The sequence below is a fragment of the Mya arenaria genome, chromosome 15, assembly GCF_026914265.1.
Source record: "Mya arenaria isolate MELC-2E11 chromosome 15, ASM2691426v1".
Taxonomy (NCBI): Eukaryota; Metazoa; Mollusca; class Bivalvia; order Myida; family Myidae; genus Mya; species Mya arenaria.
In genome coordinates this window covers 44,121,311-44,265,489 of record NC_069136.1, presented here as the reverse complement: position 1 = coordinate 44,265,489, position 144,179 = coordinate 44,121,311, and the positions used below count along the sequence as shown (strand labels likewise).

Here is a 144,179-nt window from a genome sequence, read left to right as displayed (position 1 = left end):
TTGTTTGTATTAATTTGTGTATGTCGTGTTTATACGTTTATGGCCTAGTTCCTTGTCGTTTGTGCCATTGACTTGTGCATCTTAACAGGGAGAGACGCATGACTTCAATGGCGTCCGCGTGCATGGCCTGTCTGTGTTGTTTGTATATGTGTATGTCGTGTTATACGTTTGTGTCCCTAGTTCATTTTCGTTTGTGACATTGCCTTGTGCCTCCAAACAGGGAGAGACACATAGCTTGAATAGCGTCCGCGTGCATGTGTGGTCGGTGTTATTTGCATCTGTGTTTGTGGTGTGTACACGTTTGTGTCCCTAGCTCATTGTCGTTTGCGCAATTGCCTTGTGCCTCAGGGAGAGACACATAGCTTGAATGGCGTCCACGTGCATGGCCTGTCTGTGGTGTATGTTTATGTGTATGTGGTGTTATACGTTTGTGTCTCTAGCTAACTGTCGTTTGTGCCATTGTCATGTGCCCCTAAACAGTTTTTATATATGATTTTTTAATAACTGGGCTTGTCCCAGCGGTTTATATTCTATTAGTATATGTATTCAGATAAAACACATGTCTTTCATCGGTAAAGCAAGCGTTTATAATTAAAATTTTGTAGATTTATAATGTTGCCACATAGCCACATAAGTTAAAATAAGCAATGGAATATTTTTTTCCGTTGCTCATATATTACAATCACAGGCATCGGACTGTGTGTTAGGCGGATTTTATTCTCTAGCAAGTAATCGGTCTACCGAGATTAAGGTGCATACACAACGTTGTCTTATATTGCAATGTTGTGGGCAAAAAAACCTAGCGGGTAGGCTAAACTGTTAAGAGTCCTAAAGTGGATTACAGGCGGCAGACATAAGCTGCTTTACTAAGGAAGGCAAAACTTTAAGGCGTTACCTTTAACATCTTCAAGGAGAGCTCTACGTGAGTGGTGTGTAAGGTTCCTATGTAGACGATATCTGAAACACGAGACTAGAAGTCCTTTACTATTGGTTACAATTTTTTTAATTTCAATATTGTCTACAAAAAGATATACTACTATCAAGAGATATTAATGTGCTCTTATATCAAATGATATTTTGTCAGTGTAGTAATATGTTTGGGTAATTCAGAACAGAAACTCGGAACAGGATGCTTACTGTTATGGGACCTTAAGGTACTAAAATGAGATTTTCATTGACTTAATGATGCTGTTCAGTACAATGCATGATTTAAGAGAACGTAATAATATATGGTGACTTTCTTACCGACATCCTTATCGTTGGCAACATCGTCATAAGAGCTGTAATACCGTTTGAATTTGAACCTCTCTGCAAATTCCTTCGCCCGATTCTCATCCCGTGATGCGACGGCAACAAACTGAAAACATGTACAAGATGGGTTTGTGTCTTGTTTAGCGCTCGTGTCTAGTTTAGCGTTCATGACATTCCTGCTTTGTTAAGTGTTTATGTCCAGGTAAGCGTTCGTACCATTCGTGCATATTTTAGCCTTGGTGCCTAGTTTAGCTTTCGTGCCTAGTTTAGCTTTCGCGTCTGGTTTAGCGTTCGTACCATTCGTGCCTAGTTTAGATTTCAAGTCTAGTTCAGCGCTCGTACTGTACACGTCTAGTTTATCGGTCGTGTCTTCAAAAGCGTTCATACCGATCGCGTCTAGTTTATCGGTCGTGTCTCGTAAAGCGTTCGAAACTTGATGCACAATCTACGCCATAACAAACATTTTGAAAACTCACATGGAGGAATAAGTTCATGGTACAACATAAATGTAATGATGTAGTGTAAATCCAGGACGAGTCATTCGTTTAATCAAATGTATGTATTTCGGGTGGAAATATTGCTTTAGAATAAATTTTCCTAAACCTATCCCACGGTCATTAGAACTGCATTTTCTCGCAAAGCTCCAACGTGCAGCATGCTGCGAAAGAAATATGTTCCTGTTTTTCTTATATGTTGATGTCGATACATTCACTGTCAAGCGACGTTGCGTTTGAATTTGATGCAGTTACGGCTTCTTTAATACGTAGCAGAATTGCCGAAATGTTACGATTACCAAATCGGTTTGTTGCCAGACGCACCTCGTGTTCCAGTGCGGGAATGTTGTCCTGGATGGCCAGGAAGAAGTCGCATGAGATCTTTCCCGGACCCAAACATCCCCATCGTGTCGCCGCCATTATTTTACTTTAAATACACTTCAATATATATATTTCAAGGTTTTTGTTTTAACTAATTATGATGAAGAAACAATGTACAACGTAATAAATTCATTTCGCAATGTTTCCGTAATTTGTCAGCATTGCAGAGAAATTTGTCAAAATTCAAATGATTGTGTTTATTGTAATTGAATCTAAGTTATGTAATGCGAATAAAACGTTACCTGTTTAAAATTAGGTATCCTACGGTTTCACCTTAAAGTTTGTTCAACTACTTCTTTTATCAGTTATGTACACAGCCTGACGAGCACTAAATACTACTTATCGCTTCTTTCAGTTAAAGGTAAATATCGATAAAACAAAGATAGTTGGGGGGGTGCACTTATATTTTGCTGACTCGCTTTAGTTTCCAAATAGGAGAAAATAGAATAGAAACGGTTACAAAATATATATATATGTAGGAGTATTCTTTTCAAGCTCCGGAAGTTTTCTTAACGCAAAACAAAATCTAGTTGAACAGGCCAACAAGGCAATGCACTTACTATCTAAACGTATTTACAATCTACATTTAGTGACAGGCTAATAGGCCAAATACTATTACATCCAAGGATCTGTTAACCTGCTCAAATATTAAACTAATGACCAAAGTAGCTTTATTTGTGAATCATTTAATACGTAACGTCAGTCAACCAGTGAAAATTTCTCTCATTTTGTTTAATGGACGCAATCATATTGAGCCCACATACCGTTTATAACTTATTGATACGTCATGTTTGTACAAGGCATAGTGTTTTAAATCTGGCTCTCCATTGTACATAAATTATTCTGTATATATATTACAATAACTATCTCCATCTTTTATATGGTAAGAGGCATTTTCAAAGACATTCTTCTTCGCATCAGTATTATTGAAACCGATGACCAACCTTTGTTTGTATTTGGTGTTTGTATTGTGTTTTAATGTATTGTTTTGTGCTGTATCGTATTGTATTTAATTGTATTGTATTGTATTATATTGTATTTTATTATATTGTATTTTATTGTATTTTATTGTATTGTATTGTATTGTATTATATTTTATTATATTTTATTGTATTGTATGGTATTGAATTGAATTGAATTGTATTGTATTGTATTGTATTGTATTGTATTGTATTGTATTGTATTGTATTGTATTGAATTGAATTGAATTGAATTGAATTGAATTGTAATGTATTGTAATGTATTGTATTTTATTGTATTGTATGTTATTGTATTGAACTGTATTGTATTGTATTGTGTTGTATTGTATTGTATTGTATTGTATTGTATTGTATTGTATTGAATTGAATTGTATTGTATTGTATTGTATTGTATTGTATTGTATTGTATTGTATTGTATTGTATTGTATTGTATTGTATTGTATTGCATTGAATTGTATTGAATTGTATTGTATTATATTGTATGCAACATATGGGTAGAAAGCTTCGACCTTTTATGCCTCATGCCTTTTAACTAATGCTATTGTTTATTTTCATGTGTATTGACATTTTAAGGTATTCTATATTCTTCATTGCTGAATCAGAAAACAAAAAAGTTCGTGTCAAAAGAGGGGTTAAAACCCACGCATGGAGAGCATGGAGAGCCAGACTTCGACATGAACGAGGAGTCGGAGACCGCAAGGACATTCTGAAGACTAGGAAATTGATTCAACAGAAATCAAAAGAGTCACAGAATAAATATATTATTGAGATATGACTTACAGTCTTTAAAAGGCAATACATGAACACCACCGCCATTTGTTTTATTGCAAAATGATATATTTTACACGAAATTCGTATGACCTTTAACATTGAACTGTCATCAAAGTAGATTTGTTGACAATAGCTTAACGGAAAATTTAATATGCACATGAAACCCATAGTACATTCCATTTAATTTAAATAAGGAAAGGCTGAAGCGTATGTTGTAACTTGCGCCAAACCCATTTGTTGTTTTTGTGTGTGTGTGGGGGGGGAGGGGGGTTGTAAGTGTATGTATAATGTGTATGACTTGATTAATCTTTAATTCAAATATCTACCTTTAAATGTAATTATAGAAGTAAATTTCGCGTACCTATCTACGAGTCCCCTAATGTGATGTAAGTAAGTTTGTTATACAATGCAAACAAAAGGATCGGGGTAAAACCTGAGGTAACGCCACTGAAAATATAATAAAGCCGTTTAATTACATAAATTAATGTGAAAATGTTTTACACGCCTTTTATTTGGGGAACATTTCTTTGTGAAAAGGCACATTTGAAAATGCAACGGTATAATTTGTCTGCATACCGTTTTGGTAATAACCTTTAAATCTAGACCTGTATTCAGTAAAAAGCGTTAAAGTGACACTCTTACTCAAAATCAATACATACACATGCATAACAAACATACATTTTAAGTGATAAAACTTCACCTACATCCTAAATAATGCATTTATGGAATATATTAATTACTGATTACAAGATTGTAAACATGCATCTGATAGCTGAATACGCAAATATATTAAATGATTGGTGAGTGCAAAAAGATTTACTGCGATCTACTATTGTCTCATTAGGTAGAAATACCATGTTTTCTGCACCTTTTTTCAAACTAAACTCGATATCCATCATAAAAAAACATTACTTTTGACATTTATTAATCCTTTTAGGTATATTAAAACAATTGTATTAATTGTGGTAAATCTTATTTAGGAGTAAGAGTGCATCTTTAAACAATGTTTTTAGTAATAACACCTCGACTTATGTTAATCTTCATCAAAGTTTAATTGCCAACATAACATCTGAGAAGGGTAAGACGCATCGCTATTTAAACTTAACAAATATCTGTACGGTGTCTCACCGGAATATGTTCAGAACCTTGTAACATTTAGGACATTTAATGTTATTCTCAGATATAAAAACTGTGTAGACGTGAGATCAGTAAGAAGAAATTAATACGCTTAACTAGACACGAACTATTTCCGTTTTGATGCCAGTCAGGTATGGAGCAGCCTACCAAAGGAAATAAGGTGTTCTCAAATAACCTAGAATTTAGAAGGCTGATCCGCACCTAAACAGGTCATTCTTGTAAATGCAAATGTGCAAATGACTAATAAAAATGTGGAAATGGAGAATAATGATGTTCCTCACAGGAAACATTTAATCAGATTTCTTTTCTAGCATATTTTAAAACATTTTTACTAAAAGTAACTATACCATGCTGTCATTCCAATGTACATACACTCGGTAATGCTGCAAACAACTTTGCTGTTTACAATGTTTACGATTATCAGCCTTAATTTATACTCTTGAAAGAACTAATCAGTTTACCGTGGTATGTCAACTAGCGAATCCGTGCGCATGTGGACTGGCAGTACAGCCGGTAACCCTTGTTGATGTTATCAATGTGTAAAGTGCTCTAATCCATCTTACTTTTTGTAATTGTCTGCATGAATATAATTAGAAACGGCTTTTGTAAGTACCTTTTCCGATATGTAACCTATTTAAAACTATATGATTTAAAGATCATCAGTTCATTGTTATGTTTTGTTATGGTATCTACGTTTCTTATTCATGGCGAAAAATAGCTCAATGAGCTTATGTTCCTTGTATTCATATATCCGACACTAAACAAAGATTATCGTATATTGTATCTTGTAGCCAACATACGAAAAAGGAAAGTAGCACTTTGTCGTGATTTCGCCGTTGGGGCAAAAAACAAACAATTATATGCTTTAATTCTTAAGCGAAAGCGGGTGCATTATTTGTTGATGTTGTCCATCCCTTCGAATTTGTAGCTCTTCGCCCTTAGTTTTTGCACACTGGTTTTCGAATTTCGCAATATCGCGCTTTTGCATTTTTGCTGACAAAATAAGTAACATAAGATATAGCTTTTTAAAACGAAACGACCTTTATCAATATCTTATAATATGGTAATGCCAATAAAGACTTGGCTCACAATGCAAAGGATAATACAGTTACCGGGAATAAACAAAGACAAACGTTGTGCAACAGTTTACACCCGAATGGCTTGCTGGGTAGTGACTGGGGCCGGATTTCACGAAATACCAAAGTCGCTTAACAAACTGGACCTCCGGCCGTCTGATCGAATGATTATGACTCTAGAATTGATCAATGAAAACATTTTCTTGTCTTTTTTTGGCAACGTACTTCTTTAACAGTGTACTAATATAGAGCTATTTTGGCGGATCCGTGCCGTTTCGTAAAATTGGCTCTGGTGATCATTACGTCCATCGACTATGTCTCGGCCGTATTTGACACTCGGGTCAATTTTCACACAACAACTTGACTCCACTATGGATTAACCTCTAATTTACATCTGCGTAACCAAATTCTAAACAATTTAATATTAACAGTATCATCAATATTCTGCATTTTAAATTCCCTGTAAACTGATTTGGTGATAAATTAACTTCAACACAAATTATTTATTTATGAAACAACGTTTCGGCCATTCGGCCTTCATCAGGTTGTACTGTATGTATATAATGAACAGGAAATGACGTCAACATCAAATGACGTCAACGTTGATAACGTCAAAATATAGCATACATTTTTGCGCACAATAATGTCTTATAGGATCTATAGAGATACAATTTTACTGTTAAATGCAATATAAATGCATAAACAAACATCAATAAACCAGTATAAACTATGCAACATTAAATAGGTTAAATACAGTTATAAACCAGATTAATTTTGTGATTTTTTTAATTCTGCAAGAAGTATTAAAATAATATTTTTGAATTTATTCCATTAGAAATGACTGTGCCAAGAATGTGCATTCATTTACTCTCCTTTAATAATCGTAAACTGATTTAGCATTTTTGTTCAGTGAAAGAACATCCATTAGGAGGCAAAAGAAACATTGTACCCATGGTGACATTTGAGTTAAGCAGGAATTGTATTTAAATAACATCAGGATCCGTATAACAGAAGCATCTTAATAAAATTCTAACATATTTTAACTTAAGTGTAAAATTGGGAATGTTATATATCTGCAAAAAACTAATTCTTTAAAATGATTTTTTCATTTTTAAAAAACCTAAGTGTCCAACAACAAGTATCTGCAATATATCATTGCTATAAAGTACATCACTGGCCGTAACACAGATATTTGTCAACTGACAAGGGGATCATTAACGCGCTTTTATTACGATGACAATGTACTAATAATAAGAGCATCATTTCCCGAATAACAAATACACCTAGTGTTTGATTGGTTCGGGGATTCAATGCAAGTTTATTTACACAACCTAACTTTTATCCATCTTCTTCATGGTTATTTGTAGTGATGTACTGACTAGGAGTTACCCCGAAATTGTGTTCAATGAAAGATTGAATTAGTGTATTCGAAGCCCGAATTATAACATGTGGCTTAGTTATTACCAATTCAGCAATATCCTCTTTCTTAAAAAAAATGAGAGTTATAAGCTCTTGTCATATTTTAGTTAAGATTTTCTCATCCAGCGTTTTTCAATCATTTATTTTGCAACAACTCATGAGCATATAAAATAGAAGTAAAAATAATGGGCAGAAACTTGTAATACAAACGTAATAACGTCTATTAAACGTAAGGGAATTGAACATTTTAATTACTTACCACATCCTTAATTATGTTGAACAGTATACATGGTTATTAAGACTCAAATCCTGGGCCATCGTTGGAATTAACGATACGTTTTATGTTAACACTAGACATTCAAGTACACGATGACACAAAGTGACACAGGAATGTTCGGACCTATTTCAAGCATCTCCAGTCCTCAGTCAAAGTCAGGGTACCTCACTCCAAGCTGACGTCGTATCTCGTCCATTATCGAGTGTACCATGATGCTGTCAGCATGGCTGTATTTCTGGTGCTCTATCTCACCTGGAAATGAGAGAGAGCATATTTTAAGGGGAGGTAATAAACAGTTATCATCAATAGCCAGTTATTGTTTTACTGAACATTGTTTTTGGTTTTCTAAGGGTGTTCTTCTTGGTATTAAACTAGTTTCGGTTTTACATCGGTTTCACGAACTGTGTACTTGTTGTAACAGTTTCAAATAAGATGAGAACTAGTACCATAGTTTGTTTTACGAAAACTGAAACTGTTTTTTTAAAACTATCGAAATCCCCTCCGGACGCGGTTTCGTCGGTTCGTACCATCCAAAAACTAGAAACACCATTTAGTTAAAACAGGCGAACGACCATCTGCGGTATAATTGTTTTGAAGACATTCATAAATAATGGCTACAAGCAGGAACTCCACTTCGAAACAGGTTTCCAAACCGCCGAAACCCAGGGAAACAAAACTGAAACTAGTTTGGTATCAACAAAATGCCCAAAGCGGCGTTCACAGCATGAATGATCTCAATGAACATTGCAATCGAACCAAGTGTTTGCATTGCCACGGGATGTTGCGGCTAAAGGCATAAAACGAATAACACCATTTCGAAAATAATGAACGTCGAAATAAAAGTAAGCTTTATAAGCCTTAGTGTGCAAGGTGCCATTCAAATGTTAAAAATGTTATCCCGACTTATGACAAATAATTCATTTTTTATACAATTGATAATATCAAGGAAAATTAATACTAGGAACATATATTTCACATGTGAACTCACATGGCTTCTTAGGTTTCACAGGGCATCATTATGTACCGGCACTCGGTGTAAATTTATTTGGTAAAAAATAAGATAAACTAAGACTACCTTTGATGAGCGAGTCCCGTGCAGCGGCAGCCTCATACGACAATCCGCTACTGTTGATGAAGTTATAATCGTTGTTCTTCAACGGAAACTCGTGTTCTCCCGAGGGGGTGCGACATCGGGTTGCCCAATGGAAAGGATCGTCCAACTGACAAAAAGATCTTAGTAATACTTAAAATAATGTTGCTTTCACCTATCACAATATCCGTTATATTTATATGTAAAAATTAACAACTTATTTTGGAGTGAATGCGGGTAAAAAACCCATACATATTTTTAACAAGACAATTTCGGTAATCAATTAAAGCGTTGGCTCCGTAGTTTCAACTGAATTTAAAAATAATGTTTCAGAATTGGTATTTTTCACCTGACCTGACCAATAAGTGAATACCAATGACATGGTCAATGCGATCATTGTAAAAGGCTTTCTCTAGTGCGCCCTTTAGATAGTTCACAACTTAATACCAATAGCACAGTCAGTGTCATAACTGGGTTTTTAGGGCCATCTACAGATAGTGCACACTTCATTTTCAATACCATAGAGGTTGCCATGTGTTGTTTTAACGACCAATTCCCCTATACTCCCCATCCCCCCAAACATACCACCATTTGTTTCAATTAAATAAATTAAATCAGATATCATTTAAACATCATACATTACAAAAAAAATCCATCTGCTACTGACATATCCCATCTGTAGAAAGTAGCGTGTGACGACAACATTTTTACTTGATTTAGCAGATCTAATGCACCAGTCAACTGTAACCACGGCGCCCCCCCCCCCCCCCCCAGGTCCGGGGGTATACCGAGGATACCCGGGGAAATGGGCTGTGTTTTTTCTTTACATGTGGCCCCGCAGTGCCGGGTGAATGCGGTGGCTTTGTCTTTGCCTTACCTAGGGTCCCTGGGGTGCAGGGGCATTTGACGGGGATTTTCGGGAAAGTCCCCGCTACTCCCCGGACAATTCACTGGTGCATAAATTAGTCAGTAATAACATTGGCAGGTTAATTAAATTTAGTTTGAAAGATATACAATAACACTATTTATTGTCATACCATTCCAAATAATTTGGGAATATTGTTAGCAAATGTTTAAATAATAGAATGCAATAAGATCCAGTGTTTTACTTTTAACTTTCATTGCATCAGCAATTTAAATGTGGATACTATTGTAAAGAAAGCATTCCAAAGTAACGTGCAATTATTCGAAGACCAAAAAGAACAACTATTGTATTCATTCCGTACTAATCTAAGTTACTATCACAAAAAACATTTAAGACAAGTAAGAGTAATTTATCATTTGAGCATTCCTAAATATTGGTTCAGGTCTAAATTTGAACCTCTTGAATCACACGATATAATTGTAGTGACATTGACATGGCAGAATATTGAAAATGTAAATAACACAGAACATTTCTGAAACAAAATATACACTGTGAATTGAACTGTGGGAAAATATAATTGAAGCAGTAGCAAACAAATCTGCAAATGTGGCACTGGTCTTTATATTAAGTGCAGGTGTTGGATTAAAGATGTTTCCGTTTCAAGACTTCGCCTTGACCACGAACCTATGGTTTATAGGTCCGTGCCTTGAAAAAGAATAACATGACAGCCCCCATAGCTTCAATGCCTATAAGAAACAGGCCAATAAATCACTAATTGATCAAAGAAAACAAGTGCGATAATGCACAATTCAATTGTAACCACGCCCCCCCCCCCCCCTCAGGCCCGGTGAATAGCGGGGACTTTGACTTACGGTCCAGCCAAGCCTGGGCAAAGTCCACCTGGAAGGTAAAAACACAGCCTATTTCCCCGGTATACCCCTGGACCTGAGGGGGGGACGTGGCTACAATTGAATGGTGCATAAAAACAAAGAATTTAGAAAATTAAAACAGTCATTATACTTATAAAAGGTTGTATTTTCTGCTTTTACTCATGTTATTATAATACTGTATGTGTAAATACAGACTGTTTCTAAAACATTCCTACTTTTTTATCTGTTGATAACACTTGAGTATATGAATACTAAGAAATGCATTTTAGAATTAAAAAAAAATAACTCACGAGAACATGTTCAATGGTTGTAAGTCGTGTGTCCGGCGTGTATTTGAATAAAAGTTTTGCACTCAAAATCAAATTTAGTTATTATTTACCATTATATTTTGAGTACAAAACAATGAATTATTAAAACACACAAAGATAATTATTGCCTTCGACGCTGTGAAACTGCTGTTGTTTACTGAAGACTATGAAGTTTTTAGTTGTTTTGTGGACTATACTTACTAGCGATGTTCTGATGATCGATTAATATGCAAAAATAATTGGTAGTTCCTGAAATCAGTTTTTCCTCTTTCCTCTCTTCAATTATGTTCAGTTGTAATCAAATGGAATACAGACACAAAAATACACGTGTATTTTACATTACGAAAACTGATTTAGTAAACTGAAAATTAATACCGGAAATGAATAACAACTGTGCGTCCTGCAAAATATGCCCAAAAAAAACTGTCAACAAATATCAGCTGTTTTGCGGTTACCCGAACCTGATTTTGTCCTGACACGAGAAAAGTTTGCTCGCGAAGAATGTAAAGCATAGAAATACCTTCAAAAAAGACGAAGTCGACCTTGTAGATTTTTATCAGTAAAAGAAAATCAGAAAATAGGGGACGTTGAGAAGTATACAAAAAACATCCGCGCGGCAAAATAATATTTGCGGGCGCAGAAAAAGATTTTTTTTAATTTTTTTTTCGTTTTTTCGAAATTTAGGTGCGGCAAATCCGACGAACAAATGATCAATTTGTTGTGGCCTAAGATGTTCAATCACGCAATCTGATTAGATGAGTTGTAAAACATGTCTTTACTTGCTTTGATGAGCACATAAAATACACTCTGGCGCGTGCCACTAATATCGCTTAAACCATTTCGCGCCAATCATTTCAGTAGTATATTTTCATAGTAGTTTTAAATAGCCAAGTTTAAATCGCGATAGCTGCGGAGTAAACCAACTTGCTAGATTTGAACTGAATATATTATAGCGTCTAACAGCTCACATCTGATGTAATGCAGTGATTGATGGTTTAAGGTAAGACTGTCTCCTTTTTCTTATGATAATTGGTGTAAATGTGTGACTTCATTTATATGGGTAATGGTGAGATCAGTGACAAAGATATGCCGTTTAAAGAAAGATTAACGGTGTAGATTACTGAAATAGTCGTGGTATCTAGGCAAATATTATAAATAACATTGGATATTCTGTTTATACTTGTTTAAATTTAACCGAGTGTACACGATTAAATTAAGCAGTGACACTGAAAAAGTGAATGTTGTAAAGAGGTCGTCCTCTTGAATAGCTAAAGATTAGTGAAGTAAGCCACGGCCGTGGCAAAGTGATTAGTGTAACCGGGCGATACGGGTTAGATCCCCGGTCTTGGCTGGTCAAACGCTTTCATGCCGATTTACACATACATTTGTAATAACCCAACTATTGAACAAACGCTTTTAAAATAATCCATTGGTTATACATGGTATTTGTTACGATTGCCAACGACTAGAAATACTTCAGCTGGTTTAACCCGATATTGGATGTTTAAATACTACCAATGCCGTGCGTAGTAACTCACAACTATTGCACACCGCTTTAATATAATACCATACCGTTACGCTCGAGCGAACCTGAAAATTCCCTCATTTTCCAAAATGGCCGATTTATATAAAATGAGAAGGGGTCAACCGAGTGCATTTTCCTGAGTAGGCATACCTGACTATTTCTCGTACTCAAAACATAAATAGCAATGTAATTTTCTGTTCCAAATTGTAATATTTGATTTTTTTCCAGTAGCTGATTTTTCCCCCGTTTCGGCTCATATAGAAAATTCTCCAATTGGAGTTTGCCAAAACCCCGCGGGGGACCTAAAATCCAATTGGTTGCCAACGGGAGAAATCAATTTTGGAATTAAATTTGTCATACTTCCTCAAACTTGTTTTTCAATTAAACTTAAAATATTTCTTATTTAATACGCAAACTTTCTATGTGTCGCTTTTGAAATTGATATCTAAGGTAATAAAAACACTAAATTTGCAAGTAAACCGGATTTGCAAACTAATACCAGATGCTATTAGTATTAATATAATTCATACTCATGAATAAATTTTAAAGCATGACCGTGCAAATTAAAAGCTGGCTACAAGGGTATTTGATAGCGCAGTGTACTGATATCCCAAATAAGATTCAAGATGAGCCGCGTAACGAGACTTTGGATCATATGAAAATATTAAATATATTAAATTAAACTTTATGAAGAAATTTTACAACAAACGATGTTTTAAATCCAAAACACCATGTGCTCAACCAAATGTATTACGAGTAGAATAGAATTGTTTGATACATTGCATGCATTCATACCAATTAGTTTTTATATCAACAGATCACTTAAATGCACTATTGTACTTCATACTGTATACCGTAGTCCAATGAAGTTTGTTGTTTTATTTGAAAACAAATATGTATCGAAACATTTCTCAGGTTTTATATAAAGCTGCTTTTAACTCATGAAAGTAAGTTCTGTTGAAACAACGCCAAGTTGATAAGATACTAAAACATTCACTGATTGATCTAGGGCGGAATCAGAATAAACCATTTTATAAAGGTATGTTGATGCATGAGTTGTCTGTTAGTGGTGTGTGTATGTTTGTGTCTCTCCTTCAGCGTTTTTGACTCTTACCTTGTACCTTTAACCAGGTTTACGTCTGAGTATGCCGTTATACGTTTTCTTGTAGTATGTATATGTAGTAGTAATCATGATGCAGCTAGAACGTCGTGTGTATGACGTCACACCAAGTTTCAGTTTTAACATCAGCCTATTATGTTCACTCGCTGTTAAATTTTGTAAACGGTTTTATATCAGTTCAAACTGTTAAGCTAATATTTTATGATGAAATAAATTAAACTAAACTATATCGAAAATTTGAAGATAAGTACGATAAATAGTTGAAAACTTGTACAGAAATCTCGCAATGCGGCCCACATTGTTATTTTGTAAAAAACTTGGCAGGTTTTCAAGTTTCGACAATTGTATTATTTGTATTCATTTATACAAGTATTTGAGTTTAAATTGAAGTCACTTGAGCTTTGGCCACTGCGCAATGATTATATTCTTCGTTATTTAAGCGGAAATAAATATGGCAGAGCCGACGAAGGAAAAACTTATTAATAAAAAAATATGTGATGTTCTAGACGATATAGGAGTTAATCAAATAATAGTTTGGAAAAGACGAAGGGCATGGTTACTACGGGAATTTCTTACTACAGTTGCGATTCATATACTTAATTATATCGTGAAAACAACGGGGAATAGCTTTAGAACAAGAAATTACCAATTCGGAAGTCAAACTGAGGGCACAACTACAGTCGGAATGAAATCAGACATGGATCATATTCGATTAGACCTGGGTTATACAGTATTTATGGAAATCGACAAGTGGCCAAAAGGAACATGTGATTTGTTAGTTATAAGAAACAACCCTATACCTCCACAATGTTGTTATCTCCAGGTTTTCAAACAGGAAACGCCAATAAAAGGTCATTGGGCAAATGAATTTTATGACATAGGTGGAGATGTTATGTTTATGAAAAACAACATATTTGACGATAGTGTAAAGGTTCTGACGGGCAATATAATTCGCCATGGGCCATCTCGCACGTGGAGAGATGATATAGATAACGTCTATGCTTTCCATAGTGATGTTCTTCCGAAACAGTGTCAATATATGTTCAACAGACCAAGACCTGGACACTGGCCGAAACCGAAGACCCTAATGAAGGCACAGTTAGTCGGAACTTTCATAATACCTCAAGGTCATCCGTCAAGCAAACCATCTCGGATATGCCGTGTTTCGGATACAAACCAGCACTTTCTAGAAATTTTTAATGCACCAGATGAACATGATTGCCAATGGAGATTTTCAACCTCGAAGATTGAAAGATTGCTAATGTTTGATCTTAGTATTACACAGATACAAGTGTACGTCTTGCTTAAAATCCTTAGAAAATCATTCATAAAATCAATGGTCCAAGATCGTTTTAGTACATTCCATTGCAAAACAGCGTTATTGTTTACCATTGAATGGTACCCAGAGGACATTTGGACAGCAGATAATCTATTACAGTGCCTGAAATACTGCCTTACGACAATTTTAAGGTGGCTTAAAATCAGATTTTGTCCTCATTACACAATTGAAAACGTCAACCTTTTCGATGGAAAAATTATATCGCATGAATTTGCACAACTTACAGTTTTTGTCGAAGACGTATTATCCAATCCTTTATTGTTTATTTACAAACTGAAAATGGACGACATTGGGGAAAGACTACGATATCGAAATTGTCTTGAGAGGATGGACTCCAACATCATTAAACTTTTACTTCCTGTCGCACTTCAAGTGCCTGTAGAACAAGTTATCCATCATTTAACAATTATCAACAAGATGAAGTCCGAAGAGGCGACTGAAACCTTGCATGCGATGCTAAAAGTCTTGATAAGTTTAAGTAAATCCGAAAGTGATGTTGAGAAAGAGGCGGTATCCATGGTAATTCCGTTTTATTCAGCGTGCATTGGCACAATTCTTGCTTCGTATGCTGTGTTCACGGGATCGCCAAGCTGTGAAAACGCAATAAAATATTTTGAGAAGTCGTTTGAGTCTGATGTGGGTTCCAGTCGGTTAAAATACGCATCGTATTTGTATTGCAGCGGCCAATTTATGCAGGCACTTGACACACTTTTAATTGTGGAGTTAAGTTTGCAAGATCGACCATGGCCATTAATAACTTGTCATGAACGCGTACGAGAAGATCCAAATGATAAAGTAGTATTGGAGGCTACAGTGAACTCGTTTTGCCATGTCATGAGATGTAATGTATTGTGTCCTGTAGTTTTCTGCCATCACGATAAATACGTCGTACCAGTTTTCTTATGGAAGGAGATGGAACGCACCTTTGATGATGACGATAGAGATGAACGAAATCGCAAAGACGAGCACCTTATGAGATGGATGGACTTATTGGTTGTTGACTCCCTTCCATATTTCTTTTATCTGAGGTACTTGGTTTATAACAAGCTGAATGATAAAGAAGGAAAACAAAAAGCACTTAAGATGCTTCAACTGTTCTATTCATATACAAGCATTTATGGCCACGTTGAAACAACTCTGAACATGATCGGACATTGTTTCCAATTGGAAGGTAATGCAAAGAAAGCACTGGAGTTTTACAAAAAATCTTTACAAAAACAGCCAACGAATAACGCTGCCAAACGACATATTGCTGGGATTGTTGGAAAGGTCATTTACCAAAGATGTCCGATATGAAAGATGGACACGAATAGAAAGACGTGTCCATTGAATAAAACATATTTGGATAGTTGTTTTTTTTCATGTATGAACTCAACGGGGCAGAATCATTCAATAATGACGAAAATTTGAGCTGAAAAAGCATATTTGTGTTGTTACATATTACCATAACTAATATTACATGTTAAGTATTCTACAGTCAATGACGTGTACTAAAACCAAATGTATAATATTGCGCTGATTAACTACATGATGCCACTCTCTTGACTATTTCGTCATTTGCCGCTGATTGGAATTTTACTCTAAAGCAAAATTATATACCGATTTATATAGCTTATTATTCTGCATGACGTGTAATTTAATTCTCACGGAGTGAAACTTGATAAGCTATGCTTTCGTTTCAATCCGATTCAATACATTATATGCAAATACTTAAATTGTATTTAATGTGTACTTCGACTAGTAATATATAAGCTTAAAAACCATACTGGGGTTGCTATTGGATTAATTGTATTTGTGATTTGTTATCTGATTTGAATGGAACGTTATTTACTGAATAAACTATTGGTAAACTTTAACTTATCCCTGTGTTGAACCTCTTCATAAGACTGACCAACGTTGTCTGTCAGCAGGGACAAATATAAGGAGGAACAGGGACTCCGAGCATTTCCCTTATCATCCTGAAGTACCTCCTGTGACCTAGTCAGCGGGATTGCGTCCAAGTGTCCAGCTAAGGACTGTGTATGAGTGAAGCCCTCCCCTTCTAGCAAGAGTAGCCGCCAAAAAAACCCAGCTGGCAATATTCACTGTAAACTCGTCAAAAATCCAACATATACTTCCACGAAAAACTTATGGGATATATTCCATAATATTTCACTTTCCACATAGTTATGGATATATTGACACATTTAACTTTGCATACTTGGTAAGGTCATAGCTTATTAAAAAATGTATTGCATAGTATCTTTAAAGCTGTAAAAGCGATCTGCAGGATTCTGGAAGGATCGACGAAGTGGCCGCCTCTAATACTATGCGCGTTCGATTGGATCGTCGAATGTATTGTTGACGTCACAAACGGTTGGATCGTCGACTGTATTGTTGACGTCACATACGGTTGGATCGTCGAATGTATTGTTGACGTCACATACGGTTGGATCGTTGAATGTATTGTTGACGTCACATACGGTTGGATCGTCGAATGGATTGTTGACGTCACATACGGTTGGATCGTCGACTGTATTGTTGACGTCACATACGGTTGGATCGTCGAATGTATTGTTGACGTCACATACGGTTGGATCGTCGACTGTATTGTTGACGTCACATACAGTTGGATCGTCGATTGTATTGTTGACGTTACATCCATATGGATCGTCGAATGTATTGTTGACATCACATGCTGTTGGATCGTCGGATTTACTGGAGGCACAGACCATCGGCTAGTGTTTAATTACGAGTAGGAACCAGACGGTTTTTTGCTTTACCGAATTTATATTTAGGTAGTGTTTCCAGCTACAATGTGGACGTGCGTTTGATGTAACTTTATTTCAATATTTTACTTTCAGTTATTATTCGGAAAAATATTTCTGCCATTGTTTTTTTGTTTTGTTTTTTTTAAATGTATGTGATGTTGAGCCAAATATAATTACATCAGGTCATGAACTTATCATAATATACTTCAGCAGATAGATGATGCCTGTGTGGGGATTCTCCTGCTTCTATAATAATAATAATATCTTTATTTTAAGAAGGTGACATATTAAGATCATGTACAAAACTATAGAATCTTATTTTCGATATGGCCCTCTGAAACAGAATGAAAATATGGCAAATAATCATAAGACAAACATGAAGACGATGCTAACAACGATGACGATGATGATGATGATTATAAGTATGCTGTTGATGCTGACGATAATGATGCATATGATGACATGATGATGATGTTGAATCAATATTAGACAGATACTCTCAGTTAAATATAATTATGAATAAAACATCACAATTTGTATAATCACAAGTTTCCTATGAGGTACTGTTTGACCTTTATTTTATACGTATTAAAGTTTTTTGATTCTCGTATTTCCAAAGGTATATTATTCCAAACAATTCTGCTGTAATATGTAAACGATGCTTTCATATAATTAGTACGAGGTCTAGTTTGTAAAACAATATCTTTGTGTGCCATTGATCTTAGCATATATACATTATTGTCTGAAACTGTTACTAGTTCTGACATATATGATGGAGCCATGCTATTCAACGTCTTGTAAACTAATACTGCTGCGTGGTATTTACATCTATCCGAGAAGTTTAGCCATTTTAGTTCTTTAAATAGATTTGTTGATGAATCTCGTTTAGATTTACCAAGTATGATTTTTGCAATTCGTTTTTGTAAGTTATTTATTTTATTCACATATGAATTGGTTCCCTTGCCCCAGACCAAGCAGCCGTAATCAAAATTTGGCAGAATATATGCATTGTAAAACATTCGTTTTGAATCAGGTGTGAGGAAATATATTATATTTTTTAGAAGTGCAATTTTCTTATTCAGATTTTTACAAACATAATCGATTTGCACATGCCAGTTTAGTGTATTATCTATATACAACCCTAATAACTTTTGCACAACAACATTAACTATTTGAACATCATTAATACAAAGTTCAAGATTCCCAGTGTTTTTTAATTTATTTGCAGACCCTATTAACATGCATTTAGTCATGGAAGGATGCAATGACATATTATTTAGTTGACACCACTTATTAACATAATTTAAATGATGTTGTAATTTATTTTGAATATCCGTCAACTGATATCCAGATTCATAAAGTGTTGAGTCATCTGCATATAGATCTATATTTAATGTTGGATGCATAACTGCAATATCATTTATGTATAAAATAAAAAGCAAGGGTCCCAGTATGGAACCCTGGGGTACCCCAGATGTAACAGTGAGTTTTTGCGATTTAATTTTGCCAATCTTTACAATTTGGTTTCTATTTTCAAGATATGATTTAAACAAATTCAATGCTATTTCAGAAAAATGATACAGTTTCAATTTATAAAGAAGAATTTCATGATCAACTATTTCTAACAGCTAGTGTGGTGCTTACAGTTTTATCTCTGAAAAAGGTTAACATATAGTTTCTAAATATTTATTGAGCTTGTATTTTGGCCGATAATTATATTTGAGCATGTATGTGAATTATGAATATTTTCAAAATTAAGGATTGAATGTCTTGCTGTTGCGGTTCATCGATGTCAAAACATCCTTGGTATGTGCACGGTTTGTGAAATCTGTAGATAATGTATATGCAGAGTTGAAGCGCCATTCTAAATGTCTATGAAATGATTAAACTAGAACGCGTAACATAACGCCGTAAGTAATTCAATGTTTTTAGTCAACATTTAGTACTAAATAATGACTAAATCAGAGTTTGAGGGCAAAACGTATCGTCAAATACACGAACAAACGAGTTACAACAACTTTAAACATGTTTTCGTTATTTTTTTAAATTCTAAAATACACTTCTCAGTATTTATATATCTGTATTTACACAAACTGTATATATTAACATCAGTTAAGGCAAAAAAATAGCTTTTATAAGAAAAATGACTTGTCTCTGGTCGATTAGTATTAAAGTGGTTTGTATGTTAATCGTACATACGGGCATTGAAGTAATGACGGACGTCAAGTTATTATTTGTCAATGCGAAGTCTTGAAGTGAAAACATCGTTATTCCATGAACTGTACTTAATATTATGGCCGGTGCCACATTCGGAGATTTGTTTGATACTACTGCAATCATATTTTCCCACGATTTAATCCAAAGGTTTGTTTTAAAATGTTTGCTGTTTTATTTTAATTGTCCATCTTCTGTCATTGCAAAGTCAAATTAATTTTATCATGGACTTCAAGTGATTTAAATTTAGACCTGACCAAATATTTGGAAAAGCTAAAAAGAATTACTTTTACATGTACTAGCCGTCAAATGCTTATTGTGATAGTAAGTTGAATAAGTATGACATGAAAACACTAGTTGTTCTTTTTGGTGTTTGAAATACTGCACGTTACTGTGAGAAATGCAGTCCTTAAAATGTATCCATGTTTAAATTGCTAAGGAAGTGAAACTTAACCGTGAAGCAATTTTTATAATTATGAGACGGATGTTCATGTTATACAATCAAAACCTTAAAGTTTATAACTGAGAACTTTTTTGCAAAGAAAACGCATTTCTTTACGTAATCGTAGGATATATTTGCTGAGAAATATACATTTCTTTTGCTTTTCACTTTCGCTTAACGCTGATATGTCTTAAATTAAAAACAGTTAATTTTAGCTCGCTAATCATATTTAGCTGGCAAAATTCGAAGAACAATGATCAACAATGTGTGGCCTAATTGTCTTCTAAATTACTCTATCTGAATGTGTTCGTGAAACCGGCCCTAGGCTCATAAATCAATGTCACAGGTAAAGGCCAATGGCAGAAATCACTTGTATCGATCGTACTGTAACTTGGTCATGGCGGATTGTTTAAAGCGCTTGACAGAGTACCATAATGAGACGACGTGCAGAACGAAATACCAAAGACTTGATGTCATCGTTAAAAGTCAAAATAATTTGTATTTTGATATGCTTTACATTCCGTATATAATGTTTAGTATTTTGCAATGCATGCTGCCTCCCAAGTGTGTCTTTGACCCTATGATAAATTTGTTATAAAATGTTATGAGATGGTTTTATTTTATGATCATTTAGGTCAAACATAACAAATGATTGTATACAAATGGTTTTGACTTATATGGGAACCTCAAATGTTGGTAATAAATGCTTTCAACGGTTGAAATGCAAGTATAGGAAAATGTTTTCAAGTAGCAAACTGATTCATGGTGTAAATATAACGAATAATTATTAAGTAGAAGAAAACATACCCGTTATAGATATAACATAAAACATAACCGGTTCTGCAGCATTTAGAAGCTTATGTATACCATGATTAAAAAAGGAAGGTAATCTAGAATCGATATCAACCTATACATATAAAAAAACGGTTTTAATGCTAGAGCTCATTTTAAAAAGGCTAGAAATAAATTTGTTCGTAATAAAAGATGTGCCAACTTGAGACATGAATACATTGAAGCAAAGTCTTGCTACAGTAGGTTGAAAAGAAAACATAAGACTAAATTTAATATAAAAGAAAAAGAAATTTTGGTAAACCTGAGTTAATCAAAACCCAAGGAATTTTGGAATAAAATTAAAAACCAATATTAAAAAAGTCAACCCGAATCTGAGAATTTAAATGCGTCAGACTTATATGACAATTTCAAAACACTATATAGTACTTCAGATTATAATGAACACCAAGAATTAAGAACAAACATTAGCGATGAGTATCTTGACAAAGAAATAACATTCAATTTGGCAGAAATTAAAGAAGCTGATTTTTCCCAAAACAATAATTAAAGAAGCGGTTTAGACGAAATAGTCGCGGATATTTATAAATCTATATTTACAAATATATCACCATTTATATCGAGACTATTCAATCGCATCTTTTCTACAGGAGAATACCCCAGATCCTTGGGGATGGTAAAATAGTACCTTTCTTTAAAGGGGGAAATGTAGACGAGCCAAAGAATTATAGAGGAATAACTCTCATTAATATTCTTTCGAAATTTTATTCTCAAATATTACTTAATAGACTAACAACGTGGAGTAGTATTCAAAATAAAATTATCGAAAAATCAATTTAGATTTCAAAAAGGAAAGTCTACGATTGATTGTGTGTATATTTTACATTCAATTATAGCAGAAACACTTTCCTCAAAGATGAAACTGTATTGTTGTTTTGTTGACTATGAGAAGTGTTTTGATAAAATCACAAGACCACATCTATTCTATAGGTAAATAACTGAAAATATAAGCACCCGTTTCGTAAAGGCCATCAAGGCGATGTATAGTGCCGTCAAGGCATGTGTAAGATATAAAACAAACCTATCTCCATTTTTTACATCAAATATCGGCGTGAAACAGGGAGACCCCAGTTCAAGTTTGATGTTTTTATTCTCCGTTAACAATATTTTATCAAATATTAATCATAATATAGAAGGAATTTGCACCATAAACGATGTTAAATTATATTTGCCGATGACACTGTTATTTTCGCTCAAACTCCTCGGGCCCTACAATCAATGCTTGATGATTTACAAGTCTATTGTGGAATATGGGATCTCAAAGTTAATACATTAAAAACTAAAATTATAATATTCGAAAGAGGCAGAAAATCTAACTTTATCTTTAACATGAATAATACAAATCTTGAAATTGTTGAATCATTTAAATACTTGGGTATAACCTTGTTCAAGAATGGAAAATGGAATAGGACACAGAAATACATTGCACAACATTCTCTTTATGCCTTACATAATGTATTTATCGTTTATAATCAACTAGACATTAACATCAAAGAATAAACTAATCTTTTTGACAGTCTCATTGGATCAATTCTTAATTATTGTTCAGAAATCATTGGATTCCATCCGGCAAAAAAACATTGAACTAATTCATTGCAAATTCATGAGAAAAGTTTTAAACGTCCGGAAAAATACGAATGTCACCGCCTTATATGGTGAGATAGGAAGGCACCCAATGATAACTGAACGAAAAATAAGAATGCTTAAGTATTGAATACGAATTTTAAAATCTAATAATACATCATTTATCAAAAATACATATAGAATGTTAAAAAGTGACGTTGACAACATAATACATACAGTGGAATGAATTGAGCATATCAAATAAAGAAAATATTAGATGAAACTGGAATGTCAGAAATATGGTTAATTCAAAATATACAACCGATTTCGATCGAAATAATACAACAAAGAATGATTGATATTTATAAACAGTCGTGGAATACAGATATTAATGATTCTAACAAACTAGAAACATATCCCTGGTATTCAAATGAACTCAAGCAAGAAAAATATCTAGATAGTATACATATAAATAAATATAGAATTGCCCTTACAAAATTTCGGGTTTCCTCACATGACCTATAAATCGAAACGGGAAGACATCATAACATCCCAAGAACAGATAGAATATGTACCTTTTGTAATATGAATGCCATCGAAAATGAATATCATTTTCTTTTAGTATGTCCAAAATATCATTATCTACGAAAACAATTCTTTAAACCATACTTTTGCCATTGGCCAACAAAACAAAAATGTATTACCCTTTTGTCCTCAGACAGCGGAAAAACTATGCACTGTGTTAGTAAATATTTATATCATGCATTTGTGTTACGATCGAGAACCTAATTATGTTGAGAATTTGATATGGTATATAGTATACTTCTCTATTGACTATGTCTTTGCTCTTCACGATGATTTGTTTCATATGATTTATTTCATATGTTTTGCATTTTGGCTATAGATGATATGTCATTTAATGCTGGATAAATGTTATGTTATGTTATGTACTGCCACATGCTTTCGAGTTTGTTATTTATCAGCAGGTTTCATGTTAAATGACGCTTTGATTATTTGATAGTCGATTGTAATTTTATTTCATTACATTGTTTGATTTAATGCAATACCTACAATGTCTGCGGTGTTTTGAAATGAAGGATATAATTGCGGAAAAGATAAGAAGGCAAAAAGACGATCTGATTTTTCTTTATTTACATGCGTGTAAAGATAAACAAATTTGTTTTTGTATTTATTGTTCAGATAGCAATAATAACTGCATGCATATTCATCAAAAATACTATTGGTCATTAATAGCTTTGATTGCACAACCCTTATCTTGTGATTGGACGATCAATTCCTGCGGATTAATGATCAATCCGTTGAATATCTACTAGTGCCAATTAGTGTCAATTAAGCACATCTGAGATCATAAAACAACACTTGTCATTGTAAACAAGGTCATAGAACTTCACAGGGTGCTACACAAGGACACAATATCACGCCTTGTGCAAACACCCAATTAGCAGACGACTTGTGACACATACCCGCTTCGCGACAAACACTGTTGATCACCTGATATATTTCATCTGAAAAGTTTTATAAAAATTGCTATGTCTCTGCTAAGCTATTTCATTGAATTTTAATTCTTAACGAATATTCGAATACCCATTTTGGTATCCGAATACTTGCGTGATATCCTGATATTCGGATACTCGGATATTCCATCCCTAGTTTTTATTGATGCGTTTTTTATCTAACTAGTGTAAGATATTTCGTATCAAAGCTTTGCTGATTTAGATAACATTAGAGTGAAAAACAATATACGCACACAATTTTGTTCTGTAATAAATGAAACTGACAATAAATGAAAACAAGACGATAATATCTCCAAAAATATGCAAAACTTAATATGGTATTATGGAAATTATCATTTGAAACGGCATAACCACATTTTATTATGAACGCTCACACACTCAAAATTGAGGAAGAGATATTGATTTGAGTTACTTCCTTGTGAACAACACTTGTTTTCAAGTGCTGGTAAATTGTATCAGTAACAAGAAAGACCTTCTTGAACGCAAATCATAAGACAAAGCATTTGATTGTTTTTGCAGTAACCATGAACCGATGAGACGTACACTATCATATATGTAGCAATTAGAGTAAGGAATAGGAGTATACAGTCTACAGTGTATTACACAACATCTTGTTTTCACTCGGATTGATGCACGAGCAAATTTTGTTTTTAATATTTTTACCAATAAATTTGAATATAAAGTTTCAAAAACATGATGTAAACACATAACTAAGTGGTCCATGGAATTAACGGAATATTAAATTTACTACGTTACTTACCATGTGGGATGTACGGTATAATATGCTCATCTTTAAGGGCTGTAAAGAGCTTCTGCTTTACAAAACTTGTATTTTTATAGTGTTTTCTCGTTTACTTCCAAAGCTAAAACGTGGGCTAGAAATACCAAATCTCTTATTTAAGTCTTTTCATTATACAAGTTGTTGTTAGTGTTTGAAAACAAAAGGCAAAAAAACTCATTTTATGTAAAAGTGTGGAAGGCTACTGTTCGGATTTCACGATGAACTACAGATGTGTTTGTGCTTTTATTCTAATTTATCATATAAAAGGTAAAATAGTTCCACATTTTCTATTTACTTTTACTCGTAATGAAGTATAAACAATTGACCTTACGACAGGATTTGATTGACAGGTCCTATCAGCCAATCAGAATGTAGGGCTGATAAGCCGTGTTGCTATCCGCCATTTTGTCCGTCAAACTGACCAGAGTCCGTCATATACATGCGCTGGCAATTCCTCGCCTTTTTAAGTATTATGGTAAAAAGGTGTTGTCATGGCACTTGTAATTCGGATACAAGGTAGCCAGGCCGACTAAAGATGTCTTCCAATTCGTTCCGTATTCGAAACCAGCGAGTTATTTAGAAAAATGCAAGTGCTGTATCAGACTCTGTGGAAGACCTCATCAACAGCTGAACTTGGAAATTTTGAAAGATCGTTCAAAGGCGAAACATCTATACGTCTGTACAAAAGTATTTTTTTGAACAAAACTACGTATTTTAATCCACTCAAAATTTATTTAATACTGAAATTGTCCGTGCATGACCTAAATAAGTGTTACTATTTTTAAACTATAAACATCGTACATTTATGCTTTGGCTTGTGTTGGCAAATCGGCATTAATGGCCATTTAATATCAGGTTCAACATGGACACGATTGATTTCATTCAAGATAGAGGTATTTTTGTTGATACCGTTATGTAGTTTTTATAAACTGCTTTGCTTTCAAAGTAAATCAGGAAATATCGTACAACTAATTTTTTGTCCGAACCATCGCATGCTTCCGAATCTCATCTACTCGTATGGTTCCTATGAAAACAATGGCTTTTGTAGCTGTCATTCCGACACATTTGAGCCACCAAAACAAAACGAGAACAGATCGGTCTGAATCGTTAAGGTATTATTTTCTGTATAAAACAATTTATTTCACTGTACATTTAAATCAATTATTATGTTCATTAGAACTTGATTCTGCCAAACATGTGCTGTAAAGACTTAGACTTATTATGAATAAAGAACAAGTCAAACATGTACATATTTTCATTGTTATTCTTATATTTTGGGCCATTTACGTAAATCTACAATATTTAATGATAGTTCATCCAATGTTCAGAGTCCGGATCACATGCACACTCGATTAACAGTATTCTTAAAGTTGCACTCTCACAGAATTCTAGTTTGACACTTTTTGTCTCAGAATCGGCTTATTTTGGCATTCTTTAAATTAAGACCTAATATATAAATCACAAAGCAAACTTCTCCGAGCCAAAATATGATAAATGCAATCGAATCCTGTGTAAGTTGTCAAAGTGATCAATCTGTGAAAGTGCAGCTTTAACAGTGAAAAATAACTTCTGCTAATGCTATATATTTTAAAATATAGTTGCCATTGCAATAAAGAGATGTTCACCTACAATATCATACATAAACACCAAAGAAATATCAAAGTTTAAGTAATGTTTGCAAAACAACAATGTATTTAATAAATCTGATATTAAATATGCAACAACTGGTGTTATACTTCAGAACTGAAGCTAACATCATAGAGGTACATCCTTCCAAGAATCCATCAAAACAACATGCTGAACAACTTCAAGAACTCTCTTCAAAAGACCACACTTTCCTGAAATAAATAAAAGATGCCAATATTAAAATAAATCAGTTACATGTATTGTTAAATATTTTAATACTAGCTGTAAATGCTACTGCCTTTGATGTTTGATTTCTACATGTATATAATAATGAAATATTGACAAGATAATAGCTAATGTTTTGTGGTTGTTGTTTTTCTCTGGACAATTAGTCCATTACTTTTGTACAGCAAAGTAACACTGAATGTTATAAAAAGCTTTAAAATAGGTCGTACCGATTATTTGTAAAACTTGTCATCACTGGTTTTCTCTTGCGGTTGACATTGCCTGGACTGGCAAATATCATGTGTGGGGGGGGGTCGGAATGTAGTGTGTGTGGGTAAGAACAAGCTGCCCGGTCAGCTTAGTTGGTTAGAGTGCCGGGCTAGTGTTCTGGTGGTTGTGAGTTCGAGCCCCACACCGGGGGCACTTTTCCTCCCAGGTCTACTTTTACAGCCAGAGTGTGTGAACATGTTCCACAATTTCTGTAAGAACAAAAATCAAAGCATGTGAATGTTTGAGCAATGCAAAAGTTACAGATTGGTATCACCCACGATTGTCACTTGTCAACTATTACATTATTATTCATAAGGGAGAGTGTTCAATCGATTAGAACTGAAACTTCTTATGCATAACCCCAATAAACCATTTCTGCTCATACTATAGAATACAAGGTTATACTGTATAGCTGGCATGTAACTGTTATTTAATCATTAAATAACAGTTACATGCCAGCTATACAGTATAACCTTGTATTCTATAGTATGAGCAGAAATGGTTTATTGGGGTTATGCATAAAAAGTTTCAGTTCTAATCGGCACGAATGGGGAACCCGGAAGTGACAATAAATTAATGTCACTTCCGGGTTCCCCATTCGGGCCATTTATGATTTACTCATATTGTGCGATGATTTAATCTTTGCTTCAACAATACTGTAAGAAGGACCGGTGTAATTAAAAGTTAAACTTACCCTTGTTTGCATTTACAGTATGCGTCTCACACACGTTTTTCCTTTGTATCGATGTCAATGTTGACAACATGGCGGCTATCCGATTTTCTCTGACTTGGATAGATTTCATCCCGTAAATGTTAGATATCGTCATTTTCTAAAGATATATCGAGCCTTCCGATGTAGCAGCCAGTTACAAATTCCTTTGACTTCTATTTTCTTCGCATTGTAATGTCACATTTATGATAATTTGTCAAGAATATCGGAAAGCGAAACGACGCGATACGCCATTACTTCCTCGTTTGACATAGACAGAGTTCGCTCCCGTGATATCAGGGGGCGTGGCTTAGAAGCCGCTCTCGTAAGGTCAATTGTGCTTATTGTTTTACGGATTTACTTCTTATAATAAATTTTATTAGATGATGATGATGATGATGATGATGATGATGATGATGATGATGATATCATCATGATGATGATGATGATGATGATGATGATGATGATCACCATGGCGATGATGATGATAATGATTTTAAAATAAATAAAATTATAAACGAATATGGCGGGTTTAAACATATATTTTCCAAAGAACATTCATTTGCAATATTATACATAATACTCAATATAAGGATTGGGCTGGAGGAAGATAAACAACTTTGGAGCTCTTTTTTGCTCAAATTAAGCATATACTCGTATATGTCGCCCGTTGTTTTTTACTATAGAAACGTATTTTTTAATGTTCCCGCAGAAAAACAACAACAATTTCACGAAATCCAACCGTGTCTTCATTGTTTTCAAATTTGATTAAAGTCGCTTTTTTCAATATCCCGTTAACTGTGTACTGGTATAATGTATTAAACCAAACATGTTATTATGCAGATATTGGAGCACTCTGTGGAAAGTTATCGTACCAAGAACCTGCAATACAAGGGAGGAATATTACACTTGTGTTCAGACCGTACCATTTTCAAAGCGACAGGACTCCTATTGTGACATATGACACACCAAATAACCAACGGCAATCACGACACTTTCCATTTAAAACTAGCGACAAAGTGTATTATATACATGTAGATTCCTCGGTTGACGACTTTAATTCTTCAGTTGCCTTTGTGAAATATGGTGCATGCTTCTCAAAAATGATCAAGCTGCAATTAAGAGGTAAGTTGACATAAGTAATTAAAATACTTGAAGGATGTATAGCAAATATTACCAGAAATGTTCTATCAGAAGCAAGGTTCTCATCAAGCAAGAGTCCAAAGCTAATTAAGGTTTAATTTGAAATTTTTTGATCTTATCGCGCGGAGTTAGGTTAATTGCACATGGTTGATCTGTTCAGCGGTGTTCTTTTTTCCGAATGTCAGATAAATGATTTTTCCAACAAAATATTTCTAAACCAAATCTGCAAATAACCTTTTGGACAATGTTGTCAAGTTATGCAATAGACTAACTGAACAATTAACTTTACTAATAAATGTAATGACATGGGCAAACCTGCAACACATTTGTGTATTATATACACAGTCTGTTTATTGTACATAGTATACATGTACAATTATTAAACATTTTGAGATGTTAATTCAAAAGTTGGCACAGCAGTGCACTATTTGTTTCAATTGTCTACGACTGAAAGTGTTCGCTAAGTAACCTGAACTTGACCTTTGTATGTCTGACTCAAAGCCGTAGATCATAGAAGCGAAATGTATTTCAATCGACATAAATTTGTACCTGAACTTGCATTCCAAACTTTATATCGGTTACATTGTCGATTTTGAACTGAGCTGAATGATATGTCCTTGCAGAACTCAAAGATTGTGGATATCTGTATGTTCGAACCATGCCTGTAATCTCTGGGAGGGATTTGGAGCTAGGGTACTTCCCATCTCCTGTGTTAATTGCGTTAACAAATTACTACGTCCGTAAATGGTTTAATGTTACTTCTAAATCGGTCATGCAGTTGACTGATGGCTATTTTCCGACACGGAATTAACCAACAACGAATTGGTTTTGACAATTCACAACATGACTAGTTTTGGCAAATACAGCGTTAAATGTACAAAAGGAAGAGGCAATAACGACAAATATACAGCCATAGTCAAAGTCGATGTCATAGGTTAATATGTTCGCTATTACTACTTTAAGTGTAATTCAATCATTCAACGTGAGAGAGGTTGCAAAACGCGACGTGTCTGTGTACTTGTACGAGTAGCTACAGCAACATATAGATATTTTAAAGTCGTTTGCGATATTTCAACTGAAACTTGTATTTAACGGCTCGCTTATACTCGCATAAATTAACTTCGTATTACTAATTTTCTATCGTTCATATGATTCTAAACGTGAACATTGGACATGTATCCGGATTACGCATTTAACACGAAAAAGCCCACACGTATACCTATCTGGATGACGTAGTACACACAAAATAGCCCTCACGTACACCTATTTGGATGAAGTAATAAGATGTTTTATACCCAATGACTGATAACAATTACTAATTTGGCGATAAGGTAATGGTGAACTCACTGCAAATCGAAACAATTTTTGATTGCCCGACCAGGTTGAGTCTCATAGGTTTCCATGGTGCCGTGATAGTGTTGTAAAGCGTTCCTTGAGTGGAAGTGAATTGTGTGACGGAAATATCTCATAATATCACCTATTGCATATTATTATCATCGCATTCACTTATTACACATTTTGAGGCGCATTCTGAGTTTGCATTTGTATATTACAAACAGCACGTTGATGTCAGTTGTGTTTGATTTTATTTCACAAGCATCCTTAGCTGCAAAAACATCAAATGTACTGTATTAATGATTTTGAACTGACGTAAACACACTTGTTGTGAAAGTAAATACTATTATTGGATGCAGTAATATAGTTATTGGGGTTGCTCATTCAACACATGATTCAACTTGACAAAATTCTTACCTTGTTTAAATCCCATATCATTATGTTGACTAATGCGTTGTTTTATTCAATTTACAGAACACCACGCCTGAAATCCAAACTTACGAGGAAATTGAGATGGAGATACACACATACGAAGCATGTAAGAGTTCGGGAGAAATCGAGCACCCGTATGGACATTAAAATCGCATAAATAAATGGCACTGCTTAATTTTCTGTCAACACAGCAGCATATTCATAAATGTAATAACTCATATTTAATCTACCTATTGAGTGCAAGTACAGCTCCAGCTGTATTACGAGCCATACATGAATGCAATAACCCAAGCTTTGTTTAGTGTTTGTTCCTTAGTAATGAATATGACAAACACAAGTTTAACCTAAGAACTAACCAAACGAACTCTCGACGATGGTGCACAACCGCTTTCCTTGCTGTCAAATCACAAAGCCACAGTCGGATTACTTTTAAATAATACCAAACCAAACAACGGTAAAAGTTCTTTATAGGCATCGCGCATATATTTGATTTGCAAAAGGAACTTGATTTTAGGATTGACTCCATCTTCTATGGGCCAAATTTGAAACTCTTGTCCTTCTCTCAGGTTATTGCTTAAAATCGTACTTTATGAATAGGCAACATCAGGTTATCAATAGAGAATCATCCAGTCCCTCACTCTTTATTGTCGTCGCCTGGAGACGCGAAGTCAGTTTGGGATAGGTCTCAATGTTGTACCATGAAGGATAGCGTGCTCGAAATTGACCAGCCAATATTATTATTGTAAAATAAACCTATAAAATATATTCGTTCAAAAACCTTTCTCTACAAATAATTGTATAAACGTAATAAAGAAAAGGGAAACATCAAGAGACATTAAAACAAAGTTTGTTTTAAACCGTTATTACAAACCTTTGGGCTAATGTTATGGGTTTTTAATAACTTGTTCTCAAACTCCTAGACTACGGATTTGTTATATTTTGGTTTACGAACCTATTCATCAAAGCTAAGGAAAACGTTTCGTATGATGTTTTACATATCTAAAATAATGTTTAATAAATGGGTATACTTGAAAAGTCAATGACAATTCATTACATATAACACTATCAATGATATAATGAAGGCACTGTACGTAACCCAACAATTACATAAGCGTACGCCATAACCTGTAAGCCAATCAAATCGCAGGAATTTTAGTGAAGATTCTCCCGGTTTGAGTTTAACCACAACAAAACTTGAATGGAAAGGGGTCGAAAGGAAAAACGGAAAACACCTTTATGTTCATCAGTATAAACAATAGAGTTTGCGAAGGAGGTTGGTGCGGCTGGGGCTCATACGATATTGTGTAACACTGCTGAAGGGGCGTATAGCATGCACCAAAATATTCACATTCTTACACAGTGGTAGGTGCTGATATTGTGAGAACAGTGGCCGAGCAAAGATCTGGCTGGTTACCTGCGGGTAGGGATTGACCTAATCATGGGAGAAGTCATGCTTTTTTACGCTACAATGTCTGATAATATCAGCAAAATCTATTAGAATTTAAATTACAAGATAAATACAATTACTCCTCTCAGTAGCACCTTGTAATGATTTTTCCTATCGAGCTCGATTTAATATAACATTTTACCAACTATAAATCATCGTACCATGTTGAAATTTCTATGTATATAATACTTACAATTTTGCTATTTAAATGTATACGATTATCCTTTAAATTTTACCATTAAAAATAACCATTCGACAGTGGTATGTCAACTAGCGGAACCATGCGCATGTGGATTGCTCATACAGCCGGGAAAACGTGTTGTTGTTATCAATGTGTTCAGTGCTCAAATCCATCTTACTTTTATAATTGTATGCATGGATATAATAAGGAACAGCTTTTGTAAATACTTGTTCCAATATGTGTACCTATTTTAAACTATATGCTTTGAGTTCCAGGTCACCAGCTCATTGTCTTGTTTTGATATGTTATGACTGCTTCTTGTTCATATCGAAAATAGCTCATTGAGCTAATATTTTATTGTTATCATATACCCAACTTTAAATAAAAATTATTGTATCTTGTATCTTGTATATTTGTGATAAAAGTGAAGGTAAATCTAATTGATTTGAAGTGTTATTTATATGTATAGATATGTAGACATACATGTATGAAGATCTTAGTTTAGTAAAAGTCAATTACATTATCGATGATTTAATTCTTTGATTTTTCTCACATTGGAGTAAAAATATCAACAACACATATAGTTTAACCTTTAATTATAAATATACATTACGATCAAGTGACATGTGGCGTCCCCCCCCCAAGAAAAAAAATGTCGAATTAAAATGTTCATATCATTTGGTCTGGGACCACTCCCGGATAATTAGTTATGGTCGATATATTCAGGGTCAATGTCGTGGTAATCCTAAGATTACCTTCAGCTGAAAATATGTTTCCGATTAATATATGAAAAATACTTAGGCCTAGAGACCTCAAACTTGGTAGGAAATCCCTAAAACAAGAAATGAACCTTTTATTATGTCAGTTGGTCAAAGGTCAAGGTCGTGGTGACCTTAAGCATTAAAAGCATTTTTGTGTTCAGCTATGATTCGATACGAGTACTTTTCAGCCTCATATCAAGACTTGAAATTATGAAATTATGTTGTGAGAACTGGTTGGGTCGTTCTCTTGCTCATCTGCTCTACAAACGGGTGCAATTTGCTACATGTGCATCATCCAACAAACTTCCTGAAAATGCTCTTGTTGTTTTCGTTTTCTGAAGTCTTCACTCGGCAGCTCTACAAATTCAGAGCAAGAATGAATATAACTTGTGCTGGTGTTATTATACAACACCAAGGGAATATTGTTTAAGTTAGAATTATCAGTGTCTTTGTGAATAACCGAAATGTCAAAACCATTATTTTCTTCAATGTTTTCTTCAGTGATTTCATAATTCAAATGTATTTTCTTAGTTATTTGTTTTGGGGTGTTTCAATTATGCTTTCATCATCGAATAAATTATCTCTAGTAACTTGACCTTGACAATTTAGTTGATTATTTATGACAGAGAGTATCATGACAAACGAATTGGTAATCATCTGACTTTTATACGGCACTCTGTTATCGATTAGGTTTATATTAAAGTGACATGATAAAGAATGCTTTAAGCTATGTCATGTTTGACACGATACTTAAAAAATACTCGATTACTGTTACGCTCCTGCATTAAAGATCCGATTTGTCTTCTCCGTTTACTTTTAAGCTAGAATACCACCGTCTTACGTGCCTTCAGTCCCCTAACAAGCCAATTATCTGCAATAAATCATTGCTAAGAACATAATTCTTAAGCCGGGGCACAGCTTTTTGTCAATTGACAGTCTGAAATCTCCCAGGGAAACATTAAGGTGCTTTGTTTTGTAATTTGTAGATATTATCATGCGGTTTGGAAAACAGAGTTGCCAATGAATATATTGAAAATATTATCATTGAAATAATTACAGAGCCAAGGGAGGCGTTAGAATACACATCTGTATTCGTTATTGCATCATTCTGCCGGGTAACAAATGTACTAAGTGATATATTTAGTCAATAATTAAATGGAATTTTTAACACCAAAAAATTGTAATTAAGCCCTCAGTATATGCTGAACTAGTTATATGTTAGAAAGCAAAATTGCAATTATCATAATAGTATATATTAGACACATGCTTTTTGAACTCTCACTTCGTAACGACTCGAGAGAGAAAAACATTGCGTTATTTCAAAAGCTGTTTTAAGTCGAAATGCATTCATCATTTGATAAAAAAAATGGTCGCAATTTTTGTTCGCAGTTAAGTGCGAAAATATTTATATCTGCACTGTATACTCAATATAAGTGTTTTCACTTCAGAAAATTATCTCAATATTAAAATGTACGCCGTAAGCTTTACATATATGTATAAGATATAACATATTACAAATAGAATCGATGCACGAAACCTACATAATTTATCTAGTCGTCAATGGAAAAAGTGAACAAGAATACCCATAAGTATGCGCATTCTATGACTTGCTTTTTGTCAAGCTGTCGAACCTCATTTCACACTAAGTTCTGTATTACGTCAAATAATACACCGTATATCATCAACAGTTTCTTTACTACTAATGAACATACAGAACAAAATGGCTAGCAAAGCACAGATGTAGAGTCTTTTTTCGAAAAGGTTCCGAAAGTGTGCTTTTTATATGTTGAGAAATGAGAGTGTTCCTTAAAACAAAGCATCGCATCCAGATCCCAACATGTGTCCGTAGTTGCACTAGTGCAAACGCGTGCGAAATATGATAAATTAACTTTCTCGTACATATCAAACATTTGAATGACTTTTGTAAAAACAAAAAAAATATTCGTTTGCACACCGTTGACTAAGAAGGAATCATGGAAATATAATACATTGATTTGTGTAATTTTATATTTTTGTATTGTAATATTCCGTGTTGACTAATTAACTGTCAATATTTTACTTTGAATAAATATTATTTACTTTGTTTTGGTAAGGCAGGCATGTCGCGAATACCCAAGTGTTGAATAAGAAAGGTTTCGTTATAATATCGACGAACATGTTGCTTATAGAGATTACTTATGATGTTAACTGTATGTAAGAAATCCACAATATACTACAATTTAAGTATGCTACCATATAATGTTTAGGTTACAATAATAGCAGATTCTTATATCAGCTTAGTGTCGTTAGCTGAGACCAAATATCTTTAAAGCTGACCTCCTTTTCCGAATATCGGATGATAATCTCGTTTGTTATATTTTGCCTTGGGTTAGAACTCTAGCGACATGCGTATGCAAATAATTACAGGGTGCTACAAAGCGGAAATGATCTTAAGGATATCCCCATTTGACGTTTAGCGTCGGCTATCTGCTCCGAAATTCAATTATAATTATTATACAGAATCAAAATATAGCTTAGAAAATCATTATGTAATGTAAAAATAAGCCTGAGAAATGGAGATATAATAAAACAAAATCATGCCATTATTTGCGCCTGAACATGTTGACTTTTGTATTTTGACTTAAAATTGCCGAATGCAGTTGCAATGTTCTTTTAAAAAATTCAAAGTATTTTAACCCACAGGTCTGAGAGAAAAGAGGGCTGGATTTATTCAGCAATATTTTCATATCATGTGCTATAAATGTCATCAGATCCTAATATCTAGAATCGCCTGGCCTTTCGTATTTCCGTTGTGGGCACCGATAACAAAGTTTGCTTCAACAAATCTTATTTTACTGCTTTAAAAAGGTCCGCAATTCCATATTACGACCTCATTCTCAAAGGTTTAAGAAAATAATAACGTAGGTTTGTTGAGCCAAGTATGGTTTAATTTACTTACAAGTGGAAAGATAGCCGTACATGTCTTTGTCTCTACTCGTCCATTTTTCACTGTAGTCACAGCCAGTCATTAGTTTTTCATTTGATGTATATCCGGAAAAAAAGGATACCCTTACATGAGGACGCAAGGTCAACTTATATATTATTAATAGGATTTGTCTTGCCATTTAATGCAAAACAATGATAAAAAACGTTTTTATAAAAGTTAAAAAACTGTATTTAAAAGGAGAGAAAACAAAAGGAAATTATAATCTATTTAAGTAAAATATATTCTGCTTGGTGAGTGCACAAAACTTACGGTCAGTACTTATATTAGCGACTTTGAATGTAACTGTTCGTGACTCATTAAGAACTGACGCTCATATGATATTATATTATATTAACACTTCCTGAATCAAACAGTTCGGTTTTCGTCGAGATAACTTTCATTACAGTTCAACTAATCTTCAAACCATAATTTAAGTTTGATTCAGTGATAATGTGCTCTAGGCAAGAACTATTTTTACTTTACACACGTCCTAGGATTTTGTAAATCTTATCTTTTCATAAAAATGTCCTACTACTTTGCGCGCGTTAACGAACAGTCTCATTTCTGATCATTCTTATCATCAAATATATGGCACTTCCTGTAAAAAGTTGCAGTAGAAAAAATAAACCGTAACTCTTACCACCATTGATCTGCTAGACATAATGTTGTGAAGAATAAAAGATTTGCAGCTCTGACTCAGGACCCAAAATCCCGAAAGTGCTTAAGCTAAACAAATTTTAGTAGCTTATTTTGTTATGTCAAAGTGTTCACTTACTCTTGAGTTTACTCATCATTTTGGGTTATGTTGTGAAAATATGTAATACAAGGATGCACACTGAAATAAATGGCTTATTTTCATTAATATTTAGACGCGCGTTGGGGTATTGACAACATATATACATGGAAATACAAATGATGATTGTCTTTTTCCCAGCATAAGCCCTAAGCAATAACTAATGTGTTAACTGTGGTATGCAGCAATAAAACGGGATTTGCTCAAATATTGTACTAAGCATTTGTTCTTATTCCATAATGTTTCCATAATGTTTTAAATGGACATTCCTTGATATTGAGTTAGAGCCTGCTATTATATTATATGGTATTTATGAAGGATTTTATTTTGCCTATTTGGAGAAAAGGGCTACATAAATTGGCACATGCTCCAAATTGAATGATGCGAGAAGTTATGAAGCCTATATGTCTTAGTTTGATTGAAAGGTTTTCTTATAAGATTATCAAACCACTATTAACATCAAGACATTTAGATATCGCTAACCGCAGACAAGTCTTAATAACAGACAAATGAAATGATAAAAAAGTTTATTCATTTATCAGTTTAATGATATTCATGTAGTTTTAGCTAAATAATCCTACTGGAGTACCTTTATGAGTATGTTCGATATTGTTTCAACGATTCGAGGACAACAATAAAATTATAAAACAATAATTATGTAGACGTTCTACATAGAAAAATCACTATTTTGTTTTGTAAATATTTCCTCATTACTTCATACTGGGTCCAATGCGGTTGATATCAAATGTTCATTATTCGTCTTTTAAGACAAACCAATAAAAAATCAAATGTAAAGGAAATATAAAGAAAATAATTGTTGAAGAGGTATTTTAAAACATTTTTAAGGTTAACTCACGATCGTATACAAGACTTTAAATAAATTATTACATTTCGCTTTGTTTGTATGGCACATTACTAGCAGCACATGGTGTCAGGTTAATAGTTATCAATAGTTTATTATTGCTATTTTACTGATGTAGATCTTTTAGAGTTTTACTAACATGACATATAAAACAGCAATCACGTAAACCCTAATGAGAAGTTCTTCTGGGCTTGATTACTTCGGCAATATGTTCATAATACGTGCTAAACTGTAATCAATTCCTATTATTTGGAATCGCCTGGGCTATCATCGTCCCTCTGTGAGCCACGGTAACAACGTCTGCTCCAACAAATTGAATTGTACTGCTCAGAAATAACCGTCAATTCCAAATAATGACCACATTCTCCTAAGTTCCACCATTCGTATTCAATTGCTAGAATCATCTTGGACCAAGCAAGGCTATTGAAAGTAACACGGGATAGGTAATGAGACAATATTGTTGTATTTGGTATGACATATGGATATAATATCGACATTTACGTGAGAGCTTATATTGCAACTATGATAGAACCATATGACTGAATAATTTTTAAAAGTAGATTCCGCCATTGTTAAAGAACTAAAACACCTGTGCAAAAATAGTATTATATGCTTAAGATCGATTGACAGTAACACGGCATTTTACCCGATGGCCACATGGACACCTCGGAAATAAAGTTTGAAAAGACACATTTTTTGTGAAATGTTTCATAAACAGTTATTCGCAATTAAACGGAAGCTTCCGATTGCGCATGAGCAAACTATATCTCATTTCATATCCTTATCATATCGGTATCGAAATAGAATTACAATTATGCTTCTAATTTAAGGTTAGTTTAAATTATCAACGAGTAATTATTTGAAGGAGAACAATTTGGAACGCGTTAAGAAAAAGAGCTTCATATCCCTTATGTAACAACTTTCTTAATTCATTTATTACACGAAAAACTTTTATAAGTTTGTTAGTAGGGAGAAATGACGTCAATGTCATGTAATATGAATATTGTCATGTAACCAAGATCGTAATGGTAAAAAAGCACTGGAAATAAGAAAAGTTATGTGATCAATTTAAGTTCTATACGAACATATATTGGCAAAAAGGGATTGCGCAAATTAAAAAAAATGATGGAATGGAGTCTCGTATTTGATACAAAGTACATCACACCACTCAGGTTATGTAATGATAATATTGGCGTGTTCAATCCAAGTAGTAGCATGGTTGTAAATGTATTTCCATTTTTAAACTCATATCACATTTCCACATCCTTTTAGTTTTGAGATGGTTAAATCATTCACCTTCTTTCAACAAATACATTTTAAAACATTTAAATTACTTAAGCATCATTTTTTACGCGCTGAAAACAAATAACGTGTTAATTAAGATACAATATTTTATTACGTCTCCTGTGGATCCTAGGAATTTCGTTTAACACAGATGCCTTAATGGAATAATGGATTGATACTGAATTGATACTGATAAAATACTTTGCCCGGATGGTAATTTCAAAGAGTAAATTAATGATTAGTTCCATGGAAGATTAACTCCATTGTTTTGCCTCGTACAAATGTGAAAACACTTGAGTATTTATGTCAAACAAATAGACGCACTAGGAATTTTGTTTCCTCAAACAGGACTAGGGAATATCTCTGTGTGCAAAACATACAAAAATCAAAAATTAGTTCCCATGGAAATTTACCTGCAATGAAATATAAAAGGTTCATTGAGTTAGAAAATAAATATGTTAATACAAACCAGTTCTCTAATATTATTTAAAGTCTTTTATGCTCCTGTAGTCTACTAAAGCCCAAGGAAGCGCAGGCGACTGTAAATATCCTGAATAGGTTTGTTAATGATATTAGCGAATTGACCAAATTTATTTTATTGAAATTGACATGCCCTTTTTAACATTTGTAGAAAATATAGACTTTTTGGTAAAAAAATCAATATCCATTGTTAGAGTATTGGGGAAAGCACTGGAATATGATATATATATTCAAGTGGTGTATGACTATTCGATGTTTTAGCATACTAACGTGTGACAGAATCAATATGACATTGTCTTCAAATGCATGTCATATTTAATTAAACATAAAAGAACGTTTAATATTTTTTAAGTAGTCCTCTTATTAATCTAATTTGATAACATATATTATTTTGTGTTGATATCGATTTAAAGGTATTCCGTCATTCGAAACTCTACCAATAAAGTCTATGCTACAATGGTGATCGTCGTTGATGGTGTTTGAAGAACTTCCAATCCCTTCGTGGGCATAACAAACAGATTCGAATGATTGCATTGTATATCAAGAAGACAGTTTTCAGATAAGAATGTCTACAGCTTTAAACTTTATTGTGATTTGATCCAATAAAATAAAAGGATTCTGCTCTTTTCTATTTTCTAATTTTATAACCTCTACCAGCTTTTGAATATACTACTTGTTCATGTAAAGATGTGTGCGTTTTAAACATGACTTTATTTTATCTTGTAAGCTTCAACTAGGGACAACTGCTGAACGGAAACGAATTCTTGCCTTGTCAAATAGCAAAACAAGACATTCACAAATGGTTGGTATTATCAAAAATTAAACGTCTTAAACGTCTATTAATAAAATTAATTCATTAAGAGTAAATTGGCAAACAGCAAATCAAAAACGAAACACACAATGGCATTGCATCATATCAAGAAATGTCTAAGTCTAACCCAATTCTTAACGCTGCAGATTACATTTAAACAATACAAGGCTTAACAAAGAATGGCAGTATTAAGGTCAGAGCGGATAAAAAGTCAATACATATATACAATCATTTTTCACCATTGACCGATTCTGCCACTGGCACTTACGTTTCCGAGCGAAAACAAAAGGTTGAATTTGTAACTGAATCTAAAAAATTCATACTTAAGTAAATATCTACTACCTTAAGTGATTTTCAGATTAACAAAAAAACGGACTGTAAGTCACATCGTGAATGTCATATAAATTATCTTGAATCTATGAATCTTAAGAAGTAATAAAGTAGTATTACAAATAATTGTCTTCTAGTAAAGTGAAGATAAGTTGGCACTTATTACATGATTATTTTTTAATCAAAACAAAAGAGGGCTGATATTTTAACAAATAAAATATGTCATGTGGTGTTTCTTAACACCATTCAATCCCCAATACCGAAGATTGTCTGAATGTATTTTTATATCGACATGGTAAACACAATATGAATAAATTACACTAGAATTTGTACCATTTCAGATCAATTAAGATAGAGGGCACTAAAATCCCCATACCTCGTCTCAAGTCTAATTCTGTATGTTCCTGGGGAAGGACGCGCATGCCTTCTTACGTTACCAGACACTCGTCTCCTTGGTACATTACTTGCTATGTCCAAGTGTTCATATGATACCTTGAGTTAAGGTAGCATTTTGTTCAACTTCAGCGTACAATCCAAAAGTCGAAATTGCCATGAATTGACCTCAAATTGTCATTTTGAACACTTAGTTGGTTAATTAGACCACAAGGAAACCATCGTCACCAAGACCACTGAGTATATCAAATAGTGTATGACAGTAACTTTATTGGCAAGAACACACTATATGACCTAATCCATTCCTGTAACCACACGTTTCTAACAAGGTCGTCTGACAGAAACACAGTGAAGGTTTAGTGGCGTCTCAACTAATGCCGAACAAAGGGTTTAAGTGATAAAAAATGTTTTTCAATTAGATATAGTGAAACCTAGCTGAAATTTACTAAACTGATATCAGCTTCATGGCTAAACCAATTTTGGATTCAATCATAAATTAAATTTAACTTGAAGGTCGACCTTTTATGGAGAAATGAAACACAAACACCTGTCTGCAGCAAACAGCTGAGAATAGCTTCTTGAAATTTATGATGTCTGGTAACATAAACAGTGATGGAGGAAACAAGTATTATCACATAAATTCTATGTTTTAACCTCCGTGCATGGTTCGCAAAATTTGAAAAAATATGGTCTTATACGACGACATAATGTGTGTTCAAAATGCCATTTTCTCGTCATTAAAGCAGCTGTATATATCGGGTCCTGATATTTTCAAAACTTAACCTAACCTAGTCTATTTACTCTAAGACATACTTCTGTTCATGCATAAACAATTGTTGAATTTGTTTCGGTACGTTCCAAGCATTAAACTGGATGTGGTGAAATTGTCTACAAACACTCTACTGTGCAGATATAAATGTATTTTAGTTACTATTTCAAACATCGGCTATGATTACTAATACCATTTGTACAAAACGGTGCATGAAGTAATGAAACAATTAAAAGTGTGTAACGATTGTTTGAATGATAACTCATATTGCAAAATATTCATATTTCACGTCCAATAAGTGATGTTAAATTAAATATGAAACATTAAAACCATTAGGTTGATATTGCACAAATTAAGCTCATACTATACCGGGTACATTCAAAAAACGATAAATGCGAATCTAATTCAGTCAGCAATCCTGCAACAAAGTGTTTTTGTCTAGTTTGTCTGACCGATAAAGATAAGTATATGGTCAGTATTTACTATGTACACTTCCTTTCAACACTTAACGTGAATGCATAAGACTATATGCTAATGTTCAAAAGAATAATTGAATCTTGCATGTTCAAAAGCAGCCAAACAGTTTCGAGTTTGTTTTTGTTCTAAAACAGGTTAGTATCACGCATTCCATTTTAAAAATACCCTAATGAAATGCATTTACGAGACGAGACAATTCCTTCTGTAAATGACATATGGAATACCAAGGTCATCCAATAATCCTTATAGTGAGTAAATATAGAAAATGGTTAGAATTTTACCACATGCAATGATGCACTAATAGTATATAAATATTTTGCAGACGAATTTGTTTTCAAAGTGACCAAATGAATCTGGGTGAACCCGACCTCTTACCCATCCCCATACACCTTTCTCGTAGGCGTATTCAAGGGTATTTGTACGGAAAACTCGCGACTTCGGTACGCAGAAACTAAAACTAAGACATTATTAGGTAAGCTAATAATAAGGCATTGACTGGTGAACTAGTGAACGTTAGTAACTAGTTGTTATATAAGATTCTGGTAGAAGTTGAAGGAGTATTCTGTGCTCAACGGCGGAGGAAATTTATATCCTTATAATTCATTTTAAATATAGATAAAAGTGGTCGCATTTAGCCTTTTTTGTAAAAAATACCATTTTTAGGAGAAGTTTAAAAGCATCGTAAACTACATAACACCTGGGAGGAATAAAAATGTTTATTTCGTCCGAGATAACACTTTATAATATTACCTAGGGTAATATTTTACAAAGGTTATGAAATGCTCCTTTGTTACATACTTTATGAAAACAGGCAATATGATCTATTTTTAAAAAAAAATATCTGATACGTATTAACTGCCTGGTACCATCTGCATAAAAGTTGTATGTAAGACTTAATGTGTTATTTATCTGACAATAACAACTTGTTTTCCTCTTTTCATAGAAATGTCTGTAGGTTTCGTAAGTAAAATAAAGCAGTTTAAAACGGTAAATGTGGTTGACGGATTATTTTGTGCCAGACGATATAGCCGCAAATCACATCATCTATACAGATCACAGGTTTCATTTCGTTGTTATTCCTATTTGAACATGGCGTATTATGTTTTGTGCATTTTCGCAAACCGTCTGCATCCTGCTGAATAAATGAATGTATACGGTTACACTCAAATATATCCAACATCTAAAAAACCAACCGCTCGATATAGTAAAGTAATATAAGTATTAAGGTGTGTTCTTTAGTACAACAGGTTATTTCTATAAATAACAAAATACGTGTTGCATCGCTGGCCACTAGAGCAACTAATAGTCTCCTTAGAAACTCTAATCGACTCAATCAACCTAGCGATCTCAAAATGAACTTATTCAATAAAACACTTAAACCAATTATTTTTGCCTTTTCCGTACCTTTTTAAGGACTTTGTTCTGGCCCTAAGTGCATCTCTTGTGAGTTGGAATGCATTTGTTTGCTCTGCGATCGGGCGAAATTGATATTTGTGCCTCTTCAGCTTTCTGTTAAAGCTGGAGACAATGTTGCGGGTGGATGTAGGCTCATACTCGCCACCGTCAGCTCTACGAATTTATAAGATGTAGTTTGCCACATACTCATCTAACAGATCCGGCTCAATCTGGTATATTCTTCTCATCTTTATCGAGTAAAAATAGTTTGGACATCTGAAAGTGTTATTTCATTGTGTTTTTGTTTCCCTCATTTTCAATCAGCTTTCTTACATCATCACTGGTCAGTTCGACAAATTCAAGGCAGGGCAGACCTGTTTTACTGCTAGGTTCAGCAGCTTACATGGGAACAATGTTAACATTAGAATTTTCACAGGATGTATCAAATTTAGAAATGTCAAAGCCATTTATTTCGTTAAACTCTTTGTTTGAGATTTCCTTAATTAATAGTTTTTTTTCTTCCATTGGGGCTAATGGTGGGCTAATTTTCAACAAGTCATCCCAAATGACATCGAATGTTTCTTGGCTGATTTCGTCCATTTCGCTGCAACAGCCGCCAGCTGATCGTGATGATGCAACAGCTTGTTTACAAAAAATCATGAATTCTAAGTAATAAATATTGAAACAAAACGGCCCTTTCTTAAAACGGGTATAATACTGAATGATGTATTGATTTATAGAAACAAAACTATAACAAACTCATAATTATATAAAGAAGGTCATGTTTATTATTTAATTTAGTTCATGTATACAACATGTACATGAAATAAAACGTAGTCCGTATTTAGCGGTTACTTGACCACCTGACTGCAGATAAACATCACGTGGTCTACCAGCCGAATAAAGCAATATTTACACGGCTCATTGTTATTGGATCGATTGATATGCTAGTGACGGGATAAATCTTCTCCCCCCATAGTCACAGTGTCAAACAAATATTTATTTATTTGATAATTAAATAAGCCGTTCCAACACTTAAAGCAAATCACGGTGTTTCTTCCTTGTCCTTGTTGGCTCTGCCGGATGTCATGTTCGTAAGTATACAAACATAAATGAGATTCACAAAAGCATTATATTCAAAGAGCAGTAATTTCCTTGTCACGACAACGTTGTTTGATAAATGAATAAATAAACTTTGATTTTAGAATATTAAAAGGCAACGCAGGCTACCATGCGTTTATGATGTATGTTATAAAATGATATTTTACACATTAATTACTATGATACCAATGAAGATCTGAAGCCTTGCAGAAAACACTTTGCATAAAGAAATGCAGAGAAAATGGTATAAGATTAGGCAATTACGTCACAAAGATGGACAACATCGGAGAGATTGAAATTTGTTATGAGGTCGATTTTTAATACGGAGCTTTTTTGGTAAATGATTGTTGCCGGGTCTTCCTGATCTTTCATTTCTTTTAAATAAAAAAGTATATGAAAATAGCGTTCTGGTAAGAATCAGAAAACATTGTTGTAAATTGTTTATGTACATGCTTATTCGGGAGTGTTCCGTTATTCTTTATTGAATTATTAATTAGATATTAAATATGTAACCGACATTTCAAGCTAGAACTACTCTTTCAGCTATTTTATATTGAAAACTTTTCTAAAAAAAGTTCAAATGAGAGAAAAATGTGTATTTTTTTCAAAATAAATTATTATGAACATAAAACATTCGAGTACGTCTGTTAGAATTTAGCCGCGCAATTACAATAAGTCACAATATTAAACAGTGATGTATAGTTTTCTTGCAAGTTATATATGTGAGATGACGCGATGTTAGGATAGAGAAAACGATTTAATCATTATTACCGTCAACTTTTCCAATAGTTTAATATGTTCTTTTCACTGTTAGCACCGTGCTTTCGTTTTTAATTCATATAACATCTTTGTTTTAAAAAAATCAAAACAAAAAATAGATCATAGTATATCGTCAATTTCAATTCACTGTAGACTTAACGTTTATGTTTGGCGAAATAAAATCATAAAATAGACTAAAGTAGTGTGCCGAATGTATCATTTTCGTGTTCATAATTTACAAAGACAATAATAGGTTAGTGCCGTTGATTATCAAGTTTTATCTAGAAAGGCGGAGGAATATATCGGAGGAGCCGAACCGAATATTCTTTTCATCCTGTCATTTTTTCATTTCAGAGTAATTCATCACAGATTGAGTGTTTTTTGTCCTCTAATCTGCATGATATTTATAGGGGCATGCACTGAATCTAGCAGCTTTTGAACGAGATATGTTTGTGTAGAGGGATTAATGAGCCTTTTGTGACAGTCAAGCCCACCATCACTCGCCACTTTCTTGAGAGGCCATCCAAGTTTAATTTCATCAAGTTTCATTTTCATTACCCATTACTCAGACGCATGTTATGAAAATCAAATCAGGATGTGAATGTGTATTGCTGTATTTCTAACATAACGATGTTAAACAATTCAACATTTGATTAACTGGAAAGTTTACGTCTATGTAGTATTTTTATAGTTTTCGTTGCATCATTATAACAATATATTAAATAATTCATTAGGCCGAGAAAAGTTAAACTTCAAATTTGCGGGTATATTTCCGTAAACAATGAGCACGTTTCGTGCTTCGAAATTTCATTAAATTGGTGTAAGTTTAAAATAAAACAACATACTTGAGAATGGTCCTTAAAGTGTATTCGCAAAACACCTCATGTTAAATTAAATTCTTTGGACACAATGAAGTTACGAGTTTCGATTCCTGTGTTCATCTAAATAGCGCTGAGAAGGACGAAGCAATGCTAGAGCCAAGACCTCCATTTTCATTTAGCATGTTTATCACCTACTCGGTAATCGGGCTGGATTTGAAGAACATGTTTCATTTCTTTACCTGTTCAGAACAGCCTGTTTTGAGAAAAATTGAAAGCATTTGTCTGTTCAGCAAAAAATCGATACGAATTATTTTCAGTTCTTTTTCATTTATGAATTGAAATAATTAATGTTCTGAATAATGGTTGGGTCGTACTCTTTCTCATCTGCTTCATAAATAGATGCAATTTTCTACATTTGCATCATCAGAAAAGCTTGTTTAATTGCATTTGCTGTTGTCTTATCACCATTTGTAAGTAAAAAACGCCCCAAATCCCAAAACTCGGAGTTGTTTTTATAGTGTTTTCGTTTTACTGACGTATTCACTCGGCAACTCTACAAATTCAGAGCAAGAATGAATAGAACCTGTGCTGGGGTTATTATACGACAACAAGGGAACACTTTTAACGTTACAATTATCAGTGTCTTGGTGAATACCCGAAATGTAAAAAATAAGATATTGACTGTGTACATATGTGATAGATCAATTCAAGTTGGTTTCTTATTTTTTATAAGGGAACGTTTCAATTATGTTTCCTTATTTTGAATTAGTTTTTCCAAATAACATCAAATGTCCCTTGACCTATACATCCATTAGTGACTCACTTAATGTAAAAGAACTTATTTTTTAGCCTAGATGATTACCAAGCCACTACTTATTTACAAACATGCATGATAATAAGTGAAACACAACGGATTTTTGCTAAAACATCGATGATCAGTGTGAATTGCAAAACATTTATTATTCAGTATTAATGTTTAAAGGTGGAACAATTTAGTTTATGTTTAATAAGAGGCAGTCTCAGGACCAACCAATTGCAGATATCACGTAATAAACTGACATACTAAAGCAAAGTTAGGCGCTATGTTATAGAATAGATTTATATGAAAGTGACAGGATAAAGGGTGAGTTAAAACCGATAACAAAGAGATCAAATAATGCTTTAAGCCTTGTCATGTTTGACACGATACTCAAAAAATACTCGATTACTGTAATGCTCATGCATTAAAAATCCGATTTGTCTTCCCCGTTTACTTCGAAGCTAGAATACCACTGTCTAGCGTGCCTTTGATCTCAAAACAAACCAAGTGTCTGCAAAAAAATAATTGCTAAGAACATAATTCTTAAGCCGGGGCACAGCTATTTGTCAACTGACATTCTGAAATTTCACAGGGAAACATAAAAGCGCTTTGTTTTGTAATTTGTAGATATTAACATGCGGTCTTGAAAATGGAGTTGCCAATGAAAAAAAAGATCATTTAAATAAATAACAGAGCCAAAGGAGGCATAATAATGCACATCGTTATCAGTTGTTGCATTATTCTGCCGGGTAGCACATGTACTGAGTGGTATATTTAGTCATATTTTCTCCTAGTATTTAAGGGTTTAAATGGAATTTTTAACAACATTAATTTGTAATAAAACCCTAAGTATTTGCTGAACTAGCAATTTGTTAGAAAGGCAAATAGCAAATATAGAAGATAATAAACACATGCTGTTTGAGATGTCACTACGAATAAAGAGAAAATAAATAGCATCGGAACATAGTATGTTTATGATATGGACAATGAAATCAAACTTTTACTAAGCTTTTAAGCTGCAATTTACTTTTCTCTCACTGGTATTACATGCAACATCTTGTACTAAGGGCGTTTTTGATGATGATAAACAAGTTTTGGTTTAAACATTTAAAACAATTTGTGTCACCTTATGTCGTTTGATGCCCGTAAAACAAACTACAAAACAGTATCATGCCACCAGACCGCGGATTGGATGTTTGTCTCACACACAGTTCCTGGCACAATGAAATAACAACGTAAATGACTGAGGGTTTTTAGTCGATTGAGAGAACATACTATTTTAAATAGATTAAGTATGAGATATACTGCCTATATTGGTTACTAGAATATGTGTACTTTAGGCGTTTTTTTTTTGGTAAGCAACTAGTTTTTCTTTTACATCGGTTCCACGAACTGTGTATTATGTAGCAAAACTTTCGAACCGCAGAAAACCCTTAAAACCAAAACTAAAACAATTTGGTATAAAACAACACGGCATTATACTCGTAAACGTCGCGCATACTAGATACCTGGCTTACATTATGAGCAAAATGATATTCCAAACATAAGTCATTAATTACCCCCCTCCCCCTTATACAATTTCAGTAACCACATTGTATAAGGGTGCATTTACTAAACCAATGGAGAAAATAAAATGATCCAATCGCTACTATCTGCAATGTTAGCCCTTCTTAGTCTATACGGTTACAACCAATAACAATATTTATACTACAGACGGCAATATTGATCTTATTGTTTAGGGTTGTTTTACTTCATTATTGTTTATTGTAGCTGCATTTACGAAGTTGTCGAGTTTCTTTCTAGTGTTCAGTAAAAATATATTGGCTGGCTAAACTATCAAATTATTTCCTTTTTGACAGGTGATGTTTAAAATTGAACATAACACTATAGTTGTAATATTCTGAGAAACGTTCGCCGTGAATTTTAATAAAACAAATCACATTGCAATCAAATATTTACATATTGTTGAATAATGGTTCTCGGTACAAACAGGTTATTCCGTGCAATGACATTAGCATGTTTCCATTGGCGAGGAACATTTCCTGTACGCAACCAGTAATTCAAAAGACTTACAGACGTTTTGTACCTTTGCAACGCATTTGGTAGAATCTGAACATACCAAAACAAAGACTTGAATATCAACATTCATTTGATTGCTGTGTGATGTAGAAAATAGTGTGTTTCGTCTCTGATGATCATGACAAGAACAGAAAGAATAAGATAAAGTGAAGAAAAGGTAAGAAAAGTATGCATGTGTGGTCGACAGAAAAATGAAAAGAGGTTGTTCCGACAATGGTTAATTTTAAAAAAGGTGGGAATGGTGGGAATGATAATATAAAAACAGAAAACAGTTTTAAAGTCGCTCGTTAAACTAATATATTCCATTTAATAAGAGCTACAATATGCTTATATATCAACACTTCTACAACTCATCCTGAGATAAACATATACACATTCAGTTGCACATTTCGATGAATAAAACATCTTTACAAAGAAACAACAAACCGAAGCATTTGAGTTGTGACGTTTTATTGCGGTGAAATAATGTGACAGCAATTAAACAAACTGGCCTCATTGACCACGGCGTTTCTAAAATAGACGATTTAAACCTCGCATAAATATATTTGGAGAGTTATTGTTCGGTGTGTTCTGTGGACTATTCTACACACACTTTGTGAATAATTACAACAAAAATAGAATGCTTTACAGCTGTGGTTCAGCTGTGTATGAAAAGCATCTGGTAAGTGCATGATTAATCGTGACAAATTACACCGATTAACCACAATACCAAAATATCTCATCTTTAAATAAACTACTAAACTACGTTCACTTGTTTCTCAAAAATGAATATTCGAACGGATGTAGAAATGGTCACCTATACATATACTGTAAACGCAAATCGAATTTATGTTCCAACGTCTAATTATTGCAGTTCAGTCTTAATTAAAAAACACTGCCAGAACTTCAATACACGTCAAAACCAACAGCACGGTAAGTGCAATCACTTGGGAGTCATGTGCGCCTTCCAGGCAGTACACACCTTAAAACTAAAAACACTGTCAAAACACAATCTTATACGGCCCTTCCGGCCAAGAATGACAGCGGTGATATTACCCATCCCGCTTTTCATGTGATATGTATGGTTAACCATTGCTCCATTCCGATATATTCTATATGACGCACGCTTCTTCGTTGACGTCTGAAACATTGAGTAAAAAAAAACAACATATTACAAAGAGGAGTTAGCTACCGCCAACTTCAAAACAACATGACAAGCCAATTATAAATTGTATAGTATTGGGAACCATCAGAGGAAGAAGTATTTAGATGTAAACAATATCTATGAAAAGATTCCGACCTCCCAATAACCCTCCGACTACTGTAATGAACGACTCAGATATTTCCCTGTAGACGAGACAAGCGAACTGAAAATGCCGATATCAAGCACATGAACTCCTTCCATTGATACCTTCTGTTTACATTGTACGTGGGTGGTCTGAAGTTAGACATTACATTAGTGACAATACTGACCCTGCTAAGGCGGGAACACAAATATTTATTTATAGGCATACTATTGTATTTTTTTCATGAAAAGTGTGTTTCTACTGGTCCTAAAAAGAGTTAGCATGTGCTTCGGCTAAAATGAACAGGGTAGTTTGCTTCGAATACCCGTTTGTTAGGTGTAAATCAGCTTAACATGTATTTTGTTTAATTTTTGCTTAGCTTAAAATGATTCATACTATTGTCCTTTATAAAAATAATAAGTAGGCAAAATACTGTTCAACTTATATATGAAATATTAGGTAAATCAAACACTGTATCAGAAAAGACTGTTGGTTGGCTGTTTAATTTGCAATTACCAGATGTAAATCTATATATATTGAAATACATTAAATTTAAATAAAGTACAGCATCCTAATTCAAATAAAGTAAAAGAAAACAAAAACAATTAAAAAAATATAGCTTTTATCTTCAATGTTTTGCCTCTAGGCAGTATGATTCATATATGCATGTCTTACCTGTGAGCAAAGGTCGGGCTGAACCATGCGAATATCATCGCCCAGTGTCGCCGTATCCAGCTCAGATCGTATTAGGTCGTAAATAGTGAAGAAATGGCATTAAACAAGCCTGGGAAGGTAATGAAAGAAGGAATCAAACTAAGCAATTGATACAATAAAATGAGTTCAGAAACTAGCTACATATTTGTTGTTCGTCAAATGATTCGTAAGACTTTTAAATAGTTTTGATCTTGTCGTGCATAAATCTTACATCTCGATGTCTCTAATAAAACGACAAACACATTGGCAAATCCCAAACAGTCACCTTTGGAACTTCGAAAGCCTTAATTATATATATAAAGTAGATACCCAATGAAAACTGAAATAAGTGTTACTGTAGTTAACATCAGTGCCATGAAAAGAAAATAAAGGGTGGGGCTTTAATGGTGTGACCTTTCAATCTCTTTGTTGCAAAATATATGTACATAAACAAGATTATAAAAAACTAACCACTATTCCTAAGGATAATCTGTCAGTTTATAATGATTGTTTCTCGTTAAGTTAAAAAACTAATAATACTTTGAAACAAGAGTAGCAATAAAATGAAAATAGGTGATTTACAAGACTTTTCATTAGGCTTCCGCTATAAAGAAACTTTAATCGATTTTAAGTTTGCAGCGATGTGGTATTTTAAGACTTCATAAAACTATTATCTTCTGTTTCTATATGATGTAAATGTCTGAAATATGAGTTATTTTTCATTAAAATCTATGACAATAGGTAGTTTCACAGTGAGACCTTCTGCTGTGTTTTCTTATTAAACAACATCCTTGACATTCACGAGTCCTTCAGAATTAACAAATTTTGGATATTAAGTTTGGTAGTATACGATAGGATAAGGTTAAATTCGAAACAATGCATATAATCGAACCTCGGTGAAAAGTCGTGGTACAGTTCGACCGTAGCTTACACACAAGCTGTGCTTGTTACCGGTTCATTCCCATTGGCTTATTACAAATTATACCCTTAAGCCTGAATAACCTTGAAGCAAGACACACGTCGACACCCCCCCCCCCCCCCGCCGTTCTCATTTAAAGGAAAACAAGCCTGACAGCCATTGCATAACATACTGTTTTAAGGAAATGTACTGCATTAAAACAAACATTCATTTTTAAAACATCTTGTAAAGGTCTATTTCTAACTGCGGATTATACGTTTATTAAAGGCATCTGCAGGGGGTCCAACGTAAAAACACATGTGGAATTGTAATTGAGGGACATGTTCAGTGCAGGACGAAGTGGCTGATTATTCTTGGGTATTTTTGTACTTTCGACGAATATTTTAGGACGTTGTAAGGAGGTTTATATCACTGCTCATGTAATGTAAAATGCCTACCCAAATGCAAGATGTGTAAACTCCTTTCGGGTGTATAGCCTATGTTTCTAGAATGCTTCAATGCTATGACCAACAAAGTTATCATCTCAAACTTTGATATTATTACTTCTCGGATGGATGGCCCAAAGATTGGTATCATTTGATATAAACTTATCAAGTAAAATGTTTATGTTTATTCAGGTTTAATTAGAGATCGCGGTATGGTTAACTTATTAGGCCAGTGTATATGGGTAGATTATAAGTATCTTCCATGGTCGTGAATGTAAGATAGGTCCATTCCGACCCGAGCGTAGGGTATTTTGCGGAAACGAGGTTTACCGAGGCTCAGGATTAACCTATCGTACATGAGTGGCTAAGGTAGATGCTTTTCTCCCACCTCAGTTAAACAAAACTAATTAAAAAACTGGAACTTTGCTGGAACTATTTTGTGCTTAGTGAAAAAAAATGCGTATGGATATGCGATAATTCGTGGTTGTCATTTGATTTAATGAATTATATATTTCACCAATAATAAGAATTTCGAAAGGCAGACCAATTAATTGAAATTGGGAAGGGCTGAAACTAGAATTGTAATGTATGTGTATTGTAATATTGTAGCCCAACCCATTTGTTCTTGTTGTATGACTTTTTTAAGTGTATGCTTTGTTTGTCTTTACGTTTACACAAGATAACAATAAAGTATTATTAAACTTGAGTTCAAATGTCTATATTTAAAGGTTATTTTAGGTAAATATCGCCTAGTACTTTAACTGTCATTTTGGTAATTTGTTTGTTGATGCGAACAAAAGGATCGATCGGGTGAAAACCTTCAAAAATAATTTGAGAACCAAGCGACGAGTGATTAGAGCTCTGATAATTATTCGGACAGCATGAACACACATTTTCAGTACCCCGAAATCAAAACTCAAAATACTTCCCCTACACCTTCCAGGTAACGCCATTGAAAACTTACACCTTTTCGTGAGTAAAGCGCTTTTTAATTAAATGACTAGTTGCATTTAATACATGTAAAAGTGCACTTTGATTCGTAGGTTCGAAAATGCAGCGGTATGTTTTGATACCATTTTGCGCATGCCTACTAGAACGCGAAAATTCGAAAGCGAAATTAGCCATTTGTCGTGTTTTCGGCTTTTCGCGAATTAAACGGAGACATACATTGTGCAACAATTTACACCCGAAGGGCTAACTGTGTGGTGACATTGGTCTGGTTTCTTTCATGAACACACTTAAGTCGCTTATCAAACTTGACATACACCTTTCAGCCATAGTATCAGTTTCTCATTATTTCCGTCAAACAAGATCATAGGAATTGAGGAGAGAAAATAAGTTCTCGTCTTATCTTTGAGGAAAGATTTGTGAACAGCATCTTTATTTTGCAAAGTTTGCAAAATAAAGCTGCCATGTGTGGAAAAAAAACAAATAAAATATATATCTACTTATTTTCAGCTGTCTTTAAATGATCTATTTTTATTTATAATGGACTGGAAAAAGGTAACATCGTTTTAAGGTGCTATAGGGCATTGAGTCTTTGATAGTTTTGCACTAAATGAACTAAACCAAAACTGCTATTTCATTAATTCAGGCATATCTTATATTCGCCTTACTTGTATTTGTATTTGTATTTCAAATGGCTGAGCGCGGTTCTGTATGTGTTAAAAGCCATAATAGATAATTTCGTATGAACTTATACTTTGAAGACTTCGTGCTATAATACAATTTAAAGGCCACATTGGCAATTGCGAGAACAACATGTCAAACCATACCCATTATGTACTTGAAAGCACAATGGTTACCACATTGTAATTACCTCCCTTGTTGAAGACTGTAGCATCAAGGAAATCTTGTCTTATGGTAATATTTAGAACGCTAATTAATTATTTCTCGCTTCAAATGTCACCATAAACAATTTTCACGCACCTATCAAGAAATAATGCTTCATTCTCTTTCGAACTATTTAAAAAGACCGATTTGACTATTACCATATTGTGAATCAATGCGCTAATATCCATGACAACCACGTGCTATCGCAAATCCATGCGCAATTATTTTCACTAAGCACAAAAGAGTTCCAGCAAAAAATACATTTTTACTTAATTTTGTTTGACTGAGGTGGGAGAAAAAGCATCTACTATAGCCGCTCGTGTAAGATAGGTTCATCCCGACCATCGCGCAGGGTGTTTTGCGGAAACTCGGTAAACCTCGTTTCCGCAAAACACCCTACGCTCAGGTCGGAATGAACCTATCTTACACTCTCGGCCATGGAAGATACTTATAATCTCATAACAGCACACGGACGAGTATTCATTCCGCTAGATAAAGCAACCTACTTTAGATTATATAGATGTAATTTCAAACTCGAATAGTTTCTTAAATGCAGATAGACTTGAAACAAATCACCTTCATTTTTATTAAACACTATATAAGGAGTTTAACTTTCAACGCAAATCAACTTCATATACGGAAATTTAGGTTCCGTATATGTTCATCACTTGACATCAATCATTCGCTTTTTGTTGAAAATATCAATGACGGAAGAAAGAAAAATCATTAAACTTACCTATAACACGATGTAAACTGAAAGACAAAATAAGGCAGTGGATACCAATTGGTCAAATAAAGTTAAAAAGTTGCTAAAAACTATGGGATTTGCTGATGTTTGGATTACCAGGGGGTTAAAAAAAAATTAACACACCTTTAAGATGAGAGCTACAGAATGTTTAGTGCAAAAATGAATTTATAATGACGAGAATCATCAAGGTCAATGACATATATCCTATTTGTAAACTTTGATTATCAGTCATATCTAAACACCATCCAACACAATACAATTAAAATAGCATTAACACGACTAAGAGTAGCTTCACAAAGATTGAAATAGAGAGGGGCAGATGGTATAAGCTTTAAATATTACCAAGAAATGGGCGAAAATGTCAATTTTGTAACACACTCGATGAATATCATTTTCTCGTAGATTATCGATTAAACCATGAATTAGTACTTTTTGCGATATTATTGGCACAGTAAAAACACTCTATAAAAAAACATCGAACTTATCTCATGTGAAAATGCTATTATAGGAAAACTGTTTCGTTTATAAGGGCTTTAAAATGCTTCAGAATAGAATCTAAACACTTTTCTCCATTAACCTTATTTTCCCGAATTATAAGCAAATGCATTATAACTGATATATATATATATATATATATATATATATATATATATATATATATATATATATATATATATATATATATATATATTAGAATGGATACTGAACTTGGGTTACTTTATTTGATAGACCATATTTTTTATGAAGAAGGAATGGTTAATAGTTAATTTTATATATCAATCACATTTAATATGATGTCCCGATAAGTAAAATTATACATTTATTTATCAAATAGCTTACTTTGATATGCTGCAATCAGTTACTTTACAATCAGATAATATATTAACATATATTTCGTTTAGACATACTTACTATTTTGAAAGTTGTTATAACGGAAAAGTTCATGGGTTGTAAACTTTCAGTTAATATAATTCTTATTCATCACATATGTTCTTAACAGTAAGATGTCAGGATTTACCTAATTTGAAAAAGCAAAATCATTAAGTTGTACAGTAGTTTGTTCAGGGTTTTCACGAGTATTTGTATGATTCGGCGATTATCAGTTTTGCGGCCCGGGTCGATAATTGCATATCGTTTTACGACCCGCCTGTGGAACGGTCGCACGTAACATCAATTTTAGTTTTAAAATCAAAATGGCTTACTTCATAACTGCATGCTGTTGTCAGTTCATTCAATAAAATTAATTAACAAAATAAAGGGACGCGAACGCGGTTGGGAAAATAATGATTGTTATAAATAAGGATGATGAGTCATGCAGGTGTCACACTGTCCCGAAATGGACACCAAATAGCCATACAAATATTGAATTTTGAATTTCGCGAGAAGATAGCCACGAACTAAGTCAACAGCCAATCAACAGCCGAAGCAAGTACGATGCCGACATAAGGTCACACGACGGCACAGAACCACAAACGAAGGCAACACGAAGACATAAAGTTTTCCCGCAGTTTGATGAGCAGCTTTATACCAGAAAGGATATACTTTCTGTACCATGTGTCCTTTTTCTCAGCATGTTCTTTGAGGTGCATCAAAAGAAGATATGCTGCTACTTTCTTTTTCCTGGTTGTCTCATCATCCAAGTATTTATTTCTGCAGGAACTGAATTGTGATTGTTTAGAATGGAAGCATTGTGATCTACACACGACTCTGCTCTGTATAGTTGCTATAGGCTAATTGAGGAAGCTGTTCGTTAGTTATTTGAGTTTATTAAGGTCTACCCGTGCCTAATGGCTGCATTATGGCTTGACCTCGTCGGGACGCCATCACAACTTAAATGTGTGTTTTAAATACCATAATTTACATGTATAGAAGTGGCTGCAATTCGCGGTCAGAGTGTTAGATATAAAATAAACCTGGGTGGAAAAACTCTAGCTAATAGACCTCTTGGATCTTTAACGTGCTGGATACAACTCTGCTGGGTTGAACCAGTACTGAGAACGCCATTGCTAGTTAAGTGGTGCGGCAGCGAACCGAACCTGCGACACCTCGTTTGATAGCCAAATGTGGGCCCAGTTGACCACGGTTCTGCCACTCTTCATAAGGAGAACAATCATACTTATTAAATTTGTTAAAAGATGGCGGAGCCGTTCCGTTGCGTGATAATTGGCTATGGTGCTCATAACGCCCTTCGACTATATCTAGGGCCGTATTTGACGCTCGGGTCTATTATCACACAACAACACGGCTCTATTATCTATTATGTATTTACCTCTAATTAACATCTGCATTATCACATTCAAATCATTCAACTGAATCATCAATAATCTACATTTTAAATTCCCTGTAAAATTTACCTAATTGATCCGTGAAAGAACCACCATTAGGAGGCAGTGACATTGTACCCGTGGTGACATTTTCGTTAAGCAGGAGATGCATTTAAAGGATAACAGAGAAATCAAAATATATTTTTACCTCCGTTTTGTTGGACATTACTCTTTAAAAATGATCGATCACTTTAACGTGCATGCTTTTAAAATCCATTTTTTTCCTTTCACTATGAAGCTGAACATGGCACTTATTTTGTTTCCTAAAATCAAAGAAGTGTCTGCAATACGTCATTGCAAAGAACATCACAGTGTGACCGTTGCACAGACATTTGTCAACTGACAAGGGAATCATTAACGCGTTGTGTTTTGTAACAAATTACGCGCAGCTTGCAGTTGTCAATAAAAAGGTCATTGGCACAGTTATAGAGCTCAGAGAGACAATCGAATACAAAAAACTTGAAAACTGCAATAATTACAGAAACATTTACCGAAAAACAAATTTGCCGAGTGTTTGATTGATACACATATTAACTTTTATCTATCTTTTTGATTATATGCTATGTTTTACCGACAAGTTTCCCCGTTATGTGTTCAATAAAAGATTTTCTAATCAAGCATTGTTCGTCCATTTTATTGACACCAATTCATGACCATATAACATAGAAGATAAGATAATGGGAAAAAATAATTGTTATGCACACATAACAGTTCATCTTTTTAACGTAAGACGAATTAGCATTTAAAGTATAAAACACAACCTTGATAATAACTTTATTGACCAGTATAAATGTACATAGTAATTAACACTCCAATTCTGGGTCATCGTTGGAATCAACGATACCTATTATGCTAACACTAAACATTCAAGTGCACGATGACACAAAGTGACACAGGAATGTTCGGAGCTATTTCAAGCATCTCCGGTCCTCAGTCGAAGTCGGGGTACCTCACTCCCAGCTGACGGCGTACCTCGTCCATAATCGAGTGTACCATGATGCTGTCAGCATGACTGTATTTCGGGTGCTCTATCTCATCTGAGAATGAGAAAAAAGGCATACTTCAAGGGGAAGTAATAAACAGTTATCATCGGTTATGCTGATATCAATAGCCAGTTATTTTCAAACACTGCATGGCATTGTAGTTTCTACGTTTAAGCTCGCAATGAACACTTGCAATCAAACTGACACTAACACTGACCTTGTCCTAAATGAAAACACGTTTCCGAATCAAGCTTCCAATCATATCCATTGACACTTTTAATATTTATATTAACTATATATTTAAATGTAATTGGTGTCCGCACAATTTTGTGGGAAAAGGGCAATCGAGGATTTACTCCATATACTGTATAATCACATCATGTAGAGCAAATTTGAGAGTGAATGCAAACATTTATTTTCGTAGAGAGTATTTTGTCGGTCAACATGATTTGATACAATCGTCAATTTTCCATTGTTCGCTGTTCCCTATACATATGCGCGAAGTTACATCGTTATGAATGACGAAAATAACGGTGTCATCCAAGTGCCTGTACTTTGCAAACGTTCCGTTTGTAACTAAATCAATCCAATTACTTACAATTTGTTTATTTTTAATGAAAAGTACTCTAAAAGTTCCTTTTTTGTTATTTTCCCTTTGTTGTTCAACCAACAATTGATTTATATGCTATTATGAAAAAAAACACAAAGCCTCAAAATTGTGCGAGCATTCTTGGCCTCTCTTCACTCGCTGCTCTCGCTCCATTTTCTGTAGCCACCAAAATAAACTTTGACGTATATGAATTTTTTCCCTTTTCACGGGATAGTGTTTTGATAAACTATTAGAATGTATAATACACTCACATATTAACATAGTAATAATAAAGTCTTGGTTTGTAAAATACCGTTTACAAAGTCGGAAATGTCTCCCTGGCTTATTTTGTAAACAATTGATACTAGATATGAACATATACACTAGATACATACAGTTCACATACAACTTCACGTGGCTTGCTAAGTTTCACGTGATATTATGATCTTATTCAAAAATAGCAATCAACGACGCTGTTTATCACAACATTTATATAATGAGGTCGTCTCCATGGAATAAAAAAAAACTGTTAGCTGTTACTGCATATTAAAGTGACTTGAGTTTTTCTACAACAGTTGTCTAATGACACGTTTTAATTAAAAGTGCGTTATTTTGCAGTTCATTTCTTTTCCAGAGGTGAGTTACTAGCTATAAAATGGAATAACTCAGACTTCATTTGAAGAGCGCGTTCCGTTCTGTAGATATAGTTAAAGTTCACTTTATGAACGAATCCCGTGCAGCACATACAGGAAGGCAACATTAAAGGAGCGAGTCCCTTACAGCAGAAACAGTAAGATCCTTTGAGGAGCGAGTCCCGTGTAACAGATACAGTAAGAATGCCTTTGCGAAATACGTCCCCTGCAGAAGATACAGTAAGACTACCGTTAAGGAGCGAGTCCGGTTCAACAGGAACAATAAGCTTACCTTTGAGGAGCTAGTTCCTTAAACCAGATAATGTAAGACTTCCTTTGAGGAGCGGGTCTTGTGCAACAGATATGGTAAGACTACCTTTGAGGAGCGAGTCACATGCAACTGATGTGGTGAGACTGCCTTTGCGTTGCTAGTCCCTAAGAGCATATATGATTAGATTACCTTTGAGGAGCGAGTCCCGTGCAGCGTTAGCCTCATACAACATTCCACTACTGTTGGTGAAGTTGTAGTCATTGTCCTTTAACGGAAACTCGTGTTCTCCCGAGGGTGTGCGACATCGGGTTGGACAATGGAAAGGTTCGTCAACCTGTGCAGAAGTTCTAAGATTAAATAATGCTGCTCGCATCGGTTATAAAGGGTTAGAAATCACCATTGCAATATATTTATAGAATGATTTATGTGTAAAACAAGATTTTGAGCAAATGTATTCAAAGACAACCATACATATTCTTAAAACACAAACCTACTTTAGGAGTCAAAAAATGGGCGATCCTGTTATTCCAATGAAAAAAAAAATTGCCGTTCTAAACTGATTGAAAACATGAACTGCCAAAATAGGGCATTTGACCAGACAGGATCAATACAGCAATACCACTCAGTACATACCTAATATAACAATACCTATTACACTGTCGTTGCAATCACTAGGGCATTCCTGCTCCCCCCCCCCACCTCAATACAGTTCACGACTCAATACGAATGACATGGTCAATGCTATAACCATGGGCATTTCCGAGCGCCCTCCAATACCACTTCAATACAAATAAAACGGTCCGTACAATAACAAGGGGGATTCCTGGCGCCCTCCAGACAGTACACACCTCAATACAGCATTACCAATAACACGGTATGTGCTCTCACTCACTAGGGGGTATTGGCGCCCAGCAAACAGTACACACCTCAATACACCATTACCAATAACACGGTATGTGCTCTCACTAGGGGGTATTGGCGCCCATCAAACAGTACACACCTCAATACAGCATTACCAATAACACGGTATGTGCTCTCACTAGAGGGTATTGGCGCCCATCAAACAGTACACACCTCAATACAGCATTACCAATAACACGGTATGTGCTCTCATAAGGGGCTATTGGCGCCCATCAAACAGTACACACCTCAATACAGCATTACCAATAACACGGTATGTGCTCTCACTAGAGGGTATTGGCGCCTATCAAACAGTACACACCTCAATACAGCATTACCAATAACACGGTATGTGCTCTCATTAGGGGCTATTGGCGCCCATCATACAGTACACACCTCAATACAGCATTACCAATAACACGGTATGTGCTCTCACTAGGGGGTATTGGCGCCCATCAAACAGTACACACCTCAATACAGCATTACCAATAACACGGTATGTGCTCTCATTAGGGGCTATTGGCGCCCATCATACAGTACACACCTCAATACAGCATTACCAATAACACGGTATGTGCTCTCACTCGAGGGTATTGGCGCCCACCAAACAGTACACACCTCAATACAGCATTACCAATAACACGGTATGTGCTCTCACTAGAGGGTATTTGCGCCCACCAAACAGTACAAACCTCAATACAGCATTACCAATAACACGGTATGTGCTCTCATTAGGGGCTATTGGCGCCCATCAAACAGTACACACCTCAATACAGCATTACCAATAACACGGTATGTGCTCTCACTAGGGGGTATTGGCGCCCATCAAACAGTACACACCTCAATACAGCATTACCAATAACACGGTATGTGCTCTCACTAGAGGGTATTGGCGCCCACCAAACAGTACACACCTCAATACAGCATTACCAATAACACGGTATGTGCTCTCACTAGAGGGTATTGGCGCCCACCAAACAGTACACACCTCAATACAGCATTACCAATAACACGGTATGTGCTCTCACTAGAGGGTATTGGCGCCCACCAAACAGTACACACCTCAAAACAGCATTACCAATAACATGGTTTGTGCTCCCACTAGAGGGTATTGGCGCCAACCAAACAGTACACACCTCAATACAGCATTACTAATAACACGGTATGTGCTATCACTAGGGGGTATTGGCGCCCACCAAACAGTACACACCTCAATACAGCATTACCAATAACACGGTATGTGCTCTCACTAGGGGGTATTGGCGCTCACCAAACAGTACACACCTCAATACAGCATTACCAATAACACGGTATGTGCTCTCACTAGAGGGTATTGGCGCCCACCAAACAGTACACACCTCAATACAGCATTACCAATAACACGGTATGTGCTCTCATTAGGGGCTATTGGCGCCCATCAAACAGTACACACCTCAATACAGCATTACCAATAACACGGTATGTGCTCTCACTCGAGGGTATTGGCGCCCACCAAACAGTACACACATCAATACAGCATTACCAATAACACGGTATGTGCTCTCACTAGAGGGTATTGGCGCCCACCAAACAGTACACACCTCAATACGGCCCTTCTGTCCAAGGATGACAGCGGAGTTGTTGCCCATCCCGCTGTTAACGTGATATGTCAGGTTGGCCATCGCTCCACTCCGATACTTTAATATGACGCAGGCTCCTTCGTCAACGTCTGAAACAGTGGTAAAGAGGTGATATACTTTATAGGGAATTAAGTAGCTGTTATTTAACAAAACACGACACAAGCGAAAGGTACACAGTTGAAAACTTGAATCTTAGAGAGTGCTCTTCAGAAAAGGCGCTTTTAATTTTACAAGAGATTTAATAGATATGAAAAAAACTTCCTACCTCCCATTAGCCCTCCGACTACTGTAATGGACTCAGGCATTTCCTTGAAGACGAGACAAGCGAACTGTATACAGTAGATGCCGAGGTCAAGCACACCGCCTCCTCCCATCGATATCTTCTTTATACGGTCGACGTGGGCGATCTGCGGTAAAAGACAACTTAAGTTATACTGACCTTGCTGGAGTTGTTATCCCCATAGTGTAGTAAAAGGCTTATGCATTAGTTATGTTAAAATTAATCTGTGTATGGTATTTTTGTGTATGTATTCCCATTGAACTATAAAGAGTGACATTATTTTTATCTCCTTTGATTGCGCCTTTTTTTCAATTTAGATTATACTTCATAGCAAATAAAAAGTGATATTTACTAGAACCAGTAACAACAATTACACGCTCCGCAATATTAATTAAAGATCTGCATCCTACCTGTACGCAAAAGTTGGCTTGAACCATGCGAACTTCACCAAGGGTTCTCTTGTCCATCTCAGAGCGTATCAGGTCGTAAACCGGAAAGAAACGACTCCAACATCCCTGTGAATGAAAGAAAGCATCTGAAGCATTGATTTATTTACCATTTCCGATTTCCATGTGTAGACATAAATTTAAAAACAAACAAGCTTAAAAATGAACATGAAGAAGATACATACAAAAAACTTATTTAAAATATAATGTTGTCAACATCAGTGCCACAAAGATGAAAACGTCAATTAAAGGCGCTATATTTTATGATCAATTTTATGTTGTTCAATGACCGGACGAAAGGACGTAAAAAACGAACAGACAGACGTTTCATGATATGAGTAAAATAAAACTGTGATACAACGTACGTCTGTCCCCTACATGGTAGCTTTTTACAGCGAAATCTTTGTGTATAACCTCACCTCCATGAAGAGTCGTTTCTCTGTTTTGGCCGTATCTAAAACAAGCTTTGCTTGTTTCAGGTTCATCGCCATTGGCTTCTCGCATACTACACTCTTTCCAGCCTTTAAACGAAACATTATAAGGAATGACTAACAGATAAACGGCCGCATGTAAACAACTATAGACCCGAAATGCAAACTAGCATGTTTCAAATCACTTCAGCAATGTAACAGAAATGCATACATTTGCCCATGATGTGGGAAATGTACAACAATAAGACAAACTTACATTTCCACCACCAGTCCATCTTCGGTATTCACGTTATTTTATTCCGTTACACTTCATACATACCGTGGGAAAATTGACTGACGAAATCTCGTTTATATGAATATGCATGAGGCCGGGGAGACAACTTTTCTTCCAATAAAATGGCATGTTACAATAGATTTTTTAATAACCCTTTAGTGTCAGTTGTCCACGCACGCGACAACTAGTATTAGTACGAATGTCTATGCATATTTCCACAATGGTGGAATCCATAAAATTGCCTCATTAATTTTTCATCATTACGAGATCATCCTAGCCAAATCACCCACGGTACACAACGAAGCTTAGCGCAGTCGTTTTAACGTGTTGTAAAAATGACTTCCGTGCCTTGACCGTGATAGCGAAATTAGAAATACCTGCACGAAAGAGTCTTCCAACGTATTCCAGTCAAAAAGGAAAAAACGCATAAGGTAACTTCATGATACAAAAGTATATCAAGAACAAAAAATCACTATCTCTGACTGATACCACGTATGAAACACGTATACACTAAACCAAATTCCTGACCGGCCACTTGTCAAGTAACCTTCTTGAAAAGTGCATTAAGTATAATCATATACAGTTCAGTATTCGATATCCGCCATCTCGTGGCAATATTCTTTAAAGAAATTCAGCTAAATCGAAGCATAAACGGCAGAGAAAACACAGTTCATATGCGGTTACTCCGAAATCCAAGTGTCACAAGGAAAAGAAATAACTATGCAAATTCCATAGGGGATCAAAATTTTCATTGTTTGTTTCACATAGATGGTAATGATAAAGTTGAACATTCATTTGAACTAATTAAGCCGTTGATGACTGTGTTTCAGTCTCACATATGATGTAATACCATTTTAAAGTGACTAAGGGTGGTATTTTTATTTTTATTCCTATACACGCTATGTTAGATTTTGTGACTTTTATCATTGAGGGTGTTGTCATTTGAGACACTGTAACTTGTTGACAACGCGAAATATGTGAACCAAGTTTTCACACCATGTGTACGATGTAATGGTCTTTTCTTGAAACTAATTTGTAATTAGGCGTATTTCACAGGGAAAGGAATATTAGAAGATTACTTAGGTGGACGGTTGGGAATTTTGTTTAGTGTATATTAGATTTTATCATGGCAATCTTGACCCTCAATAATAGTAATAATGATATATACTGTGATAAATATGTATGTGCGAGAACATTAAATTAATGTTCATTTTGAAATTTTGACACTGGGCTTGACCCTATAGTTTTCCTTGTATAATTATTAATTTATTCAGATATTTGTTTATGTCATTGGCCGATATTTTATCAAGCTTTGATCACCAAGGATTGTTTTGGTCCCGAGAGTACCGGATCCCTTTTTTAGTCGATCGGCCCTATTTTTGCAAAATAAGTCGGGAACCTGCGTGCACTAACGTGCACTAACATATACCTTCGGGGTAAGATCTGGCGCGATCGCATTAGTCCCCCGAGGGTCGGTACCTAAAAAGTGATCGGCTACTGTTTTTAAACAAGTTGAAAAACAGTAGCGGATCAAAAACCGTCGGCCCGTGGTCGCCTTGGTCGTCCTCTGAAGGTCCACTTGTCTCGCCCGCCTTCTGGAGCCCTCTGGAGCCTTCTGGAGCTTTCGTTTAGCCTCTGCCGCTCTCTTCCGAGGGTCATGCGTAGTGTCGTTGGAGTGTAAGCACCCGACCATCACCAGATCCTCGGATGACCAGCCCGCATGGCCTCGTAAATGCTCGTAAGTGTCCGTGAATCGTTTCTCGCCGTGGTTCATTGGTCGGGACTTAATCGGCTTTAAAAATGGGGACGATTGGAGGCGATTCAGGACTACAATCTGGCCGATCAAAAACATAAATCATCGGGGAAAATCTGTTACAGATCGGGCCGATTGTCAAAAAAACAATCCTTGGTGAAATGGGGGTATAAGGTGCATATACAGCGTTGACTTGAATAGTAGTATTATGAGCATACAAAACAGGCTAGTGGGTAGGCAAAACGGTTGAGTGTCTGTAAACGGATAACTGGTGGCAGGCGCAAGCTGCCTAAGTAAGGTAGGCAAAATTATGAGGCGTTACCTTCAACATCTTCAAGGAGAGCTCTACGTGAGCGGTGTGTAAGGTTCCTATATAGACGATATCTGAAACACGAGACTATGAGTTCTAAACTATTTGTTACTCTGTATTTATTTCATTATTGTCTAAAAAAGATTTAATATTAAAGTTATTAATGTGCTCTAATATTAAGTGATATATTATCAGTGTAATTCAGGACAGAAACTCTCTCAAGCTTATTTTTTTGAAACTTAAGTTAAGATTGTATGGAATTACCAAATTAAAATTTCATTTACTTACCGTTCCTATTATGTCCATGATTACGTTATAATATAGTGCGATTTTCTTACCGATATCGTTATCGTTGGCAACATCGTCATAAGAGCTGTAATACCGTTTGAATTTGAACTTTTCTGCAAATTCCTTCGCCCGATTCACATCCCGTGATGCGACAGCAACAAACTGAAAACAGGAACAAGAAGGGTTCGTGTCTTGTAAAGCGTTCGTGTCTAGTTTAGCGTTCTTGAATTCCTGCCCTTTTAAGTGTCTATGTCCAGGTAAGCGTTCGTACCATTCGCGCCTAGTTTAGCTTGTGTGTCTAGTTTAGCGCTCGTACTGATCGTGTCTATTTTAGCGTTCATACCGATCGCGTCTAGTTTATCGGTCATGTATCTTAAAGCGTTCGAAACGTTGGAGTCGAGAGAAGTGTTTGTTTCTAGTTCAGCGTTCGTGTCTTGGAGAGCGTTCGTGTCTTGGTGAGCGTTCGTAGCGTACGTGTCTTGGAGAGCGTTCGTAGCGTTCGTGTCTTGGAGAGCGTTCGTAGCGTTCGTGTCTTGGTGAGCGTTCGTAGCGTTCGTGTCTTGGTGAGCGTTCGTAGCGTTCGTGTCTTGGAGAGTGTTCATAGCGTTCGTGTCTTGGAGAGTGTTCATAGCGTTGGTGTCTTGGAGAGCGTTCGTAGCGTTGGTGTCTTGGAGAGTGTTCATAGCGTTGGTGTCTTGGAGAGCGTTCGTAGCGTTCGTTCCTTGGTAAGCGTTCGTAGCGTTCGTGTCTTGGAGAGCGTTCGTAGAGTTCGTGTCTTAGTGAGCGTTCAAAGCGTTCGTGTCTTGGTGAGCGTTCATAGCGTTCCTGTCTTGGTGAGCGTTCGTAGCGTTCGTGTCTTAGTGAGCGATCGTAGCGTTCGTGTCTTAGTCAGGGTTCTAGCGTTCGTGTCTTGGTGAGCGTTCGTAGCGTTTGTGTCTTAGTGAGCGTTCTAGCGTTCGTGTTTTGGTGAGCGATCGTAGCGTTCGTGTCTTGGTGAGCTGTCGGAGCGTTCGTGTCTTGGTGAGCGTTCGTAGCGTTCGTGTCTTGGTGAGCGTTCGTATCGTTTGTGTCCTGGTGAGCGTTCGTAGCGTTCGTGTCTTAGTGAGTGTTCGTAGCGTTCGTGTCTTAGTGAGCGTTCATAGCGTTCGTGTCTTGGTGAGCGTTCGTAGCGTTCGTGTCTTGGTGAGCGTTCGTAGCGTTCGTGTCCTGGTGAGCGTTCGTAGCGTTCGTGTCTTAGTGAGTGTTCGTAGCGTTCGTGTCTTGGTGAGCGTTCGTATCGTTCGTGTCTTGGAGAGCGTTCGTAGCGGCGTTCGTGTCTTGGTGATCGTTCGTATCTTTCGTGTCTTGGAGAGCGTTCGTAGCTATCGTGTCTTAGTGAGCGTTCATAGCGTTTGTGTCTTGGTGAGCGTTCGTAGCGTTCGTGTCTTGGAGAGCGTTCGTAGCAGCGTTCGTGTCTAGGTGAGCGTTCGTAGCGTTCGAGTCTTGGAGAGCGTTTGTATCGTTCGTGTCTTGGAGAGTGTTCGTAGCGTTCGTGTCTTAGTGAGCGTTCATAGCGTTCGTGTCTTAGTGAGCGTTCGTAGCGTTCGCGTCTTAGTGAGCGTTCGTAGCGTTCGTGTCTTAGTGAGCGTTCATAGCGTTCGTGTCTTAGTGAGCGTTCGTAGCGTTCGTGTCTTAGTGAGCGTTCATAGCGTTCGTGTCTTGGAGAGCGTTCGTAGCGTTCGTGTCTTAGTGAGCGTTCATAGCGTTCGTGTCTTGGTGAGCGTTCGTAGCGTTCGTGTCTTGGTGAGCGTTCGTAGCGTTCGTGTCTTGGTGAGCGTTCGTAGTGTTCGTGTCTTAGTGAGCGTTCTAGCGTTCGTGTCTTGGTGAGCCATAGTAGCGTTCGTGTCTTAGTGAGTGTTCATAGCGTTCGTGTCTTGGTGAGCGTTCGTAGCGTTCGTGTCTTAGTGAGCGTTCTAGCGTTCGTGTCTTGGTGAGCGTTCGTAGCGTTCGTGTCTTTGAGAGTGTCCATAGCGTTCGTGTCTTGGAGAGTGTTCGTAGCGTTCGTGTCTTAGTGAGCGTTCATAGCGTTCGTGTCTTGGAGAGCGTTCGTAGCGTTTATGTCTTGGTGAGCGCTCGTAGCGATCGTGTCTTAGTGAGCGTTCGTAGCGTTTGTGTCTTGGTGAGCGTTCATAGCGTTGGTGTCTAGGAGAGCGTTCGCAGCGTTCGTGTCTAATTAGTGTTCGTTCCGATTGTATTTAGTTCAAATCAACGCTTAACAAAATACAAACGATAGGTAATAAGTACCGTTAATCAAATACCGGCCAAGTTCTCAAATAAAATGTTATAATTTGATTGTAAAAACATACTATTTATAAGATGATATGAAGCGCATTCGAGTATGGATCCTTGGTTATAATTTGACTTGTTATCAGTTATGTGATGTCATGGAGGAATTAATCCCAGGATCTTAAGATCAGACCAATAAATTTCCTTCATTCATTCCGAATCGGAAAGTGTATCATCAAAGACATCTTCCCGTCTTGGGCAATTACCATATACAATGAAACAATCTTCTTATTGACTTTTTCATAAGCCGGTGATTTCTTAACTTAGTGTTGACGTTCATGTCACAGACAATGGGACAACCTGGAGGATTCACATTTAAACATTTTGAAAGTCTCTTACGATAAAGCAATAGTTTCTACAGAGATGGTGCTTTCTGAACTTAGCGCTCATGACATTGCCAATGCGATCACTGGAAGGAATCCCATTTAATTATTCGCAAAGCCTCTGACGATAAATCTTTGGATACTATAGAGGCAGCTCGGCTTACAAGGGACTGTTAAAGATGCACTCTTACTCGCAAAATAAGATTCACCACAATTAATAATAGTGTTTTAAAATTCCAAAAAGGATTATTGAATGTCTAAACCAATGGTTCTTATAAAGAATACCGAGTTTAATTTGAAAGAAATGAGCATAAAACACGGTACTTCTACCTTATGAGATTATAATAAATCACAGTAGATCTTTTAGCATTCACCAATCATTTAATATGTTTGCTCTTTCTGCTATTAAATTCACGGTTACAATCTTGATATCAGTAGTTAATATGTTCCATAAATGCATTATTTAGAACGTAGTTTTAGGTTTATCATTCAAAATTTATGTTTGTTATGCATGTATATGTATTGATTTTGAATAAGAGTGTCATTAAAGTAAGGTATAAGACATATATCTAATATCCTAATGCTGCTTCATTGAATAATTTTAGTATTTTAAATACTAGGCATATTATTGATGACAACATATTGTTGTTTCTTTTTTTTATAACTTTGTTTTCAGCTGTAATGCGGATTATAGTTAATTTAGCAACACAACGAAAATATGACACTAAGATCATTTCAACTCACAAAAAGGAACATTGCTGGTGCCAAATCTGTCCATAACAAACATTTCGAAAACAAATCTGGTAGTAAAAACAAACGCTCTTAGTATAACATCAACAGAAAGGTGGTGGAAATCCTGGATGAGTCATACTTTTAATCAGATGTGTGTATTTCGGGCGGAAATATTGCTTAAGAATGAAAATTTCTAAACCTATCCAACGGTCATTAGAACTGCATTGTCTCGCAAAAGTTCCAACGAGACGCCTGAGGCAAAATATTTTGCTGGCTTTCTTATATGACGAAGGCCGCGTCAATAAATTTACATATTTGCATATTAAAGTGTCTATTGATACAATTTTAGACTGTAAGAAAAGTGAATACTTAACAATTAAACATTTCATTCAACTTTCTTTTCTGTCCAACTGCTCCGCATTCCATATGTTTATTTCTTTTAATTGTATCAATACCGTTTAACTTTGATGCGGGTTTTTAATACATATAAGAATTTCAGTCATTTTTTAACGATAACCAAATCGGTTTGTTGACAGACCCACCTCGTGTTCCTGTGCGGAAAGGTTGTCCTGGATGGCCAGGAAGAAGTCGCATGAGATCTTTCCCGGACCCAAACATCCCCATCGTGTCGCCGCCATTCTGTTACTATAAATACACTTCATAATATATCTTATATTTTAAGGTTTTTACTTTAACTAATTATGATGAGGATGCCATGAACAACGTTATAAATACATTTCGTAATTATTCCGTAATTTGTCAGCATTGCAGAGAGAATTTTCAACATTTTTGTGTGTTTATTGCGATTAAATAAAGGTTATGTAATGAGAATAAAACATTACCTGTATTAGGTATCCTACGGTTTGACCTAAAAGTTTATTCCCCTACTTCTTTTATCAGTTCACAGTCTGACGTGCACTAAATACTACTTTTCGCTTGTTTTCGTTAAAGGTCAATATTGATAAAACAAAGGTAGTTGTTTTTGGCACTAATAGTCCGACTTACTTTAATTTCAAAATAACAAACAATATAAAAGAAATGGTTACAAAATATAAGTAATTAGGAGTATTCTTTTCAAGGTCTGGAAGTTTTTTAACATAAAAAACAGGCCAACAAGGTAGTGCACTTACTATATAAACGTATTTACAATTTAGATAAACCGAAAGACTTACAATTACAATCATTTGACCATACAATCTTGCCAATACTATTATACTCGGCTGAAGTTTGAAGTTGTGAAAAACAAAAAGTATTGAACAAGTTCACCTTAGTTTTCTCAGAAAAATAACAAAAACTAAAATGAGAACCGGGTTATATGCTGTATGGTGAAACTGGAAGATGTCCATTAGAATTTATCATACAAGGTAAAATTCTGGATATCCATTCATCGAGGTAAAGAAGCTAAATTATTACATATTTGTTATAGGTCGTTGCAAAAGGATATTTCTATATCTTTTAAATGGACGGATCACAATAAATCATTTTTAAATAATACGGGGTTTTCCAATATATGGTTATAATAATCTACATATATAAACCTTAATTTACACAATTGTGTTAAACAAGTCCTAACCGATCAGTTTAAACAAGATGGACACTCTGTAATAAAATAACTTTTCTAAAGGCAACAATTACTCTTACTATTGTTCAAGGAAACTCTCCAATAAGAAAAGTACTTAATCACCTAATTTGAAACTCTATTAAAGTAATTCCGTATGGCTAACCACAAATTCCCGATTGAAATAGGAAGGAATAGTAATGTCGACTGTCATATTCGTAGGTCAGACCTTGGTAGTTACTTCAGGTTTGCCATTCAGTATGAGTCCGATCCCTAGCCGCGTCATACCGAAAGACGTTAAAAGTTTATATAAGTAGCTCCCTTTTCTGGCGCTCGCCATTTAAAGGGAAGTGCTTGGAAAAGTGGTGTCCTCAGTACTGGTTTAACCCAGGAAAGATGTGCCCGTGTGTCGGTGCTTAACACCGAGCACGAAATATAACCATGGGGTTTCTTCGAAAAAGAGCAATTGTATCGCACCCAGACTTCCATGTATCCCACCACTGTCTATTTCGCGAGCTGTCCCTTCAGCATAAACAAAGGACCCCATTGGAAATAAGTGCTTGCACTTTCAAGGGTTATCGTTTACCGCAAGGTCTAAAGAAATACATACATTTCTTTTCAATAAAGAAGAAAATACCTTCCAACCTATTATTGTGACTTTACTTATGAAACATTTAATTCACAACGTAAGTCAACCAGTGTAAATTCTTCTCATTCTGTTTAATTAAAGCAATTATATTGAGTTTCCTCATACTGTTTGTAACTCATTTTGTACGTTATCTTCTTCTTTTCCAAGGTAAGAGGCATATTTTAAAGTCATTCTTCTTCGCATTAGTATTATTAAGCTCTTATTGACACTGTTGACCATTCTTTCTTTGTATTTGGTGTTTGTATTGCAATGTACTGTGTTGAAGTGTATTGTAATATTGTATTGCATTGCTACAACGTTATTTGCATACAGAATTCAACAAATTGGTAGATAGTGCATGTTTAAAAAATGCATAGGTTTCATAAAGAAAGCATCGACCTTTTATGACTCATGTATTTAAACCTATACTTTTGTTTAATTATATGTGTATTAATATGTAAAGGTATTCTATATTCTTCATGGCTGGATCAGAAGACCCAAAATCTAATAAAGCCGTTTAATTACATAAATAAATGAGAAATGTTTTACACGCCATTTGTGGAACGTTTCTTTGTGAAAATTTAAAAATGCATCGGTATGATTTGATTGCGTACCATTTTGCACTCCTAGTGGTAAAAACCTATAAATCTGGACATTTATTCAGTACAGGGCTTTAAGAAATGATTTAATGATTACGCCTCGACTTATGTTAATCTTTAGCCAGCATTACATCTGAGCGGGATAAGATACATCGCCATTTAAAATTACAAATATATGTACGGTTTCTCACCGGAATAGGTTGAAAACCATGTAACATTTAGGACATAGTATGTTAATCTCAGATCTCAGATATGAAAACTGTGTATGTCGAGATCAGTAAGAGGAACTCAACACACCAGACACGAACCCTTTCCATTTTGATGCCAGGCAGGTATAGAGCAGCCTACCAAAAGAAATAAGCTGTTCTCAAACTACCTAGAATGAAGAAGGCTGGTCCGCACCTGAACAGGTAACTCTTTTAATGCTCAATGTTCATATAACTAATAAATAATTGGAAATTGAGAATTATAATGTGTTTCACAGAAAACATTTTTATCTGATTTTTTTTTTCAAGCAGATATTTTAACATTTTTACTAACTAAACGTAACTATACCATGCTGTAGTTTCCATGTACATACCCTCGGTAACACCTTTGCAGTTTACAATATTTACGATTATCATCCTTTTCCGATATGCAACTTATTTAAAACTATATGCTTTTATTTCAACGTCACCAGTTCATTGTTATGTTTTGCTATATTATGTTATGTTATTCATGTCGAAAAATAGCTCAATGAGCTAGTGTTATTTGTTCTTCAAATAACCGACATTAAATAAAGATTCTTGTATCTTGTAGCCAACATGCGACCAATAAAGTAGCACTTTGTCGTGTTTTCACCGTTTGGGCGAAAACAAGTAAAATTTATGCGTTAATTCTAACGCGAACGCATTATCTATGTGTTCCATCCCTGCGAATAGGTAGCTCTTCGCTCTCAGTTTTGCACACTGGTTTTCGAATTTCGCCAAAACGCGTTTTTGCATTTTTGTTGACAGAAATAAGTGACATAAGATACAGGTTTTTAAAACGAACCTTTATCAATATCTTATCATTATGTAATAATTGCCGATATACACATTGCTCACAATGCAAAGAATAATACAGTTACCTGACATAAACAAAGGCAAACGTTGTGCAACAGTTTAAACCCGAATGGCTTGCTGTGTAGTCACCGGGGCCGGGTTTCACGAAAAACCTAAGTCGCTAAACAAACTGGACTTTCGGCCATCAGATCGAATTAGTATTACGACTTTCTTAACGGACAATAGGATTTTTTTTTATTTTTTTTATTTTTTATTTTTTTTTTGTGGGGTGGGGGGAAGGATTCGTGTTCAATATGTTTTAAGTACTTTTGGCAACGTACTTCGTTAACATTGTACTAGAGGTATTTTGGTGGATCAGTGCCGTTGCGTGACAATTGTCTTAATTGGCTCTGGTGCTCATTACGTCCTTCGACTATGTCTCGGGCCATATTAGACGCTCGAGTCAATTGACGCTCGAACAACTTGACTCCTCTATGGATTAACCTCTAATTTACATCTGCGTAACCAAATTCTAAATAGAATTAATAGAATCATCAATATTTTGCATTTTAAATTCCCTATAAAACTGAATTTTTGTTTAGTGAAAGAACATTCATTAGGAGGCAAAATAAACATTGTACCCATGGTGACATTTGCGTTAAGCAGGAATAGTATTTAAAGGACATCAGAGATATCAAAAACATTTTTTTATATCTGATTTGTTAGACGTGACTCTTTGAAAATGATCGATCACTGTAACATGCAAGCAAATAAAATCCATCATGTCTTATGATACTGATGGGTGCGCTTCTTCTCTCAAAACCAAACAAGTGTCTGCCATATATCACTGCTAAGAACATCACTTGTGAACCGTAAAACAGATACTTGTCAACTGATAAGGGAATAATTAAGAAAACGCTCCGTGTTTAATAAAAATAAATTACGTGCAGCTTTTGCAATCGCAATTGCAGTTGTCAATGAAAAGGCAATTCACATAATTATGCAGCTCCGAGAGACAGTCGAAAACACAATAGTAATGCACCAGTTAATTGTAACCACGCCCGCCCCCCCCCCCCCCCCAGGTCCAGGGAATAGTGGGGACTTCAGGTTCAGCCAAGCCCGGGTAAAATCCCCGCCCTGAGAGGACAAACTGCTGGTAAAATCCCCACCGAATGCCCCCGTATCCTAAGTTAGGACCATTCCCCGCTATTTTTGGCGCGAAGACAAAACAACCGCATTCATCTGTCACTGCGGGGCCGGCTGGTACGTAAAAAACACCCGGACCTGGGGGCGTGGTTACAATTGCCTGGTGCATAATAATAACAGCACCATTTACCTAATAACAAATTCGCCTAGTGTTTGATTGGTTTGGTGATTCAATGCAAGTTTACTCAAACAACCTAACTTTTATCCATCTCCTTCATGGCTATTTCTAGTGATGTACTGACAAGGAGTTCCCCCGTTATTGTGTTTAATGAAGGATTGAATTAGTGTATTCTCAGCCAAATGAATAAAATAAACCACACAAATAAACTGGAAGATACGTTTTATGTATTCTGAGCCTAAATTATAACAAATTATAACATGGGAGTATTTTTGCTTTTGAACTTCCTTTTAACAAACGTTTTCACCAACAAAGCTCTATCTTTATTTTCCTCCGAGATATTGTGCAATTAATTAACTAATCAAAGTATCAGTTGATTGCTATTAGACGTTTGTTGTAAAAGGAGGATGAAAACAAAATATGTCAACTTGTGTAAATGTATTTACTCTAGAATATTAACAGAACTTATGACAACATCTGAATATAAATACTGTATAACCACATGTGGCTTAGTTATTACGAATGTAACAAAATATCCTAGTAATATATAATTTAGATACAAGTGTATAATATGGGAAACCAACAATACAACCGAGGCAACGACAACTTATATTAGATAGACAATTTTTATGATATGTTGTGTGTTTTGTGTCACTAGTATAGACCATGCATGTATAAATAGCTGACAATTCGTTTTTTTACTACTAGTACTTTTTACAAATGGTAACCGAATGCACTATAAATTACATACATACGTGATTAAATTAATAGTAAAAGTTAACAACAGCAATATACAAAAACAAATATAGACTCTTTTCTTTTAGGAAAGCACTGAGTCGTTAGTTTAGATATTCATTTAAGTTTTTTAAGGTCACCATAGAAGATAAATCATTTTACATAATTAACGGGCAAGTCTCAAGTATTTAAGGTCAATCCATCTATGGCTAAAAGGCAACTTTACCAAAAAATCGCATTGTTTATTTGTATAACATAATGATCTTATTAACGTTATTTTTATGATATAATTGACTTTTAATAAAATGGATAATGTGTCTTACATGTTTTCATACTGAACATTTATTAATCATTGTAGGATATTTTTTATTGTTAATGTATGCTTCAGTGATTGACAGCCGACTGGATACAAATGCACAGTAATGCATAAGTTGTCATGTTAATTACAAAAACGTGTTTGCTTGAGGTTGTTAAGCTCTCATATTTTCCTCAAATTCTTTGTTTTCAAGTTGGATTATTTCTCTGTGTAGGGAGAGTCCGGGAAATCGGGGGGTTCCGGAAGTGTTGGAATCACATGTTATAAAGCTAGAGTAAGGTTTGGATAAAGACATAGAAAACGTTATACCTAGAACTATATTATTACATTGAGAAGGAACATTTTAATAAAGAAATAGCATTTGAACAATTGTTGGTTTAATAAGTTAAAGTTCTGCTGGTAAGACACTTAAGAGTTCTAGAAAGTTCAATGCACTCATTTTCACAGCATTTCGCAAACAATGAAAGTTACAAGACCTAGTCCTATTCTAATGACGATTTTTTTTAATCTAGCATTTTTCATTTAATCGTTTATTTTTTATCAACTCATGAGCGTATAATATAGAAGTAAAACTAATGGGAAGAGACTTGTAATACAAACGAAATAACGTCTATAAGGGAAATTAACATTTTAATTACTAACCACATCTTTGATTATAATTATATTGAACAGTATACATGGTTATTAAAACTCCAATTCCTGGCCATCGATGGCCATACTATACTTATTATGTTAACAATAGACATTCAAGTATACGTTGACACTAAGTGACACAGGAATGTCCGGACCTATTTCAAGCATCTCCGGTCCTCAGTCGAAGTCAGGGTACTTCACTCCCAGCTGACGTCGTACCTCGTCCATTATCGAGTGTACCATGATGCTGTCTGCATGGCTGTATTTCGGGTGCTCTATCTCACCTGGGAATGAGAGAAAGCATACTTCAAGGGGAGGTAATAAACAGTTATCATCAAAAGACAGTTATTGTCTTAATGAGCAGTGTTTGGGGTTTTCAAAGGGCGTTTTTGTTGGTAATGAACTAGTTTCGGTTTAAATCGGTTTCACGAACAGTGTATTTGTTGCCGCAGTTTTAAATAAAACGAGAACATGCTTTATCGTTTGTTTTACGAAAAACTGAAACTGGTTTTTGAAACTATCGAAACCACCTCTGGAGGCAGTTTCGTCGGTTCGGACCATCCAAAAAATAGAAACACCATTTATTAAAAACAGGCGAACGACCATCTGCGGTATAATTGTTTTGAAGACATTTATAAATAATGGCTACATGCAGGAACTCCACTACGAAACATGTTTCCAAACCGCCGAAAGTTATGAAACCAAAACTAGTTTGGTATCAACAACAACGCCTAAAGCGGCGTTCACAGCGTGAATGCTCTCAGTGAGCTTTGCAATCGAACCAAGTGTTTTCCATTGCCACGGGATGTTGCGGTTTAGGTAATAAAATGAATAACACCATTATGAAAGTAATGAGGGTCGAAATAAAAGTAAGCCTTAGTGTGCATATACCATTCAAAAGTTGTAAATGTCACGCCGAATTAGGACAAATAACTCATTCTTTATACAATTGATACTAGTTATGAACATTTATAACAAAAACAAATTTATTTATTTCACGAGCCCACGTGGCTTCTTGGGTTTACATGACATTTTTATGATCCCCATAGCAATATATGACCGTGTTTATCACATCATGTTTATTATATCGTGTCCATGGTTTTAATAATAGCTCGGCACTCGTTGTGGATTTATTAGCTTAAAATAAGATAAACTAAGACTACATTTGAGGAGCGAGTCCCGTGCAGCGGCAGCCTCATACGACAATCCGCTACTGTTGATGAAGTTGTAGTCGTTGTGCTTCAACGGAAATTCGTGTTCTCCCGAGGGGGTGCGACATCGGGTTGCGCAATGGAAAGGATCGTCCAGCTGACAAAAAGATCTTACTTAAAATAGAGTTGCTTTCACATAATAATTATCACATTATCCTTACTTATTATATGTAAAAATTTACAACTCATTTTCCAGCGAATGCGGGCAAAAAACATACATGTTTATAAAAAACTATTTTGGTAGTCAATTAAAGGCATGGTCCCATAGATCCAATTACAAACCATTGAAGATGAGACTGAATTAAGTTCAACTAAATTTAAACATACTGAGTCTGAACTTTTTTTCACCTGATCTGACCAAGAACTAAATACCAATGACATGGTCAATGCGATCACTATAAGGGGCTTTTTGGGCGCCCTCTAGTACAAACCGTAATAACAATATCACAGTCAGTGTCATAACTGGAGTTTTGGGGTCTTCTACCGATAGCGCACACCTCATCTTCAATATCAGTTTCAGAGCACCGTTCAGGTTGTACACTACTCAAAACCAATAACATAATAAGGGTAATAACAAGGCCCTCCAGAAAGTGTTCACCTCATTTCTATTAACACGGTGGTTGCAATAAGCATGGGGTTTCTGAGGACCTACCAGGCAGTACACATCTCAATACAAATATCATGGTGGTTATAAACACCTCAATTTTGCCTTTCTGTCCGAGGATGACAGCGGTGTTTTTGCCCATCCCGCTGTTAACGTGATATGTCAGGTTGGCCATCGCTCCACCCCGATACTTTAATATGACGCAGGCTCCTTCGTCGACGTCTGAAACAGTGATAAAAAAGTGATAAACTTTATAGAGAAGTTAGTAACAGTCATCTTACAAAACACGAAACATGCAACCTGTAAACAACTGATAACTTGGATCCAAGAGAGTGCTTCCTTTAATTTAACAACTTTAAATTTATTCTACCTCCTAATAACCCTCCGACTACTGTAATTGACTCAGGCATTTCCTTGAAGACGAGACAAGCGAACTGTATACAGTAGATGCCGAAGACAAGCACACCGCCTCCTCCCATCGATATATTCTTTACGCGGTCGAAGTGGGCGACCTGCGGTGAAACATAGATTGATTGAAATACTTACCAGGCCAAGGCGGGACATCAAACATGAATCTGTAAACAAAGTATTTATTAAGAGAATGAAAGTTATACTGATCCAGCCGAGATTGTAGTAATAGACATATGTTAGAATTGTGTTTCTGTTAATTTAATGTCCTATATAAGGTAGTTCCTTCTTTCTGTTCCCATTGGTTTGGCGCAATAAAAGGTGTTTGTGACATCTGAATAAAGGTATTATTGTTATCTCATAGGACTGTGCATTTTTCGATTAAGATTATATTACATTACAAATACTAAGCAACAGAAAATGATATTTATCAGAATCATTGACACTTTCCTAGATACGCATCATATTCAAGCAATATGAATTAAAGATTTTTATCGTACCTGTTTGCAAAAGTTGGCTTGAACCATGCGGACTTCACCAAGGGTTCCTTTGCCCAGCTCAGAGCGTATCAGGTCGTAAACTGGGAAGAAACGACTCCAACAAACCTGTGAATGTGGGAAAGTATCTGAAGCATTTATTAAATAACCACTAACAAGTTCCATGTATGATCATACATTCAAAAACAAACACATTTCAAACATGAAAATTAAGCATGTATATAATAAAAACTTATTTACACTCTAATGTTGTCAACATCGGTGCCTTAAAAAGAAAGCAAAAAATGGCGGGTTAATATCTACATGCTTATATATGTGTTGTGCAATAGCTGGACGATCGAACGTAAATCAAATACGAACGAAAAAATATTTCATCCTTAGAGTTTAATGAAAATGTGGAACAACTGTCGCCTGTCCACTAACATGGTAGCTTTTTGCGGAAAATTGAATGGTTTTGAAATGTGTTATACACAATTAACAAGTAATTCCCCCTCAAAAAACATTATAAAATTTTGTCCCTTATATTTACTATGTTATATTCAAAATTATATTTTGATTTTGTGTCCATTTGCTCAAATGAAAGTTTTATAAACGCGACAAAATAATATATGCGTGCTAAGTAAAGTTAAGTATCTTACTGGTAATATGATACTTCATTTCATTAATTTAAGTAATATACAAACTTTTTTGTTAAATCACTTCTACTTTTCTTTTCTTTTACAACTTTTGGAAATAGATGTATGAATTTACTTAAGAAATTTTATAATAACGGCCCCTGGACTTGTTCTACGTATACTGTGGTTGTTAAGTCCTATTTCAGGATAATTCCTTTCATATCGTGCAGATTTTTCAAAATTGACAACTTCTCTAATGTTTAATGTTTCATAATGTCCAGCCCACGTCAACGATTAGTGGCATATACTTAAGTCCACGTACATGAAGGGTCTATGTCGAAGCGCTGTGTATAACCTATAACCTTACCTCGATGAAGAGTCCTTTCTCTGTTTTGGCTGTATCTAAAACGAGCTTGGCTTGTTTTAGGTTCATCGCCATTGACTTCTCGCAAACAACACTCTTCCCAGCCTGAAAGCAAAACATATTAAAGAAGAATAAACATGTGTAGGCCCGCATTAAAATAAATGTACACCAGACAGGCACACAAGCAAGTTTTCAATCATAACGGAAATGTAATAGACATACATACATTTGCCCATGATGGAGGGATATGCCTCGTTTTAATTTTAGTGTACTTTTTCGTTTGAACTCTTTTGTGTGTAGTGAAAACAGTAGTTCCATACGGGTACTTTTATTCGTGGGCAAGATAAGGATTTCCAGCATGGTCATATATTTGGATCTACTTATCTGGGATGGGAGAAACATATTTCCACCCCATTATGGTGCCACAGTATTTATAATTCAATACAATTATACACTGTAAACTACAGGGGTAAGCGCAGTAGCCACATTATAACGAAGCCGTAAGACGCACATAAATTTTCCTTGCATTTACAAGAATGTGATTTGTCCCATGATTTTTATAAAACGTGTTCTAAATGACTTCCACAGCTTGTACTTGATTACAAAATTAGATGTACCTTTTAAAAAACACTTTTTAATAAGCATACCAACGTAATCGAGTCTTCAAGAAAAACCGTATTCTAGGTAACGTAATGATAAAAAAGATCAAACTTCATATGTACTACAAATGGAGGTACACTGAATGCATATTGCAAGGCATAAAGCTATGGGTTTTGTTATATTTTGGTAAGCCGAGCTGCTTTATGAATGTTACTGCGATAAAATTTACATAAAACGTTGGATTTCTCGGAAACTGTTTAGTAGTTCAACCAAAGGTGTGAATTTAAGTTTCTGCATGTTTGTGTCCATTAATTTGGTTTTGTTTCTTGAAAGTTTAAGCTGTATTTGTCAAAAGGGTGGACAGTCGTTGATACTTTTATTTATATAGAAATAGAAACACGTATGTATTAGAATATTGTCATTTAAGTAATGACCCCAATAATAGTAATATTGATATTGTGAGAAAGAACATTAAATCTGATTCATTTTTAAAAAAACAAAACATGTGTATTTAGTACTAGTTACAATTAAAACGTCATGCAGAAAGTCTCGAAACCGGTGCTGTATCTTGGTTTGTGACGTTTGCTAATAATCTTGGCCGAATAAAAAACATCCTACATAATGCATATTGCGTCCAAACGTTTGTGGGTTAGTAATAACTAGACGTATGATATGGACAATGGTATCACCATCAGAGAAATAACAATGTAGGACAACATGATAGCCCATGGAATGAATGGTAAGGAGTAATAGTTCTTAGTACTTAGCTTTTGTGAGCTCATTATAGTTGTCCACTTAATGCATGCCATTCTGTTGTATTCATGCTTGTTGCATATGTGGTCGGTGTGTGTTGTTTGTATTAGTTTGTGTATGTCGTGTTTATACGTTTGTGTGCCTAGTTGTTCCTTGTCGTTTGTGCCATTGACTTGTGCATGTTAAAAGGGAGAGGCACATGACTTGAATGGCGTCCGCGTGCATGGCCTGTCTGTGTTGTTTGTATATGTGTATGTGGTGTTATACGTTTGTGTCCCTAGTTCATTGTCGTTTGTGACATTGCCTTGTGCCTCCAAACAGGGAGAGACACATAGCTTGAATAGCGTCCGCGTGCATGTGTGGTCGGTGTTATTTGCATCTGTGTTTGTGGTGTGTACACGTTTGTGTCCCTAGTTCATTGTCGTTTGCGCAATTGCCTTGTGCCTCAGGGAGAGACACATAGCTTGAATGGCGTCCACGTGCATGGCCTGTCTGTGGTGTATGTTTATGTGTATGTGGTGTTATACGTTTGTGTCTCTAGCTAACTGTCGTTTGTGCCATTGTCATGTGCCCCTAAACAGTTTTTATATATGATTTTTTAATAACTGGGCTTGTCCCAGCGGTTTATATTCTATTAGTATATGTATTCAGATAAAACACATGTCTTTCATCGGTAAAGCAAGCGTTTATAATTAAAATTTTGTAGATTTATAATGTTGCCACATAGCCACATAAGTTAAAATAAGCAATGGAATATTTTTTTCCGTTGGTCATATATTACAATCACAGGCATCGGACTGTGTGTTAGGCGGATTTTATTATCTAGCAAGTAATCGGTCTACCGAGATTAAGGTGCATACACAACGTTGTCTTATATTGCAATGTTGTGGGCAGAAAAACCTAGCGGGTAGGCTAAACTGTTAAGAGTCCTAAAGTGGATTACAGGCGGCAGACATAAGCTGCTTTACTAAGGAAGGCAAAACTTTAAGGCGTTACCTTTAACATCTTCAAGGAGAGCTCTACGTGAGTGGTGTGTAAGGTTCCTATGTAGACGATATCTGAAACACGAGACTAGAAGTCCTTTACTATTGGTTACTATTTTTTTAATTTCATTATTGTCTACAAAAAGATATACTACTATCAAGAGATATTAATGTGCTCTTATATCAAATGATATTTTGTCAGTGTAGTAATATGTTTGGGTAATTCAGAACAGAAACTCGGAACAGGATGCTTACTGTTATGGGACCTTAAGGGCCCTAAAATGAGCTTTTCATTGACTTAATGATGCTGTTCAGTACAATGCATGATTTAAGAGAACGTAATAATATATGGTGACTTTCTTACCGACATCCTTATCGTTGGCAACATCGTCATAAGAGCTGTAATACCGTTTGAATTTGAACCTCTCTGCAAATTCCTTCGCCCGATTCTCATCCCGTGATGCGACGGCAACAAACTGAAAACATGTACAAGATGGGTTTGTGTCTTGTTTAGCGCTCGTGTCTAGTTTAGCGTTTATGACATTCCTGCTTTGTTAAGTGTTTATGTCCAGGTAAGCGTTCGTACCATTCGTGCATATTTTAGCCTTGGTGCCTAGTTTAGCTTTCGTGCCTAGTTTAGCTTTCGCGTCTGGTTTAGCGTTCGTACCATTCGTGCCTAGTTTAGATTTCAAGTCTAGTTCAGCGCTCGTACTGTACACGTCTAGTTTATCGGTCGTGTCTTCAAAAGCGTTCATACCGATCGCGTCTAGTTTATCGGTCGTGTCTCGTAAAGCGTTCGAAACTTGATGCACAATCTACGCCATAACAAACATTTTGAAAACTAACATGGAGGAATAAGTTCATGGTACAACATAAATGTAATGATGTAGTGTAAATCCAGGACGAGTCATTCGTTTAATCAAATGTATGTATTTCGGGTGGAAATATTGCTTTAGAATAAATTTTCCTAAACCTATCCCACGGTCATTAGAACTGCATTTTCTCGCAAAGCTCCAACGTGCAGCATGCTGCGAAAGAAATATGTTCCTGTTTTTCTTATATGTTGATGTCGATACATTCACTGTCAAGCGACGTTGCGTTTGAATTTGATGCAGTTACGGCTTCTTTAATACGTAGCAGAATTGCCGAAATGTTACGATTACCAAATCGGTTTGTTGCCAGACGCACCTCGTGTTCCAGTGCGGGAAGGTTGTCCTGGATGGCCAGGAAGAAGTCGCATGAGATCTTTCCCGGACCCAAACATCCCCATCGTGTCGCCGCCATTATTTTACTTTAAATACACTTCAATATATATATTTCAAGGTTTTTGTTTTAACTAATAATGATGAAGAAACAATGTACAACGTAATAAATTCATTTCGCAATGTTTCCGTAATTTGTCAGCATTGCAGAGAAATTTGTCAAAATTCAAATGATTGTGTTTATTGTAATTGAATCTAAGTTATGTAATGCGAATAAAACGTTACCTGTATAAAATTAGGTATCCTACGGTTTCACCTTAAAGTTTGTTCAACTACTTCTTTTATCAGTTATGTACACAGCCTGGCGAGCACTAAATACTACTTATCGCTTCTTTCAGTTAAAGGTAAATATCGATAAAACAAAGATAGTTGGGGGGGGGGGGGGTGCACTTATATTTTGCTGACTCGCTTTAGTTTCCAAATAGGAGAAAATAGAATAGAAACGGTTACAAAATATATATATATGTAGGAGTATTCTTTTCTAGCTCCGGAAGTTTTCTTAACGCAAAACAAAATCTAGTTGAACAGGCCAACAAGGCAATGCACTTACTATCTAAACGTATTTACAATCTACATTTAGTGACAGGCTAATAGGCCAAATACTATTACATCCAAGGATCTGTTAACCTGCTCAAATATTAAACTAATGACAAAAGTAGCTTTATTTGTGAATCATTTAATACGTAACGTCAGTCAACCAGTGAAAATTTCTCTCATTTTGTTTAATGGACGCAATTATATTGAGCCCACATACCGTTTATAACTTATTGATACGTCATGTTTGTACAAGGCATAGTGTTTTAAATCTGGCTCTCCATTGTACATAAATTATTCTGTATATATATTACAATAACTATCTCCATCTTTTATATGGTAAGAGGCATTTTCAAAGACATTCTTCTTCGCATCAGTATTATTGAAACCGATGACCAACCTTTGTTTGTATTTGGTGTTTGTATTGTGTTTTAATGTATTGTTTTGTGCTGTATCGTATTGTATTTAATTGTATTGTATTGTATTATATTGTATTTTATTATATTGTATTTTATTGTATTTTATTGTATTGTATTGTATTGTATTATATTCTATTTTATTATATTTTATTGTATTGTATTGTATTGTATTGAATTGAATTGTATTGTATTGTATTGTATTGTATTGAATTGAATTGTAATGTATTGTAATGTATTGTATTTTATTGTATTGTATTTTATTGTATTGAACTGTATTGTATTGTATTGTATTGTATTGTATTGTATTGTATTGAATTGTATTGTATTGTATTGTATTGTATTGTATTGTATTGTATTGTATTGTATTGTATTGTATTGTATTGTATTGTATTGTATTGTATTGTATTGAATTGTATTGAATTGTATTGTATTATATTGTATGCAACATATGGGTAGAAGAAAGCTTCGACCTTTTATGCCTCATGCCTTTTAACTTATGCTATTGTTTATTTTCATGTGTATTGACATTTTAAGGTATTCTATATTCTTCATTGCTGAATCCGAAAACAAAAAAGTTCGTGTCAAAAGAGGGGTTAAAACCCACGCATGGAGAGCATGGAGAGCCAGACTTCGACATGAACGAGGAGTCGGAGACCGCAAGGACATTCTGAAGACTAGGAAATTGATTCAACAGAAATCAAAAGAGTCACAGTATAAATATATTATTGAGATATGACTTACGGTCTTTAAAAGGCAATACATGAACACCACCGCCATTTGTATTTATTACGAAATTCGTATGACCTTTAACATTGGACTGCCATCAAAGTAGATTTGTTGACATTAGCTTAACTGAAATTTTAATATGCACATGAAACCCATAGTACATTCCATTTAATTTAAATAAGGAAAGGCTGAAGCGAATGTTGTAACTTGCGCCAAACCCATTTGTTGTTGTTTTTTGTTGTTGTTTTTTTTTTTTGGGGGGGGGGGGTTGTAAGTGTATGTATAATGTGTATGACTTGATTAATCTTTAATTCAAATATCTACCTTTAAATGTAATTATAGAAGTAAATTTCGCGTACCTATCTACGAGTCCCCTAATGTGATGTAAGTAAGTTTGTTATACAATGCAAACAAAAGGATCGGGGTAAAACCTGAGGTAACGCCACTGAAAATATAATAAAGCCGTTTAATTACATAAATTAATGTGAAAATGTTTACACGCCTTTTATTTGGGGAACATTTCTTTGTGAAAAGGCACATTTGAAAATGCAACGGTATAATTTGTTTGCATACCGTTTTGATAATAACCTTTAAATCTAGACCTGTATTCAGTAAAAAGCGTTAAAGTGACACTCTTACTCAAAATCAATACATACACATGCATAACAAACATACATTTTAAGTGATAAATATTCACCTACATCCTAAATAATGCATTTATGGAATATATTAATTACTGATTACAAGATTGTAAACATGCATTTAATAGCTGAATACGCAAATATATTAAATGATAGGTGAGTGCAAAAAGATTTACTGCGATCTACTATTGTCTCATTAGGTAGAAATACCATGTTTTCTGCACCTTTTTTCAAATTAAACTCGATATCCATCATAAAAAACATTGATTTTGACATTTATTAATCCTTTTAGGTATATTAAAACAATTGTATTAATTGTGGTAAATCTTATTTAGGAGTAAGAGTGCATCTTTAAACAATGTTTTTAGTAACAACACCTCGACTTATGTTAATCTTCATCAAAGTTTAATTGCCAACATAACATCTGAGCAGGGTAAGACGCATCGCTATTTAAACTTAAAATATCTGTACGGTGTCTCACCGGAATATGTTCAGAACCTTGTAACATTTAGGACATATAATGTTATTCTCAGATATGAAAAGTGTGTAGACGTGAGATCAGTAAGAAGAAATTAATACGCTTAACTAGACACGAACTATTTCCGTTTTGATGCCAGTCAGGTATGGAGCAGCCTACCAAAGGAAATAAGGTGTTCTCAAATAACCTAGAATTTAGAAGGCTGATCCGCACCTAAACAGGTCATTCTTGTAAATGCAAATGTGCAAATGACTAATAAAAATGTGGAAATGGAGAATAATGATGTTCTTCACAGGAAACATTTAATCAGATTTTTTTCTAGCATATTTTAAAATATTTTTACTAAAAGTAACTATACCATGCTGTCATTCCAATGTACACACCCTCGGTAATGCTGCAAACAACTTTGCTGTTTACAATGTTTACGATTATCAGCCTTAATTTATACTCTTGAAAGAACTAATCAGTTTACCGTGGTATGTCAACTAGCGAATCCGTGTGCATGTGGACTGGCAGTACAGCCGGTAACCCTTGTTGATGTTATCAATGTGTAAAGTGCTCTAATCCATCTTACTTTTTGTAATTGTCTGCATGAATATAATTAGAAACGGCTTTTGTAAGTACCTTTTCCGATATGTAACCTATTTAAAACTATATGATTTAAAGATCATCAGTTCATTGTTATGTTTTGTTATGGTATCTACGTTTCTTATTCATGGCGAAAAATAGCTCAATGAGCTTATGTTCCTTGTATTCATATATCCGACATTAAACAAAGATTATCGTATATTGTATCTTGTAGCCAACATACGAAAAAGGAAAGTAGCACTTTGTCGTGCTTTCGCCGTTGGGGCAAAAAACAAACAATTATATGCTTTAATTCTAAAGCGAAAGCGGGTGCATTATTTGTTTATGTTGTCCATCCCTTCGAATTGGTAGCTCTTCGCCCTTAGTTTTTGCACACTGGTTTTCGAATTTCGCAATATCGCGCTTTTTCATTTTTGCTGACAAAATAAGTAACATAAGATATAGCTTTTTAAAACGAAACGACCTTTATCAATATCTTATAATATGGTAATGCCGATAAAGACTTGGCTCACAATGCAAAGGATAATACAGTTACCGGGAATAAACAAAGACAAACGTTGTGCAACAGTTTACACCCGAATGGCTTGCTGGGTAGTGACTGGGGCCGGGTTTCACGAAATACCAAAGTCGCTAAACAAACTGGACTTCCGGCCGTCTGATCGAATGATTATTACGACTTTTTTTGTTGACTCTAGAATTGATCAATGAAAACATTTTCTTGTCTTTTTTTTGGCAACGTACTTCTTTAACAGTGTACTAATATAGAGCTATTTTGGCGGATCCGTGCCGTTTCGTAAAATTGGCTCTGGTGATCATTACGTCCTTCGACTATGTCTCGGCCGTATTTGACACTCAAGTCAATTTTCACACAACAACTTGACTCCACTATGGATTAACCTCTAATTTACATCTGCGTAACCAAATTCTAAACAATTTAATATTAACAGTAGCATCAATATTCTGCATTTTAAATTCCCTGTAAACTGATTTGGTGATAAATTAACTTCAACACAAATTATTTATTTATGAAACAACGTTTCGGCCATTCGGCCTTCATCAGGATGTATGTATATAATGAACAGGAAATGACGTCAACATTAAATGACGTCAACGTTGATAACGTCAAAAGATAGCATACATTTATGCGCAAAATAATGTCTTATAGGATCTATAGAGATACAATTATACTGGTAAAATGCAATATAAATGCATAAACAAACATCAATAAACCAGTATAAACTATGCAACATTAAATAGGTTAAATACAGTTATAAACCAGATTAATTTTGTGATTTTTTTAATTCTGCAAGAAGAATTAAAATAATATTTTTGAATTCATACCATTAGAAATGACTGTGCCAAGAATGTGCATTCATTTACTCTCCTTTAATAATCGTAAACTGATTTAGCATTTTTGTTCAGTGAAAGAACATCCATTAGGAGGCAAAAGAAACATTGTACCCATGGTGACATTTGCGTTAAGTAGGAATTGTATTTAAATAACATCAGGATCCGTATTACAGAATCATCTTATTAATAATAAAATTCTAACATATTTTAACTTAAGTGTAAAATTGGGAATGTTATATAACTGCAAAAAACTAATTCTTTAAAATGAAGTGTCCATATTTTAATTGCAGAATCAACACTAAGCATAACAGTTCCTACATGTGTAATCAAACAGTTCAGAAATTTTTTGAAGAAAAAGATAAAATTCTAGCTTAAGATGCTTCTGTAATATGGCCCCAGAGTGATCAAAATATATCTTTTGATATCCGATATGTTAGACGTGACTCTTTAAAAATGATCGATCACTACAACGTGCATGCTTTTGAAGTCCATTTTTCGTCTCCGTTCACTATGGAGACGATCGTGGCGCTCCCCCCCCCCCCAAAAAAAAAAACCCACACAAGTATCTGCAATATATCATTGCTATTAAGTACTGGCCGTAACACAGATATTTGTCATCTGACAAGGGGATCATTAACGCGCTGTTTTTTTTGTAAAAATAAATTACGTGCAGATCTTGAAATCGAAATTGCAGTCAATGAAAAGACAATTCACATATGTATGCAGCTCCGAGAGACAGTCGAAAACACAAGACAATGTACTAATAATAAGAGCATCATTTCCCGAATAACAAATACACCTAGTGTTTGATTGGTTCGGGGATTCAATGAAAGTTTATTTACACAACCTAACTTTTATACATCTTCTTCATGGTTATTTGTAGTGATGTACTGACTAGGAGTTACCCCGAAATTGTGTTCAATGAAAGATTGAATTAGTGTATTCTAAGCCCGAATTATAACATGTGGCTTAGTTATTACCAATTCAGCAATATCCTCTTTCTTAAAAAATGAGAGTTATAAGCTCTTGTCATATTTTAGTTAAGATTTTCTCATCCAGTGTTTTTCAATCATTTATTTTGCAACAACTCATGAGCATATAAAATAGAAGTAAAATAATGGGCAGAAACTTGTAATACAAACGTAATAAATTAAATTAAACGTAATGGAAATTAACATTTTAATTACTAACCACATCCTTGATTATAATTATGTTGAACAGTATACATGGTTATTAAAACTCCAATTCTGGGCCATCGTTGGAATCAACGATACGTTTTATGTTAACACTAGACATTCAAGTGCACAATGACACAAAGTGACACAGGAATGTTTGGACCTATTTCAAGCATCTCCGGTCCTCAGTCGAAGTCGGGGTACCTCACTCCCAGCTGACGTCGTACCTCGTCCATTATCGTGTGTACCATTATGCTGTCTGCATGGCTGTATTTCTGGTGATCTAACTCACCTGTGAAAGAGAAAGAGCATACTTCAAGGGGCGTTAATAAACAGTTAATATTAGTAGCCAGTTATTGTCTTACTGAGCAGTGTTTTTGGTTTTTATGGGGCGTTTTTGTTGGTAATAAACTAGTTTCGGTTTAACATCGGTTTCACGAACTGTGTATTTATTGTAACAGTGTCAAATAAAATGAGAACCAGTTGCATCGTTTGTTTTACGAAAGCTGAAATAGAAACATCCTCCGGAGGCGGTTTCGTCGGTTCGTACCATCCAAAAACTAGAAACCCAATTAAGTTAAATCAGGCGAACGACCATCTGCGGTATCATTGTTTTGAAGACATTCATAAATAATGGCTTAACGTTCGAGCCCACTTGGTATCTTGGGTTTCACATGACAATATTATAATCGCCATAGCAATCTACGACCGTGTTTATCACATCAAGTATAATTATTATATCATGTCCATGGTTTTAATAATAGCTCGGCACTCGGTGTGAATTTATTAGCTTAAAAATAAGATAAACTAAGACTACCTTTGAGGAGCGAGTCCCGTGCAGCGGCAGCCTCATACGACAATCCGCTACTGTTGACGAAGTTATAGTCGTTGTTCTTTAACGGAAATTCGTGTTCTCCCGAGGGGGTGCGACATCGGGTTGCGCAATGGAAAGGATCGTCCAGCTGACAAAAAGATCTTACTTAAAATAGAGTTGCTTTCACATATCACAGTATTCTTTATATTTATATGTAAAAATTAACAACTCATTTTCGAGCGAATGCGGGCAAAAAACACATACATGTTAATAAAAAACCTATTTTAGTAGTCAATTAAAGGGGTGGTCCCATAGATCCAATTACAAACCATTGAAGTTGAGACTGAATTAAGTGGCAACTGAATTTAAACATGCAGTGCAAGAATTTGTACTTTTCACCTTTTGTAAATACCAAAAAAAACGGTCAATGCAATCATAAAAGCTAAAAGGGGATTTCTGGGAGCCCTCTAGATAGTACACACCTTAATACCGATAGTCGGTGTCATAACTGTTTTTTTGGGTCTTCTATAGATAGTGCACACCTCATTTTCAATACCACAGAGGTTGCAATAACTAGGGGTTTTCGGGGCACCCCCAGACAGTACACACCTCAATATCTATAGCACAGTAAAGGTAATTACTGGTGTTTAATGGCCGTCCTAGAAAGTACACACCTCATTGCTATTAAACCAGTGGTTGCAATAACCATAGTGCTTCTGAACACCATCCAGGTAGTACATGACTCAATACCAATAACATAGTTAGGGTTATAACAAGGGCCACCAGAAAGTGCACACCTCATTGCTATTAACACTGTGGTTGCAATAAGCATGGGGTTTCTGAGCACCATCCAGGCAGTACACATCTCAATACAAATATTATGGTGGTTATACACACCTCAATTTTGCCTTTCTGTCCAAGGATGACAGCGGAGTTGTTGCCCTGCCCGCTGTTAACGTGATATGTCAAGTTGGCCATCGCTCCACCCCGATACTTTAATATGACGCACGCTCCTTCGTCGACGTCTGAAACAGTGGTAAAAAGGTGATATACTTTATAGGGAATTAAGTAGCTGTTATTTAACAAATCACGACACAAGCGAAAGGTACACAGTTGAAAACTTGAATCTTAGAGAGTGCTCTTCAGAAAAGGCGCTTTTAATTTTACAAGGGATTTAATAGATATGAAAAAACTTCAAACCCCCCATTAGCCCTCCGACTACTGTAATGGACTCAGGCATTTCCTTGAAGACGAGACAAGCTAACTGTATACAGTAGATGCCGAGGTCAAGCAAACCGCCTCCTCCCATCGATATCTTCTTTACGCGGTCTACGTGGGCGATCTGCGGTTAAAGATTGGTGGAAAAACTGACCATGCCAAGGCACGTGCTCAAATATGGTTCTGTAGACGAAGTATTTATTAAGACAGCTAGGGTATTACTGATCCTACCCGGGTTGGTATCCCAACAGTGTATTAACAGACATGTCTGAGGTAGGTGACATATAAATAAAGGTACTATTATTATATAGTATACCTTACATAAATGTGTCCCTTCTTTGTGCATATGAAGTCGATCGGTCCGTATATCACTGTATTTTGATAACAATCCAGTTTTATGACGTCCGCGGTAAATATCATATTTTTGGTCGATCCGGACCTCGCCAAAATGTAATATGGACCGCTGACGTCATACCAATGTAAAGTGCGGCTTGCTATTTTCACAACAGCGAAAATTTGTTGCAAGTAAATGGTATTAGCTTTGTTCAATAAAACACATCTAAAGTGCCTAAAAATATTGAATGATATTATAAAATTTTCGGAATAATATAAGAAATATTTTCACACCACTTCGGGTCAAATGGCATTCTTAGGACCGGACAGTCAGCCCCCGAAGGTGAGAGTACCTCGGCTAACGCCTCGGTCCATATACACTTTCGGTGACTGACTGGCCGGTCCTTATAATGTCATATGACCCTCAGCGGTGTGTAATATTTCTTAAAAATCTATACAGGACTGTTCCTTTTTCGATTTAGATCATACTACATAACAGAAAAGTGATATCTACCTAGAACCAATAACAACAATTACGCTTTCCCAGCTACGGATCATCTTCAAGCAATATGAATTAAAGATCTTAACGTACCTGAAGGCAAAAATTGGCTTGAACCATGCGGACTTCACCAAGGGATCCTTTGTCCAGCTCAGACCGTATCAGATCGTAAGCTGGGAAGAAACGACTCCAACAAGCCTGGGAGTGTAAGAAAGTATCTGAAGCATTAATTACTATTACCGAGTTCCATGTATGTACATACATTTAAAAACAAAAAATAAATAAAACATAAACATTAATTAGGTATCTAATAAAAACTTTTTGAATTGTTATGCAGTCAACATAAGTGCCATCAAAAAAATGGCTGGTTAATTTCTGAGCTTATATCTTTGTTGTAAAATAGCTGGACGATCGAACGTTAAACAAATACGAACGAAAATATATTTCATCCTTTGAGTTAAATTAAAATGGTTTCAAAATGTGCAAAGCACTGTAAACAAGTTATTTCCCCTGTCATAGTAGTTTGGCTTGATAACATGTGGTATGTCCAGATTATTTTGCCTTTATAAGTTTAGGGTGTTACAGAGATTACTTTGGCTTGATAGCAGGGGGTTATCGTAGTTTCTTGGCTTGATAGCAGGGGGTTATCGTAGTTTCTTGGCTTGATAGCAGGGGGTTATCGTAGTTTCTTGGCTTGATAGCAGGGGGTTATCGCAGTTTCTTTGCTTGATAGCAGGGGGTTATCGTAGTTTCTTGGCTTGATAGCAGGGGGTTATCGTAGTTTCTTGGCTTGATAGCAGGTGGTTATCGTAGTTTCTTGGCTTGATAGCAGGGGGTTATCGTAGTTTCTTGGCTTGATAGCAGGGAGTTATCGTAGTTTCTTGGCTTGATAACGTGGGCATTCTTAATATTTTTGCTTGATAACTTGATAATGTCGTGTACTTACTAGAGACTTACTAAGGGAATTTACATATGATGTTTTTAGTATCATCCAAGATGTTGCTTTAAGAAAAACATTATCAAATTTTGACCATCATATTCACTACGTCCTCTAATTAACTTATTGTGATTTTGTGGCCAGGCTATTCACATTGTTATTTTGTAGTACATGTATGCTCAAATGAAGTTTTAAAAAGTGACAAAATAATAATCGCGTGCCAACTTCAGTCGAGTTTAGTATCTCACTGGTCATATGACACTTCATTTCATGACTTTACAAACTTTTGTGTTAAAACACTTATACTTTTCTTCAAATATAACTTTTTCAACTTTACGACTTAAGTTATGGATTTACTTAAGAAGTTTTATAATAACGGTCCCTGGACTGCTTCTATTTATACTATGGGTGTTAAGTTAACTTCTCTAACATTTAATGATTTGTGACATATTGTTTCATAATGTCCACCCCATGTCACGATTTGTGGCATGTTCGTAAATGCAAGCACATGACATACCGGAGTCGAAGCAATGTGTATAACCTCACCTCCATGAAGAGTCGTTTCTCTGTTTTGGCCGTATCTAAAACGAGCTTGGCTTGTTTCAGGTTCATCGCCATTGGCTTCTCGCAAACTACACTCTTCCCAGCCTTTAAACGAAACATAGAAGGAAAAACAGATGAATGCCCGAATTTAAACAAATGTACAGAGAAATGTAACAAACGCACATACATTTGCTCACGATGAGGAAATTGAGCAACAATAGGACACATATACATTGTCTCGTGATAATTTGAGTGTATTTTTTCGTTGGAATTCTTTTGTGCGTAGTCAAAAAAGTAGTTCCATATGGTTACTTTTTATCTTTGCCCGTGGGTAAGGATGTCCAGCATGGCAAAATAGTTGGATCTACTTTTCTCCCACCTCTGAGTATAAGTATCTTCCATGGCCGAGAGTTTAAGATAGGTTCATCTCGACCCGAGCGTAGGGTGTTTTGCGGAAACGAGCTAGGTTTATCTTTCAAGAAATAATGCTGCACTCACCTCGGAACTATTTAAAGAACGATTTGACAATTTACATAATCTGAATCACTGCGCGAATATCCATGACAACCACGAACTTTCACATATCTATACGCAAATTATTTTCACTACGCACTAAAGAGTTCCAGCGAAAAATAACATTTTAACTTTATTTTGTCTAACTGGGGCGTGAGAAAAGGCATCTTCTGTAAGAAAGGTTCATCCCGACCCTCGCGCAAGGTGTTCTGTGGAAACTCGGTAAACCTCGTTTCCTTAAAACACCCTACGCTCGGGTCAGGATGAACCTATTTTACATTCTCGGCCATGGAAGATACTTATATTCTGGGATGAGAGAAGCCGTAAGACAAACATATTTTTTCTCGCATTTACAAGAATGTGATTTGTCCCATGATTTTTATAAAACGTGTCATAAAAAGACTTCCACACATTATACTTGATAACACATTAGATGTACCTAATTAGCATACCAACGTATTTGAGTCTTCAAGGAAACCCATATTTAAGGTAACTTAATGATAAAAAAGATCAAACTCTATACACTAAATTTACAACAAATGTAGATACATTTAATGCATATTGCAAGGCATAAAGCTATTGGTTTTGTTATGTTTTTGTAAGCCGAGGTGCTTTTTAAAAGTTAATGCGATAAAAATTGGATAAAACGTTGGATTTCTCGGAAACTGTCTAATATTTTAAAAAAAGTGTGAATTTAAGTTTCTGCATGTTTGTGTCCATTAATTTTGTTTTGTTTCTTGAAAGTCTCAGCTGTATTGGTCAAAGGGGTGGACAGTCGTTGATACTTTTATATATAGAAATAGAAACACGTATATTGTCATGGGAGGATTGACCTCAATACTATTAATAATGATAGATACTTTGAGCAAGAACATTAAATGAGATTCATGTGTATTTAGTACTTGTAACAATTAAAACATCTGGCAGAAAGTATCGAAACCGGTGCTGTATCTTGGTTTGTGACGTTTGCTAATAATCTTGGCCGAATAAAAAACAATCCTAGATAATGCATATTGCGTCCAAAGGTTGGTGGGTTAGGAATAACTAGACGTAGAACTACGACATTATGGCAATCACCATCAGAGAAATAACAATATAGGACAACATGATAGCCCTCGGAATGAATGGTAAGGAGTAATACTTCTTAGTACTAAGCTTTTGTGAGATCATTACAGTTGTCCACTTAATGTTCATGACTTTCATACCTAATGCATGTCTGTTCTGTGTGTGTTGTTTGTATTAATTTGTGTTTGTCTTGTCTAGTTCATTGTCGTTTGTGACAGTGTCTTGTGCCTTTAAACATGGAGAGACACATAGCTTGAATGGCGTCCGCGTGCATGGTCTGGCTGTGGTGTTTGTATATGTGTAAGTGTTTTACGTTTGTGTCTCTAGTTCATTGTCGTTTCTACCATTGCCTTGTGCCTCAGGGAGAAACATATAGCTTGAATGGCGTCCGCGTGCATGGTCTGTCTGTGGTGTTTGTATACGTGTAAGTGTTTTACGTTTGTGTCTCTAGTTCATAGTCGCTTGTGCCATTGCCTTGTGCCTCTAAACAGTTTTTAGTTTTAGTTTTTAACTACTGGGCTTGTCCCAGCGGTTTATATTCTATTATTATATGTATTCAGATAATTTTGATCGGTATAGCAAGTGTTAATTATTAAGCTTTTGCAGATTCATATTGTGCAACATAGCAACATAAGTTAATATAAGGAATGGAATATTTATATCCGTTGCCGAATATATTATAATCACAGGTATCTGACTATGTGTTAGGCGTATTTTAGTGTCGCAATAAATCGGTCTTCCGAAATTAAGATGCATATACAAATTTGTCTTAAATTGCAATATTGTGAGCATAAAAAGCTAGCGGGTAGGCTAAACTGCTGAGAGTCTTAAAGTGGATTACGGGCGGCAGACAAGATCTGCCTAAGTAAAGTTGGCAAAATTATGAGGCGTTACCTTCAACATCTTCAAGGAGAGCTCTACGTGAGTGGTGTGTAGGGTTCCTATGTAGACGATATCTGAAACACGAGACTAGGAGTGCTAATCTACTGGTTACTCTGTATGTATCCCATTATTGTCTATAAAAAGAGATTCTAATATTAAAAGTTATGAATGTGCAACTTATATCAAATGATATATTGTCAGTGCAGTAAACGTTTGGGTAGTTCAGAACAGAAATTCTCTCTTAAAAGCTTAATGTTTTGGAACTTAAGTTAAGGGCGTGAAGAATTACCCAAAAAAGAATTTCCCATGACTTAACCATGCTGTTAAGTTCATGTAATTTGAAACTATTTAAGACATGGCGTTATTTTCTTACCAACATCCTTATCGTTGGCAACATCGTCATAAGAGCTGTAATACCGTTTGAATTTGAACTTGTCTGCAAATTCCTTCGCCCGATTCTCATCCCGTGATGCGACGGCAATAAACTGAAACATAAACAAGAATAATTCGTGTATAATTTAGCGTTCGTGTCTAGATTATCGTTCGTGTCTAGTTTAGCGTTTAAACCTTTAGAACCCAGTTAAGCATTCGTGTCTAGATTAGCGCTCGTGTCTAGATTAGCGCTCGTGTCTAGTTAAGCGCTCGAACCGTTTAACGTTTGTGTCTAAACAAGCGTTCGTACCTTTCGTGTCTGGTTTAGCGTTCGTGTCTGGTTTACGTCCGCGTCTAGTTAAACGTATGTGTCTAGTTTAGCCCTCATACCGTTCGTGTCTAGTTTAACATTTCTACAGTTCATGTTTGTTTAGCGTTTGTGTCAAGATAGACGTTCGTACCGTTCATGTCTATTTAATGTCCGTAGCACTCGTGTCTAGTTAAGCGTTCGCGTCTAGTTTAGCGTTCGTGTCTAGTTTAGCGTTCGTGTCTGGTTTAGCGTTTGTGTCTAGTTTAGCGTTCGTGTCTGGTTTAGCGTTCGTGTCTGGTTTGGCGTTGGAATCTAGTATAGCGTTCGTGTCTAGTATAGCGTTCGTGTCTAGTTTAGCGTTCGTGTCTGGTTTGGAGTTTGTGTCTGGTTAAGCGTTCGTGTCTAGTTTAGCGTTCGTGTCTAGTATAGCGTTCGTGTCTAGTATAGCGTTCGTGTCTGGTTTAGCGTTCGTGTCTAGTTTAGCGTTCGTGCCTAGTATAGCGTTTGTGTCTAGTATAGCGTTCGTGTCTGGTTTAGCGTTCGTGTCTAGTTTAGCGTTCGTGTCTAGTTTAGCGTTCGTGTCTAGTTTAGCGTTCGTGTCTGGTTTAGCGTTCGTGTCTGGTTTAGCGTTCGTGTCTAGTTTAGCGTTCGTGACTAGTTTAGCGTTCGTGTCTAGTTTAGCGTTCGTGTCTAGTTTAGCGTTCGTGTCTAGTTTAGCGTTCGTGTCTAGTATAGCGTTCGTGTCTGGTTTAGCGTTCGTGTCTAGTATAGCGTTCGTGTCTAGTATAGCGTTCGTGTCTGGTTTAGCGTTCGTGTCTGGTATAGCGTTCGTGTCTAGTTTAGTGTTCGTGTCTAGTATAGCGTTCGTGTCTAGTATAGTGTTCGTGTCTGGTTTAGCGTTCGTGTCTAGTTTAGCGTTCGTGTCTAGTTTAGCGTTCGTGACTAGTTTAACGTTCATTTCTAGCTAAGCGTTCATACCGTTTGTGTATATTAAGTGTCCAGGTCTAGTTAAGCGTTTGTGGCTGGTTAAACGTTGGTGTCTATATAGGCGTTCGTATCGCTGTACACACTGCTTCATTAAAAAAATCATGGTTGTACATTAAAATATCTTGAATACTAGGCACATTACAGATGAGAGCATAGTGTTATTGTGTTGTTGTTTTTCATGTCCGTGTTTTCAACTTTGTTTTATAGTTTACACAAAATAAAACAAAAATATGGCACTAAAATCATTTCAACACACGACTTTAATGGTGCACACTCTTGTGCATAACAGACATTTCAAAACCTTATCTGGTAGGAAACATATGCTCTTAGTATTACATCAACAAATGTGGTGTAAATCCAGGACGAGTCTTACTTTCACTAAGATGTATGTATTTCTAGAAATATTGCTTAAGAGTGAAAATTCCTATCCCTCTCCCACGGTCATTAGAATTGCATTTTCTCGCGAAAGCTCCAAGAAGCATGCCGCGAACAAATAGTTTGCTTTCTTTCTTAAATGACGAATGCCGCGTCTCAAGGGATATAAGTTTACCAATTTTAATGGACAAATGTCTATGGATAGTTTTTTAGACTGTAAGCAAAGTGAATTTAAGAGGTTTTCAAGTGTGATTTTTATCTCATCAACTGCAAACATGTACTTGGAAAATACTAATTCTCTGCCATTCGGGTTGTCGAGGGATACATGTTTTATTTAATCCATCAATTCTGTGTGTGTGTTTTCTGTTTTCATGGCAGCATCAGACAAATTCATCTTCCGGGTTATTCGAAACACCATTCTATGCGCAACAGATAATATTTTGTTTGTAGACAGAAATAGAATACATATCTGAATTGATTCGTCAATAGCTTGTCTCTACACAGCAAGCAAAATAATGATACCGACACGCTAATGGCAATGCATTCACTGTGAAGCGAAGGCTGTTTTTGACTATGATGCGGTTACATATCAGAACTCTCGAAAGGTTTCGATTACAACAGACCCACCTCGTGCTCCTGCGCGGGAAGGTTGTCCTGGATGGCCAGGAAGAAGTCGTATGAGATCTTTCCCGGACCCAAACATCCCCATCGTGTCGCTGCCATTTTAACTGTAAATACATTTCAACACAGATCATATATTTGATAGTATTTACTTTAACTTATTATGTCGAGGACAGGGGCGTATCCAGGATTTAACTTAATTAGGAGCATATGCTTTTGACTTGCGCCGCTACCTCAGAAGCCAATTTTATTTGGTTTTCAGTGTTGCCAGCTGATTTCCCCATGTCATTTTAACAATTTCTTATCCGAAATTGTGCATTTTGGGCATATTATTGTGCTTGTGTTCTCCTATATTATTGATAAAAAAGAGTAGACTTGGACAATGTTACTGGGGGCGGTCGCCTACCCGCCACCCCCTCCCTGGATCCGTTGAACTAAACATCCTCTGCTATGTACACCGTAATAAATACAGTTCGTAAACTAATTATACCAGAATTTGTTGCATTCATTGCAGAGAAAGTTGTCGACATTTAAATATGTGTGTTTATTGAGGATAAAATAATGTATTTTGATTAAATAAAAGTCATGTAACGAGAAGTTAACCTTACCTTTAGTATTTGCAGGTATCCTACTAACTTGCATACACCTGCTCCCTTTATCAGTTAAGCACACAGTCTGACGAGCACTAAATACTTCTTTTGAGTAGTATGTTATCTACAAACAAAATACATCAAGTGGGTCGATGTTTCATGTTTAAACCTCGGTTATTTTTTTGTAAATAAAGCTACGACCTAATATTATATGACTCATACACTTAAACGTAGACTGTTGTTAAATATTCTATATGCTTTATCTCCTGTTTTAGAACTCTAAAAATGTAGTGTCAGAAGTGGGATTCGAACCCACGCCTGGAGAACCAGACTGCGACCTGAACGCAGCGCCTTAGACCGCTCGGCCATCCTGACAGTTGACAACACGATCGAACAGATAATATACAAACCTAATCCAAGAGTTTGTCGTTACTGTCCGATAATTGTTGAAAAAGTAAAATGCATATAGCGTTTTCATATATATAAAAGCATTGGGAACAACTTAGCAGTGATTATTCCTCAAATTACGTCAATCAATCGGAAAACATCTTTAAATTTATGGTTGATGGCAATAGTTTATATAAGGGAAGCAACTGTGCAAAAGTAAATTCATAATTCCTTACGCAGTAACCTCCCTAACCATGTGTAGGCTACACGCCACTATTACAATTTCCAGTGCATGGCTCTGTTAAAAGGACATGTTATAACTAGGATCGGCAACCATAGAGTGTATGAAACCGTCTTACAAGATTACAATAGTGATACATGTATAACAGGCATGGCCAATCAGACACGCCACCACTTAAGGAAGCTTCTTAATAATCCATGGTTCGACCAATCCTAGAAAATGACTCAACTGTCTGGTACCCATTCAAACAGGCCTGCATTAAACCTATTGAACGGGTACAGCGCAGAGCAGTACGCTTCGTTAACAGGCTTGCATATGATATACAAAATCCATGAAAACCTTGTAGACATCAACGCAGACAAGTACCTCCGCTAGGGCGATACACGCACCAGAGGCCATCACATACTGTACCAGGAGCGAATCACAAACCAGACATTTGCCAACACTCTCTTTCCAAGAAATGTGAATGACTAGAACCTCCAGCCAATTAGAATGGTACCACCTCCAACGCTTGATGCCTTCAACCGGCTCTCTTGAGTGAGCAGCCTGGCACCTAAACACTAATGATACACAAATTTGTATATAACTTTAAAGTTTTAAACATTTTTGAGACATTAAGTTCGCTACCGCCACGAAGTCTCGTTAAGCTTAGTACGCCCTATGGGCTCTTAGTATATGGATGAAAAAGAAGAAACAGGAACATCAGTGTTTTATTGTATAGAGAATTCTGGTGACGTCATTCCTGCATATTATGTATCAGTTTTATCATATAATTGATATATACTATAATAATTATGTATTTATAAATAATATCCTTTAGCTTTGTAACTCTTTAATAAATTTGCAATCGTTCGCTAGTTTTATCACTTACCATGCAGTTGTTTCTGTAATTCTACTTACGTACCACCTGTACGTGTTATCGGTCCCAGGTATTACAAATGGTCCATAAACACCAAAAATCATCTTACATTCGGAGCAGATACACCGTAATAAATGATACTGTAATGCACCAGTCAATTGTAACCACGCCCCCCCCCCCCGGTCCGGAAATAGCGGGGACTTCGACTTACCGTCCAGTCAAGCCCGGGTAAAATCCCCGCCCTGTGGAGACGAACTGCTGTTTAAATCCCCGCCAAATGTCCCCGCACTCCAGGGACCCTAGGTAAGGCCCATATCCCACGCTATTTTCAGCACGAAGACAAACTACCGCACCCGGCACTGCGGGGCCACCTGGAAGGTAAAAACACGGCCCATTTCCCCGGTATACCCCCGGACCTGGGGGGGGGGGGCTTGGTTACAATTGACTGGTGCATTAGTGTAGACCCGTGTACAACTGGCAATATTATAACAAGATATTGTTTTCGTGGAGAAGAACAGTTTGTAAAATACTGTACTGTAACCTCAATGCAATTTTAACAACACAACCAGATTTTAAAGTAAGTCTACAATGTTTGTTTTCTTTTTGTCGTTTGATTTACAGCTTTAACCATCATATGGGTAAACTTTCCTGAACCGTTTGAAAGTGAATGCTGTTGTTTTCCAATCGCTTTTCTTAAACTGTATGGAATCTCTCACATATTAGTTAATTTTGTCATCTTGGAAAGATTTAGTTTTCGGACATGTAGATTCGGATATGTCTGTTTCCCAGCTATTTTGGGCAAAGGATCCTGTTCAAAAATGACCGACAATTCAATTTGAGAAATTCTAATTTTGTAACTTAAATAAAAAAAAATCTCTTCAGTTCCATGTGTTATATCACAGAAACTAGTCCGTATACAGCCACTTCATAGTCTTTTGAAGATTTTTGTTTTGGCGACTCTAAAGGGAACATAATAAATGTCCAAATTAAAGAAATTATTTCTTAACACGCATTATTGTGACTTCACAGAGAAATTAATTACTGACCTATTAACCATGGTTTAAAGGTCCGTGCCAAAATGTATGATGCAGAGCTACATTTTTGGGTAGTCCACCTAAATGGCCGTCAACGAGTCTTTTGACGAATTTTTTTAATATGGCAGACTCATGACGTCCACCATCCCAGCAAAAAGTAGCAAGCGGTCCTTGCGCAGAGAATCCTCGCGGACACAATCAGGGCTTTTTCTGCCCATTTTGGGAAAAAGACCCTAGACATTTTGGGAAATTTTGCGTCGTGAAAATGCGGAAATTGGGAAATTATACAGTGAAAAGAAAAAGCTGTCTAGTCTCCTGTGAATTAGGAAATGATTCAATATTAGCTTGTTTTCCCTTTAAAAGACCCACAATGGCTGAAATATCAATCCTTGGGGGGTAAATATCTATTGCAATAAATCATGACAGATAATATTTCATATCTCTGAATGTGATGAAAATCAATGATTTCTGAGTTCAATTACCAAAAAAACTTCACATCACATAATTTATTAGGATGTTGAAAATGAACCAGTACAGGTAAAAAGATTTCTAAAAAAAAAAAAAAAAAAAAAAAAAAAAATTTTTTTTTTGGGGGGGGGATTGGGATTTTTTTTCTGAAGATTGGGAAAAATATCTTATATTTTGCTTTGGGAATGGGTCCGATAGTCGGACCCGTGGATACTATAGAAAAAGCCCTGACAATTTTTAAATTATCTCCGTTATAAATTCAAATTTCTACGAAAATATTATTGCCTACTATTAAACATGTATTTAGTAATGTCAGTATGCCCAAAAAACATGTTAAGTTATCATAAAACACGTACAAGTGTCGATTGTTTATCAAGTATCCCGATATCGGTAAATCTGGGACAAATCTGACTGGTTGTGTACATGTATAACGGTATTCGTGACCCATAATATATTAATGTGAAAATAACAACTCTAATGACATATTAAATCCAGTTCGACCGTCTCCGTGGCCTAGTGGATAAGCGTCCGCCTACGGAGCGGGAGGTCGTGGGTTCGATCCCTGGCCGCGTCATACCAAAAGACGTTAAAAGTTGGTACAAGTAGCTCCCTTGCCTGGCGCTTGGCATTTAAAGGGTAGTGCTTGGAAAAGTGGTGTACTCAGTACTGGTTTAACCCAGGAAAGTTGTACCCCGTGTATCGGTGCTTTACACCGAGCACGTAAAAGAACCAAGGGGTCTCTTCGAAAAAGAGCTAGGGTCTCGCACCCGGACTTCCTTGTATCCCACCACTGTCTCTTCAGCGTGCTGTCCCTTCAGCAAAAACAAAGGACCCCGTTGGAAATAAGTGCTTGCACTTTCACGGGTTATCCTTGATCGCAAGGTCTAAAGAAATACATACATACATACATACATCACTGTCGGATAAAAATTGAACAACTTTGTCATTATTATTCAACATCAATGCATATTATTACAGTATATCATTTCGCCCATTGTTAAATGGTAGAGAGTTGTAGCGTTACAGGGATACATAAGAAATGTCAAAATAATAAAAAAGTATCCCTGATCGCTCATTATTGTAGCTTCATTTTTGGGCAGTTTTAACTCAACAACTTCTCATGATTCCACAAAAATATTTTCTCATTTTAGCTAAGCTAAATATCCTCCAGGGGTCTAAAAACAAAAAGAAAGCAATTTAACCTTTAACAAATACTTTCCACACCCGGTTCAACATGAATAATGTTAATGCCAATCAAATGCACATGCCACTTTAAGTGCAAAGGCTATTCAAAACTACATCTAACAAGCACAATAATCTTACCAGGTTGTCCAAATAGGAGCAGAAATCCATCAAAACACACAGTCAGTCAAAACGTCATTACAAGCTAGTTTTTTTGTAACTTCTTATGTTTTTAAAAACAGAACCAATACGAAAATTGTCGAGAGAACATTCAGCCACCTTTAATAAGCTCTGGATACAGTACTTTTTGAAAAAGCAGAGCATGTCTGGCTATTTGTTTTAAAAGTAGAACCAATAGGAAAAGTATCCAAATAGTATTCAACCATTTTTGTCAAGTCAGGATAAACTTTTAGAGCATCATCTCAACTTCTGAACAATACTGTTATTGCGATTTGATATGGAAGTACCTTCTTATTCCTCAACAATGCCAAATTAGCAACAAAAGCAAGAGGCTGTCAGACTGAATGATGGACACTTATTGTGTAGCTTTTGTTTTAAACTTCAGCAACAGAACAATGACAACTGCAGCTAGGCCGACATTTGAGCCAGCGCGTGGCGGGAAGGGGAAGGGAGAGGGGGGAGATCTGAGTGCGCTGTCGAAACAGTACTCCAGCAGAGATCTCCCCGGACACACCAGGATGAAATACAGGTCAGTATTTTAGTGATTCTTCCCACCTTCAATGATTCTCACTGTCACCGGCAATGTAATTACATGAAATATCTACTAGTTATACATTAGATATAATTTTAATTTTTATGTTCACGGGAAACCTTAAGTTTACAAATTATCCAAATTTGGTTGGCAAATTAGCACAGTGCTTAGCGAATCGCTCCTCACCTAGGCGACCCGGGTTCAATTCCCAGCCTGATGCATGTGTGTTTGGTTTGTGGTCACTGGTCACCAAGCTGGAATAGTGAGTGTCCTTGTGTACTTTAGTTTACCCACTTCACAAGCCCATTCTCTCGTATAAAATCATGCCAACAAGAGTGATTAATATAATGTTGTTAAAACTTGTTTCACAATTGTTTTAAAATAGATATGTTTAAAGTGAAGTAAATTATCCTTTTCTGTTTCAACCCATTCTAAATTTAATCTCTAGAATTTGCATCTTCCAAATTATGCCAATAGTTGAGCTTACAATACTGGTTCCCCATAGCGCTATAATGGTTTTAGCCCTTCAGCTGCCAGATCAATCTCATCTCTTATGGTACTTCATAGGGCAAAAGACAATCAAATCCCTGAGATTACCAGAATATGTTAACATAAAGAATTCAAGAATAACACAAAATAAAAAACAAAATTGATGTCACTAGGCGTTACAAACGTTTTTTGTGTCATGTGCCAAGTATGGAAGACACAAAGGGTTTACTTTTCAGCAGTGTATCTTACTTTTCAAGCCGTTTTATCACTGGTGGCAGAGCCACTTGTAAAATATAACTTTTTTTTGCTCACTTTGTGAAATAATGAAGTATTACCATCTTACACCAGACCAAACAATTACCCTTTATCTGTATGCTACATTGCAGACAAGAAGGCCAGGGCACTACTGATGAGGTTCGTGGCCGTGACTTCAGACGCGAGTTAGAGGACAGGGAACGGGCAAACAGAGAAAAGAGGGACAGAAACAGGGGTATATACCATTACCTTAAAGTTTGTAATTTTACTCTTTGTCCTTTTATGTGCAACTCAATGGTTTTTGCCAATTTCTGCTAGTATTTTTTGGTTTGATATTAAAACAACCTTCAAACATCCCATAACTAATATATCTGAAGAGTATTTGATTGGTTGGTTAAAAATCTCTTACAATTTACCCTGGCAAGATTAAAACAATCTGAAGTAGATGAGGTAGTTAAACCATCAGGTTTCAAGTTGAGATTTTAGTCACATTCAGTTATTTGTGAGCATGCCCAAAACTAAAAAAATGTTTAATTAATTGCAAGAAATGTGGTTCAATTGTTTACAAAACAAATAATGTACATGCACGGATCACAGTTTAATCTGGTTGTCTGGCAAACTGTATTTAACAAGCATCTACTTTACTCCTTTATGATTTTACTATTTAAAGTTAATTACATCATTAAATGGACATCTTACTTGGGCGGTTGCAACTTAACTTTGATGCCATGAAGCTGTTCCTGCATGCCTTAACCAGCAATTTGTGAAAACCCCTCCTGCTTGACATCCATCCACATTGATGACACAGTTGGTTTTCCAATTTGCTAAACACCCCTCATAAGGAAATGGAAACATATCGTATCAGATGGGAAATTTCCCTCGACAATCATTACCATTGAATCATATTTATCATAAATTTGCACATTAAAATCAGCGAACTTGAAAAGTAAATGGGTATATACATCAATAAGGAATTGATTTTTATTAAAATTCAATTTTTTGCTTTTCCACCTGAAAGACATACACAATTACATTTTTCAGTTATGCATTATGAATTTAAGTGATCGGACATGAACATACTGTACATGTAGACCTACATGTACACCATGTTTACCTTTTAGATCGTGGTTTTAATTTATTTTAAACTTCTGGCCCTTCCTTCCTGGCTTAACTGGCTTATATACATGTACCTTATTTCAATTAGCAAAGATACATATTTCAATTTGATTGTTATAAATCAAAAAATGATTTGTTATGATTGTCATCAAAATCACCTTCAAAGTCTAAAAACTCTTACCGAAGTAACTAGAAAGTGAATTATTGATAAACATTAATAGTGAGCTATGCTTAATCCTGTTATAAGGGACTTAAGTTGTTATGAAAATTGGGGCCTGCTCATTAAAAAAGGTAATGCAAAATTAAATGTTAGCCATAGATAAACCAAACAAGCACTGTAGTGGTCGCTGATTTGATTTGCAGGATCTGATAAGCTCCGCCTACCAGCTAGTAGTCCAGGATTAGCATTCACACAATTCATGTTATTCAAGAATCATAGTTAGTTGTTGTTAAACTGTTGTACAGAATATTATACAAATCCCGTCTCGGGTCTGACTTACCACTTTACATACACAAGGGTCTCTTACTTTATGGTCTTATTATAAGTACACAACACAGAACATTACAAGCACCCATCAGACAACTGGCCCCTAGATTAAGGGGATAACGGTCTTTAGCTGTCATTATGACTTCTTCCAAAACATGCCCATTTGACAAAGGTTAGAATGTTATGTGGCTAAATTATCTACATGTATTGTCATCTTCCTGTCATCTTGGTCACTTCTTTTTGCTCATTCAGATACAGGAATAGAATGTTCATTAAAGCAAAATGCTTCTTATAATTCTATACATAGTATCAAAGATGATCCTGACCACAACCTGCAATGTCTTATTGAGAGCTGAAAATGATAACATTCTTTGTGTCAGTGAAAAGATCTCTTTCTATCCTCATTTTGAAGATACATGTTCACAGATTTAGTGTTATTACAATTTTCTTAAGCTGTGTTAATTCATTCTATTTTTAAAATAAAAACCAAGCTGCATCTTTCAGATTCTAAAGATGATCAGAATTTTGTGAATTTAAGCCAAAAATTAATCTTACTTTTAATCTATTATGGTATGCTTTTGGCAAAATAATGTATTTTCTGTGACATTTTTATAAAGAATTGTCAACTAAAGAGCCATAATTTGAACTGTTGCTAAGTTTTATGAACATTTTATTCACATTTCACACAAAAAGTGTTTTTAAATGTTGACCCCTTTAAGAAGTGAGCCTTTCTATAGTTTGACCTGTATTTCAGACTCAGGCAGCAGTAAGAGGCCGCGTCTCGAGCAGATTCCTGCAGCCAACCTGGACGCTGATGACCCGCTAGATGAAGATGTGAGTGTAGTTTTGAGCTGAAAAAGCCATATCTAGCTTGTTTGTTTATAATTTCAAGGTAATTTGGGCATATTGTCACAGCACAAGTAAGTGCCTGTGTTGATGTCACTCTAGTCATTGGATGTTTGTTGAAAAATGAGTGCACGGTGTGATCAAAAAATTACTTGTGATTATCAAAAAATCCTGAAATCTGGAAAGAGTGCTTTTTATTTCAGACTATTTATATATATTGCTTTTTTAATTGGCGACGTAATTAAAAAAAAACAATTATAGAGACTAATATTTCTTTTATATGTACCTTATTTCTTATATTTTTGCATCAATCTATATTGTTCACCTTTAAGGCGTTGCTTTAGACCACTGACATTAAAAATAATTACATTGTATGGTTTTTCATTTATTCAGGAGGAGGAGGATAGTTCTGATGATGAGGACGACACTGCTGAGCTGTTGGCTGAACTCAACAAGATCAAGAAAGAGCGGACCAGGGAAAAGGCGAGAATGGTGGGTGCCTATGAGCAAAATATGATTGTGATAATACACCATTCGGAGCTTGCCACTTTCTTCACTCCTGGGGATTCAACCATTAAAGAGCCTCTGATGCTTGTTTATACACTCTTGTAGCAGACTAAAACATTCTTTATATTGTGTTGAAGGGTGTGATCATTTCATGACTCTTGCAATATATGGTTTTGCTGAGTGTGGGTTTATATCACACTGTATAACTGTATAAGAAGTAACTATTTAAACAAAAAAAGCTTTTTATAACACTGGACATGTATGTACTGAGAGTAGTTTTTGCATATACATATTTATATAAATGAGCTATATATACCATTTATGGGTTTAGGGAACAACTAAAAAACCTAGTTTAAACATATTTTATTCAACATAAATATCTTTATATACATTGCATCATTGTATGTTATTATATGATACATAATACATTGAAGCGGAGCAAAATGAAAGCTGAGCTTAGAATGTTTCTCTCCAACATATATCTGGATGGTGATCATTTTTAACAAGGGACAAAGCTCCCTCAATGCAGGTATCAATCCTGGGACTCTCTTATCCAACATGCTTACAGTTGAGAATGTTTAAGGATCATGGATGTATGCAAAATAAGCATCTGTTTGTGTCGGTTTAGTATTGTCTTAAGTTTTATTGTTAGTAAAATTGATAATGTTATTTTCTAACCGTAGGATGCGGAGAAGAAGGTTGAAGATGAGCGAATTCGCTCTGAGATCATTCTGAAGGGCAATCCCCTCCTGAACCAGGACAAAACTCAGGTTGACTTCAAGGTCAAACGCAGGTACGAGGTGATGAAAAGCAGATAAACCAAGAGATTGTTTTCTTGCATACAATTGTTTTCTTGCATACAAGCCTCACCATTCGCCAATTTAAAATACTTCCGTGGATAATAATTTTTATAATTTTGAAATGGCAAAATAAAAAAATAAAATTATTTGCAAGTATGATATAAAAAAATTCTTCAAACTCTGTAAAACTGTGATGTTGGATGACAAGTGTGAGTTCAAACAATTGTCAGTTATGACATCAGTAAGTAACAGAGCAAACGCCTTTTGGTGAAAGATACAAAAGCTGTGTTTATAAAATGTGGCACTTGTTAAAATATGTGTGAGGCTGTATATTGACTCTTAAATGCTGATGCTGGGGACCACAATAGTATTGCTATGATCATACTGCATGTTTTCAATTTGCAGATGGGATGATGATGTCGTGTTCAAGAACTGCGCTAAGGGCGAGGAGAAGAAGTCCCTCTTCATTAATGACACTTTGAGATCTGAGTTTCACAAAAAGTTCATGGAGAAATATGTGAAATAAGTCCACCTACACATGTTCATCACGCTTTGAGACCCAAGTTTAGTGAAGACAATGGGAAACTATGTAAAATAAGGCAAAATGAGGGTCTGAGTATGTGTATTGACAAATTTATCACATGACCTTTCTTCATTTGAATGTTAGGCAACTGCTTAGTAATTCTTACATTACACATTGAGTGTACTACAACTTGGTAGTAATTTTATTTCGCCTTACTAATTTAGCATAATCATTTAATGCAATAATGAATAAAAAAATTGTTTTTGATGAGGAATGTGTCAGGCGTTAAAATTGATGAAGTTTGTGATGGAAAATTTATAAAGCTTCCCAAAGCCTCACTTAATTACTCTTCCTAGACTTGTACTAAATGGCAATGCAATAAGTAAGACCCTATATATGTATGTTATGATAGTACAGAAAACGCATTGACACGCTCTTCGGCCAATATGAATTAAATGCTAGATTTTCATACATATCTTTTTTAAATGGGGTTGAGAAGTAGCTTTTTATTTTTTCTTAAATGTCTGTTTTACCATTGAATATGTTCATGCTCTTGTTTATTGCATAAGGGACCATATACATGCGTTTCTAGACAAACTACAAACACCATCTTATGACTTGTACTTGTTTAAATGTGAATGTTTACATCGACACCAGCTGGTATGAATAAATGCAGTTAACGGATAGTACCGGACAGATACGCAAATACAGGAACCAGTTCAACATTTTTATTTGAGGAAATAAAATTCAAGTGGTGGCGGAAAAATAGGAGGCGGGCGGGGCGAAAATCTAGCAATTAATTTATTGTTGCCTTGTTATGATATATCATACTTGCAAGTTTTGATTAAGATTAACTATGGTTAGGTTATACACAAAACTGCATATTTTGCCATAATTGATAAAGGCCAACAACTCTCATGTCAACTAATGCCTTTTTTCCGCAGTAGGAATTATATTTGAGTTACTTAACGGAAGTGAATTCAATTGTTACACTATGTCTACTGTTAATTTTATCATCTATATAAATTTATGTTTGTCATCAAATGCATTATGTCTTTCCTTTCACGAAACTATGTTCTGCACATACAATCTGTTTGTGGCCCACATAGTTCATTGTATAGTCAGTCATATGATATATTTGTTTGTTATACTTGACAATTAGCACCAGAAATTGACCCTTAAAATGAGAGCTTTAAATTTTGTAACCCTTCTAACATTATGGTTTCATGCATTGCAGGCAAATAATCAGAGCATTTTAAATACAATGAAAAGAAAATCACAAAGTTCAACCTCAAAAATCAACTTTTCAAGTCGACATCTGATCAGAGCTGTGCGGTTAGAATAGTTACAATGAGTTACAGCAAAAAAAAACATCTTTGAACCCAATTAACAATGGAATGATTTCTTAAAGCTAAGTATAAATTGGTGTCAAATGTCACTTATTATAACAAAAAGAGTTGTCCAATGAGTTTGGGAAGTCGGTATATGTTCACTTTTTAGCTTGACTATTCGAAGAATAAGGAGGGCTATACTACTCTCCCCAGCATCGTCGTCTGGTTAAAGTTTTAGGGCAAGTTGGGATTTTCACTTATAAGTCCAATACCCTTCCTTCAATTGACTTAATACTTCACACAGTTGTTCAGGACCATCACACAATGAGGTTACATAACTCCATATTATCCTTTATACATGTTGTGGCCCCTGATTGACTTAGGTTCAAGTTTTAGGCCAAGTTAAAGTTTTAGGGCAAGTTGGGATGTTCACTTATAAGTGCAATACCCTTTATTCAATTGACTTAATACTTCACAAAGTTGTTCAAGGCCATCACATTATGAGGTTAGATAACTCCATATTATCTTTTATACAAATTATGGCCCCTGATTAGCTATTGAACTTGGGTTAAAGTTTTAGGGCAGGTTGGGATATTTATTGATAACTTCTATACCATTCATTTAATTGTCTTAATACTTCGCACAGTTGTTCAGGACCATTGCACAATGAGGTTTCATAACTCCATGTTATCCTTAAAACAAGTTATGGCCCCTGATTGACTTAGGTTAAAGTTTAAGGGCAGGTTAAAGTTTTAGGGCAAGTTGGGATTTTAATAAAAAAAAATCTTATATACCCTTCATTCATTGCACTTAATACTACGCAGAATTATTGACGACCATCTTACAACAAGGAACATAACTCCATTTTAACCCTACATACAAATTATCTTTTGAAAGGCACATTTATGTATTCTTAACCACATTTTCATATTGAATGACTTGCGTCATTGTTCGGGCGGGCTGGTGGGAGGGCAGCATCAAAGTCACCATATGTATCGAATAATTTTAGCTTTCTAGCTAGGTTTGACATCAAGAGACCAAACTTGGTAAATACGAAGAGTTTATGGAGACCTTTTATTGGAATGCGTTTGAGGACCCTAGGATTAAGGTCAAGGTCACTGTTGCTAAAAATAGAAATATGGTTAGTACTGAATAACTCCGTAAGGGTTGACACAGTGTGACCAAACTTTGTATATAGGACAAGTTTATGCAGAGCTTTCATGGATTGCTTTTTGGCCCCCTAGGGTCAAGGTCACTGTTTCTAAAAAATAGATTACTGTTTCAGTAATGGTTGCCATACTGTGACTAAACTTGATATGTAGGAAGAGTTTATGGATGACTTCCATAGGATTGTGTTTGTGGCCCTTAGGATCAAGGTCACTGTTACAAAAAACAGAAGAAAGCAGTTGAAACTGAATCTCTTCTGCCAATCATTAAAAACCTGGTTTTGTCACATGGCGATTCTTGTTCACTTTTTATTTGATTGTTTTATTGCTTTTGACAGGCACATATTACATCGTTATTGTATTCACTTCTAAGTCAAAGCGGCGTAGTCGAGCGCGCTGTCTTACGACAGCTCTTGTTAAATTGTAATAGGTGAACACAACGTTGACATTTTAATGTGTTGTATACTGGTGTTTTCAGTCTGTTTCATACTACCTTTTTTATTTTCTCAAAACTGATGAGAGGAATATGAAGAGGGTTTGTGTATATATTGTGAATAAATAACATAAAAAAAACTTCAACTTGCTTAGATGATGATGATGATGATGATGATGATGGTGATGACGATGATGATGATGATGATGATGATGATGATGATGATGATGATGATGATGAAAAGATGATGATGGATGATGATGACGATGATGATGAAAAGATGACAATGACCATTTTCAAAGACAATAGGGACAGAACAGTACCGTATTATTCACATGCAGTATTAAATGAATTGATCAACACTAAACAAAATAAAGCGTAATAGATGAGATGCTATGATGTACGAGTATTGGTCCGTCTCTCGACCATAAAAACTGTTTAACCGTGTAACTGTATTACAATACAGTTTATGGTCAGGACTAATCCCTAAAGCAGGACACTGCTTGTTGGTAACGTTCGGAAATGACATAGTCTTGTAACCAAATGATACAAAATGATATAATGTTTACGCTACATGTACTTAAATAAAATCGAATGAGTGAAACTGATTGGTCTATTTAGACATGTTTGTATGTGACAATAGGTACGATATACAAGATTAACGAAGAACTAATACACGATGACATAATGGCGCATAATTCTATTATCAATAAATGATCTAATCGATATTAAGCTTTTAGTTTTATGCACATGTACCACCCATTTGCGTTATGTTTTATATTTCTACTTAAGAGAATAAACATAGTATATATCTTCAAGATGCTTAAGAGGTTCTAGTGTGTGCTTAACATTTTTGAATTGCCAAAAATTTGAAAACGAATACTCATTTGAACCTTGGATTTTGTAAACATGGAGTGGAATTGGATCATTTGTTTACTGGCGACTATTCCAGGTAAACATTTTACATCTATAGCTTATATATCATTTTATGTTGAGAAATAAATTAAGAAAAAAATGTCGGCAGCGTCCGACAGTAAAGGTCAGAAACGTTAACCATACATCATTAAATTCGAACAGTTTTAATACAGTTTTAACTAGAACTTTTAAATAACAAAGACATAATTTCTATGACTTAGTGCCAGCTTTATTAAACTTCGTGAGAAGACTTTTTTGCGTACTAACTTCGTATGAAGTATCTCAGACCGTTAGCCGTTTTATTAAAAAAAAAATCGTACGAACAAGCACCTGTTTTTCGTAGATCTACGAAAGCTCTTACGGTTGCGTACGATCTTCGTAGACTAAAAATGGCCGCCGCCACAACAGAAATATTTTTAAATGGCGATCTTTCGTTTATTGTGGCATATTTTAACAAAACCAACTGCCAATTTCAAGACAGAAGACGATTCTGTGGAATGACTAATGTTATATGCCAAATATCCAGGTTCCATGGCCCTGAGTTGAAGACATGAACATGTTTGAAATTGTATGCCAGATTTATATATACATGATAAAAGTAACAACGATGTTATGAATCAAATTGTGAACTTAAAAAAAAAGTTCTGAAAATTCCAATGTTGAGAGTATTAAGCTGATGCCGACAACCGAACGATCAATATAATTTTTTATATAAGATGTAGTTAATTTCAGCAATAAATTTATACCTGTAATTGCTGAGTTAACTTTATTTATTAAGTATGTACGTAATTTTAAGTCATATAAACACGATATGCAATACCAGTCTCAGACAAAGGACTAGCACAAAGCAGACATAAGCTTGTGAATCAGTACTTGCAGGCTCTAGATATAACACAACATCGACAAGTAAATAGAGTATCAACATAGTTATTTCACAAATAAACAATGGAATTCCTTAGCACTAAGTCACTCTATGGAACTCGCTTGTATATTTCATGTTTTGGACTTGTATTTTTCAAAATTTGTTCATATTGAGTTATTTAGATAGTTTTCCGAGGTTTTCCATCCTACTCTACGAAATATTTATGACACAAAGCATAGCTCTGTAAGCGCGATACATAAATTTATCGGTGTTTTTTGAAGCTTTCCCGCTAATTATCTGCAAGGCGCCGATACGACACAGAATCAAAACATCACTTCCGGTTGTGTTAAACCCACGTGACAACAGAGACGATACGGATAGAGTAGAGGCCAAAATTGTTGGCGGAAGAGACGCTAATCTCGAAAAATACACGTATGCATAATTTATTTTTGTTTCCATTCTTTCGTTCAATATACATGTACTTCAGGATAGATTCTCCGAAAGGTGTCGGGAATTAAAGGTGTTTCTATAATGGGTTTAAGCACCGTGTATATATAGAAAAGGTTAGCACGACACTGATGTTCATTCAACCGAACATTTGACCAATACAAGGATAATATATTATCAAAAATTAATACCACATGGCTGTACAATCCTTGACCAGTTCTGATAAACAAGCAGGTGAAGCTCAGATACCCCACTGCTCATTAAGATTAAAATAAAGGAAAGAGATTACTAAAAGTTATGTTGTTCAATCCTTTCGCTTAAAACCGTAGGCAAACAAAGTAAAACAAGCACAAACAAAGAATAAAGCGGGTCAACACCATTTTGGGCATCTGTATAACGGACCGTTCCACATTTGACTGTGGGCAGTACACTATTTCGGGCAACATTTTTAATGTGTTATTTTAAGGTTTATTGTTTTTACACCATTATTTAAATGCACTATAATAACCACTTGTTGTATCGTCCTTCGTTCAGATACCAGGTGTACTTCATTGAGGATGGATATTTTTTCTGTGGCGGCTCTATTCTGGACAGCATGACGATACTGACCGCCGCCCATTGCTTCGAAGAAGGACTCAAGTATGTGTTGATACCTAGTCCAAATATCACAAAAGAACTTCAGCCAATTCTCAACTCATTTTACCGCATAACTGCATATTTAGTTTTAACATTAAATATTTTTTAAACGATTGTGAAGAAAGTTGTGATAACTTGTATTAAGTCACTCCCGTTGGCACGATGTTGCGTTAGAGTGTTGTCTTGTGTTATGGGGGAAACCGAAATACCCGGAGGAAACCCACTTGTCAGGACTTGGTGAACACTTACCAAACTCACATGCGCCCAAGCTGGGAATGGAACCGGGGACGCCTTGGTGAGAAGCGAGTGTGTTAACAACTGCGTTAACCGGACATACTAATTTATCAGTTTTATATGTTTTACTCGTCTTGAAGGCATATTATATCATAGTTGCTGTCGATAAAAATATGTTGTCAACATTTTTTAAATAATTACTCCAGAGCCAAACTTGTAATAACATTTTGATTATTAGTGATAATTGCTCTAGATTTTTAAGCAAGGATGTTCATGAACATGGCACACAAGAGAAAGCGCTTTTCTGAAAACAGTAAAACATTAGTAAGTTTGTAACATTCCATTCTGTAATTGAGCCTGGGATTGAGGAATTACTTGCCAATGAGTATTTTCGTGAAATTTGTGGACTTTGTACGTGAAGTTGATTTATAAATTAATATGATTTGTTTTCTGCTTAAAATGGTATTGCCTTCAAGTTAAATCTTTCTCTGTGACGTGAAAGATTGTGTACTCATAACTGGTTTAACCTCCCCCAATAACCCGCCCCCGTACCACCACCACCACCACCACCACCACGGACCTACCCTTTCTCCAACAGTTCCAAGCCAGCAACCAAAACAAATATATCGATACCATTATTTAATGTTAATAGTCTCTGTTTTTCTTTTACAATACAGGGGAAGTTCAAAAACGGACAGTTTATTGAAAATAGTAAAATAGTACATCGTCTGAATTCATGTATGCAAATACATGTACAGCGTTTGAGATGGACGTGTTTTGACAAGTGGATATTGCTGCGCCTCCTGAAACACTTGTATTTTTTAAACGACGACATGTATTTGCAATTCCTGTCATATAAGATTATACGATTATACAAGTAGGATTCACTCGTAGTCCAAATAATTGTACGTTGACAGATTTTTTTTACGATTTTTGATATGGTAAATCCTTCACGGATTGGAAGAATCCCGTATAACACACGTGTCTATTATTTTAGACTAGGTTCACTCGTTACTTGAAGAAGATCTTTATAACATTGACATGTATTAATCTTCCACAACCAGTAACGGATACGTGCACCAGGTCGTAGCGGGTGACTACAATTACAACCAGTTCGATGGAACAGAACAGATCCGGAATCTGACGAAGCTAGCTATTGTAAGTTGATATTGGCTCTATGAGATATGCACATAAAGTATGCTTAATGAACAATATACAACATATACCCGTTATTTAAATACAAACTATTTGATGCACAAGTTGTGCCAACATATTACGTCATGGTACACTGACCTTCACGTCAATTTATACGGATGACCATGCATACACTGTGGCATAAGCCTATTCAGTGTGTGTATACCACGTGATAAATTGCGTCATAAATGCTACGTCGGAAGGCAATATTTTGCTTCCAATGAAGACTTTTAACCAAGATAACTTCACTTTTTATTCATCATTTTAAATGAAACATAGCGCAGTCTGCGCCGCTTACGGAGCCCGGCATTCGGTCTTTTACTAGAGTTTGATTGAGAGTTTAGTTTCTTAAAACACATCGACAAACCTTTTAACAATACGGTCGTCTGACGGAGCACTAGCTGTCAATACATTATTTTGGAAACAGGTTTGTCGAAATGTTTGATGAAACTAATCACCTTCGGTAATAAAACGAAGACTTCATTTTAAGCAAATTGTTGCCTTCCGACGTAGCATATATGACTCGATTTATCACGTAGTATACACACACTGCTATTACTGGCTGCCTATCGGTACATATGTTACAGCTGTACGTTATTTCAGTCGGTACAGATAAGCCCATGCGCTATAAATAAATTCTTTTAATTTCAGCACCCGGATTATAATCCACGTGACTTCATGTCGGCCGATATCGCTGTTCTTAAATTGGCGACACCGCTAAACTTTAATGATCACGTGGGTCGGCCAGTCACTCTGCCGTGTAAGTTTCTATTATTTAAATTACACAATCAATGATGTTTTGAGGAGAATTTCCTTTGTATGGTAGCGTCTTTATATTGATTTCACCTAAACCTTATGAAAAATAAGCATAAATTTAAACACAAATCAACACGCAATACATAACGCAAAATCAGAAAGTCCGTTTTCCACTCTTGGCCGTATATTCTCTTTGCTGACATCACGCCATAACAAGTATCATTGCGCAATGTTAAAATGACGTCATCAAACAAAAAAGTGCATTGTCAAAATGACATTTATAATGAAATAATGTGCGTTTTAAATGATTTAAACCAGTAGTTAATATAATAAAAGGCTTATTAGAATTGCGTTTTGATCCGGAATGTTGTATTCGACCTTATTGGAATTTTGCAGATTTTGATTTCATCTAAAAAATCCACTTGAATAGAAAATAAATTTTAAAACAATCGACATCAATAACTTACTATGCCTTCTCCTGTGGAAAGTGATTATTTTCAGTCGAAATCTCGAATATAATTCTGTACATCAAATCCAATGCTATCATTTAATTTGGTGATTTAATTACGCTTACGGAGCCCCGCCTTCGCTCTTTGACCGGAGTTTGATTGAGAGTTTACTTTCTTAAAACACTTCGACAAACCTTTTCACAAAACGGCCGTCTAACTGAGCACTGTCACAACATTATTCTGGAAACAGGTTTGACGAAGTGTTTGATGAAACTTATCACCTTTAATATCAAACTCCAGTAATAAAACGAAGGCAGGGCTTTTAATGCGGCATAGACTGCCCATTGTTTCTTTTAAAATGATGCAGTAAATAAAACTTTGTTTTAAGTGTTCATTTTAAGCAAGCTATTGCCTTCCGACGTAGCATATATGACGTAATTTGCCACGTGGTATACACACACTGTACAAAACCCTTGGACGGTTTCTGAAATTAGATTGGGTCACTGAGCATGCGAATTGTACAGTTTGATGTATACGTTGTGGTACTTTAGATAACATGCTGATTTATGTGATACATGAATGCCTTTTAAAAAGTACTTTTAAAAACAACAAGAAGACAATCGTTTGACCACTCTGATATTGTCCCAAAACGTTTTCGTATGTTTCTGATATATATTTCAGCACGTATGAAAGAACGAATTGCCATTAGAAAGGGAGATTGTTGGTTAACTGGACGTGGTCTCTCTGAGCAATGTAAGTAAAGGGGCAATAGTAAACACCGGATCAAGCTGAGTTCCGGCTCAACATCATATACCTTCGTTTAGCCCGATTGAGACGTTTTCACCACTGCTTCGTTTTTGAACATATAAGTCAATAGAAATCATTAATTTATTGATAGTGGGTCAATACAACATTAAAAGTATAAAATTTAAAAAAAAACATTCAAAATTGGCAATAAACAGTTAATATGTTTTAAATTACACACATTAATAAACAGGGTGACCCATAATCGGAGACGTATACTACATCTTAAGCTAGTAACCTGCTGTGCTATATGTCACAACTACATAGCCCATGAGCAAAACCGGGTGTTTTGTTTCAGATCCTAATGTATTTCCAAATACCCTACAAGAACTACGAAGTACTTTCAGAAGCTACTATAAGTGCGCTAATTATGCACGACGAAGATTTTGGGAGACGTGGAATAAAGACTTTATCTGCACCATTAAGTCAGGAAAAGCGTCATGCAGCGTAAGTATTAAAATATGGACTGTTCCAATTGTGTTTTTTTCATTATATGAGGGCCCTCTACTCAGTTATACCCCTGGGATCAAAGCTGGTCTTTTGACCTTTTTACTGTATGTAGTTTTGAAAACAAATATCAATGTTATGCTTTGATGACATTGACTGTGACCTTTTGACACACAATCTTATTCATGAAGCTACAACAATTCAATTGGACCATGTGTAAAGTTTTGAAAAAAAATATCAATATTGTCCTTGGATGACCTACACTGTGACCATTTGGACCATGTGTCCAGTTTTGCGAACAAATATCCACGTCGTCCTCAGATAAGCTATACTGTGACCTTTTGACCTAGTTAATCATTTAAGAAGCTACAGCAATGCCATTTGGACCATGTGTACAAATATGAAAACAAATATCACTGTTGCAATTGAATGGCCGTACCTACTTAAACACTTGACATTACATACATATAGTTTAGTCCCAAGTTGCATTGCCAAATATCAATGTTGTTCTTGGATGCCCTTGACTGTGACCGTTTGACCAACGTGTGCTTTCTTATTTTTGAAACTACAGCAATGTTATATGGACCATGTGTGCAGTTTTTCGAACAAATATCATATCGTTGTCTTTATATGAGCTATACTGTGACCTTTTGACCTAGTTTTATATTTTAGAAGCTACAGCAATACCATTTTGACCTTGTGTACAAATATGAAAACAAATATCACTGTTGCGATTGAATAGCCGTACCTACTAAAACACTTGACATTACATACATATAGTTTAGTCTCAAGTTGCATTGCCATCAATCAATACACTCATTCATTCTTATAAAAACAAAGGTTTAAAACTAAAACTCACCTCGAGCGGTTAAGGGTAATCACAGCTCTCTTGTTTATAATTGCATGTCGTTTGGGGGATTGGGGATTGGGTACACTCACTTAAAGGCCTAGTTTAAGGAATGTTTGGCAAGAAAATCCCCTGCTGTGCATCTCCTGCTAATTGCTCTGGTGTAACAGTAGAGGCCAATTTTCTGTGTATTTTATTATTGGCTCATGGCCATTTAGAGTCCATTTTTGTAATAAAACATCGAAAATTGCACAGCAGGATACTTAGAGTGGAGATCTGATAAGCCAATAAGCCAATAAGATTAATATCAGTAAACAGAGGTTGTGTACAAATACACGTTTTTTGTTGTTGTTTTTTTTTTTTTTGGGGGGGGGACCTTATAGGGGCTTAAACTAGGCCTTTAACGACCTTTGTATTAACCGTGAAGTGTCTTTTCAACACTAGGTCACAAATCCGCCACATTGGCATATCAATCTTTAATTGGGACTAATTTCCATACGTTATTGCAGGGTGATTCCGGTGGACCAATTACGTGTTTCCTGGGTAACAAACCCCTGCAAATGGGCGTGGTCTCATGGGGCGCGTCTAACTGTGCCAATGGCTTCAGTGCGTTCACAAGGACGACACGATTTAAGCGTTGGGTTATGCAACAACTCCGAGACCTCTAGTCATTCATGTACACAATCAGCCAGGTTTTAACGAAGACGTGGTGCTGCAGAGAAGGGACAGGGTGCTGCAGAAAAGGGACAGGGTGCCGCAGAAATAGGACTGTTTGCTGCAGGAAAAGGACTGGGTGCTGCAGAAAACGGACAGGGTGCTAAGGCAGAAAAGATTTTTTACATTATGAATTTGATAGAAAATGGTAGAAATTGTGTTGATTTGAAGTAATATGAGGTTTCAACTGACGAATGCCTGTAACAGGGATAACTTTAAATACAAAGTCATAGTTTTTATTTTTTTCAAAAATCTATAAAATATTTCTGTATATCGTGCATTATCTTCAATTGGGTTATACAATTCCGTTTTTTAGTTTATGATTGTAGGTCACTTTTGATGACCTCATAAGTATAGGCTGTAAAAATCTTTAATATTTCTACGTTGTTCTTTTAGATGTATCGTTTAACAGGCTCATATTTATTTACTCATTAACTGCATGTGCATATAAATGATATTTTCACGATTAATTGTGAACAACGAGCCAAAAACATTCCGGGAAGGTAAAGATTCAAATTTTGAGCCCGTCTTATTAAAGAGTTGCTTTTAATTTTAGACTAGGCCATTTTGTTTCGAAATGTTTCATTTTCATCTGCAAAAATTAACTCAAATTGGTTTTTATCCAAAAATATAAACGCATCTTCCGAAAACATGGGCAATATTATTATACAGCACGATTAGCGAGAAGACGAGAAGACAATTGCAGAAAACATAGATAAGTTGTTCATAGGTTATCTTAAATTAGTTTGCACATTTAAACGATTTGATTGGTTAATATTATTTTTGGATAAATATTGACCAATCGATAAACGTGTTGGCTAACCAAACATTTAAACAGTGTTATACTATTGGTTGCTGGTAGTAATGAATATGGACAGCCTCATAGAGAGGTTAGCCATTCAAAATTGTTTCCGGAATGAATATTATCGGAAAGATATTAACACGTTTCTTTTGTCGTTGACTGTATAATTTCAATATGGCATGTATTACGTGCATTGCCTCCTGATGTTTGTCGGATGTGCTTTGGTATTTGTTCCACTAAACAAGGTCAACATTAAATGTTTTTACTATTGGACTAGTCTAATAATAAGTTATTTAATAAAAACTGTTTCGAATGCATTATTGTAATTTGCACTTTGAACCATTAAAATCAGCCTTTCGTCGTCCGTACGTTTACAGTGTTTAAAAGGATCACTGCATCTCTTATAAAAAGGAAGTCTTAAAGGAAAAACTCGCGTAGATTAAGAGCAATCTTGAATGTTTTTATATAATAAAGGGAAATATATAACAATGACTACATTTCATAAGTGAAAAAAACTGTGTTGCCTATTATACATCGTTCTAGATGGTAATTAATCTTACGTGTGTTAATTTGTTTGAGACGAAATCTAGATGTAACTAGAATAACTAGCAGTGGACAGGAGCCTAAACAAAGAGGAACCAAACAATAATGTATATAGTGGCCTGTCTTGACGAAGGTGGTTTTCGGGTTTAGAGATAAGAACGGAAACCCATACGGATGCACGTGCGTGTTTGTTGCATTTTGTTTGGGTTGCTATTCTTGCGCCTGATTAGGTATAACTTCTAAAATAAACATGTCATTACAGACATTTTTACTTGTATAAGGACGGCCCCTGGTCAAACTAATATAAAAACCTCACAGGAAGAACAAAACTGCAAAGATCTATAATTTTATTGTACATCTCTTTTGCACTTTTAGTTCGGATCGTGTATACAGTTCTTTCCTCCATAATGCTACAAAGATAAAAATAGCAGTTTATAAATATTCCTCATACACGTTTACATCAAGACAACATTCAACTAAATAAGTATATACACAATATTCATACTTATATAATTGCATTTCGAGTACATACAATTATACTCGTATAATTATAACCAGGTCTGTGTCTATTTCATAATGCTTTATCAATAGTTGCTTAAGTAAATGAGTAATCCTAAAGCACAAAGCACAATTTTGAGACAAGTATTGTATATACATACAGTCGAACCCCGTTGGCTCGAGCTCCCAGAAACCGGCGAAAATACATCGAGCCTCGGAAAATTCGAGCCAAACGGGAATTCTTACATACAGTATAAAGAAATGGTTCCTTAATATCCAGTTCGAGCCATCGAAGAATTCGAGCCAAGCGAGTTCGAGCCATCGGGGTTCGACTATACTTGAAGACAATATACACATTGCATACATTTCCTAGATACGAAAGCGAAGTATCTAGATAAATTTGCTTAAATATAATATACTTACTACACATTATTGATATAAATAGTCACAACAATATATCAGTTATTATATGCCAGCGTGTCTAGGTTTATGAAATTTCTCAGAAGTATATGTTAACATGCGAGCAGAACCGTATGGAAAACAAGAAATACAAGTATACGTTAGAACGACATTCACGTGCATAATATATACTTTCACGCAATGTAAACGTCGCCATCAGGTACCGCGAGTCCATCTTGAAAACTCCTTGCTGCTTATTGACTCCATGATATGATGTTTAGATGTTTAGTTCTTGTAAGCACGACAGTTTCAAACAGCTGAAAGCTGCACTCTCACAGATATACCATTTTTACAACTTTTTTATTTTTTGTCTTGGAGAGAGCAAATTTTTACGTAAATATCTGCAACTCAATGATGTAAGATCAGATCGTAGATTTTCATATTTCCGTTTGAAAATTAATGCTTATGGCTACCGTTACTAACGGTTTAAGAATAATGCATACAACATCAGTTTTTGAACTTAAATATAAAAATCTGCGATCTAATTGTTTGTCAGCAGTCTTATATACCTTGTTTCCAGCGATTGTCGCAAAAATTGGCTCATTCCAAGACAAGAAATAAAACAGTTGTCAAAACGTTCAATCTGCGAGAGTGCAGCTTTAAATATTACCGATGACAAAGTGATGGCTCGATAATTATCAGGGTTGTCTTTCTTCTTATTACCTCCCTTGTGTAGTATTTTGATTGTCCCAAATTAGAGCTTACTCGGTTTGTAAGTGTGACGCAACAACGCGGTAAATAAAGAAGACAGCACTCGAGACATTGAGTCACACGACAATTTTAAGAGTTCATAATAAAACGTTTGGCGTTTTTATTGTCGGCATTTTTTTAATACAACTTCTAGGACATCCTCCATAACACCACTTGACGCGCAATGACGTCATGATACTGTGTAAATCGAATTGTTGTTTTTTTTATTTCAGAATGGCTTTAAGTGAGGAACGAAGGATTTTTCTCGGAAGCGATTTTAATAAATATTCATTAAGTTTGTTCCTAATATTATCACATGCATTGTCTTCCCCTAAGTCGCTGTACATGGTATAATTAAGCTCAGTATCATCTTGCTCCAGGAGACATTTCATCCAAGTGATTTTTTAATTAGCATCAGCATTTGTATAATTGGGTTCAAAAATAATTAATTCCCATGAAATGAGCATGGATAATACAGACCTGTGTCTATACATATTCAAAAAATATCGACAATCATTTCACAATGTGTTCAAGTTTATACAATTTTAGCAGGTATACAAACAAAATCAATCAAAATCTATCAATGCATGGTAACTTCAAGTGTCATCATAGGACATATAGGAATGGATAGCTCCTGTACATAACGGAAGTGTGTGGAGTGCTACAAGCATCATGTCCATCTCCTCATCTTCTCTAGTGGTATAATCATCAGCATGTTCTACTAGTCTCCAGTGAGGCAATCATCATGTCCATGTCATCATCGTGTCCAGTGGGGCAATCATCATGTCCATGTCCTCATAGTATCCAGTGGGGCAATCATCATGTCCATTTCATCATCGTGTCCAGTTGGGAAATCATCATGTCCATGTCCTCATCGTCTCCAGTGAGGCAACCATCATGTCCATGTCATCATCGTCTCCAGTGGAGCAATCAACATGTCCATGTCATCATCGTGTCCAGTTGGGCAATCATCATGTCCATGTCATCATCGTGTCCAGTGGGGCAATCATCGTGTCCATGTCCTCATAGTATCCAGTGGGGAAATCATCATGTCCATGTCCTCATCGTGTCCAGTGGGGCAATCATCATGTCCATGTCATCATCGTGTCCAGTGGGGCAATCATCATGTCCATGTCATCATCGTGTCCAGTGGGGCAATCATCATGTCCATGTCATCATCGTGTCCAGTGGGGCAATCATCATGTCCATGTCATCAACGTCTCCAGTGGAGCAAGACATGTCCTCCTCGTCCCCGTGGAGCAACCATCGTGTCCATGTCATCATCGTCTCCAGTGGGGGCAATTATCATGTCCTTGTCATCATCGTTTCCAGTGTGGCAACCACCATGTCAATGTCATCATCTTTTTAAGTAGGACAATCATCATGTCCATGTCCTCATCGACTCCAGTGAGGCAACCATCGTGTCCATGTCATCATCGTCTCCAGTGGGGTAATCATCATGTCCATGTCATTATCATCTCCAGGAGAACCATCATCATGTCCTTGTCCTCATCGTCACCAGCGTTACAGTCAGCTTGTCATCATCGTCTCGATTGGGGCAATCACCATGTCCATGTCCTTTTTTCTCCAGTGGTACAATCATCGTATCCATGTCCTCGTCGTGTCCAGTTGGGTAATCATCGTGTCCATGTCATCATCTTCTCCAGTGGGGCCATCATCGTATTTATTTCATAATCGTTTCCAGTGGGTCAATCATCGTGTTCATGACCTTATCGTCTCTAGTGGAGACATCATCGTGTCCATGTCATCATCGTCTAGAGTGTGGTAATCATCCTGTCCATTTCATCATCGTCTCCAGAGAAACAAATATCATGTCAATGTCATCATCGTCTCCAGTGGGGCAATCATCATGTCCATGTCTTCATCGCCGACAGTCGAGCCATCATCATATCCATATCATCATCGTCTCCAGTGGAGAAATCATCATGTTCATGACCTCATCGTCTCCAGTGGGGCAATCATCATGTCCGTGTCAACATCGTCTCCAGTGAAACAATCATCTTGTCCATGTCCTCATCGCTCCCAGTGGGGCAATAATCATGGCCATGTCATCATCGTCTCCAGAGAGACAACCGTCATGTCCATGTCATCGTCTCCAGGTGAGCAAGAATCGTGTCAATATCCTCATGGTCTCCAGTGAGGCAATCATCGTGTCCATGTCATTATCGTCTCCCGTGGGGCAATCATCATGTCCATGTCATTATCGTCTCCCGTGGGGCAATCATCATGTCCATGTCATCATCGTCTCCAGTGGGGCAACCATCGTGTCCATGTCCTTATTGTGTCCAGTGGGTCAATCATCATGTCTATGACCTCATCGCCTCCAGTGGGGCAACAATTGTGTCCATGTCATCATCGTCTCCTGTGGGACAATCATCTTGTTCATGTCATCATCGTGTCCAGTGGGGCAATCATCGTGTCAATGTCATCATCACTCCAGTAGAACCACCATCATGTCCATGTCCTCATCGTCTCTAGCGGTACAGTCATGATGTCATCATCGTCTCCAATGGGGCAATCATCATGGCTATGTCCTTATCATTTCCATTGGTACAATCAACATGTCCATGTCCTCATCGTTACCAGTGGTACAATCCTCATGTTCATTTCCTTATGGTTTCTAGTGCGACAATCACCATGTCAATGTTCTCATCGTCTCCAGTGGTAGAATCATCATGTCCATGTCGTCATCGTCTTCAGTGGTACAATCATCGTGTCCATGTCCTCATCATCTCCAGTGGAGCCATCATAGTGTCCATGTCATCATCGTCCACAGTGTGGAAATCATCATGTACAAGTCCACGTATCCGTGGTGAAACCATCGTGTCCATGTCCTCATCGTCTCCAGTGGTGCATACATTATGTACATGTCCTCATCGTTTCGAGTGGGGCAATCATCATGTCCATGTCATCATCGACTCTAGTGGGGCAATCGTCGTGTCCATGTCATCCTCGTCTCCAGTGGGGCAATCACCAAGTACATGTCCTCATCGTCTCTAGTGGGGCAATCGTCATGTTCATGTCCTCATCGTGGCCAGTGGGTCAATCGTATGTCCATATCATCATCGTGTCCAGTGGGGCAATCATCATGTCCATGTTATCATTGTCCCCAGTGGGGCAATCATCGTATCCATGTCCTCAACGTGGCCAGTGGGGCAATCATCGTGTCCATGACCTCATCGTCTCCAGTTGGGCAATCATCATGTCCATGTCATCATCTTTTCCAGTGGAGAAATCGTCATATCCATTTCATCATCGTCTTCAGTGGAGAAATCGTTATATCAATTTCATTATCGTCTCCAGTGGAAATCACCATGTCCACGTCATCATCGTCTCAAATTGAGATATCATTATGTCCAGGTCATTGTCTCCAGTGGGGTAATCATCACGTCCCTGTCATCATCTTCTCCAGTGGAGAAATCATCATGGCCATGTCATCATCTCAATTTGTACAATCATCATGTCCATGTCATCATCGTCTCCAGTTGGGCAATCATTATGTCCATGTCCTGATCGTCTCCAGTGGGGCAATCATCAAGTCCATGTCCTCCTCGTCTCCAGTGGGGTAATCATCATGTCCATGTCATCATCGTGTCAAGTGGGGCAATCATCAAGTCCATGTCATCATCGTCTCCAGTGGGGCAATGATCCTGTCCATGTCATCATCAAGTCCAGTGGGGCAATCATCATGTCTATGTCATCATCGTGTCCAGTGGGGCAATCATCATGTCCATGTCATCATCGAGTCCAGTGGGGCAATCATCATGTCTATGTCATCATCGTGTCCAGTGGGGCAATCATCATGTCCATGTCCTCAACGTCTTCAGTGGGACAATCATCATGTCCATGTCCTCATCGTGTCCAGTGGGGCAATCATCGTGTCCATGTCCTCATCGTCTCCAGTGGGGTAATCATCATGTTCAGGTCATCATCGTCTCCAGTGACCCAATCATCATGTCCATGTCATCATCGCCTCCAGTGGGTTAATTATCATGTCCATGTCCTCATCGTCTTCAGTGGGGCAATCATCATGTCCATGTCCTCATCGTGTCCAGTGGGGCAATCATCATGTCCATGTCCTCATCGTCTCCAGTGGGGTAATCATCATGTTCAGGTCATCATCGTCTCCAGTGACCCAATCATCATGTCCATGTCATCATCGTCTTCAGTGGGGCAATCATCATGTCCATGTCCTCATCGCCTCCAGTGGGTTAATCATCATGTCCATGTCCTCAACGTCTTCAGTGGGACAATCATCATGTCCATGTCCTCATCGTGTCCAGTGGGGCAATCATCATGTCCATGTCCTCATCGTCTCCAGTGGGGTAATCATCATGTTCAGGTCATCATCGTCTCCAGTGACCCAATCATCATGTCCATGTCATCATCGCCTCCAGTGGGTTAATTATCATGTCCATGTCCTCATCGTCTTCAGTGGGGCAATCTCCATTCAATGTCATAATCGTCTTCAGTGGGGCAAGCATTTTGTCCATGTCTGATAGGTAATTTGATTTTACTAATTCATATAATATTATTATTTACTTAACGGTGGAGAGTCGTTGTTAGAAGCAAATGTCAAATTCTAAGCGTTTCTTACGGCGCATCATTTCGTCCTCCAATACTTGACACTGCGTAAAACAGTCGCATGGTTTCGACAGGTTCGTCTGTCATTGTACGTCATCATTCCAAATGACCCACAATTTGGGTCTGTTGGAGGTAAAAGTTGCAAACATGTTTAATATGATCAGTGTTAGGGAAGCTGACAGAGTAGTTGAAATCTACATTGAATTAAGAAATTATATTAAAGACAGCGTAGATTAATTGGTGTTTTATGCAATAATGACTCTCAGATCAACTCAAAACATCAAAGCAAACGTTAACTGATTGACAGTAGTAAAGTAATAAATTTGCTATATATTAAAAACAGAATTACGCATAGATATATTTTTTAAGAGTCGAATAAGAGTAACTTCTCGCGAGTTGTGGACGTTTGGTCGAGGTGTTGCGACTGTCTACTGAAATAATCGCCATATTTCGGTATTTACTCCGTGAAACAGTGTTATACACTGATGCACGTTAAAGAACTGGGTAGCTCTAACCAGGGTTACATTATGTCTGTACACCATGCTCGAAAACCAAATATGACTAACATTCTGGCCGGACACTCGCCGAATGGGTTTTGCCCGATTGAGAGTATAAATAAGCCCACACCCCCCTCACCGCCGATATTTGTCGGAGTCATAAATGTGATTGCGATCATTGTTTGATGTACTAAATCGTTGATTATTATATTATGTATGTACCTGTTTGATATTGTGTTAGTATTATCAATAAAGTTATTCAAACAAAGTTGACACAAATAATTCAAATTCCATTTTTAATTGTAAGTTTGCTGTATTCACGACGGAAACATATCACAATACCACTTTAATGGCTGATATAAGTGAGCATGGTTTTCGAAATTCAGTATGTTTTGTTTCGTGCTTCATATTTTGGTATTTCGAATGGATATATCGAATGTTCGTTGTCTCGAACTTTTTCCCGACGTCCGGACGACTGCGACATAACGAGTTTTGACCGTATATTATATCCGTTTTTCTTTGTCTGATGCAAACCTTTAATGACGCCAGGAACAGTAAAAAATAACAATATGAAGCTTGCTATTTATTTCAGTACATGTCCTGTAAGTATACTTGACACTGGAAGGTTACGTTAGAAACACGGTGCCATCGCTGGGGGGATATCACCGATATCATTGCAGAAAATGGTGCAATCTTCAATCGGTTCCTTAAGCACGCAGATTGACACACACAAGCACATGCCTATTTCCTGGGCTGCAATATAAGATTTAGCAAATAGCAATATTGCAACACAACCAAATTTATTGCAATACCTTTTAAGAGGTACAAAAAATTCCGTTATGAAATAAAAGAAAAGTGTAACACAACCTGGTAACTTATTTTGAAAATTTGTTTTTAAAGTTGAAAGATGGTAATTTATGTATTTGTTGTAATGAAGTAGAAGACTAACTATTTTGTTAATAGAAAAATTCACATATTTTTAACTAAAAAAGAAATATTTTGTAAGGACATGTGGTGAAAACAAATTGTTTAACAACGGAAAAACATTGTCGTGGGATATAAACTACACCAAAGAGCTATAAGTTTATTTGGTTTTAAGTCAAACTTGCTTATCATGATTTGCTTTCAAGTTCCCATGCCAACACTCAAAAACAAACAAAAAAACTGCGTGGGTCCAGTGGGGGCAATCATCATATCCATGTCCTCATCGTGTCCAGTGGGGCAATCATCAGACGAAAAATATGTTAAATTTAATAATGATATTCTGTTGTGTCTTACTTACAATGTTCCACAAGGTAGTTGTTGGGAATATTTTATTGATAATAGTGTGTTTGAAATTATACTACATGATATGATGAAAGGCCTGATTTTGTCTTAAAAGACAATGCTTACTCTTGATTAGAAGATATTTGGTATTTGGGAAGGCAGCAGGGCCTGATTATTTGTTGAATGAGTTTTTGAAATATGGTATTTTGAGTGAGTTCAAGAAAGGTTTATTGTTATTAGAAGAGTATTGTGATAGATATGAAAGCTAAGTGTAAATGCTACCAAGAATAAGGTAATGATTTTTAAAAAGGTTGGCAGGTTAAGGAACACTATTAGTGTTTATTATAAGGGTGAACATTTATAGACAGCCAGAAATTTTATGTCCTTAGGTATTGGTTTTACAAGTGAAGGCTCTTTTAAAACAACTTTTGATACACTATCAGGAAATCGCAGATGTATGTGTATACCGTAAGGAATCGCTATTTTATGTACCAACTGTATGCAATCAATTGTGTATGAACAAACTCGTATGGAATCGGTGTTGTATGTACATACTGTATGCAATCAATTGTGTATAAACAAAACCGTATGGAATCGGAGTTGTATGTACATACTGTATGCAATCAATTGTGTATAAACAAAACCGTATGGAATCGGAGTTGCATGTACATACTGTATGCAAACAATTGTGTATAAACAAAACCGTATGGAATCGGTGTTGTATGCGCATACTGTATGCAATCGCTGTTGTATTTAGATACTCTTTGAAATCGCGTTTGTAAGTACATGCTGTATGCAATCGTTGTTGTAAGTACATTCTGTATGCTATCGCTGTTGTATGTACATACTGTATGGAATCACTGTTGTTTGTGCATACACGTATTGTATAAAATCGTTGTTGTAAATACATTCTGTATGCTATCGTTGTTGTATGTACATACTTTATGGAATCGCTGATGTATGTACATACTGTATGAAATCGCTCTTGTATGTATATACTGTATGAAATCGTTATTGTATTTGTATACAGTATAAAACCGCTGTCGTATGTACATACTGTATAAAATCGTTCGTGTTTGAAAATACTGTATGGAATCGCTGTTGTTCGTACAAAATGTATGGAATCGCTGTTGTATATGCATACTGTATGGAATCGCTGCTGTATGTAGATATGGTATTGAATCGCTATTGTATATACATATTGTAAGGAATGGTTTGTGTAGATACATACTGAATAGAATCGCTGTTGTTTGTACATACTCTATGAAATTGCTGTTGTATAGGCTATTGTATGGAATCTTTTGTGTATGTACACACTGTATGAAATTGCTGTGGTATGTACATACTGTTTGGAATCGTTGTTGTATGTATACACTGAATAAAATCAATGTTGTATGTACATACTGTATGGATTCGCTGTTGAATGTACATGATGTATGGATTCGCTGTTGTATGTACATAATGTATGGATTCGCTGTTGTATGTACATAATGTATGGATTCGCTGTTGTATGTGAATACTGTATGTTATCGCTGTTGTACGAGCATACTGTTTGCAATCGCAGTAGTATGTACATATTCTATGAACTCGTCGTTGTATGTACATACATCATAATATCGCTGATGAATGTACATACGGTATGGAATCGTTGTTGTATGTACATACGGTATGGAATCGTTGTTGTATGTATACACTGTATGAAATTGCTGTTGCATGTACATACTGCATGAAATCGTTGTTGTATGTACATACTGCATGAAATCGTTGTTGTATGTACAAACTGCAAGGAATCGCTGTTGTATTTACATACTGTATGGAATCTCTGTTGTATATACCTATTGTATGAAATCGTTTGTGTATATACATACTGTATGGAATCGCTGTTGTATGTACATAATGTATGCAATCGTTCGTGTATGTACATACTGTGTGCAATCGTTTGTGTATATACATACTGAATGGAATCGTTGTTGTATATACAAACTGCATGGAATCGCTGTTGTATGTACATACTGAATGGAATCGCTGTTGTATATACATATTGTATGGAATGGTTGTTGTATGTACATACTGTATGGAATCGCTGTTGTATGTACATACAGTACGGGATCGTTTGTGCATGTAAATACTGTATTGAATCGCTGTTGTATGAACATACTGTATGGAATCGCTGTTGCATGTAAATACTGTATTGAATCGCTGTTGTATGTACATACTGTATGGAATCGCTGTTGTTTATGCATACTTTATGGAATCGTTTGTGCATGTACATACTGTATGGATTCGCTGTTGTATGTACATACTGTATGAAATCGTAGTTGTATGTACATACTGTATGGAATCTTTTCTGTATCTTACTATATTCAATCGTTTGTGTATGTATATACTGTATGGACTCGCTGTTGTATATACATACTGTATGGAATCGCTATTGTTTGTTTATACTGTATCCACTCGCAGTTATATGTAAGTACTATGTGTATTAGATACTTAAAATTGTGACAAACCAACTTACTTAGTTTAGTACTGCAATTTTGCTCGTCCGCACCGTCTGAGCATTGTTTATCACCATCGCAAACGTAGGCAACGTTTCCATTTGGGCAACGGACTTGTCCATCCATGAGCCCACTTATTCTCTCTGAAAGGAAGACATACATAGTAACCATAAACTAGCTACTTTATAGGTATATACCGCGTACATATCAAATATGTCTTTGAAACATACATATAATGTATGGCTGCAATCGTGTACGCATATAATTGTGTACCCCGTGTTCAGGGGCTTAGCTAGGCCAAAAAAGGTTATAAGCCCGATAGTTCTTGGGGGTTGGACATACTCCGATAGATTTTCCTTTAATAGAAGCAAAGTGATCTGGGAGGATCATTGGAGCTTTAAATTTTAAGACAAAAGATACAATTACATCAATTTTATATGCAATTTATAGACACCTAATTTTACATACAAATATAACATTCAAATAAAGCAATACACCCTGCATGTAGTTAAAAAAACTCTTATTAATTCGTGGGCTTGGGTGAAAACAAAGCTTTCTACAATCGCGTCAACATCTACGGCTATATCGCGTTGGTTGTGCAAGGGTCCAGGCTAGACAGCCTATCTGGAGACTGTGTGTTTCATTGATATGTTTTGACGCCCTTTGACGACTAAACGATTCCACGCATGGCGCGGATGTAGATGGTATAGTTAATAACGTATGCTGTAAAATTCTGGTCAATCGTCTCCAGCAGCGTTTACGGAATCTGTTCCATCTCCCGTGCAGGTCATCGGGCCTTTCAGTGCATTATATCACCGCGGAACATTTTCCTAAGATTTTTCTCAAACGTGAATAAAAACTTTTGAGGAGTTCAATGTGTTTAAGTAGCAACCAGTTTTTATTGCAATTTTGACCATTTAGAATTTGTCATTTTCCAAAAATGTTGTGGCCCAGGCCTACAAAGCCTACATGTAGCTACGCCCCTGGGTGTTGTTTATCATATTTGAAAGGCAGATGGCAACATACCACAAATCTTCTTGTCTTCATCGTCGCCAGAAGGGCAATCATCATGTCCATCGCACATACGATCCAAGTCAACGCACGTTTTGCCATCTTTGCACAGAATACTCTTTTTCGGGCAAATCGTTGCTGAAATGATAAATTATATACTTGAATAACAACATCCTTAAAAGCAAAATGCAGTTCACCTTAGAGATTCGAAACCATGTCATATTTGGGCATAGTTGCTGTGTGGATACTGTGATTATAGTAACGTGGTTTTGATGTAATAACTGGCTTCATCTGCTGACCTTAACTGATATTTGTCAAGAAAACTGTTTCCCATGAGCTCAATACTAATCAAAATAAAAAAGGAGTTTGATATTGTTTCAGATGTATGTGCCTGACCTGACAATCCAGCAGGTATTTTCAAACTCATTAAAAAAGTGTTAGGAACGTATACATCGTAAACTGTTTTTCAACTGACTGTCTTTTAATACCATTGTGATATCAAAGCACGTTCATACATACTGTTGCGTGTATCTTTGACACATATTAGATGTCGTTAAGTTATGAGTAGGGGCTGTAAAAGGTGACCCCGTACTTTGTCGGGGAGCAAGTTTAAGGCAATTTTGTTTTTTGCATATCATACCTACGATGGTATTTTATTCATGTGAGGGATCGGTAAAAAGTATGCCCCCTCCTCGCCTACTGTGTTGCTATCTATGTTTCTGTTGCTTGAAATTTGAAAAGGTCCTAATGACTCTTAAAGAGACTCGGGCATAGTTTGTAAAATGCATTATTCATGTAAAAAACTGTATTACAAATTTTAGCATGGCAAATCACCAGGAGTGTTAAAATAACGATGCCGTTTGACCTTTGAATAGGTTATTGATTATAAGAATTCATATAATTACTATCATTTCCTTCACGGCGGATGCTAACCACATTTTATCGATCCATTTTCGATCAATTGCATATTCCCTGAAGCTATGTGTTTAAACTAAAAACATGTACAGTCGGTTTATGAAACAAATTTTCAATTTTAAGCGTTTCTTACGGCACATCATTTCGTCCTCCAATCCTTGACAATGCGTAAAGCCGTCGCATAGTTTCCCACAGGATCGTCTGTCATTGCACGTCATCATTCCAAATGCCCCACAATTTGGGTCTGTTGGTAATAGAATTTATATACATTTATATATCAGTGTGTGTATAACACGTGATAAATTGCCTCATAAGAGCTACGTCGAAAGGCAATATTTTGCTTCGAATGAAGTCTTTAAAAAAGATAACTTTAATAAAAAAATAAAATAAAAAAAAACACATTACTTAACTCGATCGGTTCCAAGACACATCAAATAAGAATCAGATATAGCATTTGTTTGTTTTCGCCCCTCAAGTTACAGATTGAACAGTACATACTCGAGCATCCGCTCTCGTCGGCGCCATTCGAGCAATCCGGAAATCCGTTACAAACGGCGCTTGCAGGCACGCACTCTGGGTAGCCCATGGGATGACCCCTGCCGCATTGAAATTGTTCATCACAGTTTGGAGCTTCATGATGCGGCATACCTTCAACGATTTGTTTTATTCATTTATTCAATTACACATTGTATCATCCTCGTCCTCCACCTCCTCCTCCTCCTCATCTTCCTCCTCCTCCTCCTCCTCCTCCTCATCATCATCATCATCATCATCATCATCATCATCATCATCATCATCATCATCATCGTCATCACCACCACCACCATCATCATCATCATCATCATCATCATCATCATCATCATCATCATCATCATAAGCACCACCACCACCACCACCACCAAATAGCAACGCATGTATAACAAAAAGCAGCGAATGTCTTTGTGTAGCAAATAGCAGCGCATGTCTTCGAAAAGGTAACTTTAAATGTATTAAAAAGAGAATACCATAGAATTTCCTTGGTGATGATTGCCTTGGTCTTCCTTCTACAGTATTTGCAACAATCAGTGCAAGGAGCAGGATAAAGGGACCCTTCATCTGCAAGCAAATATATGACAAGTAATTCATACAACTCAATGTTTTACTCACAAAGTGGAATTCAAGCGTTCGTTTAACTATCGGTAAATAACTGTGGGTTATACGCTTGTCCATTACATTATTGCATTTGGCCAAAACAAAAAGTGACGACTCATTTTTCAACTCATTGATGGGTATCTGTTGTTTGCATTCTATTGATAGTGTCAGTCGGATTAATATGTAGATGAGAGAGTCCCGGTTTTGAAAACAATTATTTTTGTCTTATAATTATTATTCAATATTTTAATGTTAATTTTATCTTGTTAATAAAGGCGTTTACGTTCTCTTTTTTATCGTTAATGATGTGAATATCCCCCGACATTGTCCCTGCATTCAATCATTCAGGCTGTTCATGATTAAAAACGAGTTTTCTTATTTCTTGTTGTGGAATCGCACCCCATTCCTTTTCAAGAAATACTCGAAGGTCTACTAGGTGTTATGTGCATTTTAAATCAGAGAAACGCGGCGCCCAAGAACATCCCACACGTGTTTAATGCACGAGAGGTCGGGCCAGTTTATGCGCTGTATGCCATTTTCCTGGACGAACTGGTTCAAAATTGCATCCCTTAGGGTCATAGCATTGTCATCTTGATAGATTGGCTGGCGACGTTGTTCTGTCGTAGGAACGGAAACGCGTGAGGTCCAAAAATCTCGTCTCGATACCGTTGACCGGTCAATGAGCCGTCAACAAACACAAGGCATGGCACACTGCGCATGACGCTCACGACGTCGGCGCCACACAAGCTGGCGTCCGTCAACATTCCGAAGGTAAAAAAAGGACTCGTCACTGAACAACACAGGCCGCCACTGCGCTCTGTTCCATCATGCATGCTCGATGCAAAATATTAGCCGGGTATGTATGTGTCGGTCTTGTAAGCCTGGTTTCATCGCCTGAACACGTGACGGCGTGCATTTGGCTACAGATAACTTGGAATGAAACAGGTCTTGCGCCTTGACCCCACCTCGTCCTTAGAGTTTTATACATCGCATCAATGGACAAAAACCTCTTTCTAGCGAAGTTTTTACTTCAAGGTATCGGTCTTCCTGGCCGGAAGTGGATCTGGGTCACCTGATAGACCGCGACGTATAACGAACGGTCCCTCTCGCTTTAAACCCTTGTCATAAGCGGTAAATCGTTGCACGGTTAACGTTGAAGCGCCGTGCAATTTTTTCGACAATCCACTCCACTTCTGTAAATCCGATAGCACGTACCCGGTCGTCGTCGGATAAATGATTACGATTTATTTCTATCAAAAATGCTGTTTGGACGTACACAATTAAAACAACTTGTGGCTTATTCAAAATGAAATCATGTATAACAGAACAAATTAAGTCATGCAATTTCTCCATTAATCTAAAAAAACACGTGCATCTTGTGACTTTTGACTGTAGATCCCTACCCATTTATAACGGTATTATCTTAAAGTTAATGACCAATGAATAATCTTTAATATACATGCAGTCGTTCAAAATAAAAATTACTTACACAAAATAAATACCATTATTGATGAATATTTAACAGTGGGAAAATGCAGATTTTATGACATTTTCGTATTTTTCAAACACCAATCACAATTTCTAAATGATTCTTTTAAAAAAAAACATTCGAAGAAAAATTATTATTTTATGAACTAACACTTACAATATCCATGAAATACAAAAATGAAAAGACAAGATGACAACTGCTGGCAGCTACTTCCCGCCGGATGCTGCCCTCCAACCATTACACTTACATATTTGAATAACTTTTTCAATATGAAATAAAACTTGCTAAACACAACAAAAAAGCAACATCTTAGTTGACTATAGCAACAGCAAAATCATTGACATTTAAAATGTATTCTCATTTTTTTATATTATTTTATCAAATGGCTTAAAATGGCTTACATTGTTCAGTTCCCATCAACTCCGTGAATGTGAATAACGTCAATTGTGAACCTTTAGGCCATTAGGCGTAAACGGAAACATAACAGTTTATTCAATTGACAGAAGTTAGTATGCAGTAAAATATACCTTATAGGGCTTTAAAATAGTTTATATATTCGTTGGACACGTCATGTTGATTTCCAAGATCACTTTAAATTTTAGTAATTTATAATTTAATTTATTCAAATGTCACTACATAAATACAAAAAGAAAATTCGTTAGAACTAGTATAATAAGATAGCAATATCATCTTAAGAATAACAACCACTGATTATTGGTATACTAATGATCGGAAGTAGAGCAGGAACTAAGGCAGCCCGTAGTGGATATCCTATTACCCATCATTACAATCAAGGAAAACATAACATTTCAATATTTAATTCATTTTGTTTGTCTTTATCTTATGTTTGGAAAATAATGGACAAGGCTCGGACGAAGTGTAGATAAAATATCAACGGTTCTGTCATGGTATATCTATGATCAGGTCCGAGCAATCTATTTAATACCACAAATTGTCCATAAACAGTTATTTAAGAGTTGCCAATCGCCAATGAGAGGCTGAGATAGTGGAAGCCGATCTTCCCAAATAGAAAACGTCTTTATTGCGTTATGAAGAGCCCAGAGCATTAAAAGCATTTGCAAGATTTAAAAGCTGAATGTCGCATTTCTGTTTTATACACATCTTCATCATCTATTGCAAAGAGCTAAGGCCGGGCCAAAGTAGCCTCAGGAAAGTTTTACTTATTGTGACACCTGCCAATAATTTGGTTGGCGTTTTCATGGCGACGCGAAAAATTCGCAGCAATGCAATTTATTACATAGACAAATATAGCGTACAATGGGTATTCTATAGCATAGCATGGCAAACATAGCATAGCGTATATAATGGCAATACAAGTTTTGAAGCGTTCCGGCCTTAAGAATTCTGAAGGCCATGTATATGGTATCAACTGTGTAAGACCATCACTGTATATATGTAGTTAAGATTACTAGTATTTCGTTGGTTGTCCAATCTGCTTTTACATGATTATTATTTTGGTTGTTTATATATCTTGCACCTAAGTGTTTCACAAGAAGGCACTTCAAAGTAAAATAGTTAAATCATGGTTCTAATATAAATATATGAAGCTGGCGTCACAGTAAGTAAATTGCAATGGAATATACGTTGATGTTGAAATGCCTGCGCACGTATTATGCAAATCATTATAAGTTGAAGATTTCACGAAGTTTATACGCGGTGGCACTTATGACCAAGTCTGGTGTCAGGTAAACGCCGTCGGGAAGTAGTTGAGAGCAATTAACCGTATGGGAAATGTAAAAACCGCCTTTTGACGGAGTTGCGTTTGTACAAAAACTACCGAGGCGCCGCCTCGTTTTATTCATAGTGACATTATTGGAAGAATATCGCCATCGGGTTTGTGACAAAATTTGAGAAAATACTACTTTAACGTTAGGAAGCAATCGTTTGACCTTGTCGAGCAAAATAATATATTCACCCATCTCTTCTTTTAGTTTACGTTTTCCAATGTCATTACAACCGCAGTGGATAACCAAGACGGATGGAGGATTAGTATTTGCGCGGGCCAAGTGTTGCAACTTTCTTCCGACGTCCATTAATCGCATACCACCGTATCCTTGTCACTGTATTTCACATTTGGGAATATGAAGGTTTATGCTTTTATTTCTGGAGTGGCAAAACGCTGATTTTATGATTGAAGAGCCCACCATCCACACGAGTCTGACACCTAACTGGGAAGGAGAGAGTTAAATCAATTTAGGGATAACTCCAGAGGTAGTTGCTTTAATATACGACTCATACGCCTCTGATTTCATCTACCAGCAGCCTTTATTGTATCCGCAGAGCGGCCAACCGTTGCGGCGGTTGTTTCAGGCCCAATACGAAATGAATGAGTGTTGTATTTTCCGAAATCGGAGTTTAAAAGAATCACGGTTTTCTTTTAAACAAAAGAGAATTGTGAACGAGTTTATAGCGTGCCATTTGATTGTCAAAATAGTGTGCCGCTTACTTTAGGTCTGCGTATCGCATATTGTTCAAAGCTAGTTATTGGACATAGTGACTTTCCAGTTTTGTTTAAGTCTGATCACCTGCCCTTTTGATTGCTGATCGGTTTTGGGACCCCTTAGAGTAAGCAAAAGCGCATCTTTGACAGGATAATACGATACGTCCCTGTTGGACAGAACCCTATTACTTAAGCTCCGGTTGGTTCAAGCTATTTCGCCGACCCTGAAAAAGGCTACGTGAAAGCAGCGGTAAACAAACAGCTCTCATAAACATTATGGCAGACTGATGGTAATTTTTTTAACAATGTCCTTAAACAGATTGACGGTAAATGGTAGGTTTGTTTTTATTGACGGCTTTGATCTCTGAATACCTATTAATACTTTGTTCACAATATAGTTATCTGTTATGTCAACGTGCCTTACAGTTTACATTGACATCATATGGCGCATTTATATTGTCTGGCGGTATTATGCCACACCCCTTCCAGTGACAGAGACGAAAGGAAGAAAACAATTTCTGCTGGAGGCCTCGATTGAAATAGTTCGTGCTTGGTTCTAAATTATTCGAACCACCTTACACCTACAGCGTAAGAAGTATTTTCTGACAAAGACGATTTGATTATTCGTTTAGCTTCATTCCGGAGATAATTTTCCGAAAAATGTCTGGGATTACTTTCGGAAAAGGTGACAGCGTCACGCTGTGCAAGAGTCTGTCTCACTGTTTACGGGTAATAAAGTCAGCGATAAAATTGTGTTTAGATGCAATATGGACAGCCTTAAACAGTATATTTTGGCGCATGCATGCCAATACAAATTGCCTGACTAAATGCATTTGTCTTTTTGACTTTGACGACTGACTGTTTAACACAGACACTAGTGCGTTATTGTTAATATGTATGAGAACTAAGCTTTTGGATAGCTTGGTACCCCATAAGGTCGTAGCTAGCAGTACCGGGACCATTTCCAAGAATGTTATGTCTCGCATAATGTCCTCATTTTTCCAATGTACCGGCCATTGAAAATATGCCCATTTTCCTTGAAAATAGCAATAACATCCTAAGTTAGGATTGCTGTCACTGTCGGTGAAAAGCTGCAGGGTTTCGCTGTCGCGCCAGACTTTGTTCGGAATAGGGCAAATTCCATTTAAATTAGACAAGAATTCTAACCACATCAATAGATCTTCCTTCATGCATTGCGTTATTCTGATAACTCTTTTTTACGCCCGACATTGCATCGTAAAATCGTCTTTTGAAAGCTCTGCTTGATCGTGTCGCTCGAAAAAAAGTTTGCCGACAAAGGATTGCAAGTTTCGGACAGTGATTTTTTTCTGGGGTAAAATTTGTAATATAATAGCTTTTAATTACGAGAGCTCCTCAAGTGAAATGCGAATCAACATTTTCTCCGAATAATTTTCATGCCTTGAAAAGTGATCACTGTTGTCGGCCATACGCTTTTATCAGTATTTATTGGAACGCCGTATCCATTGCATACGGTAGTATATATTGTCACCAGGCTTTGGCAATTTTCTGTTCCATGTTGACCAAAACAAATAAAGTCATCCAAGTAATGATCGATAGTATCTTGACCTGATAGTGTCGCAACTGACCAGTGAACACATTTTAAAAAAAAAACACTCGAAATAAAAACTGGCACAACTCACACCAAGTGGGAGATTCCTATCTATGATTGTTTCCCCATTTATTTTAATTCCAAGTAAATTGAAATCATCTGTTATAATTGGGAGAAGCCGATAACCCGATTTTATGTCGCATTTTGCCAAGAGTGAACCTTTACCGAATTCGACTACCATATCGGCAACTTTGTCAAATGATGTATAAGATACGCTTTTCAGTTATTCGTATTAATTTGCATTTACACTTGTATTATCATTTCTTGGGAAACTTAAATGTTTAATAAGTCCGTTAGATTTTGGGACAAGTCCCACAGATGAAATTCTTAATTTTTTTATAGGAGTTGAAAAGGGACCGGTCATTCGACCCGCATCTACTTCCTTTTATGTCTTTTCTAAAACTTCGTCTGCGTTTGTTACCGCCGATTGTATTTTTTTCCTAGCGGCGCGGACCTAAACAGTTGAACCGGAAACCATGCTTAAACCCGTTTAAAAGTATATCGGCGTGATCCTTGTTTGGGTATGAAAAAAGGTAATGTTCGATTGCATTTACATGTATTGGACTATATCCCAGGGCTTTTAACCGAGCGAATTGTTCACTAGTTTCTATCGGAGACCCTAGGTTGGAACTGCGGACGAGATGGTAAAAACTGCAGTGAGACAGGCCGGGCGCGTTAGGCTGCACCACGGACCTGATATGATGCTCCGTATGAGCCGAGGTGTCGGTTATTTGGATAAGATCTAAAAGGATGATCTAAAGTACAATTAAATCATTTATGCAAGTAGTTGCAAAAATATCGTGTGCACTGTCTGTTATTAAAATCATTGCATTTCTTGAGCAAGGTTCTAAATCTGCTGATGACTTTGGAGTGCTAATACAAAGGAGCCACAATTCATAATCGATTTTTGAGAATGAAAGGCCAGTCGGGTCGCTGGAGAGACGCAAACGAAACTGCTGATCATAGTCAAGGTATCTCAGGCCGGGATATGTTTAGCCCCAAGCCGAATGTCAATGCCGTATTTAAGTATTTCTTGCATTATATTTGGATGTGCTGCCAAAAAGAAGAACGCATATATAAAGAAAGCGTCCGTCCATGAGGAGATATCTTTAAGTTTGACTAGAGATGATTTTGGTTTAATTAAAAGCTCCCCGTTCTGACCAAGTGTAAGTTCTTGATCGTTTGCAGTGTGCGTCTCTCCAAGCAGGGACGTAAACTCGGCATAGCTCCCCGAGACAATTTTATCTCGTACTGTTGGAGAGACAGAGTACCCTAACTGCGCGTGGTTGCTAGGTTGCATAGTGGGAACATCAAAATCTAAACGTAATTAGGGATTGGGTAATTATACCTTGCCCATCGTCTGGCTCAGCTCTCGCATGCATTTGAACAGCCGGTGGCGAAGCACTGGTTGTCGGCGGCTGACGCTTGCCGTAAGTTGTTATCACGTGGTGGGGAGAATGCGTGGATGCCTGGTCATTGGGGGTCGTTGTTTTGGCGGTTGAATCCTCGTTTAGGACTGGAAGAACATATTTGGGGCGGGTTGCGGGAGTCCCTCCCTAGGAACGTACGGTGGTGCAGCCGGAGGAGGTGTTGCATCCGGAGGATTAAGCGGGGTGCGCTTGGCCGACCTGATCTCCTCGACGATTTGGAACATTTCGGTCATCTCAACATTAAACACAAAAGATTAACATTTAAAACGCTTAAAACAATTGAAGAATTAACAAGTTTACATTGTTATAAATTATAATTTGTATGCAGACGAGTCACTGCCAGTACGCGAGAATACAGTATATGTATTTACAATCAGAAATTGCATGATAACTCGTAAATAACTATTTAATATCGCTGAATATCAAATAAACGTGCCACTATAAAACTAGATAATGTATTTAACAGATTGTTAAAGAAAAAATCAAAAATGAAAATAAAGCAGAATTTAATAAAAGAACTGCCAAAGGCTGAACTTTCTCTTACGATGGTTGGAGCAAAAGAGGCCTGAATAACTTGTGCTTTGTAGAGGGCGCGCACTGCGGCCAATCAGACCAGTATAATAAGTTACGTCATGCGATTGCTGGGGATATGGTTAAAGTGCACCATTAATTAAATGCATTACAAAGCTTGATATACATATATCAAAACTATTGGTTCAAAATATTACTTTGCAATGAGAGGATATATACAAATGTTATTTACAGAACGATATTAAATGAACAATATCCAAGAAAGAATATCTAAGCAGTTATGGTTAGTGTCATTATTGTGACATTTTTTATATTAAGAATGAATTTCTGTCAATAAACGTTATATCGTTATATGGGTGATTTGATGCCATTTCGAAGCCCCCGACACTATTCAATCATTAAATGATGTCAAGTAAAAGTTATGTGGGTCAAGCAGCAGAGTATGGTAAAACTTGTTAAAGGCGATAGCCATCCATAGAGATATCAAGCGTGCTTTGGTCGAGGCAGCGCCGCCGGCGGACAGGCATCGAGGGGCGAGCCCACAACAATACCTACAATTTGTAATTTAGAATTGAAATAACGTATACAGTCCCAAACAATAAGAATCATCATCATACAATAATATAATTTATAATTTATGTGTCTGCATATGACATACATTTGTTATATTGGTATCAAGAGAAAGTCATTATTGTCATTAATACCTAGCAATGGTGATACAGGTGCACACATGAGTTTCATATTAAACATGTTTCCGTTCAATTCAAGAATTGTGATACAAACTCAATGCCGAAGCACGAAATATCACACATAAATTTAGTCCGCAATACAGTTAT

The 144,179-nt window shown here is 36.0% G+C and overlaps 5 protein-coding genes, 1 long non-coding RNA gene and 1 other non-coding gene across 8 annotated transcripts in view; 1 reads left to right on the top strand and 6 right to left on the bottom strand.

The window, feature by feature from the left end:
* LOC128220613 (trans-1,2-dihydrobenzene-1,2-diol dehydrogenase-like) overlaps window positions 1–2,165 on the bottom strand; it is an 8,219-nt gene extending 6,054 nt beyond the window's left edge. Inside the window, exons 1-3 of the mRNA XM_052929080.1 lie at window positions 2,070–2,165; window positions 1,246–1,357; window positions 896–957 (exon numbers count right to left, since the gene is read on the bottom strand). Of these exons, the coding sequence (XP_052785040.1) occupies window positions 896–957; window positions 1,246–1,357; window positions 2,070–2,165 (270 nt within the window). The remainder of the gene's footprint in view (window positions 1–895; window positions 958–1,245; window positions 1,358–2,069) is intronic.
* A 23,993-nt stretch (window positions 2,166–26,158) lies between these two features.
* LOC128220611 (uncharacterized) lies at window positions 26,159–28,137 on the bottom strand. The gene is made up of 3 exons (XR_008258824.1): window positions 27,874–28,137; window positions 27,140–27,388; window positions 26,159–26,896 (listed from the first exon to the last, which is right to left on the bottom strand). It is a non-coding gene; the product is annotated as an uncharacterized LOC128220611 (long non-coding RNA).
* Window positions 28,138–58,442: 30,305 nt separating this feature from the next.
* On the bottom strand, window positions 58,443–70,306 carry LOC128220610 (trans-1,2-dihydrobenzene-1,2-diol dehydrogenase-like). Its single transcript, XM_052929078.1, has 9 exons — window positions 70,211–70,306; window positions 66,339–66,450; window positions 66,013–66,074; window positions 63,652–63,753; window positions 63,197–63,301; window positions 62,772–62,913; window positions 62,468–62,595; window positions 60,177–60,321; window positions 58,443–58,549 (listed from the first exon to the last, which is right to left on the bottom strand). Exons 1-9 carry the CDS (start codon window positions 70,304–70,306, stop codon window positions 58,443–58,445), a joined length of 999 nt encoding a protein of 332 aa, XP_052785038.1.
* Window positions 70,307–75,608: 5,302 nt separating this feature from the next.
* LOC128220609 (trans-1,2-dihydrobenzene-1,2-diol dehydrogenase-like) lies at window positions 75,609–100,312 on the bottom strand. 2 transcript variants are annotated; one of them, XM_052929076.1, is made up of 11 exons: window positions 100,160–100,312; window positions 99,768–99,873; window positions 99,166–99,266; window positions 96,868–96,979; window positions 96,507–96,568; window positions 94,038–94,139; window positions 92,648–92,752; window positions 91,705–91,846; window positions 91,402–91,529; window positions 90,508–90,652; window positions 75,609–76,767 (listed from the first exon to the last, which is right to left on the bottom strand). In XM_052929076.1, exons 2-11 carry the CDS (start codon window positions 99,799–99,801, stop codon window positions 76,661–76,663), a joined length of 1,038 nt encoding a protein of 345 aa, XP_052785036.1. In that variant the 5' UTR covers window positions 99,802–99,873; window positions 100,160–100,312; the 3' UTR covers window positions 75,609–76,660. The 2 variants fall into 2 exon arrangements, with proteins under 2 accessions (XP_052785036.1, XP_052785035.1); XM_052929075.1 differs by lacking the exon at window positions 75,609–76,767 and adding an exon at window positions 89,592–89,982.
* Trnal-cag (transfer RNA leucine (anticodon CAG)) lies at window positions 100,041–100,124 on the bottom strand. The gene has a single exon. It is a non-coding gene; the product is annotated as a tRNA-Leu (tRNA).
* Window positions 100,313–104,485: 4,173 nt separating the features above from the next.
* Window positions 104,486–112,719, top strand: LOC128220409 (spliceosome-associated protein CWC15 homolog). The gene is made up of 6 exons (XM_052928788.1): window positions 104,486–104,629; window positions 105,508–105,611; window positions 107,734–107,813; window positions 108,219–108,317; window positions 109,016–109,125; window positions 109,538–112,719. Exons 1-6 carry the CDS (start codon window positions 104,496–104,498, stop codon window positions 109,656–109,658), a joined length of 648 nt encoding a protein of 215 aa, XP_052784748.1. The 5' UTR covers window positions 104,486–104,495; the 3' UTR covers window positions 109,659–112,719.
* A 16,835-nt stretch (window positions 112,720–129,554) lies between these two features.
* LOC128219068 (sortilin-related receptor-like) lies at window positions 129,555–137,718 on the bottom strand. Its single transcript, XM_052926886.1, has 7 exons — window positions 137,693–137,718; window positions 135,676–135,766; window positions 135,170–135,319; window positions 134,805–134,915; window positions 133,772–133,894; window positions 132,766–132,888; window positions 129,555–129,737 (listed from the first exon to the last, which is right to left on the bottom strand). Exons 2-7 carry the CDS (start codon window positions 135,764–135,766, stop codon window positions 129,616–129,618), a joined length of 720 nt encoding a protein of 239 aa, XP_052782846.1. The 5' UTR covers window positions 137,693–137,718; the 3' UTR covers window positions 129,555–129,615.
* Between the last annotated feature and the right edge of the window lie 6,461 nt (window positions 137,719–144,179).

Coding starts and splice junctions, on each gene's coding strand:
- LOC128219068 (XM_052926886.1), bottom strand. CDS start 135,766: ATGAAGGGTCCCTTTATCCTGCTCCTTGCACTGATTGTTGCAAATACT. Junction 135,320..135,675: donor ATCACCAAGGAAATTCTATG/GTATTCTCTTTT, acceptor AAATCGTTGAAG/GTATGCCGCATCATGAAGCT. Junction 134,916..135,169: donor CGACGAGAGCGGATGCTCGA/GTATGTACTGTT, acceptor TATTACCAACAG/ACCCAAATTGTGGGGCATTT.
- LOC128220610 (XM_052929078.1), bottom strand. CDS start 70,306: ATGGCGGCGACACGATGGGGATGTTTGGGTCCGGGAAAGATCTCATGC. Junction 63,754..66,012: donor TCTCCTTGAAGATGTTGAAG/GTAACGCCTCAT, acceptor TTTCGTTTAAAG/GCTGGAAAGAGTGTAGTATG. Junction 60,322..62,467: donor GACAGAAGGGCCGTATTGAG/GTGTGTACTGTT, acceptor ACTTCTGCACAG/GTTGACGAACCTTTCCATTG.
- LOC128220409 (XM_052928788.1), top strand. CDS start 104,496: ATGACAACTGCAGCTAGGCCGACATTTGAGCCAGCGCGTGGCGGGAAG. Junction 104,630..105,507: donor CACACCAGGATGAAATACAG/GTCAGTATTTTA, acceptor GCTACATTGCAG/ACAAGAAGGCCAGGGCACTA. Junction 105,612..107,733: donor AAAGAGGGACAGAAACAGGG/GTATATACCATT, acceptor CCTGTATTTCAG/ACTCAGGCAGCAGTAAGAGG.
- LOC128220609 (XM_052929076.1), bottom strand. CDS start 99,801: ATGCAAGTTAGTAGGATACCTGCAAATACTAAAG. Junction 96,569..96,867: donor TGCCAACGATAAGGATGTTG/GTAAGAAAATAA, acceptor CTCGTGTTTCAG/ATATCGTCTACATAGGAACC. Junction 92,753..94,037: donor AGAAACGACTCTTCATGGAG/GTGAGGTTATAC, acceptor TTACACTCCCAG/GCTTGTTGGAGTCGTTTCTT.